The sequence below is a fragment of the Ammodytes marinus genome (genome assembly GCF_949987685.1).
Source record: "Ammodytes marinus genome assembly, chromosome: 15".
NCBI classification, from domain to species: domain Eukaryota; kingdom Metazoa; phylum Chordata; class Actinopteri; order Uranoscopiformes; family Ammodytidae; genus Ammodytes; species Ammodytes marinus.
In genome coordinates, this window is record NC_137219.1 from 18,986,098 (window position 1) to 19,121,452 (window position 135,355).

Genomic DNA, 135,355 nt, shown 5'->3' on the forward strand with positions numbered 1-135,355 from the left:
CATGACCACAAGACACAACACAAAGAAGATAAACAACTTTCTTTAAAAGCATCAATGGCCGAAAAAGGGTATAGGACGAAGCCGAGTCTTAGTATGCCTACCCTCTTTACATACTGCTATAAAATATACAATGTATCACAAAAATAAAATATAACATAACATAACACAATACAATACAACATAACAAACATAATACAATCAATACAATATAATACAATTCAACACAATATACTATACTATAATATAATATAACATAATACAATACAATGCAATATAATATACTATAATATAATACAATATAATATTTGAAAAAAAGCAAAATAGTTTAGTTGTAGTTAAGTTATTATAATGAATTGCACAGTTATAGTTTGATTATACTTATATATTACTATATACTTTCCATACATTCTATTCCATATTACATAGTGCACAGTGTTACCATACAAATATATATCAACATTTTACTGGGCACTTTGTCCCTATTGATCTTGCCCAGTGTCTGTGGTGAAAGCATCTCCCAACAAAGAGCAGTCTGTGTGAAGGCAGACAGAGCAGTGCCCTCCAGTGGTGTAGCAGCTAAAAGGGGCCCCTCAGAGCCGCTCAGCTTTACATGCATTCCTCCTCGGCCGTAGTCAAGGGCCTCCCGGCTGACAAAGGCACACACAGCAGCTATAAAAAAACAAAAAAATCTGTTTCCACCACAGTCTGAGGAATGTTTATCAGTGGTAAGCACACTGCCCTGGAAGCATATGGTGTGGTTTGACTGCTTTGGGTGCACGAGAGGTGAAGTCGTATGATCTTAGGAAACATAACGGATGGTTGAACATGTGAGTTTCTAGTAGTAAATTCTGCTCTTTGTTTTTCCACCTATTTATCTGATAAAACAAGACTGACTAAATAAGTCAAATATAAGTTCTCATCCCTTACTTGTAACATCTTCCTCTCAAAAAAGCCCTAAAAACACACGCACATGACTCACATGAGTGCACGTGCACATAGACAGATATACAGTGTATATATACAGTATATGTGACTTAGGTACCAGTAGCTTGGGGATATGGCCACCATAATCAACAAGGTCAGTATAACATGATCCTCCACTTAGCTTCTACTATTGCATGGGGCACAGTGGGAAACGCTCCTTAAGCATGATGGGACCCATAATTGCCACATTATCTTTGGGGCCACACCGGCTTTCATTATAATATAGTAAGTACACAAATGAGTTACTTGTTGTTTACCTTTTATTCAGTTATTGTTACTACTATCTACTTTAGAGATTAATATCATCATATTAGCTTTAAAGTGAAAGTACTTCTTAAAGTGCATGCATCAATAAGTACTTTTACTTGTGATGCTTTGAAAAACATTCTGTTACTTTTTACGTCAGTCAAATTTGGAAAGCTGAACATCCACGTATAAGGAAGCAATTAAATTGTAGGGGATTCATAGAATATAAATGATGTTGGTATTGTTACTTTTACATAATGATCTGAATACCTGTTCCCCTAATGAAGCACAGAACAAGTTATAACATGAGCACATGTATACAGTTCTTGTTTGCAATGAGTTGAATTGGATTGCATTCTACAGTATGGCATGAGCCATTGCGTCTAATATGAAGGTGTTCACTCTTCGTGCATTATGCATATGACATGAACCTTACGTTATTGTAGCCAATACTTAAAAAAACATTTACAATCCCCTTAATAAATATATATAGATATATCTATATATCTATATATATTTGAATGCTATACACTTTATTGAAAGACTCCCCATATGTACAAACAGGCTTTTTTTCTCTATCAGCAAGGCTTCCAGTACCCCCCCCCCCCCCCCTTTTAATGACCCTCTCCCCAGTTGGCCTCGTTAACGTCTCCTCAGGACAAATTAGGAGGTGTTACACATGTCAGAGGTCACTCTGCCGCTCTCCTATATGTCGGTGTGCGGCTCTCCCAAATCCACAACACATGTTCACATCATGTGTAACCCTTGAAGGTGTTAACTCAAAGTTCACCACCTCATTTAAAGCTCTGGTTACTGCCAAGGCTCAGCCTCGCCGAGTCACTGGCAAACAGGGAGAGTTTAATCACAAATGAGCAGACTGCGATGTGCTGAAGCCTCTGCTCCATGACAGACACTTGTTTATCTGTGGTCCAGACGAACAGGACCTGTTGCTGGACATAGACTATATAGGGCAGTATATAAACTGCAGTAGAGGGGATTGTGGTGGGTATCCGTGGGATATAGTTGACAAAGAGATGTTATGGCAGAAGAACACATTGTATTCCGGTTTTCCAGGTTGTTATTTTTGGTGTTGCGCCACATGCAACGGGTTGATATTTTATGTATTTTAAGGTTGTTGTTTTTTTAAGCTAAGAGACCTATTTTGCTTTGAGCAATGTGATATTAAAATAACAGCTAATACGTCATTATTTAACCAAAAGCAGTATTGAATATTCAGTCTCTCCGCGTTTCAACTTTGCTAAAAGGAAAAGCCTTTTTTTTCCTTTACATTTTATTGATTTGGTTCACATTGATAAATGGTCCATTAAAATCTGCTGGTTCCAAACTTTTCCAATATGAATCAAATCAAGCACCCAGTTGTTGTTTTACAGTGAAGATTATTAGTGAAATCAGAGCCCACCGGATAGGATTCATATAACACCCCTACCCCCTGCACTCGTTGGAACAAATACACTTGTTTATTTTGGTCTGTACCCCGTGATTTCTCGAGTATAAGTGTAAATTACATGTCGCCACCATTAAATATTAAACCCAATGTAGTGTTAATAATTAATGGCATCACTTCTTATGCAACGGTGGCCGAGGAGCTGGCTCAGAAAGGCCCCTTGCATTAGGCTCTTCTTGAGGTTAGAGGCTGTGGCCACCGTACCCACCCATTTCTTTTTAGCCGGCTGATGGATGGTCGCAGGAAGTTCGTAAAAGAAGATCTCCCCCACCAGAACACCACCGTCTTGGGCAGGGAATGGCAGCGCGCTGAGTGGATGTAAGTGCTTCTTCAACCACAACTAAGTATGTTCTGTGGACCCGAGGACTTTCAAGCTGTGGGCAGGATGGGTATAATGATTGGTTTGGAGGAGGAGAATGGTGTGTGTATGCGTTTGTGTTTGTCCCTATGTGTGTGTGTGTGTGTGTGGACAAAGTGGTACAGGGTAGGTTACCCACATGTCTTCCAGGGCTTGTCAGCTGTTCCCTCTGCCCCCAAAATGGTGTGTTTGGGGTGGCTCTGGCAACTCAAAGTGCTACCGCTTCAAAAGTTTATTCAATTAATGGACAGCCATAATTATTGCGACGATAAAAGCTCCAAACCACCAATGGAATCCAATGGTAAATATGACTTCCCTGACATAGGCCCAGTGAGAAACTATGTATTATATGGCCAGAAACAAACCATGATAGTAAACACTGTGTTTATTTTCAAAGATTATAAACTGCTTCAACCGTCCAATAGTGTGCATTACATGCACAGTGTATTGTAGTGCAGGGGGCTGTAAAAGTCTCTCCCTATACAGTTCAACAATCTCTCTCCAGCACACTTAGCTCCCCGTGGCAGTAATCAATACAGCTTAATAATAACCTATAATCAGTCTCGTCACGTTGGGAGTGATAGTGACTGATAGGCCTCTGCTGTCGGCCTGGCGCTCCTGCTGACACTAATGCACCGACTGTCTCTGAATGACTGTTTATTACTCAATAAGGACATTTGGAAATTGCCTGATCAATAATGAATGGTGCTCCCTTAACTCTGCCTGCATGCATGGCGGAGGCAGGAAATAACATGTAAACAACATAGCGTTTGTTTTGTCCAACGCATCACATCCAGTATGAAGAGTTTTACAGCAATGAGGGTGGTAGCCAACACCAGAAACAAAACACTACGGAGGTTTGTGTGACTGGTCTGTGTGTTTAATGAAATACACAATAGTGAAGTACTCAGATTCATAAGCGCTTCTTCTAAAGCTGAACTAAGCGTCAACAAGGAAAAAAACTGATGTTCTGTCTGTACCACTGAGTCATCTTCTGTATAAGTGAAAGAAAGCATAGAGCGACTTAAAGCAACAGTAGCCTTGTAATACTGTTATACAAAGCTATTCAATTTGCTGTATTCATTTAAACATGACCACCAGTGATTAGGGTAACGGACATTGAATGCTGTGAAGCTATCATTTTGCTCTGTGTGGACTGAGGGGGCCTTCCCTCTCAATAGAGAAACATTTCACATAGTCAACACACTTTGATTCTGGACCACTGAATGGTCCTTTTCAGCTGACACTCTCACTTTCAAACAGCAAGGGCGACAGATATATAAAAGCGTCTCTTCAGGGCCTTAGAAAATATTTTGGGAAACCAAAATAGTCTGGTAGTTATGTGAGAGCAAGAGAGAGAGAGAGAATGACACTTTTTTTGTATGTAACTGGAAGGGCGACGGGCAGTATATATCTGCCTGTTGAAATCTCATTGGAAGGAGAAAATGTTTATTTTTTTCCTTTTGGCCACAACTTAAAAACCGAGGAATCTGCTGTCCTCCGTGCTCTGCCGTCTGATGGTTCAGTGTTATGGTTTGCCTCTGGAGTTGCCAGGGTGGGGTTGGGGGCTGATTGACTCTAAAAGTGTCTGAGGTTTCCTCCGGCTGTTTGGGCATAGTGAGACCATCCTGTGCTGAGCGTGGCCTAACACCAGAAGCAACGAAGTCAGAGAGAGACGAGACGCCCTGTCGTCTACCCATCTCTGTCAAAATATTTGTTTCACGTAGATCAGCCTGGGTGTGTGTGCACGTGTGCGTCTGTGTATGTACATGTGTGTGTTTAATAGAATGCTCAGTGGGACTTGTGGCACTCCATGTGTGGGCACTGCCCAGTCCGTCTTGCCACCCTTTACAACCACACACACTCACTCATCTCACCTTTACAGGACGAGTGTATGTCCGTCCCTGTCCACACACACACATACCAACACCGGAGTCAGACCACCCAGGCAAGCGGGGAACCATGAGAAGGCCACTTTATGCTCCCAGACAGCCCAGTCCAACCACAGTGGCGCCCCTCTAACACCCATGCAGCCGCTATTACCCACACAGCCTGAGTGTGTGTGTGCACGCGCGCATATGCATCTGCCAGTCTCTCCACCTGCGTTGACAAATGTGTATGGACGAGGTAGTGACTCTTCTCTTTATATTCTGCCGACCACAGGCTCCAGCACATTTAACTGGCTTCATTTAGTTAAATGACTCCAGCAACATCATACGTTTCACATTTGCTACCTGGCAGACCCTGATGTTAGCATCGAGTCCAGCCTCAGTCATTACTCCACTGCTTTCTCTAGCACAGCCATTATCCCTGCTAATATTAATCGGGCTTGTGTGTGTTGATAGAAGCAGATTGGGAGGCTAGATTGGTCAGAGTGCTGACATTTATCCTGTGTGTTTGCGGCTGCAATGGTTTGGTCGGGACTTGTCATGTGACCGCCTCGGCTTTGTTCTATCTCTCTCTGTAGACCATCACCCAACCATGATGGAAATTGCCAGGGACAAATTAGCCACATATGTTGAATAATGGTTACAACAATTGATTGGGCACAGCTTGCCTTAGGGGAGTTCCTATGTGTGTGTGTGTGTGTGTGTTACACACACATAGAGCATTTGCATGTGTGCCTGTAGATTTCTGAATGATTGTGCTCATGAATCAAGCTTGCGTGCATTCATTCTGCTCTGTCACTCACTGCAAGTGTCAGCACGCCAGCTGGTATTTATACTGTGCAACATTTGCATTTGTTTGTGTTTGTCTTCCTATCGATTCTTTGTTGGACATCAACAATCAGGTGTTTTCTCCGATTGCTGTGACATTCCTGATGAGGGAGGAGGAGACACGAGGGAATTGTACTGACAAATCTGGAAAAGCATGAGTCATTTTGTGTGATGCTTTTCCAGCCAAGCCGCCCACTGTGCCATGCAAGCCATGGCAGCCGTACTGCTTTTGATTGATGACTTATCCTATTGTCGGCCCTCGCGCCTATGATCTTTTAATAAAGTTTGTTTTTACGCCCCAATTAACTGGTTGGACGAACTGTCGTGACTCACGGCACTGATGTTGCTCCATCACAAACAGAACAGAGTAAATTGCTAAGCTTCTGTATACATTAGAAGCAAATATAATTAAAACATTTTATATTCTGTTGTGAGCTCTTGAAGCTTATTTGATTTGCATCTGTTTGTCAGCTGCTTTTCTTTCCCTGTTATGGAGAAAACAGACACATTTTGATGCAACAAGTTAAAGGGAAACATCACCATTTTTGCACATTAAGTTCAGCTCATTTGTCAGTTTTTTCTTGGACTGGACTTGAGCCGTCAAAGGAATAATGTAACAGAAACTACAAAAAAATGGTTTGCAAGTTGAAAGACTGGATTTTGAAAGAAGTATGCATTTAGGAGGCAAAGAGGGGTATATTGAAAGATGGTATAGTTTTGCATAATGGGAAATGTAGGATCCAGGGTTTTTATGATTTCAAATACAACATTTACAAACATAGCTTCAACTGTAACACATTCTTGAGAGCTGAATTTATATAAATAATGTTTTCTTTTTAAGTTGTGGAGAGGGGTCAGTTTCATATTAAGAAGAGAATGGACAGGTCAGACGTTGCTGTGTTGTAATGTGACAATACTAATACGGTATATTAAGTTTCCAAAATGACATCACTCTTACTCTATTTTGTTGATTATGTAATGCACTGTGAATTTGTTTTTTAATATGTTTTACCACATAAACTTACCAAATGAGGTTTCATGCGCTGTGTTTATAAGTGGTCACCAATGGGAAAAGAACAGCGTAGGAAAAATAGAAAGTCCAAACATTCTTAGAGACACTTTTGCCATTGCACCCAACACGCCAGGAGGATGATGAAACCATGGGCTGGTGGTGGTGTGAGCTGTCCATTCAGGGACACAGAGACTCCTATTTATTTTCCTTTCCCGCCTTCTGATTGGCCGGCGGAGGCGTGCGGCCACTGAACAGCGCGCTTCCCCTCTAGAGCCCGATGACAGATCTAAAGGATAGTTCCCTATCCCCCTTGTTACAAATAACTTCCTCTGACATGTTTGGGCACGCTGACAATATTTTGAGTGAAAACAGCTTTCAGGGCTGGATGGGATACAAGCTTTCAACCCCTAGGGTGGGCTACTTCTTCAACTGCTGCTTTATCCCTCTGAAGAGAGAGCGCAAGAGGGACCAGGGAGAGAAAGAGAGACAGACAGAGCCCAAGCAAGGCTGGGATTAAGGACTGCACAAGACAGTGAAGCGCCATAAATGAAAGCAGTTGGTACTGCAAGCGTTTTGGCCCTACAGTGTGACACAGGCCTGTTTTGTCTCTTCCACTCTCCGTCATTGCTTTCAAGACAGCAGCAGGCAGGAGGGGACGAGCCAGAGCAGAGGTGTGTCATTGTTGACACAGACAGGGAAGAATGCCTGGACAGTTTTCCTCTGTTACTGTGCCTGGATCCACTTCTGTGGTCTTGACTGTGTTTAGAAGCCGTTCCAGGTCGTTGCATGTGATCTGTGTCACGGGCACAGACAGGCTTTGTGTCTGCACTCGGCCCTGGTTGAGTGTTCTACTGCTTTGTATATACCACAAAGCCTTTGTTTTGAGTCAGGGTAGGCCTACCAACATTGTTGTTGCTCCTTTTCTTTTTAAGTCATTCACTAATTGATCATTTACTGAACCTATCCCCTAAACAGCAATTGTATAATCATAGCTTAGCGATTGCAGGCACGGCAGGCTTGTCAAGCATGGATTTCTTGGAAGACGGTGCGCTGCGCATTGGGCTATATTACTACGATACTCAGCATTTACTGTGTGTGGCGAGTGGTGTCCTTGTTATTAGCCTTTCCAGAGGCCAAAACATAAGTAAGGAAGGGAGTAAACAGGGTGTATGTCAACCATAAAGTAAGCAGCGACCATTAGCTAACTAGAAAACTGCTTCCAGAAGTAACCAAGTATTAAGGAGTGCATCATTTAACTTCCTTTATGGGGTTACAGGTCAATTATAAAAAGCCTTTGTTGGAATTGGGAAGTAACTCCTGTAACTCCAGAAAACCTTACACAAGATAGCGTTATGTTTGCAGAACACGTTGTTGGCTATAAAGACCTCATCCTAATAGCCAGAGCCGGCCCAAGCCTTCATGGGGCCCTAAGCGAAACATGATTAGGGGGCCCCTCTCCAATGTTAGCGCTGCTGAAACTATAGATCTTTTTTAAATATCATTCACACACCCAGTGTTTTCCGCTAGTGCCTCCACTGTGCAGCTGTGCGAAAATATTAGACAGCCGAGATTCAGACCCTCCTAGGGGGTTCCGGGGGTATGCCCCCCCGTGAGATTTTTTTAACCTTTTTAGAGTGAAATGCATGAATCTGGTGCACTTTGAGAGGAAAATTAAGAGGCTAAATCTGAGAAATTTTGTGTGAACAAATACCTTGGAGACACTGGGTCAGATGAATTAGAAGTTATTGAAATACACATGGATTTTCCATAAAAATATTAATATAAAATAAAATATTATGGAGGGTCCTCTGGGTTGGGCTTGGAGCTCTTTTTCTTTTACGGGACATATTTCTCTGTAACTCTGTTGTCCAGCTACTGTATCTTTTTTTCCACAGACGAGGCTGAAATAGGCTATAGACTATACACAGTGCATGGGCAACTGAGGGCAGCCCCATTTCCAATTGTTTTTAAATAAACTCAATACACACTGTGCATGGATGTGAACGTGACATGATCAGATAATTTCGGATTACCTCCCAGATAAACTGATTAACTTTTTAGGCTATTAATTATCTAGACCAAACATTTAATTCCTTTTTTTGTATGATAACTTACATTTGCATAATATGATGTTAATATCAAACACACAAACTAAATTTTTTTTTTTTTTTTTTGGAGGGGGCCCCCCTGGTGGTCGGGGGCCCTAAGCGACCTTTTCTCTTGGTCATCAACTGGAGGATGCAGTCCTTTTGCCTGGCACATACTATAGCTGTAGCATCCCTTAGCAAGTCCCTCAGCATGAAATCATGTAGGCTAGCTACTAGTAGCTAGGCTATGTAGCCATGAAGTACGTACTCTTCTACACAATTCATTTTAAAATGAGTCAGCTGGAAACATTAAAGAAGTTTAGCAGGAAGCATTTTTTAACCATCTCATGAAGCTAACATTGGCTTAATTAGCTAGCTAGAGCTGATACAATCTGCCAATACAGACATCATTTCTGCTGGCACAATCATGCTAGAAAGAGAAGCCTGTTTGTCTGAAATCTTGGAACCATTGTTTCAAAAATTATTTAAAAAAAAGGTTAGTGTTTAATCCGCTGCTCTGCTACAATTGTAACCTGTATATATGCCGTGCTAGAGAATAAAGTCAAGGGATAGCAACTGTAACCGAGACAGTCAGGACATAGTGAACGACCACTCTGGCCTCATTCAGTTTTTTGTGCCTGTCTCTTTTACAATTTTTCATACTCTTTCAATCAGCTCTCCTTTGGGGCAAGTCTTCCTGATCAGGCCCATCGGAGCGCTGGTATGTTGCCCTCAATTGCCTAATCAGAGGAGATGGTGAAATCAATGAGGTGGATGGATCCTAACAGGAATCTGAAATGAACACCGGGGCCTCTAGGATCAATGTGTGTCTTCGCCTCTGTGTGTTTGTCTGTGCGAGTGTGAGGGGCTGAAGAGGTTCGACCTTCGCCAAGAACAGCAACTCTGTCTGCTTTGGCTGTATTGGATCCCTTTTGGGAAATGATAGAGGGGGAGGGAACGGGGCGATAATTAGAGGTCGAAGGTATGCAAAGAGGGTCTGCCACCACAAACCACTTTACTAAAATCAGAGCACAATCTTTTAAAGGCCAAATCAATCTATCTATCATATGAAAAGACAAGCGATCCTATACGATCAATCATAGCCACCATCAAGCATGTGTGAGCTGAAGTGAATGCATATTGATTTGGGCTACGGCAATTGTATTGGAAAGCTAAGGCAATAAAATAACATTTTGATGGCGACACTAGAGGAGGACGACATTTTGACAATCTGACGGATAAGAAAAGCAATGCACCGAAAGAAAAGCACATGGATGAGAGGTGATGGGAAGAGGGACTCGTCACCATCTGGTCCCCATCACCTCTGCCATGACTCCAGTGATGTCACCCGGAGAGGAGATGGTACCAATTAGACTGGAGACATCTCCTGAACAGGGAGATATGGGCTTTGTCCCAGGTCTCTTAGTGTGTCTGAGGCTTAGGAGGATAGCACCTTTGTAGTCATGGCTTTTGATATTTCCACCCGCTTAAGTATTGATCCTACAGTTGTCATAAAAGAAGGGTGCAAAAGCGAATTACATTATCACTTTTTCGGCTTTGTAGATAATGGCAGTCTGGCTGGGAAAATCCAGCACATTTTAAAGCTCCTCTGTCACCCCAGGAGCGAGACGAGCAACGCTGGCTCTATGCTCTTATTTCTTTATCAGGACCGGAGACGGCTCAAGCGCTTTCCCAGAATCTGTCAGGGACCGGCAAGCACAACGCTTCATCCATCACAGGAGCCGGCTCCACAGGCTTTTCATTTTACTGGGGAGGCCCACTTCAGAGGCCAGGCCCATTAAGTTTTCACATTCGTGTCCCAGCGCCTGTCATTTGGCTCACATCAACCGGAGCACTCCTTCATTCTCGCCGTCTCTCCCTCTCTACTCCTCACGTCCCATTCATCTTTATTTATCAGTTTCTCCCTCTCTGCCCCCCACCCCCAAGTCGCTCCATCACTTTTCTTACTTCTAATGAGGAGTGAACTCGACTTTTTAAAAATTATGATGTGATCGTGGGGTCAAGTCTGTAAATGAAACGCACGTTTAGGAGCTCACCCAAGACAAAGCAAGAGAGGGGATGTGCAGGGCTTCCAAAATATAGCTGCTTCAGTGTGTGCGTGCATTTTGTGTGCCTTTCATGGTGTGACTATTAGTTCCCAGTTATCCCACATAAACAGAACATCGCACTGTAATTGCTGCTGTAATTGCTGGTTTCACAAAAACGATCTGCAATAATCCTCAATTCACACATGCGTACCAAACAACAGAGTGCGAACAGCGCTGATCTTCCTCAGCAGTTAAGCAGAACATTTCTCGATCTGCGGGATGGCTGAATTGACCATCTGAACACTATCGGGTTCCTGCTATTACTCTATTTCCCCATCCTTAAAGGCATGGCGTGCAGTGTGTGTCGTCTTGGAGGGCCAGATCACAGGCTAACATTGTTGACAGTCAGATTCAGTCTTGGAACAAACCTGATGCCTCAATCGCTTTCCCCCCTTCATCTTCTCTGACCATTTAAAAGTGGTTCTGGTATCACTGCCAATCATTCCGCAAACATTTTCCCTAATAGGAATCCGATGACTCAAGGCAATTTATCCCTCGTTCTGGCACTGCTTAAAATTGTTTTGAGGCCACAAATTTGGCATGATAACATTTGGTCTCAAAGGAGGCGCACTGGAGTCTCAAAACTATCCTTAGGGGTCTCTGCTGTAACACAGTGATGCTACACCAACCTTAAAATACTCTTTTCTAGATGGGTGTCTGTCATGTAGGTCCCAAACCTACCATTAAATATTGTACATTTAATGCAAGACTTAGTAACTTTTGCAAAAAAAAATATGACTTTCTCTTTCAAGTTGAGTTACATTCAAAGGCTAGAGCATGCAGCAAAGCTCAATTCTATACATTTCAGGGGTTTTAATAATACAGCCTAACTCGGTCTGGTAAAGCTTTTTGGCTTTTGGCTGGTAAACTAATCCTGGCTCACTTTAGATAGATTATCAGACATTATTGGGTCAGTTTGATGACAAATGTGTCATAATGTGAGTCCTCCCCTGACCTAGCCTATCTATGCCAACATTATTGAGAAGAGAGAATCTCCTAACATATATATTGAATTGTTTATTTCCATTTTCTTTCAGCAAAGCAGTTTTGTTTTTTGTTTTTCCAACCAGCATGGAACATTCATGTTAACATCAGCTAGCAGTCTTCTTTCCCACATATTGCTGGCACATTTCTGTGTATTTTGGCACGTTACCAACTTTGTAGGTTGATCAGTGGAAAAGCAATAAAGCTGTCAGCAGAAATGTGTATTGAATCACCGGCTTGCTTGTGGGCATACATGTGCATCCTTGTGTGCTATAGACATCCAAAACAAAACTGGGACCTGCTCTTGAAAACATAGCTCCATTGCACCACTAGTGGTCAAAAACCCCACAAGGTATCTTTTATAAACTAGGATTTTCTAATATCTCTGTCATCCATTCTGCATATTATGTGTATAATCCTTTAGGAAGGCTGTCAACCACAAATGTACAAAAACTAGATAGTCACTAATGATTTTCTTTAAATGTTCAACAGTTATTCAATTCAAATTTAGTCAAAGTGTCTTGTGGTGTGAAACCCATTAGAATAGAAATAATAACACAAATTCTCAGTGGAAAATAGCGTCCCTTCCACAGGGAAATTTACTTCCCTCCAGCTCTTCATTGCAGACCATGACACACACTTGAGTAAATCCCATGTAGTATTTCTGTAATAGGTGTTCTGATTGTAACCACAGCTCCCAACTCATTAGACATGAGCAGACACGGCCAGGGTTGGGTTTTACCATCTCATTTACATGTTTTCATTGTTGTTGTGCCAAGCAGAAATGTGTGGCAATCCACATCAGACTACCAATATAGGGCAGCATTTGAAGTTAACATGCTGAACATTCCTGTGTGTTGTGATTGTGGTCCAGTGTGTTCTCACACGTTTCTGGGGCAGTGGTGGAGGCACGTATTTCTCTCTTGTGTGTCAACGCTCCACAGTTCAGGTCCAAAGAGAGAGTATTGATTAAGGGGTCAGCGGTCTGCAAGCTGTTTATTTACTCTTCTCTGCAGCTCGCAATTTGAAGGGAGGAGCTGACACATTTTCTTGAACGGCCCCTTTGTCGCATGTAACCTTTTCTTCTCTCTCTAGTCCCTCTCCACTACTCGAACCTCCATCCAGGAAGGAAGCAGTTGTTGTGAAACACTCGGCCGGCTTCCTCTGTACATCATCTGTCAGCTCTGTTGAGAAAACAGCAACAAAGACAGAAGCGCTTATGGACGTTGTTCTATCTCTCCATCAGTGTGTTTGGTTTATCTTGTGCTGCACCAAACATTTAGTTTGAATCCTTCTTGCATATGCGCAGCGCTTAAATGAAAACTCCCCTTTTAGTTCATCTCTACATTATGACTCGTTCGCTCTCTTACTCTCTTTCCCAGCTCTTTAAGGTGTTTACATAATGGACATATTGAATTTGTTACTGAGCCCGAGTCTTATTTCCACTTCTCTCTGGGTAAATAAAAGGATAGACCCTATATTAAAACATATTTTTTAAATTATATGATAATTAAACCAATTAGAAGTTGTTTATGGGCCCGTGCTTGGGTGATGGCCACTTTGGGCATACCATTGAACAATGTGGATCTTGTTTGGCTGACGTTTGAAGCGGTTTGGCTGTTTGGAGGGTCCTGTTAACTGAGACTTTTAAAAAGCTGCTTTTTGAAGCCCTGTCGTGCGCTTTGCTCTCAGCCCAATCCTGGAAACCCGAGGGGCACATTATCAAATTTAACAGAAAAACAAACATTCCGTTTTATATTTTGTCAACCATATCCCCTATTCCAAACAGCCCCCAATAAAATGACACTAGTACCATTTTTTCTGCTAGAGCTCCACCAACTGTATCTCAACGTCATTGCCTGGAGAAGCAAGTGTTGATTATACTTGGCAATGTTTCATATTTCCTGTCAAGATGCCATTGTTTTTTTCATGCTGATGAATCATGGGAATGACCTTAATTCACCTTTATACTGTCCTAATCTGTCCTGTATTAGCACCTTCTTTCACATGCTACAGGTGAAACTCGAAAAATTAGAATATCGTGCAAAGGTTCATTTATTTCAGTAATTCAACCTAAATGGTGAAACTAATATATTATATAGACTCATTACATTCAAAGTGAGATATTTCAAGCCTTTATTTGTTATAATTGTGATTATTATGGCTTACAGTTTATAAAAACCCCAAATTCAAAATCTCAGAAAATTTGAATATTACATAAAATCAATAAAAAAAATGTTTTTAAATACATAAATGTCGGTCCTCTAGAAAGTATAATCATGCATATGTACTAAGTACTTGGTTTGGGCCCCTTTTGCACGAATTATTGCCTAAATGCGGCGTGGCATGGATGCTATCAGCCTGTGGCACTGCTGAGGTGTTATGGAAGCCCAGGTTGCTTTGATAGTGGCCTTCAGCTCGTCTGTATTGTTGGGTCTGGTGTGTCTCATCTGCCTCTTGACAATAGTCCATAGTTTCTCTTTTGGGTTCAGGTCAGGAGAGTTGGCTGGAGTTGAACGATATTCTAATTTTTCGAGTGTCACCTGTATATTATGCATCAAAGTCTACTATTTGTCACCTACATTTAGATTACAAGTTTACTTTTAGAACACGGGATTTACAGAAAGAGTCTTTTATTTTGTATGTTTATGTCACTTGAGCTTTGAAATAGATCTGATATCGTTTTGAGTGTTTTATTGCTCCCACTGTCTTCCTGCTTGGAGTTTGGCAAAGACGAAACTGTGCATCAGTGCCTTTCCTCCCGTACATTTCAGAGAAGGCTTTCACAAACCACTGGTAAAAAGGTTTGTCTCAAGTTAATGGTCCTCTCCTCACACTTGAGACCAAACAGAACAAACAAAAAGCACTTATGTCAAACAGCATCCTTCATTACATAGGAAAGAGAATGTTTTATTTACTCTAAATAAGCCCCACACCTATCGTAAACACCTATATTACTGTAATGCTATCATTAAATGAGCCAGAGGAAGCCTTTCAGCCTGATAAACAGCAAACAGCTCTCCATTTGCCTCTGACTAAAATGATTTAATGGCCAGATTGAATCATTGAAATTAAGTTGTTGTTTCATTCCCAATGTATAAGCAGCCTGGGCTGGGCCAATGGGAACTTACAGTATATTCCTCTAACTCCAAGTGTCTATAACTTCTGAATATTTGCTTCTACTCCAAAAATGTACAGTATGTAGCCCAAAACATAATACACAGACAAGTCAGTAATACAACTAACGACAGAAATATATACAATTAAAAGTATTTTTTCCACACACACAGACTTGGTACAAATTATGAAATGTGTGTCAGTAAAATGAACCCGTAGAGAGTAAAATACATCAAGTTTTTCTATCTAACCGCATTATTTATTTTGTTAACTGATCAACACTCATCACACAGCCATATAGACATCAGACTGGGCGCTCTGATCTTTTTTTATTACGCAGCTAAGGTTACATCACTATGCACATATAAATCTATCCGCTTCCTTTGGTATTGGTGTGTGTTGATGGATATCATTGCAACAATATGCTGCACAATTAGGCCTTGTTTACTTTTGAATATCAAACGACATTTTTCATACCCATAAAAAAAGCTGCATGTGTTCATGTGTGGGAGGGTTCCCAGGCCTGCACTCATACCTCTGGTTAACCATGATCTGACATCAGGTTTAGCTTGCTGGGCTGCAACCCAGATCAGGCCTGAAATGGGCGGTTGATGTGAGGGTTGTGTGCATGGGGAGTGGGGAGTGGGTCGCCTCCAGCATATCGGCGTGAGCGGCGGCGGTGGCAGCAGCACCGCTAGTCCTGCCTGGGGTATTTTTAACTGTCAGCACTAAATGCCTCATTCAGGCCCGCCACACCCCCCCACCCACCTCGTAACCTCAGCCAGAATACCTTCACTTCTGTTTACACAGCACCACAGGCAGCCTTGCCAGCTGTTTACACATGCGCACACACACTCAGACGCACGCACACACTTATACGTACTTGAAAAACACAAGTATGCAGCATGCTTTCTCTGCTGCACAAACCGACAAACACTCAGGCACAGAACACAACTATACAAACGCAGTCTCCATGAAAACTTATTCCTATTTGCAAACGTGGACACACAAATAAATTCCTCCAATCATACTGTTCACACACACACACACACACACACACACACACACACACACACACACACATCATGTGATCTGACCTAGAGTTAGAGGAACGGAATGTGTAAGAAACGTTGCCCACACATCGAGCAGCCGCCCAATGCTTGCTGGAGTTGGCATCGCACACAGTGGGGTAGAACGGGAAAGGAATGCAGACAAATAACTTGCCATTATTTAAACAATAGTGCTGCAATTAAACACGCTCTTTCTCACCTTCTGTCTCTCTCTCTCTATAATCAGATGGGATAGATAATGGGTGGCACTATGTGTTGAGACGATGGTTATCTGTGAGAGCCAGCCCGAGGGCCATCAATCATTTAGCTGAGACAGCTTTATGACTTCTAATGAATTTCTCCCACGCCACCGCCGACGCTAGATATTCAATCGCAGCCAGAAGACGTTTTTTTGTCTCCAGGCTGAAATCTGAAGGCAGTTACATCGGCACTTATCTGAATTTGCTCTCTTTTTGCAAAATACTCTTGGGCGTGATTGAGATCGGAAGTGCGTCCCACACTAGACGGGCATTATTTTTTCACCACACCTTTTCTGTTGGAGATGTTTTGATGTTGCATCACCCCAAGTGCACAGGGTCTTCCGTCCCCTTGCGTTTTTTCTTTCCCCTCTGTTAGCTCCTCAGTCTAATGAATGAACGAGGGGAGCTGTGGCCGAGCTTCTCTGTATTTTTAGGGCTGTGTGCCTGTGGTCTATGTGGCCTGTCCCATTCAGAGGAGCCATGGGGGGATATTTTTGGCCACGGGCTGAGTTGAGTCCAGGGCCCACACAGAATCGCTGACAGATGCAGGCGAGGAGGAAAGAGGGATGTTTTCCTATTGGGAGGAAACCAGGCCTGATTATGGAGGGGAGAGAGAAACCAAGAGAAAAGGCAGATGACTTAGTGTGTGTCTGTGTGTGTGTGTGTCTGTGTGTGCGTGTGCGTGTGTGTGTGTGTGTGTGTGTGTGTGTGTGTGTGTGTGTGTGTGTGTGTGTGTGCGTGTGTGCGTGTGTGTGGTGCAGAGATGAGAAAAGTGATACATCTCATTTCCACACCCTTCAGCTGTACAGGCCACATATTTGAAAGTCTTTTCATACAATATGACATTAAGCTCTAATGAAAGATGCCATTATCTGTTTTTCATGTTAAATTTCCTCATGTCATCCGGTGAAACACATGCAAGGTCAATGCAGCCATACACCGCAGCATGTTCACATGCAAATTAAAACAAAACAAATGATAATTAGATAAATTGTTTCCCAGTTTCGTGTTGTTTTTTCCCTCCGCAGTTGGTTTTGTCCACATTAATGATATTAAAGTTACCCGTAGACTTATTTATACAGCTCTCCAGATGCTATTTCAGTTGGCTCACTGATTGGAGCGATTTGCATGCTCCATGTAATGTGGATACAGCTCTCAGGCTATGATTCCCCCATATTAATATTTAATTGCCATCAAAGTGTGTTTTCAAAGTATAGGGTGACACTCGGTTCTCTCAGCCCAGTCACGACAGAGCTGATTCCGGAGTGGGGTGAGGAGCGTGGTGTGGTTACCAAAGAGACGAGGTTTTCGGTCATCTTATCCCTCCCTCATCGTGCGCTGGCACCTGTAGCGCCTCTCCGGCAACAGTAAATCACGTGACCATTTCCCCGCGAAGAAATCCTAGTCCCCGGGCCAGATCCGTCCGGGCGCGAGCAGCTGCCTGGGCCCAAGACATGTTGAAACCCGAGGCGACGGCATTAAGAATTAAAAACGCTAGAAAGTGGTCCCTGTGCGCGCCTTGTTTTGTCATCAATGTTCCATTAGTGTCACTTTATTCCTCGCCTCCCCTCCTTCTCCCCTCGGCGCGTTTCGAGTCAATATCGGGAAAGCCGGCCCGTTTCTGCCCAAATGGTTACAATATACCATCTTCACGCCTAAAGAGCTGACAAGGGTTATTAGGCTCATCGGCGGAGTGGACATGGCCGAGCAGGTAAACCAGAGCCGCTGAAGATATGTAATCTCGAGCACTGGGAATTTGCTCAGAGCGAAGCAGTGTGATGAGGAGACATGGCCTGGTTGAAGTCCATTAATTACAATGAAGCAGCAAATTGAAACCATCTTGAAATTTCAAATACGTCAAACACACATTGAGACATTTCACAGTTCTTCTTTTCACTGTGTTTTCACTTCACCATCTTGGTTTCAGAGCGGGGTCGCTGACTTCCTGGACAGTGGTCTTGGTGTTTAGAGGGCTGTCCTCTAGCAGGAAGTCTCAGGGATATAATACCTATGTTTGGCTCCAGCCAGTGGCCAGTGTGGTGATGTTGATACAGCAGCAGACCTGAGGCACAGCTGTTGTTTATGATGTGGCTAGCCCAGGTGGACGGGCCATGGCCACAAGCCAACCTAAACCCCAATCCACAGATCCATAGTCCCGACCAGAGCAGTTTTTAAGTCAGTCGGGTCCGTCCAAGCAAGTCCCAACTCCTGTGAATCAAGTCCAAGGCAAGCCTTATCATAAGCAACTTGCAAGTCTGAACACTTTTTAGGTGAGTCGTTTAGGTGTGAATGGTTTCAACATTTATTTTCTAAGCTTTTAATACTGCCAATGGTTCAAATCAAGTCCCTAAACCTATTTTATTGGAACATCTTGGAAATAACAACTTATGCAACATGTGTAAGAAGAAAGAGGAGGTATACTGTATACTTGTTATTATGACATATATGAATTAACAATGAGAGCATTAACACTGTCTCACACACACACAACTTTTCATTTTCCATGTTCTATTTCATAATAAATTCAAGACAGGAAGTTCTATATATTATATACATTATAAAAATTACCGACTAATTTACTTAGATTTTTCCTGGAACCGTTATTATTATCGTTATATATTTTAAATATTGAAAGCGCACAAGGTACAGTCGGTAAAGACCTCCCAGTTAATTTGACTGTCTAAGAAAAAAGTTGGGTAATTATATAGATGGGGACGTAAAAATACAAGAGGTCAGTTTGATTGAGTTCATTAGAAGCTGTTCAGGCCTAAAAATATTTTCCTGGAAAGAATGGACAGGATTATGGTCTCATAATTGGAAACATCGAGGCAGAGATCCGCTGGTTAAGCCACACACGGGATATACGGTTTATTTAAATGTTGTGGCATGTTTCGCGAGCGAGCATCACAAGGCATTTAAAATAACAAAGCAAATGATGTGCAGTTTTCAGACACCGAAATATCAATGACAGACCAGTCTGTACAAGTGGGCTTCCAGAAGTTGGTTTAAATACAGAGCATGACTGTTATAAATGTCTACATAACGATTGTGCCAGAGTATGGAAGCCACAATGGGTGAATTTGAATTTTGACCAAGCGAGTAGTCAAGAGTAGAACAAATTGTACGACAAAGTGTTGACATTTTGTCAGACATGATTATTAAATCACCTGCCGAAAGTTTAACAACTATATTTATGTAGCGCTTTTACCAAAGAACTTTGCATGATTTTTGCCTTACACACTCACACACAACAGGATGCTGGCCTGACCATCTGGAGCAATTTGGAGTTCGGTGTCTTGGGTCTTGCCCAATGACACTTGAACAGATCAATACCACTCTCATATCTGTATTCAAAATTTGAAGATAGAGCTAGGAGACAATTAGCTTAATTTAGCTTAGCATAAAGCTTGAAAACAGCTAGCCTGGCTCTGCTCGTGAAATGATTTTGCAACCTTTGGACAAAGCAAGTCCCTATGCTAAGGTAGGCTAATCTACTACTTGCTGTAACTTCATACAAACATGGCGGACAAAATACAGCTAAAATCCTTTTCTGAGCAATTACTCAGAAACAAAAAAACTGATTATCTGCTGTTAAGGGACAGCCAAAGTTCTCCAAGGAGCTCTCAACGTAGCTTAATGAAGAAAATATATACCCTTTTATGTAGCTTTTCTCTCATGATATATGAGATTTGTGAACCCATAAGCAGCAACCCTCCTCAGACTTTATTAAAGCCTAATGCTTGTACAGACTACGTGTACAGTGAATGCATCGAGCTGTACTGATATACATCTACACACACAAACACAGAGGCAGTAACAGAACTCTCTGCTCCCTGGCCTTCGAGTCATCTCACTACATCAATAAATACAGCAAAATAGCATTAGCAATAACTTCAACTATAGGACCAGGCTCTAATATGATAGAATTAGTATCAGTGTTTTAAGGTTTGGCCATTTAGGTGAAATTCTAAGCCGGGCAGGGAGTAATTTGGACACAGGGAAAATTGATTTTGACCATCAGCACTTTCTCATTTTCAAACAGCGCCTGCGGCTAAATGGGTTAGCCTCTTAAGCACATTATACAGGTAGCTTCTCCTTTCCTCCCCAATGATTATGTGTCCGCCTTGAGCAATTGATATTTCTTGCAAATAAGAAAATTATCATATTCCACCATGACTGGAAGGAGAAATTAGGGCCTGCTGTTAGGGAGTGGAGTCTCACGACCTAGTGAAGGAGGCCAAGAAATATTTTTCTTTTCTTTTTTTCTTTTTTTAAGGGCGGGGTGTGTGTATCAAATGTCCTAAGCTATATTGGAATTGGGGGCGCTGTCAGGCCTCATCAATAGAAATATATTGTGATAGACTGTAAGTGGTGGTGGTTGGGGCAATGGGGGATGGAGGGATGGAGTGACACTGAAACAGAAAGACTGGTACTGTTACTCTGTGCCGAGGCAGAAAGAGCTGGGAACAAATACAGTGGGGTGTGTCATAAGAAAGCTGTAATTTCACCACCAAATTGTACATTGGTCTCATAAATCATAACTACAAAATTTCTCTGTAGAAGTTTTATTCTGCTGCTATATCTGAGAAAAGTTTAAGAAGCGTTTCATCCGATAATCTCTAGTGTTATTTTTTTTAAATAATTGATACATTCATCTTAAAATAGATAATAACAACCAGATTGCCTTTCTCTGAGGTATCTCACAATCCCATGTAAGCAAAGAAGCTGGGTAATGATCAGTGGGCAGTAACACATTCACTCTGGCCAGTCAGGCACCAATTTGGCCAAGAGGAAACCGGTTGCTGGGGATGAGGTGTTTGTGCCATGATGTGGGTTATTGAACCTTCTGCATATCTAGACAATGGGGCCTTCCCTCTGCCCTGCTCCTGCCCTGTGGCCTGAGAGGCTGTCTGTGACTCTAGCTGGAGCCCCTGGCGGTCTAAGTGGAACCACATGGGGGAACCTGATAGTGGCGCTTGGCCAGAGGAGAAGTTAACCTGGGCAGCTCCGGCTCTGTGAGATGGATGGTCACTGCCACTGACTCTGACCCTTCATCATGCACACTCAAGACCTCATTCACAATCTCATTCTCATTCACACAATTGAATGCACGCTCAAGGCGATACACTGCAGGTGAACAAAAAAACTTTAAAATGTTTTTGCTTGCCGTGTCCCACCTATATCGCGTGCCTGAACAACTACTTTCTCTCACTATCCTTGATGTACGCGCCTCCATCCATCCTACACCCTCTCTCAGGGGTTTTTCCTGCGGCTGCCGTGCCCTCAGGAGTGGCCGACCGATAAGGAGCTTTTACCGTAGGGCCAGTCGGCATGCGAACAACACCGAACACACTAATGGGAGAGAGACAAAGCCACAGGCCACAGACATCCAGTAAGCAGCAGACCACAGTCCACAAGATTTATGCTCTCTCCTCCATTTGAACATGCAGGTACACCGAGGCACCAACCAGAGTTGTGACTTCCTCAAGTCTTCTAGCACTTGCTGTGTGGCCAGGGAAACTTGAGTAACTGTCTACAGTATAGGCTTGTATATACACCAGCGTAAGGGCCAGCTACTGTGGGATAACAGTGTCATTAGTAGAGTCCCTGTGAAGGGATCTTTAATTGGCGGCTGAGTTAAGAGGAATAATCAGTCTCTCTCTCTGTATCTCGTGTGCTCTGCGGCCATGTGCTTCCAGTTAAGCCAGAGCTCGGGCCCTGAGCAGAGGTTAAGTGAAACTACCTGCTCCTCTGTGTCTGGCGATTATTTGCTTTGTCCGCGGCGCTGTCACATCATAAAACACTTGTGTCCACTTTCCCCCACTTGCTCTCAAAGTCCCCGAGGTTCATTATTGTTACGCCTGGACGTGTGGCTGTACAAGGCCGCCTTTTTAATGTCATGCTGTGACAGCCGCATTGCGGGTTTCACTAACAACACGTATACCACAGGACAATATTTCAACAGCAAACTATTATGCACTTCAAACCCTTTTTCTTAAAAAGGCTTCGCTAACCTCACCTCTTCCCCCTATCATTTACACAATATTGATGATCATCAGTCTGGAATTGATACAGTAAATTATGAAAAATGAGGTTTGTGCAGGCAAATGGGATGAGACATGAAAGCAGGCTGGAGTGCTGGCTCTGGTTTCCTGTCTGAATGGCTGTTAATTAATGGAGCAGACAAAAGGCCATAATTCTTTACTGGCCTTAGGACTGCCACAGTGCCAGACAGTTCACTGATCACAAAGGTCCACGTGCTGCTGGCTTCATGCTTACATTGTTTTAGTGTTTGAAATAATTTATGTGTGTTAGTCCTTTGGGGAAACCCAAGCCTCTTTCTCTCTCACCCCCTCTCTTTTTTTTCTTTAGCCCACACGCACACACACACACACACACACACACGCACACACACACACACACACATACACACACACACACACACACGCACAAAGAAAGAGAGAGATAGGGAATCTGGAGCAGAAGATCTAACAAAGATCAAACCCTTTTCACCCCCTATCACTTTGGAAAGCCGGTCCGTTCTAAATGATTTCCAAAAACCGCAGGTGATTCGTCCCTGTCTCCCCCACTGACTTCATTTGCACGATTCAAAGATCAAAAGGGCACGCAGCTCTTCTAAGATGAGCCCTAATCGCTTGAACTCCGGCGCAGTCATTAAATACAGTAGTATGGATGTCTCTGCGCCAGTGCCAGCTGAAAAGGACCCGCTCTAGATTTCTGCTCTCTTTAGCAGACGCCACTCATGGGGAAACATTGGCGCCTCCCAAAGACTGTGATTAAAGTAAATGAATGAAATAAGATACAAGGAAATTGAAATGATTAGTTTTTATGGTAACCACGATGACTGGCAAGGCCCCACCGCTTCAGAAACAGGAACGACTGAGCCAATAAAGCGATTGCATTCAACTGTAAACCAGGGGCTGGGCAAGCAGGCGAGGAGGGTATAAGAGCACATAGCAGAGTAAGACAAAAATTACATTGATTATGTATTCCAATCCACTGGTTTCTCTATGAAATATGGTCGGCTTTCAAACATGGTTGAGTTTCAGAGGTAAAGTCAGAAATCCCCTAAACAGCGTCTGGTTTCGATCATTGACAGACACTTTCGGTCGTTCACGTAACCTCCACCGAAACGCCACTTTAACTTTATCAATTTTGCTCTGAACATTTTTTTTTTGGAATGTTCACATTTGAACCTGCAGCCTCTCATTTTGGCCAGGACGGAGCATTAAACGCATCCAGAATATACGGTGCAACATGTTTGCTTTGCTCTTGGCCCTGTTTTTCGTTAAGGCTAAAATTGTGCTACAGCTTCACCTTTGACCTTAACCATAATTTTAGGTTAAATTAAATTCCTCCCCACCATAATGAGAACCCAGTCACTCTGATAACCCATTCCCACAATGTAATGCATGTTTCTTTTTATAGACCGAATTCATGCATATTGTATTCATGTTGTTCTTTGGGAACTTGAGTTAGGGACATTGTTTTGAACTGTCAGCTTCACTCGTCATGGCTGTGTTCTTTACTGTTGTTTTTGTATTTCTACCCATCATTCTCCCTCTGCGTGTCTTTGAGGCGTGGGTGTAAAAAAGGGACCGCATTCCCCAGATTGGGGACAGTTAAGTCCCTTGCAAGGGGAAGCGATCAGACCCAAACCTCCAAATGATTGCGAGTGTCGTCTTCCTCCCTCCCCATCCGACCGGAGCCTGTGAGTGGTGGTTGGTTTTGTCCCATCCTCACCACTACTTCTGGGCTGGGGTTCCCCGCCGAGAACCCACACGCCTTAGCTGCAAGGGATCATGGGAAAATGAGACACCACCACTGGGACAACAACGGCATCTGTCGCCTCTTCTTGGTCACGTAGCAAGCATGTATGTGAAATTCCCAACCTCAAATACAGTACACGCGGCATCAGAGTTTGGACAGCGACTGGCAAATGACAGACTTTGGTCATGGTGAGAAAGCGGTATATTTTAAAGAACATGTTTTGTTCGTATACATGGAGTCGCAATTGAAGACACGACATCAACAACTGTTTTTCAGTTTGTTTATTGAGCCCACTGTCTGCAGTATAAACAGTTCACAATCGATTTTCAGCTGAATGTTGTGTGCCTTTTTTATGTGGTATCAGAACAGGAAATGAAACACGACATATAATAATTTAATGAATGAGTCATTAGTGGCCTCAGTAATATTCCAAAGCTAGACTTGGGGAAACCTCATAAACATTAACAGGGGGCAATTATTAATGTGCCGTGATTAATCACATATGAATTAAAAGTGTCCAGTCAATTGACCTCTCCTCACTGCCATCGCTCAACTGCCAACCCACCACCACCACCCCCACCAGCCTCCACTGCTGTTTGATCCCGGGCCTGTGTCCACCCACCAGCCCCCCAGTACCCGCTTTCATCCCCCGCCCACTTGGCAGGAGAAGAAAGGGCTCCTCTAAACACAGTGCAGAGTGGGCCGGGCCCCACGGGCATGGTGCCATGCGTACATTTCCACATTCTCTCATCGCCTGTGCTGTGTTTCCTCTCCAGAAGCCATACATCAGCCCACCGCTGGGCCTTTCGCCTGGCCCTGCCCAGCTCCTTTCCTCCTCGCAACTCCACTACAAAGCCACGGGCTAAATGACAGGAGTGGAGGCGCTGTGCAGCATGACGGGAGAAAAAGAAGAGAGGGGGAGTGGATACTTAACATGGAAGTATTAAAGTGTGCGCAAGTAATAAGGGAATAGTGAAAAGCTCTCTGGGGAATTCAAACATTGGGCTGCATCGTAGAGTGTCTTGCTGTGAAACTGGTTAAGGGTGTGGATGTCATGGCTGGTCGCCAAGTTGGAAGCTTCGGGGCTTCCTAGTAGGGCACAAATTGTCACATGCACCAGTGGCCAAACCCAAACCACCATGACCGAGGGTGGAAGTGACATCATTCCCTATGGCTTGGCAGGCAGGGATGATGGCATTATAATAGCGATGGCGTCGCACTGGAGGGACAAGCCAAGAGTCGGTTAACCGCTGAGGAAAAGACATGGGGGCGCAACGATAGACAAGAAAGGAAAAGGGGAGGATTGTTCTTGTTTGTCAGGTGAAGGTTAATTGATCTCGTTTAAGACACGCTTAGCGGCACCGGCCAAGGGCTGGCACTGTCAGGCAGTCCAGAAAGAAATATCTCCACCACTGACATTTTGCGCAGACATTAACTTGCCTTATGACTTTGGCAATCACTTGACTCTTCCTCTGCCACAATGAGGTTCACAATTAGGGTTTTGAGTGTAATGTCTCTTGATGGATTGCCATGAAATTCAGACCACACATTTTATGTTCCCCTCGGGATGAATTTAATTTCTTTGGGTGATCCTTTAACTTTTCTTCTAGTGCCATCATCAGATCTAAATTTTACTTTGCCCAACACTTTGATTCTGCAACTATTTAGTGTTAACCAAAGACATTTTAGCATGCTAACATGCTAAAGAAAATGATGATTATAGAAAACAACATACCATTGTCATATGGCACCATTTCAACACCTCTTTTGTTGTTCTTGCTCTCAGGACACTGAAGCTCTATGCTCAGCACTGGGGGCCTTCAAACGGATGATACTCCCGAAGCAGCCTGAATGTGTGTTTATAAACAAGCCTCAATATTATTGTGATGTCTGAGCTGAATTCGATAGATTCCTCCTCTGTCAGTCGGGCTTCCGCTGCAATACGATCCGAAATTACATTCGACGGCAACAGGAGACGGGCACGGCTCAATCTCTCTCCGTAGCCATAGCGCTCCGGCTGCCTCTCTATCTTCATCACAGGGGGCTCTGTGGGGGCTCGCCAGGGGCCATGGGAGACTGAAAACACCCTGGTCCATTACTCAGAGTGAGAGGCTAACCTGGAGTTAGAGTGTCTTTGGCTACCTCCATCAGAGTCCCATGTCTGGCTCGAAGCGTTCCCTCAGAGACTTTTTGGCTTTAATGGACTCTGCTAAACGCATTCTCTCTGTATATTACCTTTAGGATTGGCCATATCTGGTTTCTATAGGCTCTATACCACTGTTTACACGTGGCTCAAGCTTGTTCTGCCTAGCGCTCTCATTTTTTGTACCTTTTCATCTGTCCATTGATGCAAATATTTCTTTTTACTCTTTCTCTACGATAGTGTTTTTGTTTGTTCCTAGTCGGCAGCCATTCTCTTCCCCCCCCCCCTGCATGAACACTATTTTAAAAATGGACCTCCACCAGTCTGAATTTGCAGTAAATATTTTCCACAGCCCTCCGCCTGCTCCCTCCCGAGAGGGTCAGATTATAGGCCACATTAGGGGAAACACCTCGTTCATTCACACACACATAGCCCTACATCATGGCAGATTGTCTAGCCGAGACAGTTCATTGACTGTGGAATATCCGTCATTGTTTTCCCTGTCCTGTTCAGCGATCCCACGTGTGCGTCTGGTTTTAATGACTGCGAGTCACCCACAGACCCGTTCTAACTTGATGGACTAAATAGAGCCAATAGAGCCAATACCACACTGGAAATTATTACACTTTATAAAAAGCATATTCTGCAGCCGATTCTAACACCAGCAAATTGCTTTTGTCATTAATTGTATTTGGTTGTCATGGTTTGGTTGAATGCCATGGCTCCGTCCAGCTTCCCTTTCTCCTCTGCCTCTATTTGTGCTTCACTACTTCTGTGTGCATACTAAATACACAATGAATTAGTTGTTGCTTGAAGTTTGCAGGTCGTGCAACACAGCTGATGTGATAGCCTCCCTTTTGGACTCGGACTTTAAGTCTTTAACTTCAAATTTCCAAACTTTTATGTCATTTCAAATATGTCCCTTGGTAAGATTCCCCTGATACTTATTAGTTCTTGTGATCAGAGATACATAAATGGAGATCTCTGGACATATTCTTATTTTTCACACGTCTATTAATGATCATCAATGAGTCCCTTTCTTAAAGTTTAAGTGTTGTTTCATATTATCCTATGTATGATTTGTTGTGTGTCATGTTTACCAAAGATGAGCTCTACATAAAAGCACTAATCCATTGTTAATGGACTGCTTTTAAATCGTCTGTATGTCTGTATCCGAAGCGTTTTGCATTTGTTTCCTCTGATTCACACTTTCACACACTCACATACCTACAGCAGCACGCTAGCACGTAGGGTGCTGGCCAACCTTCTGGAGCATTTTGGGGTTCATTGTCTTGCCGACGACAATCGCTTTTATTTATGATTCATAATAACTATCTTTATATATGATTGAAAACTAAATGGTCCTTGTGGTAAGTGTTGTTTTTTTTCTCACTCTCAACTGCTGTTTCCAATGTCAAGAAAAGACTTAAAACTATTTATGATTTTGTTATGGTTGGAAACTTCAAACAGTGAGAATAACATACACAAATATATATATATATATATATATATATATATATATATATATATATATATATATATATATATATATATAATTATTTGTATATATGTATATATATATATATATATATATATATATATATATATATATATATATATATATATATATATATATATATATTATCATATACAAATTGTATCACTTAAAATAACTGTATCAAAGTATTTAATTTTTTCTCACACTGCAAAATATATTCCGAGCGCAACATTCTTTCACACTGAATTTTTTTTCAGCCTCACAAAATAAGTTTGTTCATTGATATAAAAGATCTCTCTGTAAGTCCTAAATAGCTCAGAGACTAAACCATGCTTACCGCAAAGGAAGAGCCCGTTTATCACTCAGCAGTTCACAGTGGTGTTTTTGTTGACAATTGCTTTAGATATTTGGCACTGATTTCTTCATCATCAGATCTAGAATTAGATCATCAACACCTTGAACTGGAGATGAAAGGAGCCACTGCATTAATCTTTTGCACTAAACAGATGTGTAGTTCTTATATCACACACAGTGTGTGTGTGTGTGTGTGTGTGTGTGTGTGTGTGTGTGTGTGTGTGTGTGTGTGTGTGTGGGAGATTATGCATGCCCTCATGCTTTTTGACACGTGTGTGCGTCTGTGTGAGGTTTTCTTGATCTGGCAACTGATTTTGCGTGTCAGGCAAGGGACAGATAAGGGCACAGACAGTTCCCCTGCACAGCTGCATGTCCAGAGGCTGATGTTTGGCCACCCCCTTATCTCAGCCCTCCACAACAGTGTATTGTTTGGCCAAGTGAGAACTTCACTCTCTCATTGGGGTCACTGGGTAAAAGGATGGGAACTCAGAAGCAGAAACCCATGACACTTTATGGGCCCTGCTCAAGGGAAGACACTTGTGTTGAACTTGCATCTGGGTATGAATGGATGCCTCACAACAGATATGGACCTAAAAATGGACCACAAAATATATTTGTGATCGCAGCTGTGGGAAACAAAAACACATTTGCATTTAGTAAGAATAAACATCAAAATCTATTATTATATATATATATATATAATTTATTATTCCCTCTTAGATCGAATAGGACTGTCGTTTCTGGTAACATATCAGGGAAATGCCCCCCTCTTGTGGTCAATTGGAGTTTATTAGGCTTTAGGAGAAAGTGGCGTCAGTCACTCACTGCCTGTCATCCCTTCACTTCTCCTCCTCAGGATGAACGTCCCTAAAACACTTCCCCCTGATAGTCCCACTTGGCCCCTTTTACCGGAATGGCTCAAACTTTTTTTTATGGCGTCCTCTGAGTTTATGTTGTTGTTGCACTTTAATTTTGATCAGTAATTATGATCATAAAGTTTGTGGATCAGTCTGAGTTCCTTTGGATGACAACACAGGAGACATCTGTGTGCCCGCAATGTACGGGCCGCGGAGCTGCTCTCCCTGCGGTTGCTGCTAGTGGAAAACCCATAATGGCCTTTAATTGGGACTTTAATTGTGTGTGGTGGAGCAAAAGCATTGACTACAAAACTGGTGGTATTTGAGTGCATGCATGCGCCTTTTGTGTAAGTATACGTGTCGCTCACCAAATCCTCTTCCTCTCTTGGCCCGTGAAGGGCTTCAGCTGGAATCAGAGCATCTAGCACCGGTTCAAATGATATAGGTCATCATGATGTACAAGATATTAGGTATATTTTGCCTACAGGGGGAGAGTAATTGGTCAGTCAAGCTCAATAAGGACACATACACTGGCAATTGTGCTGAAAACAAAGATGCTTTTGGAGTGAAACATTTATCAAGGACTCTGGTCCAAATAGCCCCATATTCACTCCATTCATCCATGCCCTTTGGATATGACTAACGGCAACAGCAAATTTGAGTTCAATGGAAAGCATTTGGTCTTCTATGGACAGTTGATAATGAAGGGCTGTGAAGAATGTTTTGACTGAAATGAGCTTGATGACATATGACCCTGTGAGAGATTGCAATTTCTCCCTAAGAACATTTATGGCTGCTGTACGTATTTGTAGTTATTTAAGCAACATTACAGACACAGGCCCTCTGAACGCTCCAGTGTCTCATCATCATTCTGTAGGTTAGTTTTACAAGCCCACCATCCACCTTGGACTGGATGTCATTGGGAGGCATGTCAGAGATAAACACGTGGGAGGGAATGGATGTAGCGGAAGAGTAGTATAAATAGAATGGAGAAAAAAGGTGGCAGGGCATGTGTTGAACACACGGAGCAGCAGCAAAAGAACAAGAGCAGAAGTGTGGAGGGGAGGAGTGAAGGGAGGGAGATGAAACAGGACGGGTTGTGCCTGTCATGATTATACTGGCACCAGTGGGAACATTTGGATGGGATGGAAAACAAGACGCCATCTTGTGTTCCATTCATGTCTGCAGCGCCTTGGCCTGTGTTCCCTACACATACACGCATACACATTCACACAAAAAGAAAACTGGCAGAGCGAGGCAGGAGCTTGTGGTTCCAGTCCAGTGACAGCGGCCTGTAGTCAGGGTGGCGACTCTTCAGGAGTAGCTCCTCGTATTGGAGAAGCATGTTTGTGTTGGCCCTGAATTAATAACTTTTCATTTAGTGCGGAAATGACAGGAATAGTAATTAAGGAAATGGAATGATTTTATTGGCCATGATGTTTATATTAAGTTCCAGATGTGAAGCAGCTGCTTGCGCGGCAAGAGGCCCTGCCCCCCATGTGCTATCGAGAGGAACTCTTATACTGTAAAGAGCAAGATAACAGCGCCAGCTAAATGTATGTCTGTGTGTACAAACAACATAGTATCCCATTCACAGCATGTAGCAAACTGAACTAATATTATGTCCAGTTTGATTAATGGGAGACGGTCATAAGGACCATGAGGTCTGCTCTGTATTCATAAAATGCTCCCCTAAAGTGCAATTTATTTGCAGATATAATGTTACTCTATTTCAGGCCTGATTTGCCTGACTGGAAAAGTTAATATTGAGTAGTGGCTGTTCAGCATTTTTGGGTGGCCCCAACACATGTGAGATCCACGTCGTACTGCACTACAGTTCACTATCCCTTGAATGGCAATGACAGCATTGCATGGATCCTCAGATCCTGTCACAAAGCCAGTTTGGATTTCAAATTCAGCTCCAGTCAATTTATACTGTAACTTTTGAAGCTGTTGCTGGGCCCACGACAAGCGCTGGCACCGGACTGTACATAAGGACTCAACTGAACCTAGGGTATTGATTAGGGTTGCAAAATTCCGGGAATTTTCAAAGTTGGAAACTTTCCATGGGAATTTATGGGAATTAACGGGAATTTGGGGAATTAACAGGAATAAACGGGAATTTACTCAATATTAAGCAACCCAAATGCACCAAGTTATTCTAACTATATTATTTCAGTCCTGGTAAATGTTCTAGACTGTAAAAAGCAGTTTTTTTAACTAAGTATTAGAATATTTATGAACATTTAATTTCAAATCAGATTTTTTTAAAGCCTATTGAGAAACCCAATTTGATATCATGTAGGGGAGAGTGGCCTAAATTGTGCCACTTTTTACTCAAAGTGATTTTAAAGTGAGGCCTTGACAGTTATGTCTCCAACTCAAATATGTACATATATTTCAGGATGTTGTGCATCCATGGCAATAAAAACTTTGGATCTGGAATAAACTGTTTAAGAAATATAGCTTTCGGAAAAAAAGTTGTCTTGTGGCACAACTTGCCCCCGGTGTGGTGTGAGTTGTGCCACAAGAGAGAATACCATGGGGTAAATTTTGCCATTGATATATATCTCATAAACTGTAATGCAAGACAAATCCATAAGACAATTACTTATTTAAGGTTTATTTAAAGTGAATAAAGTAAATAGTTGACAAAGATTAAAGGTCAATTTTCTTAAACAAGGCCTAGCAGATGTAGGTGGTTTTGCCTGCAAAGCTCACAATGACAAAGTCACCATTATCATCTTTCTGGCCATCTGAACTCTCATCAGTGGTGTCGTTAAGTGGAATGGAGATGTCAGTCTCTTCTGAGCTACTGTAGACAATCACTTTCTTTTTGGTGACCAGCGTATACAGCCATGCCACTGGCACAACTCTCAGAAATGTACTTCGCTCTAGTTGCTCCGTGCTTGTGACTGCCACCTGACAACTGTGATTCCCCCTCCATTTCTGCCTTTAAATCAAGGCTCAAAACCCATCTGTACACCCTGGTTTTTCCTCCCCATTAACTATCTTACCTGTGCACTACTATCTTTGTTTATATGTGTGGATGTATGGGCTTTATGTCTTTTATTTGTGTTATTGTTATTTTACCTTCATTGTGTACCTACTGAATGCACTATGTACAGCACTTTGGACAGTGCAAACTGTCATAAATGTGCTTTTATAAATACATTTTACTTACTTACTTACTTACTTACTTACTTATAACTCACCTAGGCCCTTTGGCACAAATCACCCCAACCCCAGAATTTTGGATAATAGGCATGATGCAGAAGTTTAGGGCTGACATCGTGCTAACTGTATAGACTCAAAGTGTAGCATACTAAAGCACTAAAACATGTGTCAAATGTTTTCAGCCTTGTCTATAATTGTTTGGACACAATAATCCAAAAACCTTGATCATGGAGAGGGACTTGATAATTTTTTAGCTTAAATGTGCTTTAATCTTATTCCTTGTGTCTCCCTTCTTAACAGGATGAGTCAATTGGATGGCTCATCTTAAATATGTGGTCACATTTTCAATTTCTTCCACGGTTTTCTAGAAACAAGGGGTGGCACAACTTCCCCACCGGCACAATTTAGGCCACTCTCCCCTATTGATTTTTACTAGACTAGGTTTACAGAGGCTTAAACAGTGATTTTAAATATAGTTTGGGAAAATATATTTTAGCATAATCTTGACTTAAAACAACCAGATTTTATGCAAGTACACTTGGTAAATTGCACATAGCACACTGCTTACTGATGGGGTACTGAGGCCACGCCCCCTACATGCACTGTGCATTCCTCCATCACATGGGGGGGGCATAAAACTTAATTTATTGAATGGGTGGGGTGAGACATAAGTAATATTTTACTCAACATTAATCTTTTTGTTTTCAGTGAAATTATTGATTGTTCATAAAATAATCAAAACTTGATAAAGTTCTACTTACAAATAAATCTGTTCTTAATTGTATTAGTTTGCATGAATGTCTGTCTGCCTATGGGGACAAAATATTGTGTTTATATGTTTATATTTATGTTTAGATATGAAAAAATCATTTAAACGACAGCCATTTAGTTAATTCCTATAATTCCCAATTTTGAATATTCCCAAAATTCCTGAGCGAAAGTTCCTGTGGAAAGTTTCCAGAAATTTACCGGAAACTTTCCACCCCTTTGCAACCCTAGTACCCAACCAACACACTCGTAAATTATTTCACACAGTTGTATTTTCTGTCAATAAGTTTCTCAAACAAATCTTGTGCAATTTTGATTATGTGAACTCTAAGGACAAATTAATTAACTACTATATGTAACGTAGTGTCACTACTGTCAAAATACTGAATGTCATTACTACCACATCACCAAGACATTATTCAACCCCACCAGTGACCCTGCCTCGCCTACTTTGCCTGAGTTACTGTCGGGTTGGGTTGCTTCTGTCACATGACATAATAACACAATGATGAATTCCAAGTGAACGGAGTGGAAAAACATTCATGGCTTAGTTGGGTATGTTTACTACCATTTTTGCTGAAACTAAACATAGCTTGGGGTTTTTATACTGACTAAGACTAACTGATACCAATATATTTTGTCACATCAGTAAAATCTCTAACATGAAATGTGAGCTCAAACATTTGACAACACAAATCCAATAGTTAAAAGGCAGTGAAAATTTAAATGTTTAATTCAAGATTTTAAAATCAGATTTGAAATTATAAATGAAAGTGGACTGTGGCACTCAATGGAACATCTATCATAAACACGTATTAACCAATCTGGAATTCATAGCAAGTTTAAAAGCTGGTTGGAATGCTATTAGTGTGCAGCCATTTTGTTATTATTTGAATTAGAGATTGTTATTTTGAATGTACTGATCAAAGGAAAATAGAATGTGTCATCAAAGTTACATCAAAGGAATATTTCCATTGCATGTGTACTATGACATCATCAATAAATTCTATGAGTAGAACCAGCTCTAGAGCCAGTCAGATGATTTCAAACCTTTCAACAGGTGACACCACTACAGAAAGCAGATTCTTAAAAAGATAACAAAGGAAGACCACTGATTAAGACAACTGTTCAGTCCATTCATCACAGACCAACTACAATTGTTAACAGCAGCATCACTTTGAAACTTAAACAGCCAAAGAAAATGCAGCCAGAAAAACACTCAAGAGGATATGACAGGACCTACAGACAGCAAGGCACAGGTAGACCTCAGCAGAAAAACTTCAGGGAGTGCGATACACCTCGTGAAGAAGTTAGGAAGCTTAATGACCTGTTAGATAAAACAAAAGAAGAGTTGGAACGGCAGAAAAGCCTAAAAGAAGTTTTTATAAACAGAGAAAAAGAAGCAAACAGAAAGCTAGAGAGGCTGCAGAAGTACAGTGCTGCAGAAACTCTCAGCACTGCCAAGATCGCTAATCAGGTGAGCGATACAACTAAAAGAAAGAAAAAGAAACTCTTGCAAATTGACTATGAGGAGCTTAAAGTGGCACATATCACCAGCCAAGAAAAGCATACAGCTGAGCTCCAGGGTGAGAAGGAGAAGAACAAACTTCTCAAAGAAGAACTGGATAGACTCAGAGTTTCCCATCATGAGGTCAGCCACAGGTGTGAAACTGATGTCCTCACTGCCAGACAGGAGGCTGACAACCTTAAGCGTGAACTGGAAAACAAAAGCAATTCACATACATACAAGGTTATTGAGTACTGGCATGTGGTCCACACCTTTCTAGCTCAACAGGAAGCCCTTCGTCAAACGATGGCCAGGGAAATCAATATCCTGCAGCACAACGCCTTTGAGAGGGAGAGGGTTTTCAGGAGAGAGATAGAAGAGTTGAAAGCTCAGCTCAACAGCCAGATCTCGCTCAACCTTGAGCTTTGCAATGAGCAGAAGGCTGAGAGAGAAGAGTACCAGCCATCCAGACGAAACATTGGCACGATTCAGCAGAAGCAAGATGATGAGTCATCCAAGCAGCTTCCCCCTCATGGATCAGCCACGGAACTCCTGGAGGAGGCCAACGTCTGTGAAGATAAGCCACGTCGACACACTGAGTCCCTCACCAATGAACCAATCCTGGACATTCTGAAGGAGGCCATAGTATCTGAGGAGAAGCCGTCCAGGCAGTCCCTCGCCATTGAACAAGCTCTGGATACTCTGGAAGAGGCCATAGTATCTGAGGAGGATCCAAGCAGGCAGGAAGAGTCCCTCCCTAACGGACCAGTGCTGGAACTTTTGAAGGAGGCAGATGTATCCCAGTACAAGCTGTGCAAAGATGAAGAGTCCCTCCCTAAAGAACCAGCCTTGCACATTTTGGAAGAGGCTAAGGTATCCAAGGAGAAGCCGTGCAGGCAATCCTTCGCAATTAAACAAGCTCTGGATACTCTGGAAGAGGCCGTAGTATCTGAGGAGAAGCCGTCCAGGCAGTCCCTCCCCATTGAACAAGCCCTAGATGTTCAGGAAGAGGCCGAAGTAGCTGTAGAGAAGCAGGAGGACTCCCTCCCCAAAGAACCAACCTTGTATGGTCTGGATGAGGCCGGAGTATCTGAGGAGGATCCAAGCAGGCAGGAAGAGTCCCTCCCTAACGGACCAGTGCTGGAACTTTTGAAGGAGGCAGATGTATCCCAGTACAAGCCGTGCAAAGATGAAGAGTCCCTCCCTAAAGAACCAGCCTTGCACATTTTGGAAGAGGCTAAGGTATCCAAGGAGAAGCCGTGCAGGCAATCCCTCCCAATTAAACAAGCTCTGGATACTCTGGAAGAGGCCGTAGTATCTGAGGAGAAGCCGTCCAGGCAGTCCCTCCCCATTGAACAAGCCCTAGATTTTCAGGAAGAGGCCGAAGTAGCTGTAGAGAAGCAGGAGGACTCCCTCCCCAAAGAACAAACCTTGTATGGTCTGGATGAGGCCGGAGTATCTGAGGAGGATCCAAGCAGGCAGGAAGAGTCCCTCCCTAACGGACCAGGCCTGACACTTCTGAAGGAGGCAGAAGTATCCCAGGACAAGCTGTGCAAAGAGGAACAGTCCCTCCCCAAAGAACCAGCCTTGCACATTCTGGAAGAGGCTAAAGTATCCGAGGAGAAGCCGTGCAGGCAGTCCCTCGCCATTGAACAAGCTCTGGATACTCTGCTAGAGGCAATCAAATCTGAGGACAAGCCGTGCAGGCAGTCCCTCCCCAATAAGAAAGCCCTAGATTTTCAGGAAGAGGCCGATGTAGCTGTAGAGAAGCAGGAGGACTCCCTCCCCAAAGAACCAACATTGGATGGTCTGGATGAGGCCAGAGTATCTGAGGAGGATCCAAGCAGGCGGGAAGAGTCCCTCCGTAATGGACCAGGCCTGGAACTTCTGACGGAGGCAGACGTATCCCAGGACAAACCGGGCAAAGAGGAAGAGTCCCTCCCCAAAGAACCAGCCTTGCACATTTTGGAAGAGGCTAAAGTATCCGAGGAGAAGCCGTGCAGGCAGTCCCTCCCCATTGAACAAGCTCTGGATACTCTGGAAGAGGCAATCAAATCTGAGGACAAGCCGTGCAGGCAGTCCCTCCCCAATGAGAAAGCCCTAGATTTTCAGGAAGAGGTCGAAGAAGCGGAAGAGAAGCAGGAGGACTCCCTCCCCAAAGAACCAACCTTGGATAGTTTAGATGAGGCCGGAGTATCTGAGGAGGATCCAAGCAGGCAGGAAGAGTCCCCCCCTAACGGACCACGGCTGAAACTTCTAAAGGAGGCAGAAGTATCCCAGGACACGCCCTGCAAAGAGGAAGAGTCCCTCCACAAAGAACCAGTTTTGGATATTCTGAAGGAAGATAAAGTATCTGAGGAGAAGCCGTGCAGGCAGTCCCTCCCCATTGAACAAGACCTAGCTATTCTGGAGGAAATCACAAACAAACCACCCACTGAACTTCTTCAGGCAGAAGTCTGTGAGGGTAAGCTCCCAACAACAGAGAAAACAAAGAGAACTTCAATCTGGAAGAGAGTCCGCCACTTTCTGGGGTTGAGGAAACCTCAGAAGTGGAAAGAGTAGAAGATGTCAACATTCAACAAAGGCACCTGATCTTACTTTCCCTCCAGCACCCAATAATCTGCCAATGGATTAAAAAGAATAAACATCAAAAACAACAAAACATGCAATAAAATTATAATTCCTGAATATACGGTTGTTTTCTGTAGTAATTGAAAAGTTACGTTTTGTTTTCCAATAAAAAGCTTTTATGGTTATGGGTAACGCACACTATGAATATTGAGCCTATTTAGAATATGTTTTGGCTAGGACAACTGATCAGGGCCAATGACCTGTGTTATGAACTGTGTTTACTGTTTAAAGCTGGGGTATGTGATTTCTGATTGGTCAAAATTAACATGAGCTGTACACTTTGACAAATCAGAGCGAGGCTCCGATTCTTTGTTCTTATTGGCTGTTGGGACTGTCCATTCACTTTGGCACGACTTTGTTGGTGTAGAGCGTGGCAGGGAGGGACCATAGGGGAGGGACCAAAGAGAAAAAGTGGAGCGGTTGAGGTATTTGGATTCGAATCTCTATCCCAACTGCCATTTTCTCCCCAAATCCTCCACCCCAGCTTTAAGTGATTGCTGTATAAATATAAAGTGATTTAACATGTTTATTAACAAAACATATCACTTACTTCTCCTTTGATGGTCATTAAGCACAAATGTTCAATTACCCCAATTTGCAGCTTCTCAAATGTGAGGTTTTGCTACTTTTGTCTTTTTCTATATCATTTAAAAACTAGAAAAATCCTGCAGAGATTTTGAAAGTACGGACCACCCGGCGCCGACCGCCAGCCCCGCATCGGCGGCGCCCCACCCATCTGCCCGGCTCGAACGCTTCTACGAACCGCCGCTGCGCGCTTTCCTAACGCGAGTCCCAAGTTGTGGCCAATTGAAGGTTGCAATCGTGGCAAATCTGTTCAAATGTGATGTTTTTTTAATTGTATTAGTTTGCTTGAATGTCTGTCTGCCTATGACAAAATATAGTGTTTATATTTAGATTTATGTTTAGATATGAAAAAAATAAAACATTTAAATGACAGCCATTTAGTTAATTCCTATAATTCCCAATTTTGAATATTCCCAAAATTCCCGAGCGAAAGTTCCCGTGGAAAGTTTCCGGAAACTTTCCACCCCTTTGCAACCCTAGTATTGATACAATATGTACTTAATCTTACAGTAATGTTCACACATACTGTAGCACTTGATTTCCCTGCATTGTGCAAATATTTTATATTCTGTTGAATGATTGATGTCAGATATAATGTACGATATGTCTAGTAGATCCCCAAACATTAATTGAATCCCTGTTAACTGCTGCCAAAATATAAGCTTCTATGACATGAACATTAAACAGGAAGTTACAATTGTTTCTGCATGAGTTCTTGCTAACAAGCTCTGTGTCCATACATAACAAGTTAGAGTTTATATGTCACGGAGTAAATGTACCTCAAGGGGAGTTAGTTAAGAACTGGAGAACTTTTAAAGTTTGTATGGACCCTGTTATCAAAGGGGTTAACAGCTTCTAAAGAAAAAGATCACAGGACCTATTTACTCTCAGGCTCGTTTGAATTGATGTCCAGATATGTGAACGTCATATACACAACTCAGATTATTTTGCACTCTGTTGTAAATTTAAATTAAATGTAGAGGAAATGCTCATTTGCTTGATTCCCTTATTTTCTCTCCAGTGACTTTTTCTCACAAGTAATTTATTATAAGGATGTTTTCTCTTTTTGCATGGCAATACTTGGGCCCTGCCCATTACTATAGCCAATGATGTTTTGCTCTGTTGTGATGTGCTACCATCTGGTTTCCAGTGAAAATGCATCACTCCATTAACATTGCCTGTGATCTAGAAGATGCTTTAATCTAAGACTATAAACTCCACTTAATTACATCCTACAAAAGAGCTATATTAGTATAATGCAATCAAACAGGGAGCTCATCCATTTTGGCAAGTCAAACACGCTCAAATGGCTCTCCAAAGTGTTTACTTTCGTCTTCTGATCAGATCGTATAGGATCATATTAGGAGGTCCTAGGTTATGTTCCAAGGCCTTGATTGGTACTTGAGTTTTTTTGTGGGGGGAAAAACAAGATGCATTGGTATTACATATGAGGTCCCATGTCTCTGCAGTAGAAATTACCATAACAATTAAGGTTTGTGGAATCTAAACAGACTCTCTGTGTGGCACACTGATGACTTCATGCTTGACCTTTTATGCTTTTCATTGTATAACCTCCAGTCATTTTCATCATTGCTGCTTGCGTGCTAAATGCAATTTCCCATTAGTTTAGCAGTATTTTTCAATGAATTTAAACTTTAAAAGGAGACAAGATGTCCTGGCTTAAACTTATACACAAAGACATGACTGTAAAATACAAATTGCCTTGCAGTTACTTTTTCCACGTGCCATTATTAAATAATATCTGACACAACTGCTGCAACATGCCATCAAATTATTTTACATTTCTCGTGGCGATATCACAGGTTGGACATTGTTTTTATGCCAAATAACTTGACTCATATGACACTAAACTGTAGCAGGGTTGTTAGTTGTAAGATGTACCCTGCTCAAAAAAATAAAGGGAACACTCAAAATGGAACACTTAAGCACATCTTAATGAGATATTACAGTTGAAAATCTTTATTCATTACATAGTGGAATGCGTTGAGAACAAAATAACATAAGAATGATCAATGGAAATCAAAATGATTAACCCATGAAGGTCTGGATTCCGAATCATACTCAAAATATAAGTGGAAAACTCAGATCACAGGCTGATTCACCTTCTGTGGAAATTCCTCAAACAATTCAAAATGAGGCTCAGTAGTGTGTGTCTGGCCTCAACGTGCTTGTATGCACTCCCTACAATGTCTGGGCATGCTCCTGATAAGATGACAGAGGTTCTCCTGAGGGATCTCCTCCCAGACCTGGATCAGGGCATCACTCAGCTCCTGGACAGTCTGCGGTGCGACGTGGCGTCGCTGGATGGAACAAGACAAGATGTCCCAGAGGTGCTCGATTGGATTCAGGTCTTGGGAACTGGCAGGCCAGTCCATAGCATCAATGGCTTCATCATGCAGGAACTGCTAACACACTCCAGCCACATGAGGCCAAGCATTGCCATGCATCAGAAGGAACCCAGGGCCCACTGCACCAGCACATGGTCTGACAATGGGTCTGAGCATCTCCTCCCGGTACCTAATGGCAGTCAGGGTACCTCTGTCTAGCACATGGAGGTCTGTGGGGCCCTCCAAGGATAGGCCTCCCCAGACCATCACTGACCCACCGCCAAACCGGTCATGCTGGAGAGTGTTGCAGGCAGCAGAACGTTCTCCATGGCGTCTCCAGACTGTCACGTCTGTCACGTGCTCAGTGTGAACCTGCTTTCACCTGTGAAGAGCACATGGCGGCAATGGCGAATCTGCCAATCCTGGTGTTCTCTGGCAAATGCTTATCGCGTTGCAAAGTGTTGGGCTGTGAGCACAGGCCCCACTTGTGTACGTCTGGCCCTCATACCACCCTCAGGGAGTCTTTTTCTGACAGTTCGAGCAGAAACATGCACATTAGTGGCCTGCTGGAGGTCATTCTGTAGGGCTCTGGCAGTCCTCCTCCTGTTCCTCCTCGCACAAAGGAGCAGATAGCGGGCCTGCTGCTGGGTTGGTGTCCTCCAACGGCCCCCTCCACGTCTCCTGGTGTACTGGCCTGTCCTGGTATCTCCTTCATGCTCTTGACACTTTGCTGGGAGACACAGCAAACCTTCTTGCCACAGCGGGCATTGATGTGCCATCCTGGATGAGCTGCACTACCTGAGCAACTTCTATGGGTTGCGGACACCGCCTCATGCTACCTCTACTTATTAGGGCACTGGCAAAATGCAAAAGTGACCAAAAATCAGACAGAAAAGATAAGGTCAGGGAAATGGTCTGTGGCCACCACCTGCAGAACCATTCCTTTATAGGGGTTTTCTTGCTTATTGCCTCTCATTTCCACCTGCTGTCTGTTCCATTCGCACAACAGCAGGTTACATCGTTTAAGAATCAGTGTTGCTTCCTAACTGGACAAGTTGATATCCCAGAAGTGTGATTGACTTGGAGTTGCATTGTTATGATTATGTGTTCCCTTTTATTTTTGTTGAGCAGTGTAGTAATGCAGTCCTTGCTCTATATCCACTCCTGGAAAATGCAATTAAAATAAGATAAAGAACATTTACAGGAGTTGTGGGGAATTGCCATACCATTTGCACACAAAGGACAGACCAAAGGAAAAGCCTTTTTACTTATAACTGGGAGGCAATGGGTCAATTAAGTTATTTATTTTTCTATATAGCAGTGTGCATGATACCGTCTCATTTTACAGTGCTAGCATCTTCGGAAGTCCACCATTGATGTTGAAAATTGTATAAATATATTTACATGGCCATCATCAGTAGTTTGGCAGTTTTTGCAGAACTGTTCCACACATTTTAACTAGGCCTATCTAATATAATTTTAGTAACTATCATATCCACCAATTCATATAGACACGCCCCTTGACCTCTTTGGTCCTTTTATAATAGCTGCCTTGTGTTTTTTAGTAGGCCTAAATGTAAAAATTATTATGTTAGACACGTAGTTCAAATTGTAGTCTTATAGTTTGCATGTGTAGCTTGTAGTGATATAGTTTACATGTGTAGCTTGTCTTTATGCCCTTTTTATGTAGCCTTGCTTCTATTTCCGCTATTCTACACACATGGTATATGAAATAATGTCCAGAAGCTCATCTGAATTTCTTTGTCTTTATTAGGAAAAATAAAACGTGTCTTGATTAGAAGTGTTAAACTTTTCACTGACAATACACATGATATTGTATTTATGATATCAAAACAAATGAATATAAACACACATAGGCTACACACACAATTAGCCTACAGGAAAACTATATTGTGATCTTGTTGGGGAAAGGTTTCATTCATTTTGTGATTATTGTATTCAGTAACGTTCCACGGAAGAGATGGTTCCCTCCCACAGAAGATAGCCTACTTTTTAAAACTTTAATTCAATATTTGCTGACTAAAAAATTAATCTAACTCAGTTTACGGGTATCTACGTCGTAATTTCCGGTTAAGACGTCGAGTTTCCGGTCTTCTTCCTCCGTTTAACGTTAGCATAACAATGGCGTCTACGAGTGAAGTTAGTATTTTCTCAATTTTATCGTGAAATTGCCGAGTTTATTTGATTTTGTGTCTAATATAGTCCTGTATTATAACTGTTGTTAGAATGAGTTTCCATTTTGCCGGCTGATTCTGTCTTTCTTCTCCACAGTCTCGTGTTGTTGTGCTAAAGCTAACTGTTGTCAGCGCGTGCTAATTCACTTTAGCTTGTCTACGGGGCATCTTTTCCCTTTTCATTTGCTGTCTACTAATATCAGATATGTGTCGCTTGCTGGGGACCGTGTCTGTTATATCTTACACTTGACCCATACACGCTCTCATTTCACATGGTATTACTATCGTGCTGTTTTCAGGAGTCTGCTCCAGCCGCAGAGGAGGAACAGACTGAAATGCTCCCGTCCCAGAAGAGAGAAGAGAGACTACGAAAGTTTCGAGAGCTACATTTCAAACGGGTGAGTTTGTTGTTTGCCTTTACCTGGTTTAAGCACATTTAGCTTAAGCCGGTTAGCTATTTGGCTGTGTGGTGGTAGCAAGCTAGACTGACACACAGCTGTGAAAACATGTTGTCGTGTGTCTGTTTGTTTTTTCACTGCAGAATGAAGCACGTAAGCTCAATCACCAGGAGGTTGTGGAGGAAGACAAGAGGCTGAAACTCCCCGCGAACTGGGAGGCAAAGAAAGCCAGACTGGAGTGGGAGCTTGCTGAAGATGAAAAGAAAAAGGTACTAAAATCTTAAATTATTGTAGTAGTAATGTGCATAGAGTAGACCCTATAGCACTCTGCATATCGAGTGTAATGACAAAATGTGGCTGACCAGATCGTCAATTTATAGCAACTTGAAGTTGCAGTGCCAACATCTAGTTGTTGTTTTTTAGATTCAAAGTATCTAATAGTATGTATCAACGTTTCTCTCCCCATGCTGACATACTTGTGATGTAGCTGAAGTACCATTCAATTATTGCTAAGTATATGTGAGGTGTACTTGCGAAGAGTGTGCTGACATTTGAATCAATGTCAGATACATTTAATCTGCTATGGTTTTATTTATTTATTTTAAATCAGGAATGTGCTGCCAAAGGGGAGAACTACCACAGAGTGAAACTACTTGATATCACTGCTGATGATGCAGAGCGGTTCGAGAGGAAGAAGAAGAAGAAGAACCCAGACACAGGATTTGCAGGTTGGTGAGACACATTAATGACGGACGTGAATTGTTTGCAGTGTTATGCTTGGTTACATTTTATTAGTGACTAATTGCTTGAGTTGGTCAGTTGTTGTTTTTTTCTCTCCAGAGTTGTAAAATCCTGTTACGCAGTGTTTGTGGCATTTAATATACCGTTAACTCACCCTTTTAAATGTTAATCCAACTGGATTTTGCGGGTTATTTTCATGTCTCATAGCCCTTTCACACCAACAGGAACCAAGAGCCAGCTCTTGGCTGGTGCTAGGCCCAGTTCAAAACTGGTTACAGGCTTATACCAGTTATGAACCTGTTGGTTTCACACCGACCAGAGCGACGTCATGACGTCACTGTAAACGTGCGTGTGCGTCGGCCGACGTCGCTGCTCTCGTGGCTAATGCTAGCGCTAGCTTTAAGCACAACAACATCGGCGGATACGTCCTATTTTTACACGTGTTGCTTCTCGCTTTGCTTTGTTAACCGAACAGGACCCATACAGCATATTTTACTTAACATGATCAAGTTTGTCCCTCATTTTGACTACTAAAATGGTTGTCGCTTACTGATTTGCTGGTCCTTTGCTTTAGCGACTTGATCAAACCGCTTTTTTGTAGGAACGGGCAAATCCCTCTGTCGAGCCATAGAACCTCAGTCCATGTATACAATGAATTCAATACTAATTTGATGCAGTTAAGGAAACTAGAGTTACATCGTTTTCCTGGTCTATTCTGCTCTGCTGTGCCATGGCATGTGGCCATTTATCACACACAGTGAAATGTTGCTGCCTGAATCCAGCACAGCAGCAGCGTATAGAGCAATGTTGACTGCATGTAAGGACCCATAGGGATATTAATCATGTCTAACTGCAGCCAATTGAATCAACTAGGAAAGAATAAAAAGGAAGACTTGCTGTGTGTTCTTAGTATGGCTGCCATCTGTTGAATCAAAACCTCCTCTGAATTAAAACCTCTGGAGAGAAAATGATCACCAGAGGGGCTTCAAGTAAGGGAGGAGGAGAGTGGCCTGGTCTTCCCTCCCTAACCAGCCACAGGTTGTCTAGCTGAGCCCCCGTGCCTGCTTGCTGTTTGTTCCGGTAATTATAACTCCGTCAAATTTTTTCTCTCTCAATCTTACACAATGGACTTCAGGTTACGCCGAGGCCCAACAGCGACAGTACCAGAGGCTCACTAAGCAAATCAAACCTGACATGGAGAGCTATGAGAAGCAGAGAGAAGAATGGTGAGTTACGCCGAGGCCCTGTCCTGCTTTACTGTAGCAGTAATCTTTTTAATATTTTATCCAGATAGACAACACTACACAGGCGGAAGAAGTTTCCTCTGGCAATAAAAGGTTTTTGTGCATTCCCATTACCAGAGCCCAATAAATGATACATGAGGTGGTCTCGGCTATTAAGACCATAACCGTGCAGTCTCTAGTCAAGCAAAATGAATTCAAACAATTTCCTTGCCATAAGCGTTGTAGAATTTGCCCATCACATGTGCACAAAGCTTTTTCTATACGTTAACATACAGCATGTGGCCCCTCATTTGCCCCCGGGATACTGTTGACAGAAAAACGACTGAAATAATTCAAGATTTTAAGGTGCTAGGCGTGCATACTAAAAGCAAAGAAGAGTTCGGTGCCTGCAGGTTTTTCCCCCTTAAAGGCTGACGCATCCAGAACCGTGAAGGAAGCACCGGTAAAATTTGCCCTGCAGGATGACTATTATTACAATGACGGAATAGAAAAATCACTTACTATGTCAAAATGGGGATTATCTGTGGATATGCATTTCTAATTCATTTGCTGATGCTCCACAGTGGTGAGGACTTTCACCCGACGTCCAATAGCCTGATTCACGGAACCCACATCCCCACAAAAGAGGGCATTGACCGCATGGTGGATGATGTTGAGAAACAGTAAGTCACACTCAGTGGAAGGGAGATACCATAGCTTCTCTCATCTATCCACTCATTTAATCTAGCTAAACACAAGATAAACCATCCTACTAACTGACTGTTCTTTCATTTCTGCTCCCTGTGGCTGCTGCCAGTTACACATAATGAGAAACACACAACCAGGCTAACAAGCTAAACTCTAATGATGGAAAACTTTGACAAAATAATGCTATAAACTATGCTTAAGGAAGGTCTTTGGTCTCATGTGAAATGTCCCTGAATATAATTTCATCCCACCACAAATTTATTTAAGAAAAGAATGGTTGACCTCAGCACTGTTAAGGCTCAGCCACGCTAATCATGATTTGCTCACGCAACCCCAAAAGTTTTTTTTTCATGCATCTCAAAAAGACAGCCCTCCCCCCCAGCATTGGCACACCAAAGACATAGTGTCCATATAGATCTGAGAATATGAGACTATCTCAGTGGTGATAAAGTATGTGAGGAACCAGTGAGTTTGTGACCTCTTTGCCAATTTTGAAGAGGGTCTGTGGTTTGCGTGAGCCAGGGTCTATCTGATGTGGGGGAAAAAATCAGCCCCGGAGTGGAAATCCTGATGCACGCAGTTGATGGGAGTCAGTTCATTATCATTGGGTTTTGCTTTGGTCGTAACAGTGGGGCAGCAACATACCCAAGTGGACCACCTTAAACAGAATATACAAGATGAAAGGCCCCTATAAAGTGGAACAAACAGGGATCAAACTGTATTTTTTTGTGTTCCTCACATTAAACTGACTGCTGCCTCAAACAGAACAGTTTAAAGTCTTTGCTCAAGAACTCACTTTCACCTTTGATTGCCCCGGCCTCCCCCTGAACGGTTCTTTATTTGAGACAGTCTAAGGCCTGTGTTAGAGATGCGACTGTGGGGCATTAGACAAGGATTCGGTTGCCAGGGTATGACGCACAACAATGCTTTGAAGACACAGCGAATCGGGACTGGGAGCTCACAAATTGACAGTATTTTCCTATGAGTATGTTATGTGTGTGTTTTGGTTTTTCCATTGCCACTCTCCTTGCCAAATTTAAATGCACACCCCTGTAGCCAATTATTGTTATGGGATATGCCATGGATAGGGGCCATACTGGTTTACAAAATCCTCTCTAAGCCGCTTTTATTTGCGTTTGTCAGGATCGAGAAGCGGGCCAAGTACAGCCGACGCAGGGCGTACAACGACGACGCAGACATCGACTACATTAACGAGAGGAACGCCAAGTTCAACAAGAAGGCAGAGCGTTTCTACGGCAAATACACAGCCGAGATCAAACAAAACCTGGAGAGAGGCACAGCTGTATAATGGGTCCTGTCTCTACGGTCATCGCTTCAGCATTTTCATTTTACAGGAGTCATGGATGCATATTTTTCTTCTCAGTACTTGCTGCATACTTATAATACATGTATTAAAATGCTAAATGGGACTGTTGGATTAGAATGTTATGCTGGGGTTATTTTGAACTGCAAGATGATTCAGTTATCTGTAATATTTGTGATGTGTGGTGTTCCTTTTGTACAGTATTAGAAGTTAAACAAAACTCTTATTCTTATCTTTGATTTTAAAATAAACCACTTCAAAATAATCCAGATATCTTGCACGCTTGTTGTTTTTTTCCGTGGATTAACTGTGTGTGTGTGTGTGTGTGTGTGTGTGTGTGTGTGTGTGTGTGTGTGTGTGTGTGTGTGTGTGTGTGTGTGTGTGTGTGTGTGTGTGTGTGTGTGTGTGTGTGTGTGTGTGTGTGTGTGTGTGGGGTCTCATGACGGAGAGACATTTGTAGCGTGAGACTGAGCTACCATCAGCTGCCATCAAACCTTAGGGCATGTTTAGCAGAAGATGCCAGCCAAAGGAGCGTGTTAGGTGCACATAAAGATAAGGAGCAACAATTGAGCAATTCAATCTAGTCATTATCATCCACATTGCATTTTAACCATCTTGCCACAAGCTGCGGCGTGAGCAGGAAAGCCTTGTGACTGGGGAAGACATGAAAGCGAGTTCCTATGCGAAACTCCCATTTCTCCACTCCAGTCTGAATATGGGGGCATTGCACCCTCTACAGGGCACAGCCATTAGTGTGAGTAGGCAAACATTGAATTAAATCAAACGTAATAAAGATGTTATATTCCGTTTTATTTAAATCAGAGTAGTTGATCACAGTATGCATCAATAGGATACCCTCAAGTTGTTGTTTCTCTGATGAATTGCGGTAGTTCTTCAGATGAATTCTCTGGTATATAACTGCTCTGGAAGATGTTAGGGAGTGGATCAAGTTTTCAGGTATATTTTATAATCTGATTAGCTCGAGGGCCTTGGCTGGGAACTGCAGACTGCATAAATCCACAGTTGTGTCTCACAAATAATCTGACACCTTTGATTCTTTTGAGGCCAATTGCCAGTTTAAATTCCCGTACAAAGCAAAACGAGGATGATTTAAACCCAGTGAGTGTCAACAGGTGAGTTTTCCCATAGACAAAAGCCTTTAAGTGTCACCAATTGTTATAGACGACAAACCTGTCTTGTCAGAAGTCAGCGATTCTGCTTTGGTCATGTGCATCGCAAGTTAACAGCACCCTGATTTTATTTATTTTTTCTGCTTCAATCCTAAAACTCACTGTGGTTTGTACCTCCATGTCTTATTTCTTACCAAAGTTATTAATCAGAGTTGCAGGTACGTTTACAGCAGGAGACACGCAGTCTGGCAGTCAAAGCTTTCTGTTACAACAGATTGTGACATGTATCTAAATTTCATCTTAAGAAATATATGTATTTCTGACTCGATAGATATTCATCTCGCCCCAATAGATAAATTACCCTCCGCTAATAAATCAGTATTTTTTTAAACTTGTGCCAAGAAGCTGTCACGCTTAACACACATGCTTTAGGGTAAGTGGCACAGAAGCCACTACAGCAGGATATATCAAGATGAACGAGCAGGAACATGTTAATGTTGCGGAGGCAGAGAGCTGATGGTTATTGATGGTCGGTGATCGTTTGATTCACATCAGAAAACCTGAGTTTTGAGAGTGGGTGTGACTGATTGAGACACCATTACAGGTGTTATTCCCAGCAGTCATATTGACTTGTAAGTGGAAAAAGCACAGGTTATACTAATTACATGAACAATGACTGTTCCGTTAAAGAGTCCTAGTATGCACCGGTATGTATGACCCTAGAGCCAAATAATGTTCAACTTATATTCAATGTAATAAGAGATCAGGGACAGGAATTGTTTAAAGTAACATTGGTTTCTGTAAAACAACAGTATGCGATACCTTGGTTTCATTGTTGGTGGTCAATTAGGTCTGGAACTAAGTAACTGCATAAAACTCACCCTGCGTTCCAATTCCCATACTTCCCTACTGGGGCGGCAGTGGCGAAGTGGGCAGGGAGGTCACCTCTGGAGTGCAGGGTCAGAGGTTCGACCCCCTGCCTACCCGCCACATGTCGAAGTGTCCTTGGGCAAGACATTGAACCCCAAATTGCTCCCGATAGTTAGTTTGCACCCTGCGTGGTAGCTGCTGCTATCGGTGTATGAATGCGAGTGTGATTGGGTGAATGTGTACAAAACAATGTAAAGCGCTTAGAGTCTGTGAAAAACCAGGGAAAAGCGCTATATAAGTAGAGTCCATTTACCATTTAGTAGGCCAGAAAAAGATTTAAGATGTCCCTACATTAACGTCAATTGTAGTATGCTGAAAATACATAAATGCCCCACTAACTCCCAATAGCATTTTGGAGTATTTGTCTTTATCTTCCTTATCTGATTTTTTTTTACTCTCCTGTGACGCTAAAACTCTTCTGTACTTTAGTATGTAGTGTAGTAAAAAGAAAGTATGTGATTTGAAACAGGGTTTGTCTTCCAAAATCTGACAATAAAAAAATCTTAGCAGGGCCTAAAGTAAGTTAGTGCAAATCTATGGTAATACTGACACCATGTGGTCATCATAGAAATTGCAATCCACATGCATCCATTTTCCATATTTTTGCTCTTTAAAGAGACGACTGGCAATAGGAGGCCTTGTTTATTAGTTTTCCCCCATATCTGAGCATACCATTACTAGTTACAAAAACAAGCAGACAATCACTCTTGATCAAATAAATATCTTTATTGAATCAACAAGGGAAAAAATAATCCCACCTGTACGAATTCTCCACTTCCTCCCACTTAACTCTAACATCTGAAAGAAAATGTTGTCCATGAAATCACCGAATGTACAAGATATTTACATTATTTACAATGGTCCATGTTTTCTGCCATACTAGCGTGACATGGCTTGTGTGTGTTTGCGTGATTTGGAGGTATGGCCTGATTTGACTGGAACCCAGTGGCCATATGGCTTCCTGCTTTGATAGATGTCCACTCTTGGAGTTACCTTAGCACACGATGGAGCTGCCACTGTTGGTTTGACCAAAGCATTCTGAGAGGACAAAAAGCAAAAGATGTTAGAACACATTAATCTATATTCAGGCTAATTCTGAAGCATCAACAGTTTAGGAAAATATGAGCAGAAATTTAAGTAACTTACATTAATGCTGAAGGTGATTTTCCTTTTTGGGGACATCTTTGGACTGGACATGTCATCAGAATCCTCCTCATTGCTCTGTTTCAAGAAAACAAGAAAAACAGACCTATCAAGGGGTGTTTGTAAAAACATATGGTGAAGTGAGCTTTGACAGTTTGTGAAGTTCATGTAGATGGATAATAAATTCCATTATTAGTTATGGTAAAGCACTTCTATTGCAAAGATAATTTTTAGAGTCAACAAACTGTAGCTCATGCACATTTTCTCCCCCCCGACACTGCTGTCAAAGGTTAGGCTCGACCATTAAATGAAAACTTTGTGGGCAGCCCCCGAAATTAAATGAAAAACAATTGCAAACAAAGGAAAAAAAAGGTTCTTCTCTGTCTACAGTGGCAGAATGATGGTGACACAGGTTTACCAGCCCCTCAGCACACTGCTCGTGTACCAACTTATCTTTGGCGCATACGGAGAGGAGTTCTTCATCTGTTTTTAGCTCTCTTGACAGGAATAGTCACTTTAACGCAGTCCACACGGCTGCGCTCCATCAGCAAGTGAAGGATTCTGCTAAATAACAACGACCCATTTCAACTGCAAGCATAAATACATTTGTATTGTCAAATTTCTTCCCCTATCAATATGAAGTGGAGTCAGTGTGATACAATACATGAACTATGTGTGCATCGTCTGTGTATTTGATTAGCATTGGAGTGGACTGTGTGCATTAGGTATAAATGTGAAGTAGTCTACATGTGCATTTGTTTAATTGACAAACTAAACATTGTGACAAGAGTTATCGGTTAACCTTTTCACGCAAACAAATATTTTCGTCACCCAAGCCACATGAGCCTTTTAATCCCAGGCGCCGATGAGAGAAGAGATCACCATGAGACCAGTGTCATGTAATCTATGAAGACAGGAATAAATACAGGAGAGTATGTGTGGTCCCTCAGGGGTCCAATGGTCAACACAAAACACAGGAAATTCAACAGCATAGACCTCAGTAAACAAACGTGCTTGATTTTGCGGTTTGTGTGTTGCAACTTTGATAAAATTGTGTTGCTAATGATAATGCGACAGCTAGGATTAACTATTATAAAAACCGCAATAATTCTACCATGTATAATTCTATACATAAGATATACAATTGTAATACCATTGTGGTCAAACTAAATGAATGGTCAGTGCACTGTTGAGCACAGTTTGAAACCCTTGGCCATGTATTTAACTCTAGTTCAAGAAAGAAAAGAATACTTCTATGACTATGATTAGAATCTGACCAGCCGTATCTTCAGTGTGTACTGTGTTCAGTGTGAAGCCAGCATTCAAACTAAGAAACCCACCTGTGAAGATGTCCTTTCAGGGTCTTGTCTCACCCATTGACTTAGCTCTGGTGACACCCATTTGGACTCCACCGACTGCTCCGACAGGATTGGTGTCACACTCTCGGGAAGTTCCAGCGTCTCCACACCAAGGATCTGCTGAGCATTGGCCTTTGCAACTTCAAGGAGTTCCCTTTTATCTGGAGAACACAAACAAGTTGAGAACATTTACTACATTGCACACAGTTTAACTTTCTTTGGTCAACTTCTGCCTCTCTATGTGATGAATACAAATACAAATACTAAAATAAATGCCTTGTTTTATGCAGTCTACTTACCATTCGAGCTCAAACTGACAGAGCTTCCCGAAGACCTCGACCTTGAGCGGATCCTGTCGATTTTTGCTGGGGATCGGGAAGACCGGCTTACAACTGGTTTTGTAACCCTCCTATTCCTATGCAAACGACCGGTAGACCTGGAGCGGGACCTGCGGTGCGATTTCCTGTCTGCTGAGGGTGAGCGGTTGTAGGACTTGCGGTAGTGGCGGCTTCTGTTTCGGTTATGGTTGTCACAGCGACAGCGGGAGGAGCGTCTGTGGCAGCGAGGGTGAGAGCGTGACCTGGGGTTAGAGGCGGACCGGCTGCCTGACGAAGAGGATGATGACGACCTGTTACGTCCCCTGTGGCTGACGCGGCCCCTGGAGCGGGAACTGGGAGAGGAGGAAGGGCTGCTCTGGTCGAAGATTACATTGATGCCATCACTCTGACGAGCGTGGGCCATTTCAGAATGGCACTCCTTTCTCTTTGCCATGGCTTTTTTTTTAATACCTGAAAAGAGCAACAAAAGTATTTTAGAAAAATAACATTTTACATTTATCAGTTGACGGACTGGGTCCTTGTAGCCTTACATTTCAGTTCACAATAAATCAAGACTGAAGCTGCTGTTACAAAACAGTTGTTTGTTTTTCAGTGCTGCCCCTAGCGAGCAAAAAGCGACGTTGCATAACTGCAATTGCTGACTGGAGAGTACCGGAGAGTACTGGAAATTTCCACTGTGACGTAAACCAAAGATAGCTCGACCGGCTCAAGCTAGCGTCTATTTTCACTCCAAAAACACGTCTTCACAACAAATTATTTCGCTTCATATTAAAACATGATTTGACAATCAAAATACAAGAACAATGCCTTCTTATTTACAGGAGCATCTCTTTTCACACAACTATATCGTCGAGACTGGTTAAACAAAGACATGCTAGCGGACATTGTGTTTCTTACCAGGTCAACTGTAGCTCGGTGTAGCTTCAATCCTTTCTTCTGATAAAGTCGATACAAAAGTTACTATGTCGAGAGAGTAGGCGACAATATAATTTACGAACTGAACTCAAATAAGTGGCTTTGAGGTCAAATATTTAGGAGAGCGACACTGCTGTTTCTTCCTCGAGGTTGAACGTTGCGTGGTCGTTACTCAAATGGACGGGGATGGTGGGGGAGCAACGTGCTTTACGTAGCTTCTGAAGAGTTCCAGTCACGTGTTGTCCTGAACGCCCTGTTCTTTTTCAACAAGCCTAAAATTGTTGCTTTTCCATTCCAAGATAGTTGGACGAAATACCAGTTGTTTTTGTCACCACACAGTTAAACCACTTAAACAACTCTTTTTTATGTCTATGCTTAAATCTCCCCCTTCAAACGATTCCCCTCCAAAACTGAGACTATGCATTCATGTTTGGAAGTCGATGTTCTGGACCTAAAATAGGTCCATGTTTGAGACCCACTCGGGTTTCACCCTGGTTGGTTTCACCCGACATAAAAACATGAAAGATATTACAGCTCGGACTTTACAGTTACACAGGCACTGTAGCATAGGTATACATCTATAAGTTAAATTCGTAAAATAGTATTATTTTAAGAATGCGCCACCACAAGCAATTCATTTAGCCTAATGCACATTTGTAGCCTATACTGACCAAATGGTTATTGTTTTATTATGCGGGGGGAATTCATGTCATGTCGACTGTACTTTGTTTTGCACCAGTATTTTGGTGGCATCTTCTATAATATGACATAGTAATATGTCCATGGATGGATGTCCATTGCCCTTTAAAATATAATCTCGGCGGTTGAGCACGTGATCTCGCGAGCTTTTACGTAACCTCCACTCTGTTTTCTCTACTAGTTTGTTGCGTTGACCATTGTGTCTCACTTTTATTAGGTCCATGCGTTGAGTCCGTCGTGCCTGTCCACTACGTTTTGAAGTTAGCAGACATGGCAGACATCCTGACTGTGTTACCGTCCGACTTTGGATATGTGATATTCACCTACCTGTACAGCTGGGTTATGCTGGGCTATTTAGCAGTCAAGGTTGGGTCTGCAAGGAAGAAGTACGACGTTAAGGTAGCTCAAATTTGAATCTTGACTTGGTACCGGATCTATGTTCGATTTGGGGAGAGTTTTAAGTTGTTTCTCTGACTAATTTATGCTTTTTGTCTGTCTTGGCTTTACTTTGCACTGTTTGCAGTATCCCACTATGTACAGTGACAAGGAGCAGGTGTTCAACTGTATCCAGAGAGCCCACCAGAACACCCTGGAGGTGTACCCCCAGTGGCTTGTTTTCCAGACCATTGCAGCTCTTGTTTACCCGGTATGTATCATTGTCACACACTTAATCAAACCCAGGCTATGAATTAGTATTGTGTGTGTTGTCTAGCCTATTGTCCGTTTGCCTTGGCTTTATAGTGGAGATTAAGGTATTCAAAAACTGTTGTTAGTCGTGTGGGATGGGCAGCAGTCCTCCTGATCTTTGGCATAAATCCAACACTGATAACAGAGTCAAACTCAAAGAAGACTGTGTCACAGTGATTAAGCATTTTTACATCAAGCTGTATTTCTCAGCTGTTTTCTAATTCCCCTTTTCATTGTTCACCATTTCAGTTATCTGCATCTGTGCTGGGGGCTATTTGGGTGACCAGCAGGCTTTCCTATGCCTGGGGCTACTCCACAGGAGGTAAGACTGACATACTTCTCAATATTACGTGGAAGGACTTAATCGAGGGCAAAAGCTCCACTCTTATTATGCGGCATATACATTCAAATCATTTCTAGACTGACATGATCATTTAAAAGATATAGGCCACCAATGATAGTACACAAGTTATAAAAGTACAAGGCCCTTACAAAATGAAATGTTAATAATCATTTGTAGGCTACTGGTTATTGATTTGGTTTGTAATGATCACTGACATAATTAATCCACTTTACCACTGCCCTGCCAGTAATTACTGGTCTATTTTAGATCTTGGTTGTCTCAGAAGAGATTTAACTCACAACAAGTTATTAATAATTCAAATTTCTACAAAATAATACTCATAACATTCTAGTAAAAGGCTGCATTCCAGGTGTCACAGAGGTGAAGGTTCTGCAATTGCCTAAGTATTTTTCTTCTTGCTCCTCACCTAGTTTTGGGTAATCATTTACAGAAGATAAGATATGAGCCAAAAGATAGTAAAAGAAAATAGTTTCTAAGTTAAGTGATTCTTGTTCAGTAATGTGCAGTTATTTGTTGCAGTCGCAAAATATTTGGTGTTCAGAATTTTCCTGAAGTCCCCTGTGAACCAATCTGGTGCTCTTTTTTTATGAATCATATACCTATGCTTGTGTGAAAAGTTTTCTATTTTCTGTTTTATTCCAGATCCAGCAAAGAGGATGCAAGGTGCCTATGGCTACATTGGATACTTTGGCGTCATCTTTCTGTCCATATCTGTAGCCTTGCAATTGCTTGGAGTCTTCTAAAATGATTGTACTGGCTAATTTGGCTGAAGAGTTAACCCATTTATATTGACATGCATGGCATTTTCAAATGAATCAACTGTGAAGTAGCTTCCTATTCTTTAAAGGCTAAGTCATATTAGAATGCTAAAGAGATTGTTATGGACCACTAACTTGATACTTGATATATTTTATATTCCAATATTTTGATGAACACTTTGAATGTCTACTCCATGTAATCGTTGACAATAAAATAAATGCTGTCTGAAGTTGAAGCTTCATGTTATATTATGATATTATATGTTCTCTATAGCTCTCTGTATATAGGTATATAGTTGCAAGGATTACAGTGTGTGACTAATGAAGGGGTCAGCAGGAGGCCCCATGTGACTCGCATGATATTTCAGACTCAAATCTTCGAATGTGCATACAACAAAATATCTTTAGGAAGTTCTCATCTATCAAAAATAATAGATGTAAGACAATGTTATTTTTTTATTATTTCTAGCATGTTTCCTCTGAAATGACCAAACTGTAAACTTTTCTCCCTTTGATTCAATAAACCGCTTTTTGAATCATATGCTATTGACGTTTCAATTTGAAGTTTACCTTGATGTGTTGCACTCTTTGGCTCTACGACATGGCGATCCATGGTGCTTCCTTCAGGAACTACTGCTAAACTCGGATTACCAAAGCATTGTCCCGTAAATACCACTTGTGGGCGGCAATTGTTGCTTTTTCTTTAGAGAATGTGAAAATAAACTACGAAGTCTCCTTTATATAGTTTGGTGTCTTTGTAAAATTGGTTGCATGCATATTTATTAGTATATTAGCCACCAACATGTATAATTCACAGGTAGCTTCATGTTCGCGGAATGTTTGGGGTGGAAAATCCCATTCTCTGTACAGCACCTGAAGGCAACAATATCAACAGCGTTTGGACCAAATGGGTGTGGGATGGAGTGCGCATGTGCATGAGCAAGCTCTTTGGGAAGCTAAGTCGCTTTTAACTAGGGGGTCCACATCAAAACAACGAAAATAAAAGGTAAGAATCTCTTGGAAAATTACATTATAAGCACGTAACGCCGTTGGTCTTTGTGTTTTTAATTGACACGAGCGTTGTCTTTTGAGCTGTGCTCTTATTTTCTAGCGACTTCGTAGCGAGCAGAAACCTTCAAGGAAATGTTTGCTAGTGCCAAAGCGATGAACAAAAGAAACCGACGACATAGCCGTGTTTTAACTGATACCGCATTGATGTTTTCACAATCATTATGTGGATTCATCGAAAGCCTTGTTGTTGAATAGATGGTACAGAACATTAGTGTATTCTTGTCGCATTCGATTGTTGTGTGTGTGCGCTTGGCGTTAAGCATCTTACAGTAGCCTACAGCGACTGCGCACAAACGTGTACATTGTTTCCCACAAGATGTCTGTGAGCCTTTTGTGGGGAAGTCTTCCTTTTCTACTTTATGAAAAAACGTCATGGGTTCAAGACATGGACCTATTAAAAGATTCAAGATGAGTATTGTTCCATAAAGTGTTTTGTCTTCACTTCCGGGCATTCTGATACCTGACGCCCTTTCCCAGAGTCATGTCAGGTTTTCTGGACGGAATCCGGTGCGGGGACTGCGAGTGCAATGTGGACTGGGCTGAGAAAAGAAACACCATCGCGTCTGTGGCTGCGGGAGTTCTGGTATGATGACACACACTGTTATGACACTTTTATTTCTGGGTTAAAGCCGGTATCAGCGATTCTGGACAATACTTGACAAAATCAGTAACTATCTGGTATGTAAACAAAGGCATTTAAACAAAGGGAGGGGGGGGGGTCACCTAGCTAGCAGCATGCCCGTTTACAGAGCCTAGGCTGTGTATTAACACTGGATTTTCACACATAGTACAGAGTCAGGTAGCGGCTCGTCAGGAGATATTCACTGACAGAAAAAGATTTTGACAACAAGCCTTCTCCAGAATCGCTGACTCCTGACTCCACCTTTTAAGCGCTACAGCTACAGAGGGGCTTATTACATCTAATATTACACATGAGATTTCTGTTGTCGCTCGTCATTTGGATTGACTGTGGTCCACTGTTGTTGCAGTTCTTCACAGGCTGGTGGATCATCATCGACGCAGCGGTGAAATATAACCAGGAGGATCAGTTCCATCATGCCTATCACACCTGCGGGGTCATTGCTACGGTGGCCTTTCTCATGTAAGAGACAGGCTGTTTCTGCTTCTTCAGTTTGACCGATCACAAGGTTCATTTTTTGTATGTGTGGTGGTGCTTCAGCTTCTTCCAAAGAGTTGCTCAGTTGTTATGGAGATGATGTAGTTGTTATCACATGACCTAAGTATAGAGCTTCAGTCACATGATAACTGGTTGTCCCATATTGGAGAAAGGAGGGGGAGAGTCTCCATGACAACTGAGCCACTCCATCTGCTTAGGAGGGTCATGCCATGTGGTTGAAAAGCTTTTGAAACACCAAGTGAGTGGACCTTGTGACGGTTATTTCCCTGTGGTCCATCAGCATAATTAATCAGGTAAAAGTAAGTCACTAATAAACTTCCAATATTTTTTTCAATAATATATTTTTTATCTCATTTAATCCGTCTAGGATAAATGCGGTTTCCAACGGCCAGGTGAGAGGAGACAGCTACAGTGAAGGCTGCTTGGGACAGACAGGTGTGTATGCCGACCTCCGTTCAGACTTGTTTTCCCGTCTTACCATTACACCACACACGCAGTGAATCGCAAAACCCATAACGAAGCGCCGTGTTGAGTCACCAACTGACCCCGCCCTTTGTTATCTGTGTGTGCAGGCGCTCGAGTGTGGCTCTTCATCGGCTTCATGCTGGCTTTTGGCTCCCTCATCGCCTCCATGTGGATTCTGTTTGGAGGATTCGTGGTCCCCCGTAAGTCCTCTTTGTCTGCCAAAGCGCGTGATGTCTTTACTGGCGGTGACTGTTTACTGCTCAGTTTTTGGGTGTGTTATTGAGAGGTATTTTTCAGTCTTGAGCAACGCAGAAGTGTGCCTTTTTAGAATTAAAGAGATCCCAGTTTGATGCAGTAGCTGAATATACATGTGATTTGAGAAAAATATGCAGTCCAAGAATGTTCACCTACTCACTTAGTAGATGTGGCACTGTGTCAAATTTCAAATGCAGCCTGATTATCTAACATCTAAATCTGTTGTCTTTTGCAGAGAGGCCCATTGTCTACCCTGGTATTGCCATTTTCTTCCAAAATGCGTTCATTTTCTTTGGGTAAGTCAATCGTCTTCAGCGACGTCTTCGTTCAAACATGCTTACTCTTCGGCACAGTTATTTTGTGGAACTATTTTCCTTACACAGTTTTCCTGTCTTCTAAATAGGGGCTTGGTCTTCAAGTTTGGACGTACAGAGGATCTTTGGCAGTAAAGGACTTTATGTGTCAGTGTGACCACTGTTTATACGCTCTGCTTTCTATATTGTATGAGACAATAAGTGGTTATTCAGTTTATATATAAACTTTTTTTAGCTTTCAAATTAATATGTTTAATTTATCCCATCCTGCTGTAAATCATAATTAAGCAGAACTTTTTCATAGATTCCTTGATGGTTGGACATTTTAAAGGTTGGCGCATCAGACAATGTGTCTGTTTGCAATCACATTGTGTAGCCATGTTGTTATAATGGTTTGCAACTTGTGTATAAAAGAAAAGTGTATTTCGGGAGCTTTACTTCCCTGGACTGTCCACATTTCCTTTGGGTATACTTACTTCAATGACATCCTTTTAGGTTGAACTGTCTCTTATGCGGGAAAAAAACTCATTATTTATGGTACAATATATCATTTAAGGCAATATTTCATAATAGTGTACACATTTACTGAATGTAACCATAAGGGATTGTTTGTATTTTTTTTCTTCCTGAAATAACACTGTGCGCTCTGAAACTTTGCAGTCATCCAGATTCTTTTCAAAGGTTACCTGGCTCACACTGTCTAGAAGTCTATGAAGGTATCACGGCTGTAGCATGTTGTATACGTACTGGAGATTTGTGGTTGGTTGCGACACTTAACCCATATGCGTGTTTACCATTCAAACATCAGATCAGTTTCTGACAAACTTCGCAGCATTAAACAGACAAAATGAGCAGGAGAAGACCATTGCATTGTGGTTCTACCTTGTTTTTTAATTATTATTTATCACAGTCTTGCACACGTAAAAAAGATCTACTCAATACTTTGCAAAAAAGTAAAACATTATTATTATATACATATACATTTGACATGAATGATCACTAAAAAGAGTTAATACTTCCAGGATCAGACTTGGTCCACTTCTCTATCCATATTCTCACTTGCGCACGGCAAGATGGGGAAACTGCAAAAACATGAAAATGTTTGAGTTATATCACAACAAAAACAGATTATTCACTATAGATCATTATAATTGATTTAAAGAAATGTCAGTGCAAAACAAATATAGTCTACAGGAAACTTCTGCTAGATATTGTTAGCTTGTAAGAATGAACAATGCCTACCTCCCAGAATGCCTGGTCATCAAAACATTTCTTGTCTTGGGTCGGTCTCCAAAAGTTCCAATTGAGTAGGAGCCCTTTATACAATGATATAAAATAGCTATTAGGAAAGGTTACAAATGTCAAACATTTGGTATAATACTGCACCGATTTACACCTGCGGTTGTAAATTTGTACATCTTCGCCCACTGTAAAAATAGGTTACCTAAGGTGATCCCTTGATTAGATTAAAATACTGAAAACTTAAAGTAATTAACACGACTGTGCCAGGCTGTTAACCTTTCTAGAGAAGACTTACCTGTGATGATTCCCATGGACAGGCTGAGGGCGATGGTGATAAGGAGAGAAGAAATGTGAAATACAGCAAACCTGATCGCCCTGTGGGAAAAAAGGAGCAATTACTCAGGGTGCACATTCTGTGTGTCTACGTGTGGTGGTGCCTATGGTATCAAATCACCGTTGCGTTCTCACGTTGTGTGATCATCGCAGTCTTTAATCTGTAGAAGGAGGTGTGCCAGCCATCCCAGGAGACCAGGGAGTCCATGTGTGCTCAGGACGGCGCGGGTGTCATGGCACTGGAATGCAAGCAGCATGTGGATCTGGAAAAGAAGACCATATGAGTGGATGTGATGGATGCATTACTTCATCAAGGGGGCTGTGTCCTTGTGATCAAAACCTTGAGATATCTGAATCCGATGGTCGATACAACTGCAGCCGTGAACCCGATTGTCATAGCTTCCCATGGCTGCTGAACCACTGACATGGAAACCCCAACAGCAACACCGCCAGCAAGGATGCAGGACTGCATGAGGACCTGACAGAGGAGTGAAGGTATATGCCTGGTTACAAATCAGAACGTACTAAAATGAAAGGTGGAGCCAGCAATTCTGGAGAACGCTTGTTGTCAAAATCCCCTTTTGTCACAATCATTCAACATCTCCTCATGATCCGCTACCTGTAAGTACTGTGTATGCGCTGAAAGAAAATCCGGTGTTAATAGACAGCCTAGGCTCTGTAAACTGGCATGTTAACAATGGATTTGCAAACAAAGGGCGCCAACCGTAGCCAGCAACATACCCATTTACAGAGCCTAGACTAGATTTTTTTCCACCGAACACCGTACGGACAGGTATTGCAACATGAGGAGATATTCAGTGATTTTGTCAAAGTGATATCGTCAACAAGAATTCTCCAGAAATGACTCCACCTTTAAGCGTACAGGTCGGTTCAATTTATGAGTGACTTCTTTGCTACTTAAACATGTGTAAGTCCTTTTGCTCCAGCCATTAGTGACCCTCTACGCATACACTCTCATATGTCGGACCATACCGGGTTGAGTTTTCCCTTGGGACTGGAGAGCACCGACACAGCAGCTGCAGTTACAGCACTGACAGCCATGGCCAGGTAGGTGCTGCACACGGCCCACAGCTTCCTCCCAGGAGTACGGTCGTCAACCAGGACTGAATTAAAACTGGGCCAAAACATCCAGAGAAACACAGTCCCTGCAGAACAGAACACAGGGGATTTCTATTAAGAATCTACTTTGCTGGTGCCTGATTTGAACTTAAATCTGCAATGGAAGGACGGCCAACCCACCTGCTGCTCCGTCCTTCAAACCCAAATGTGAACCAAAACACACTTACCCAACATTGAGAATAACACAGTGTTGCGATCAGATTTCTCTTTTTCAAATGGTAGCTCTGATCCTTTCCGATACAGGCTCCAGGTCAGCATGAGTCCAAAGAAAGCCCCAAAGACGTGAAGCAGCATGATGCTGTCCAGAAGCGGCACCTAGAGATGGAAAACTTCCTCATAATTTCTAACACAGACAGTAAGATATCGGTACACAGTATATAGTACAGTCACGCCTATGCTTGGCCTGAAGAATTGATGTAAGGGTGATTAAAGACTAGGATTAAAGGTATTTTACCTTCAGCAGAGTCTGGAGTAGCCACTCATTCAGGACAAACCCTGACACCTCCAACAGGGCAATGAGGATGAGGTGGACGGGGTTGGTCTTCCCCAGCACAGTCCCAATCGAAATGAGTGCAGAAGCTGCACACATCTGGGCCACTACTAAGCTATTAAAACAAACCTTGAATACATTAGAAATGTGCGACGTGTATATTATACTTTTTAGAAGTTTGTTAACACAGTATAGTAGGATACATTTTCGTTTGGCTGTAGATAAGGACAACTGGATTCAGTGGGACTCATTTGTTCAAACAGTTGTTTGTCATTCAAATTTAAAACGTGGCAAGATGCCTGTCTTGTCTAATGATGATGACCTACCTTCTCAAATTTATCTTGATCTTTCCTCTGTAATACCAGGACTCAATTCCTGTGAGAATGACAGCCCATTGGGTGGCCATGACAGACACAAGGAGGTTGAAGCCAGAGCCACTGAAACCATACCGCACAAGAAAGGTGCACAAGAAGCCGAACCCAAGAATCACCATCACGTTCACATCCTGGAATTCTGCAAGAGAAAATGTAATAGTGTAGACTTTGAAAAAACTGAGGTGGGCCATCTGCTCTCTTTAAGGAACCAACTGTGAGTTTATCAATGGCCAGCAGTTATAACTTCATGCAGCCCATCCCTTCATCCTGGATTCAAGTATGTAACTGTATTTGTCTTTTCAAACAGTCTATATGCATTAGCTCAGAAAGTATTTCCCATTAATAATAAGTTATTCAAATTCAGCACCTTTCACCATTGTGTCAGACACACCCACCTTCACACTTTCTACTCACCTGGGTAAAGCTTACTGAAGGTAATCCCATCTGCTCTGACATCGTTTTCGATCTCAACATAAAAGGCATATATAACAATGAACACCAGCTGCAGGAGAAGCAGCAAAGGTGCCAGACGGGAGCGCAGACTTGGTGCGTACCGAGGAGCCATTGGACATGTTCCCTGCGCACTTCTCTTCCAACTGACACACTTTTAGCCCCTGCACGTCTATTAGGGTGTGACCCCCAAGATATAGCACAGCACTTTCGTTTTTTTTATCAGTTGCTGGACATCAAAACGTCTGTTTTGACTCGTCATGAGAAGTTGGATGGTTGTGGGGTGTGTGTGTGTGTGTGTGTGTGTGTGTGTGTGTTTCAACCAAAGACTAACAATTCCTCCCATAAAATACACATTTTTAAAGAGGATTTAGGCCAAGACAAATATATAGGCCTAATCATAAATGTTGGATTGCATATTGGGTTGCCATTAGGCCCACTACTGCTTTTTAAAATGCTCTCTTCATGACCTGTTTTCAAGAAGAGGGACTGAACAAAATGCAGCCGTATTGGCCTATAACAATATAGGCCAATAATGCTGCAAAAATAATTTTGTAAAATAAAACAAATAAAAAATATGGCTTAGGCCTACAAAGGCCATGGGAGCTTGTCAATAGAGCACACACAACGGCCCTGATAGCCTATAAATAACCACTGTATGTTGGAATGGGTGTTTTATATCTGGCACAAATTGAATTGTGTCCCAATAGACAGCATATTTTCTGCTAAACTAAAGGCAGAAAAAGAAAGAAACCTCTAAGAAAAGGACCCTCCTCAGCGATCAGCTCATTGGACAGTCAGCGATGCCCGATTTGTCCACAATGAAACTGATTGGCTGAACGGCGAGACGTCCCTCGCGCAGCAGCCCTCGCCCCCTCGCTTTGCGCTGCTTTGTTTGGAGGAGGAGAGCTGGGCGAGTAGCCGCGGAGCAACGTCAATGGCTCATCTCTCTGTCCGTCAAAGAGAGAGGCCACGGCGGATAGATTGATTGGATGTTCCAGCTGTCTGACAACTGGACGTAAGCTACAGCGAGGTTTGGGCTCATTGAGTCTGCGCTAACAGAAAAAGAGGAGGTTCCCGAACAGTCCTTTATTTATTTCTTTGTTTCCAGTGGGAAAAAGATAATAACAGCGACATATACACAATAGCCACTTCATTTATTATCTTGGTCCGTATACACAAGAAAACTGGATAAAATTACAGTGGTTACTAGGCCAAAGCCAAGGGGAGGAGGATGAAGCGGCGCAATGCGGACTGCAGCAAACTCCGACGGCCGTTAAAACGGAACCGAATCACTGAGGGTATATACGGCAGGTAACTTCTCCTGAGCTCTCCATCACGACAATATCGGGGGCCGCTGAATGAACATGCTTACCATTGATGTCAATGAACCACCACCGCTAGCTTGCTTGTTAACCTAGCCAGCTGCTAGTGTTAGCGCAGTGTTTTCGTTGTTGCTAGATTATTAGCACAGTAACGTTGACATGTTAAGCTAGCTGCAGCGCTAGGCCCCGACACAGCCTGTTATGAATAATGTCACAGCTCACAGGGTCTCTCTCACAGCTACAGTTCCGTTTGAAATACTTTGTAAAGGAGGTTTGGATACTCATTACACAACCCTGACCAGCCAATGTTTAGCCACGTTAGTTGAAACCTGCAAGCTGCTTCAAAATTAGCCTCTTTCCTGTTGGCTTAGGCAACTCATGTTAGCTAGTACCACAGCAGTTTTTTCTGCTGATTGCCAACTCTACTTCTCAACTACATGTGTGCGTTAGAATTAACCGAATCACTAGTTGGTAAAACAACAGCAGCTAATTAGTCTGTTATCGCTGGGGCTTGTGTTGCACTGCTCAGCTTGGACAACTTAAAGTTGCTTGGTTATTCCCAGCCACACCTGATATGTCCTACCTTTATGTGACTTCCTATGGTTCAGATCAACCAAACGTTAAAGGGCACCCGTTGCACACGTGGCATCCAGACGTAGAGATGTGGGACAGTTTTTGAATTATTGAACAGGTCTCATCCATCATAAAACAGTCCTGCATTGAGGTCAAAGAACATCCCTACTGTGTCACTTTGTGGAACTCAGTGCTCCATCAGCAAATACAATTTAAACTGCGATCAAATCTCTACATTGACATGAATTATGTCACTAGGAAAGGAGCAGGTACACTGAAAATCCCACAACCCCTGAAAAAAATAATAATACTGCCTTTACACACTGTTGTTGTGTCCCACCAAGCAGCATCACGCACAAGAATACCAAAGTGTTGACATGGCCCTGGACCATCTCCTAACTATCTATGGACTTATTGTGTGTACACAATAGGCTAAGCATAAGTGCAATACACACAGGCATTAAATCTGCAGCCATATGCTCCAGACATTCACCTTCCACTTGATTTAGCCTGCACTCAAACCTTCACAATAAAGCTGAATCTCACAATGTAATGACTTAATGAAGATTTGCCATGTATTAACTGAGGTTAAAGATAAATATATGCCATTATGAAAACCTGTTGTAGGGTATTTGTGTTCCAAAACTTTTTATCATACACTTTTTCTTCTAATTCTATTTAGTACCTTCCTGTACCTGAAGTTCCTGGTGGTGTGGGCGCTGGTGTTACTGGCAGACTTTGTGCTGGAGTTCAGGTTTGAGTACCTGTGGCCGTTCTGGCTCTTCATCCGCAGTGTGTACGACTCCTTTAGATACCAGGGGCTGGTGAGTGGCTGTGTCCTTCTATTTATTATGCTTTCATAAAGGTGGAGGAAGAGAAAGAGTTCCTAAACATGACGATCTTTTCATCCATGTTGCTCTCTCTCTGTGTGACACTCAAGTTTTAGTTGTTTAGCACATTTGTACGCTTTTGTCTTTATTTAGTTAAAGACAAAAGCGAACAAATGTGATTTCTTTTTTTTCTGTCTTTCCTTATTTCTTCCAATAATCATATATATTATCTGCATGCATGATCACCAATTCACTAAATTAGAAAGAGGAAAAGTGGCAGTGTGCAGTAAAGAGTCAGATGAAATCCCTGCAGAATCATACAATGACGGATAACACACGAGAGATGGTAAAATTGATTCTGATTCTGAAAAAGAGAAGAAACTTCTTGAGAATGTGAGAGGCGACCAGGGCTGATACACAGGAGAATAAAGAAAATGCTGCTAAAGATGTCCAACAGATTAAGCATTTCAGATTATGAACGCAGTTAGGACCGACCTAAACAAATCTGAGTTGTTTTCTTCTTCATAGAATCAGAACTATAATCTGACATAATGTACACACTACACATTTGTATGCTAATGTTAGTCTATCATACTTTTATTTTGCCTTTGGTCAGCTTTTGATGCTGACCAAAGGCTTCAAGAACAGCTTGTTCTTGTTGATATGCACTGTGTATGTGTGTTTTTCGACCACCCCCATAATAAAGGATTACGATATGACAGCCAACCCTCCTATGATCCTATGAGTCCCAACATCTGAGGTCTGCTTCTTTTTCTGGAAACCATTTCCTTTTTTTTCTTCTTTTATACGAGAATGTTTTACATTTTGAGCATGAAATACAAACCGTGACCTATGGTGAATGTCTTTATTAGAGGTGGGCATAGATTAATTTTTTTAATCTAGATTAATCTAGATTAATTTTGGAATTAATCTAGATTAATCTAGATTAAAATGGCTCATTTGAATTCATTCATAATATGTGTGTGCTCCCTAAATAATGACTCAAAGTAAGTCTTTGAGAACGTGTTTCTCAAGCCAGGTGGCGCATCAGACCAGGGGCTCATCTGCTTGAGGAAGCTGTTCTACTATGATAATTGGTGATGAAAATAAATAATGTTCAACAAGATGTTACTTAGTAACGCGTTACCGGCATCGGACCTCTTTTTTCAGTAACGAGTAATCTAACGCGTTCCTATCTCCAAACCAGTAATCAGATTAAAGTTACTCATCAAAGTCACTGTGCGTTACTTTTTCTGTAATTTTCCTTAGTGAAACATTTTACATAACTGCACAAATGACTGCGATTGCGATTTTATGTAAATAAATGTGCACGCATGTGTCTCTAAACGCTCCAACTGCTCCAACCGCTCCTCTCGTCTTTTTGGTAGCGCCCCTCTCTGACATGCAGCGTGTGTGTGTGTGCGCCTGTGTCTGTGTGTGTGTGTGTGCAGCAGCATTACGGCCGAACTGTGGCGCAAAACAAAGTTTTCCCCCCGATGAAATATAGCGTCTGCTAAGGGGATATTTAGGATTCGGGTACGGTGACGTTGAAGAGATAGAAGTGTTTAAAACTTGGAAACTTATAGTCACGTGGCGACCGGTGGCCACACACACCCACCCTGCGTTCCAATACCCGATTGTGTCGTGGGCAAGTGATGGAGAGAGAGAGCGGCGGGTGTGTGAGAGAATAAAGGCTCCTCAAGTGTCAACAACGGCCCCTGGCTATTATTATCTCTCCTGAGCCGAACAGGAGGTGGAATAAGAGATTAACGGCGATATTTTTTTTATCGCCGATAAGAGTCTTGCGTTAATGCAGCACGTTAACGCCGATAACGGCCCACCACTAGTCTTTATTATTATTCTTTACTCCATATGTTTCTGGTTATCTCATAACCATGTTTTATCTCTCCCAACAGGCCTTCTCAGTATTCTTTGTGTGTGTTGCGTTTACCTCGGACATCATTTGCCTCCTCTTCATCCCAGTGCAATGGCTATTCTTTGCTGCCAGTACCTATGTGTGGGTGCAGTATGTCTGGCACACAGGTAAGGCCATTCAGTGTATATGTGTCTTGATATTTGCTATTATAAATAAATACGTAATAAAAGATATCTGCAAATGCCAGTAATTAACTTTGATTGTGAAAGGCTGATACTGTACATCACCTCGTGACAACCTAAGGAAAGAAGGAACGATTTTGCTTTATGTGTTTTTAAACAATAGAATATTTAGATAAATCATTAATAGTCATAGGCCACAATAACTCTTAGAACTTGCACTGTTTTGTGGACTGGTTCTACTTAATACTTCAGGGGAAAGCAGGTGTGAAAGCCGTTGCGCAGTACACATACACATTGTGCTATCTTATTTACAAGTTGGCCGGCTTCTTAGAATTTTGCTCGGTGTGCAAGTGAGCTGCGCTGTGCGGATTAGTTTTCCTTCTGATTTAGCGGTATACCCCTGTGTTGACTAAAGGCCAGGTGTCGGATTGAAATTCTTGTGCCAGCTGGGGGAGAGCGGAACACAGAGGCGTCCCCAGTTGCTTTCTGAGGCCTCCAACTTTACTCACCACAGACATTCACATCCATGGGATGTCACAGGAGTATTAATATCTCTTACCAGTCCCACCGTCTAGTGATGCAAGTGTCTGAGTGTATTACAACCAAGGAGATAATGGGTAGTGTCTGTATTCTGGGCACAATGTATGTTCAGTGGTAATACAGTGTAAATATAGACCAATACAGAGTGTTGTATGATGGAAGAGGGACAGGCCTTTGTCGTTACCTGCAGAGTTTCAGTACACTGGCTGAAGTAGTATTTTGGATGGTCGAACCATTCACACTCAAACCGCTGACAAAAAGTAAAGCACATGACAACAATGAAAGGATGAGGGGAGTTCATAATGACGATGCCAAAAATGTGTTTTGGACCAATTGGTTGCCACAATAACTAGTGGACACTAGAGCCAAGTCAGCAGTTGTCTAAAAGTAGGTCTGGATATATATTTTTCCTATAATACAGCCCAGCATCATGATTTAGGCAGTGTCCTTTTTAAAGAATGAGTTAACCATATGCAAGCCCAGTTTGGTACTCTTTGCTGTGCATTTTGATGCCCATCTATAACATCTGTGTCCTCCTTTGTCTTTACAGAGAGAGGTGTCTGTCTGCCCACCGTGTCCCTGTGGATACTCTTCGTGTACATAGAGGCAGCCATCAGATTCAAAGACCTGAAGAACTTCCATGTGGACTTGTGCCGTCCTTTTGCCGCACACTGGTGAGCCACTGTTCAGTTTCCAGTAGGGACGCCGTCCGCCACAGGCATGTTTTGACCCAAAGGAGTGTCTAGCTTTAGTGCTGACTATGAATGTGTCAGCACGGTGCGGAGGAATGATGTGAAGCAAAGACCCAGTTATATTACCTAATCTATTCTCCACACAGCTTCATTCATTGCGACACACTACATAAAGTCAATAACGTCACATCACATGACAGGTTATCTGGTTGGCCTCTTGCCCATTTCTCTCCCCCCTCCCCCTTTGTGCTTCACTTTCTTATAAATAAGTGTAAAGCTGCAAGGATATAGAATACATGCACCTAAATAAAAATGATTTGCCATACTGAATTTATGTCACAGTAGACATTAGCTTTCAGAAAGCTGTATGTGTGGTACTGGTACTTTGGTACTAAAAACAGGTGCGAAGTTTCTTTGGGATTCTCCCCAAGTCTCCTATAATAAAGAGACATTATAAGAATGAAAATTCCGAAAGAGGTTTAAAGTAGCACCTCTACAGTATAAGGTTGTGTACAATGTAGTGCTGCTAAAAGGGATCTGCAATTTCAATCTAAGGAGCCCTTAAGACCTTCAGGCTGGATTTGGATTTGGCTGTGTTGACCTGTATTATGCTGGGTGGTTGTGCTGTAGTGGTTCTTAGTGATACCTTTTGCCTCTTGTGTCCATGTCTGTAGCATTGGCTATCCCGTGGTCACGCTGGGCTTTGGCTTCAAGAGTTACGTAAGCTATAAGATGCGCCTCCGGAAGCAGAAGGAGGTTCAGAAAGAGAATGAGTTTTACATGCAGCTCCTGCAGCAGGCTCTGCCTCTGGAGCAACAGATGCGTCAGATGCAAGAGCGAGAAGCAGAAGAAGGTAAGACCCAAATGCACATACTGCAAACACCAAGCCCTTGGTTCAGGAAACCACATAGCTATTCTACCACAACTGATCTATTGATTCTTCACATATGTAAAAATGAAGGTACATAATGTTATCTGGTCGCTTCACAGTTACGTTGGATAGTACACTGACTTGAGTCATTGATGACAAATATGATTTGGATGGAGACGGCTGGAACTCCATGAAGCTACCAAAAAGTTGTGACATCTATAGAGTCATTCCAAATATGAAATGTTTTAAAGCGGTGCTTTTCTTTTGTTATTTCTGTACATTGTTGTGGTACATTATTGGTTTACAAATACAGTGTTTGAATGACGTTTAATGTTATGTAAAGTTGGTTAAAATCCTAATCATCTGTAGCTTTGTTTAGATCTCGTTGGACCTGGGGGAGACGAGGTTCACAAAAGATTGTTGTCCAGTTGTTGTGATTTAATGGATGGTGACAGTAAACGTAGACCCTGGTAACACAACTATCTTTTTAATCAAATCAAGGCTTTTATCAATCTGTCATGAATGTGTTTTGTCGAACAAGCCAACATTACTGCAGCGTGTATTTGCAGCCTGTGCAGCATTTTCCTCTCTATTCAAAGTGTGTTTAAACAGTGAGGCAGGTGCAACTGCAACCACAAACACCTGTGTGCACATGAAAACTAATGTAATCACATGAGGCCCTGCTCTGTGTATGATTAGGCAAATGTTTGAAAGGAGCTTTTTTTCACATAGCTAGAAGTTGATGAAAAGCTATCAAGATTGCAGTTAGATTTTAAATGTTCACTAGCCAGCCAATAACAGAAAACAATTGAAACACTTGAAATCCAACCCAGTTGTGTTGTTGTATGGTTGTTTGCAAAGTCTGTCCATTTCAGCACAATTAACACTGAAGCAACCTGTGAATCCTCTTATCAGTCCTCCTCACAGTGGTTACATAAAGTCACGTTTCAGATGTAAAGCGATGATAGAGAACTTCAGGAGACTCTTTTTAGTCCCATGGTAGTTGTCATATATTTATTTCACATGTATCCCCCTCACCCCCCTCTGTATTCATACAGCAGCGGCAGCAGCGGCAGCTAAAGGAATATCTGAAGTGGACACGCCTCCAGTGTCGCAGAATGGCGCCCCGGCCAATAAAAAGACATCGGCACCGCTGCCGGAGTTAGAGTATAGAGAAAAAGGGAAGGATGGAAAGGGCGGCGGGGACGCTAAAAAACAGCACAACAGCAACAGCATCCTAGCGTCATCAGTGGACTCTAAGCTCCAGGAGATGGAGTATATGGAGAACCATATGAACAAGAGACTGGCCACAGAGCTGGGCAGCACAGAGAACCTCTTGCTTAAAGAGGACAACAATTCCTCCTGCTCGTCCTCGTCCTCCTCCTCATCCAAAAACTACAAAAATGCCAGCAGCAACGCGGCGGCGCTCAACTCCTCGCCCCGCGGACACAGTGCTACCAACGGCAGCGTGCCCTCCTCTGCACCTTCATCCACGGGCAAGAACGACAAGAAGCACAAGGTAGCAGTGGGGAAGGGGACATCAGGAGGCTCCCACAGGGGGGACCCCACTGACAACTGCATCCCCAACAACCAGCTCAGCAAGCCAGAAGCACTTGTTAGGTAAGAGGCACGGCACACAAGCATACACATATTCCATCAATTGTTTCAGATTTTTTTTTACTTCTTTCATTAAGCAGACATACAATACACGCTCAAGTCAAGTGGCCTTGTGTTTTACAGCTGAATAGCCTGCATCCCAGCTGACCTTTTGATGCTTTGATTCATTATTTTCTGGTGTCCTGTGGCTCTGTGGTATTTTGTCTTGAGTGTTGGTGTGAATTTTTAAGTGTCAGAAAGGAATTGGCTCTGGTCCTTTGCATGCAATAAATAGTCAAAAAATATAATAAGAATTTTAAATTTCAAATATAAATAATAATGTATATACTATTATTTCTTTAAAAATATAAAAAAATAAATATGTTCAAATATCTTTTTATTCAACAGCAGTCCTTTCAAAGCATGGTATATTGTGTTTTTCAGTTAGTTTTTCCTTGCACTGTTTTCTGCTTGAAATATCGTTAACTGAAACTCTTCGGAAGGCTGCTCTGCTCTTTATGAATTAGTTTGTCCATTTTATCTTCACTAACAAAACTAAGGGCTCTTGTGTTCTCATTGGTTGCACCAGTGACATTTTGAAAGCTGGTGCACTTGGAGCAATGCAAAAACTGTATTGAGCCTAATCAGATCCACAATGTTCTGATCAGTACACAGCTGATACACAGCTAAACACCCTTAGCTGTGTAACCACATGTTGAAAACAGTTGCAACCGCTCATAAGAGGGTTCTGCTGCTGTGATTTTAATTAGAGTGAGGGTAATGAGAAATGTAATGTTGGTCCTTATGTTTGCAATCTTGGAACACACAACACAGTTCAATGTTTATTTAATAACGGATAATGTTGTCATTTTCCGTGTAGACTTGGTTTAGTGTACGGATGATGACACACCGTTTAAGTTGTCAAAGAAGATATAAGACATTGCGTGCAGTGTCATGCATTGTTTATATGCCTCCCTGCATGTGTTTTTGATCTAATTTAGTGAGTTATTCTTGTGTGGATTTTGTCACATATTTCTATCTGTGACAGCAGATAAACCAACTTACATTTGTACTAATACCAATTGTAATTTAAGGTCTCGGCTTGCTTTTATAATAACACTTCTTGGACTCTCTTTTTCTATTTTGAAAGTGTGACTGGGACTGGTAATATTTCGTCCTCCTGAGTAGTAGGACGTAGAAATGGTTATGATGCTTCCTTTTGCCCCCATCGGCATCCTTGGCTGCAATAAAAATGTAGGGATTGCTTTTCTGTGGCAGCTGCTACTGTTGTCTGGGGCATGTATGTGTATTATCCATGGAAGGACCCTTTAGGACATAATCTGGAATCATGTATCCAATAACTACAAACGAGAATTGATACTAAAGGTATATAAAACACTTAAGAACTTACATACTTGGAATATGAGGATGCACTTTTTGTGTTTAAAAAAAATCATGTTGAATGTCCTTAGCAGCATGTTAATTTGTCCCCCCCCTTGTGTCCACTGTCCCGCCTTGGTCAGACTGGAGCAGGACGTTAAAAAGTTGAAGGCAGACCTGCAGGCCAGCCGGCAGGTGGAGCAGGACCTGCGCAGTCAGATCGGCTCTCTGGGCAGTGCTGAGCGCTCCATACGCACTGAGCTCAGCCAACTGCGCCAGGAGAATGAGCTGCTGCAGAACAAGTGAGTGGGAAGATAACTGTTCATGGCACCAAAGCATGGTGGTCACACTAGTAGGGCTCTTCTGGGTTTAGGATCATTACTCGCTGGGGGCATTGGGATGACGTTCATTGTCATGCAGCAGTATAAATGAACTCTTGCACCAAAACAAATTTACATTCACATAATGAAATGTTCAAAAACACTTATCTCAGATTTTCAAACCATCTAAATTTTTAATAAAAAAAAAAAAAAGTCAGGTTAAATTACAAAAGCTTTACCTTTGCAATGTGCATATAATGTCTGTACTTTTGAAACAATGATGGAAGAATTACAGATCCTGCGTCCCCCTTGTCTTTCCTTTTCTTGATGTGCTGTTTTTATAATATGTGTATGTGTGTCTGTGCTCCTGTAGGCTCCATAACGCTGTGCAGGCAAAACAAAAGGACAAACAGGCAGTGGGCCAACTGGAGAAAAGGCTTAAAGCAGAGCAGGAGGCTCGAGCCTCGGCCGAGAAACAGCTCACAGATGAAAAGAAGAGAAAGAAGTTAGAGGAGGCTACAGCAGCCAGAGCAGTAGCACTAGCCGCAGCGTCAAGGTACGCACGTCTGACCATTGACATTTAGTTTTCTAATAACCATTTTACTCCTGACCTGTCACTTCTTTGAAGCTATGATTTGACGTTGGAAATTATTTTAAATTTACTACTTTTGTTCCCTTTTCATTTTACTCAGAGGGGAGTGCACAGACACGCTGCGGAGGCGAATCACTGATTTAGAAACAGAGTGTAAGAAACTAACAATGGACATCAAGCTAAAGGAGGACCAGATCAGAGAGCTTGAAATGAAAGTCCAGGTAAGGATTTTAAAGTGTCTACCATCAAGTACAGTTAAAAGTGTGTTAATGCATGTATCTCTTTGTTCATTTGGTCATTGTTAAGACATTGAATCCGGAAATGTGAACATATTTCAGTCTTGTGAAAATTGCCAGTTGAGACAGAATAATAAATCAAATAAATATATTTTTTTTTTCCAATTTATTTGCTTACCCAAATTACTTTGTCTCACAAAACATCTCATCAACACATATAACTGCTGAAATAGTATACAAAGTATCAGAATCAGGTTTTGATAGGCAAAATTGATGAATAAAAAATCTAAACTATATTCAACCCCAGTTCCCTTGCACTAGACCGTACAGTGTAAGTCAAAACAAGCCGTCAGCTACAGGTTGTTGTTCTACATTGTTGGACTGCGGTGATGCATACTTACCTCAAGCACTCACTTGTTTAGTTTAAATTCTAGGACACAATTTGGCTCGCCATTTGTTCTTCGTGCAGGTTAACGACAACAAATCAAAGCTGCCTTGTCCCATTGCAACTGTGCCTCTCCAATTAAAAAAATATTCTGAAAGCAAACCGTAGCCATTTACAGAACATTCAATCAATCACAGACAGTAGTAACCTCTTGAATCAACTAACATGCATCTCTTCTCCTCCACCTCTCAGGAGCTTCATAAATATAAGGAAAATGAAAAAGACACAGAGGTGCTGATGTCAGCGCTGTCAGCCATGCAGGACAAGACGCAGCACCTGGAGAACAGCCTGAGTGCAGAGACCAGGATCAAGCTGGACCTCTTCTCTGCCCTGGGAGACGCCAAGAGACAGCTGGAGATCGCACAAGGTCAGCTCTCATTTCCACACACAAAAACATTAGGCATGGCTCGGTATGTCTTCGGATGAACACAATCTTTTTAATTTTTTTTAAGCAACATATAGTATATTCTGAAAATAAATAAACTTGTATGATGATACAATCAATGAATCATTAGAATTATTAGAAATAAAAGTAGTCCTTTTTTAAGTGAGCAGCTCAACAAGGTATTTAGAGACTTCTCACTTTCTACACATTTTTCTTTTAGCAAAAGTTATGATGCAGGAATATTCTGAACATTAATAAACTTGTATGTTAGCGTCCTGTTGTGGAGCGCTAATACCTTTTTAGAACGGTATGAAAGAAAATAATACTAGTTTTGAAACCTTGACTTTTTCACACCGGGGTATACCTTGAAGCTGGATACTATCCCATGCCTACTAAACATAGATATTTTCAGGGTTTCCACAAGGTTATCTTGTTCTTTTTAACGGACCTTTTTGACTTCTGTCTTCAGGTCAGATCCTGCAGAAGGACCAGGAAATCAAAGACCTGAAGCAGAAGATAGCCGAAGTGATGGCCGTCATGCCCAGCATCTCGTACTCGGCCGACAGCAGCAGCATGAGCCCCGTGGCCCCCCACTACTCCTCCAAGTTCATGGACACCAATCCCTCCGGCCTAGACCCCAACGCATCTGTTTACCAGCCGCTCAAAAAGTGAACGCTTCGACCCCACTGCCCCTCCCAAACCATCTTTATTTCCCCTGCAGGCCCACCACTTTCCAATCTGCTCGGCATGTCTGCGGCTGAGAACCTGAGTTTTTTTTCTTGGGTTTTTATTTTTTTCTTCTCCTCGCCAGGTCAGAAAGGATGTCGTATTGTGTGACTGTATTTGTTGTAGTTAAAAACAAAAGACAAAAAAAAAAAAAAACTTTAAAACGGACATCACATGTCAACTAGGGAAGTCCCAGATTTCTTTTTTCTCTTAAGTGTCTAGTGAAACCTCACAGAATCGGGCATGTATCTTCATCTCAAGGGTCTTCTTCTCCCTTCCCCACCAACACTGCGACCAGGCACCTGCTCTGTGGTCCTGGGGAATATCTACGTTATTAATTTAGGACCCCCCCCCACTCCCCCACTTATAAAGATTGGAAAAACTGTTCTATTTTATCATACAGCCTCGCTTGTATCCTAATTGTTTTTGGACAGATTGTTTTCCAAGATAGTATGGCAACATCTGTACAACCAGAGGAATGTAGTGCGAAGTTGGCACAGACTCAACCCTGTTATCCTCAATTTCTTTTGTTTTTGAAGACATCAAATTTGAACAAGTTTGGAAAATATCTTGTAAGCAGAAACATACACCTTCAAAAAAAATGAAATTAATCCAAGCAGCTCCTCATGTTCGACAAAAACAGCAATTTGGCTTCGCCAACTTTATTTTTTTTAAAGTGTTTTTGAGTCGAAGAAAAAGTGCAGAAGAGCAGTCTGTGCACTGTCTCCTCTGCACTCTGCAAAGTCTTTCATCAGTTGTCACGATCACAGTGCCTTGAGTTGAGGACATTTAGTTTGATAATGACATACGGCCCAAACGCTTATGGTGAAGCATTTGGCTGAGCTGGAAAGGATGAGAGATAGACCTCGCCTTGGGAAGTGGCACAAGGTTACCCTCCCCAGATCAGATTTGGTTTTTGAACTCCCCCCTTATTTCCAATCCATTGTGTCCACACGGGGGCAGCTTTGTTCCTCATGTAAGGCACCGAATCCAAGACTTTTTATCGTACTCCTGTCAGTATGTTGACATGCCAAGCTAAAGCTAAAAAAAGAAAGAAAATCCCCTCAGTTGAACTGCTACTCCCTTGTTTCTTTTTTATTTCCAACTGAATTGCACTGTAGGAAAACACATGCTGTTTGAAAGGGAAAACTGTAAAGATGGACCGTGCAATCTAAACAAAGCTTTGGGAATGCCAACGTTAATATAGCAGTGGAATCATTTCATCTCATTAAATCATCCACCTCAGTTCACGTGCCAAGACTGGAATGCTCCTTTCTCCAGTAATTTGTTCCAAGAATGTACTGCAAATACATTGGCCGACAAGTTCGTCGAATATCCAGTTGAATATCACTAAATGGAAGTTTATGTTAGGCAGGTAGAGAAAGTGGTCACCTGTTTGTAGTAGACTGTAGTTAAAAGTAAGGGACTAGAAAGTCACATTTCTTTTTGTGAATGTTACAGTATTTGCAACTGTTGGGCAAGTGGCTGTTTTAAAGCAGTTCTCCTTACTCCTGTTTCTGGTATTATTGTTATTTTCCTGCAGGGAGGAAATTGCTTGAGTCCGATGTGGTTTCACCATCATCTGAAATGGTCACTGTTGTGCGTGTGGTTTTCAACTACTTTAAATTGAAATTTTTCTTTTTTCTTTTTCTTTTTTTCGCTCAGATTGCTGTCATTGGCTCCTGGAAAAAAAATGTTGTGAAAATAACAGTTTATTCAGTTTACTTTCAACCATCAGTTTGGTCAACTGATGGTTGAAAGTATAGAGAAGTATTTATTTGGTTTTGTTTTTTGTTTTCTATGCCCACAGTCACTGCTCTGTTTCTCCCCAGGTCTGATTTTGGCTGTGCTCTCGCTCTGTGAGGTTTACAAGGAATAAACTTTTTTTTTCTCTTGCAAATTCACCTTTCTCTGCTAGTTGCTCTTACTCTGACCATATGTCAAGATATTTCCGAAAAAACTTGTGAGTTTAGACTGAGTTTGTTTTATTGGGTGGAACCACACCTATCCGATTGTCGCTCTTAGACAATACACCACGAGCGCCCGATTTATTTTTTTTAATTTTTATTTATCCCTTCTTTAAACTCCTTACTTTGTGAAAGTGCAAAACTAATAATGGAGAACCCGAAGACCATAATTTGTGTGGCATCCCAAAGATGGTCAGGTACATTTTTTTTAAATTTTCTTTTGCTCTAATGTAAGACTTAACATGAGTGTTGTTAAAGTAAAAAAAAATGCAAACATAGTTTGGATTTAGGACAAAAAAACACTTAAAATGCTTCATAAAATAGTCAATCTGGCTATGTTCTAGTATTGGAGATTAGGTGCACTATCATTTTATTGCCACTAGGTGGCAGTGGCCATCTACATAACGTGGGTTAAAAGAGGTAATCTGGTTATTAATTCTGTCAAATACCACTAATTCCCTCCTTTTCAAGACCAGACAATCCCATTTAACTCTGACAAAAGGACTTTGTGAATAATTAGGCCAAGATGGGCACTAATCACAGCTAGTCAAAACATAGCGCCTAATAGTGCTTTCACAAAGCCAACCAGCAGCACTTGGTTAATAGGTAAATGAATGAGGTCATTCCCAGTCTTTTGACGTTGTACTCTAGCACACATTTCTACGCTGACCTCTGGGTCTCTCAGTGATGGAACAATGGCAGTTAGCAAATTATGGGCTGCCATGCAATTTGATTTGGCAGATAATTCCTTCATCTGATGCTCTTGGAAATGTTGCCACAAAGATAAAGAATCCCTCTGTCAAGGACACTGAATTTCAATGCATGAAAGAAGCCCTCTGCTCAGCATTTGCCTCATGCCAGGCTTCCACCCGTGTGACAGAACAAATGTGAGTAAAGCGTTTCACTAATTTTCTCTGCACTGAGCCAAGGTGAGGCATTCATTTGTTTTTAAACTCAGTTCTCAGTATTTTATTGCTCTGCGTCTTCCAATTTGGCACCCACACTGCCTGGCAGAGTCAGGAATGTGGAATTAACAGATTACGATAGGTCAGTTCTAGAACTCTGCGTTTGGCACAGCGGCCCTTGTGTTGACATTTGGACAAGAAAATGTACTGTAAATCCAGATGTTTGAAGAGAAAAAGCCATACATTTTAAATTCCAGTTACAGCTCCTGCTTCTCTTGACCTACCTGCACACCATGAGGTGCATGAGCAATTTGTCCTGCTGGAAATACATTTTTCCATGCACCCACCTTTGCCACTGTACCTGTCACTCTGGAAAACAAGGAATCCAGTGACACAGATTGAAAATAAATAGTTTTTCTCAGACGATCACTAAAGATAATGTATTTACTGTTTCGGTAAACATATACGTATGTGTATATCAATAGTAGATGCTATGAGGCAGCCTGTAACTTCTGCCTGATCTTACGTATAAATAATTCCATCCATTCATCTCTCATACTCAACTGAAGAATCATCACTGTTGAACTTCACAGACACAAACACACACCACCCCTCCATGTGCAGTTGGTCCCCACAACTCCTGCCCAACCGAAACTCATTGATTTTGTTCTTTCTCTTGACAAACACACCTAGTGTAACCATTACCCCATGTTGCTGCTTCAAAAGAAGTCAATATATATTGCCTGCCTCAGTAACTGCCTGGCAGGCCGACGAGCAGAGAGTGCACTCTTTTGTCTCAAGCCTTTCAAAGAAGCGTGGTTGTAGCCGCCAACAAAGAAACAGTAGCTTTAAAGGAATGCACCTGCCTGTGTACACAGAGGGATGGTCTGGTTGACAGTTCAGCACTGATGCAGTAAAAATGCCCCCTTGGAGTAATAAATCTTGTACAGAATAAGCCCAGCACGATTGACCCGGCTAACTGAGACTGACTAAAAACTAGTTTCTTGGTGACGTATTAACCTGTTGCATTCTTGTCATCTGAGCTCGTCATCTGAGATGAAATGTGGTGCGGTGAGATTTTCTGAAAGCCATTCTCCTGAGTGATTAACTGGGCGATGATGTAAGCTGGGTGAAACTCTGTGTAGAAATTGGGCTTGATGTTTTAATGTTAACAATGGACCCAATACAATAGAAAAGATTGGCTATGATGGTGCTGGCTACATTAGTTGCCTGTCTCACTAAACAACCCCACTTAATCCATACCTTTTCCTTGCACCTTTTTAAAATGTATATGAGCTCAGTATGACATGAACTGCTCTTGGCTGCTCAGCATGATTTCCTCTTCAAGACTGTCAACTGAGGCATTTTTTTTTGTTTATGCTTACAGTCTAACAGACATCTGGAGGAGACCCCTGTCCAGCAGGGACTCTATGGCTTGTCAATTTTGAACAATGACTCACTGATCTGACTTTTCCCCCCTAGCCTTCCTCCCCTGCAGCTGTTCACTTGTGCGATGGGCCATCAGAGCACTGGGGCAGAATATAATGGCTTGGGTTACATACAATAGCCTCGAGAACAGGATGCAGCAGACCAGTAAGTAGCCTAATATAATATTTAGTAAATATGTATAAAAAAGCCATTGAAGGGATAGGCTATCTTTACAACAATAAATAGGATTGTGGAGTCAGTGGAGGATGACAGTAAGCCAGTTGCCATAAGGAAAACATTCACAATATTAGGCTAATAAAGACATAAGAGTATAGGCCTAGGCCTAATATGCATTTACGGCTAGGCCATATGAACCTGAAAAGGTGTGTCAACCGAGATGATATAGCCTAGCCTATTTCCACCTTCCAACCCAGTTCTGGTCATGACATTATGCTACTGTCATTTCCACAGAATAGACGATAAATTAATAAACTCAATGTAGAATAAGAATACACCATATGGCTGAATTAAACATGAAAGAGCCTCGCCACAGCCCGTGACATGACTTCCAAATCATTAGTCACAAAAGATACTGGGTGGGACTGGAGTAAAACTGTACCCTGCGTGTATCAAGAGGAACCACAGCAGCACTGCCCGCCCGGTATGACAGCGCTGCTGCTGCTGCTGCTGCAACAACCTCTACTCACTCACTCGCGTGACTCCGGGAACGAGCGTCACGCACATTATCCGGTTAATTTACATACATAACGCCGCCCAGGGGGACGAACATGATAATCCACCATCGATTGAAAGCAAACCGTACGGAGGGGAGGCAAAAACAGCCGAGAAAAAGTTTGAACGGGAGAGGGCTGCTTTAAAAATCAAGCAAAGTGTTTCGATAGAGACGAGGAGGCGCTTGTCGGGCTCTTTGCCCCACTTTTTGGGATTACGAGATGGACGCTTTGAAATCCGCTGGAAGGGCAATTATACGGAGCCCCAGCATCGCCAAACAGTCGTGGGGTTCGGGAAAACATAAAAGTGAGTATTCGGTGGTTCAGTGCGTGACCGCGAAGGCGTTAGCTGGTGCTAATAAGGCTGAATGGGGGGTAAAACCAAGCTAGCCTTGACAAGGAGCTAACATTTACAACCTGCGTTTACTCAGCGGCACTTTACAACTCCTCGCCAGCTACAGTTGTTCGGGCAGTGAATAGCTGTCAGCTGGCGAGTGTGTTATAGTATAGACGTAAACACTCACATAAACTGGACATTTAAACATTAGAGCGAGTGTTTACAGTCTGAAATATTGTAGTTATGCTTTTGAACTTGACAGTCAAAGTGACAGCAGCGCACCACGGCTCGTGCACCGACTCCCGTGGAGGCTCGTGAGCACGGCAGTGGCAGACAGGCTGATCGTGTCGTAGGTTGAGGCGAAGGAGCGGCTTGGTTTTTATTTCTCCACCCTGCTGTCCTAAAGCGGACGCATGTCACGTCCAAAGTTTGAGACTAGTGCTGTGAAATCCTGTCTGCCACGTCACTCCGCCGACTGACTGACATGGCTTGGAAATGTACAACAGGAAGGCTCTGTGGGGAGTTGGTTGAAACACTGTGAGAGGAATGATAGGATGAGTGGCCGTCTTCTTGGCTAGGCTGTGCAATCCTAGCAACGCACTGTTGCAACGCACTGTTGCTAGGCGATACACTATGTGAAACAAAAAGAGAGGCTGTGTAAAAAAAAAGGAGTGTTTGCAGAGTCAATCTTACTAGGGGAGTCCTGTTAATCCTTTTGCTAAGCCTGTGTTATAGAGGTGTAATTATCTTGGGAGCAGCCTTAGGTTTTGCTTGGGGGTTTCCATGTGATGCTACTGTCTGCTGCTTTGCAATATGTGTACAGTGTACAGCCAGGCAGCTGACTGACAGTGCTGCTGGCGTGGCTCCACATGCAGGCTGAGCTGCCTAGACCCCCTATTATGTTTGCCTACACAAAGGGGGAATGTCCCCCTCCCCCCTTTTTTTTCATAGACAATGGAGCAGTTGGCAGCAAGATGTCACACGTGCCAGGCAGTGCAATCGATGCTTTGTTTTGGTCCCCGTCCCCCCTCCACATCTGACCAGCCAGTGGTTACAGAGAGCTAAGGTCCAATCAATCCCTAATGCTGGAAACCTTGACTCCATATTCAATCCGTGGCAAAAGATCACAGCCCTTCACTCATTCTGCTGCCTCCACAGAGAGACTGAGTCTGGCATCATTTTACATCCGTTATATATATGTCTTCACCCATAATTCCCCAATCATTGCTGTTTTGTCCTCCTGTGATGATGTAATGGTTCATTTCCCCTCCTTTTTAATTTTAATCTGTTGATATAATCATAGGCTTGATTGTAATTCAGTGGGCACCAGTGGGCTGCAGAGTCATGCAAAGTAGGAAACCTGTTTCATCTTGTAGTGTCGACTGGAGAAAGGTCCTGCTCGAAGTTGGACCCTGTTTTTTTATCTCTTTTTAAATGAGATGTATTTACTCAGTACGACTGGTCCACAGACTCTGGTATTCTTTTAATAAAACTGCCCTATGTCTCCTTAAGGGTCGCTGCATGTCAAGATTATATAGCTGACACTAGACATCTGCGTTGCCCTTTATTTGCCTTCCTTTTGCAGTCGTTTGCATCTGCAGCCAGGGGAAGAATGTGTCAGCTATGCCATTTCCTGCGTGGTGTTGCAACGGCTCGATTACTTTTTGGCAGTCTGCTGCTGCTGAGCCATGCCATCCAAATAGTTTGAAGGGGGAAGAAGAAATGGTTTACAGCATGTAACATCAGCCATTTTTTTAGGTCACAACAGCCCCAGTTTTTTTTTTCTTTTTCTTTACCAGTCTGAAATGTGTGGGCGGCAGAAAATCCCTGTCTGTATTGAAAGAGAGACAGTTACCTCCCACGTTCCCCGGTCAAGGAGATGTCTTCTGTTGGTCGGTTTGTCAATATCAGGATGTTAGTCGAGCCCTGCTGATGGCTAACGAGGAGTGCGTGTATATGAACTTGTAACCCGTCGGCCTGCCCTGCATCATAGTTAACACCTATGTGGATATTTATGAACAGTTCTCCATCAGGAATACACATACACTTAAATAAATAAATAAATAAATAACGAAGGCATTTGATTTCAAAGGAAATAAAAAGACATGAGAAAAAATTACAAAAAAGGTGTAGGCTTAAGCTTTGGCTCATTATACCTAACTTTATTACAAAACTACTATAGGTACAAAAACAAATCAAAAGAATACACTTCTCAAAAATAAGACACAACAAACAAAATGGAAGTTGTAAACGTTAATAAAAAATTTATCAAAAGGACCCTTCATATTTGATGAACACCATATTTTTTATTTCCATATCAAAACTGTTCCACAAGTGAACTCACTCTGTGAGTGAGCCAATGTGTTTGATACTGCCAGCGGAGATGCTAGCTGGGTGTAGGTGTTGACTAATTTGCATTTTGTACATTATTCATTCAATAGTGTCACTGCAGCACTGACAGAAGTAGGAGTTGGTGTTAAATAATACATCTGTTGCTTTAATGGTGAATGACTGACATTATAGAACTTAATAACCTTCTTCTCTTTGACAGTATGTGGGCCCTGCACCTCTGGCTATGGTCAGTCAGTGTCCCCCTGGCCTGAACAAAGTCATCCAAAGGGAGGGGGGGGGGCTGCCAGGCTGTAATGGAGATTGCTTCCCAGCAGGATTCCCTTTATGGAGTTGTAAAGCCCTCGCTGATTTATAGCCCCGTTAGATCTTCTGTATCTGTAAGCTTCTGTGTGCCCAGTCACATGTGAGTGTGGTTTGCGGACGGGATTGCACAATCGTGCTTTGTCACTGTTTCTACAAAAGGGACAATTTTATAATCTTGTGGGGGGAAATAGATCCTAAAAGCAAGTCCCCCTCTAAGATGGTTGTTGTTGTTTAATTTGAGAAAAATTCATCTTTAATTTGCCCCACTTTGTTAGGGACTAATACTTTTGGAAGACCATCTCACAGTTCACCTCCCTGCTTAGAAATAATTGATGTAATCTCCTTCAGCCATATGTTTAGACATATGGTCTGCGTGGTGGTTCCCAGTTCTTTAGCTTCATTGCCAATGCCAGTAGGAGATTTTGGTGACTACTTAAACACTGTCTGATACTTTAAAAGCGATGGGGGAAAGCTCTTTAAATAACAATTGTTTAGACAGCAATCTCAGCCTGGGAGCATTTACGAGGCACAAATGACTGAATTGTACTGCAGGAGGCAAGATAAGAGCAGTGCTGTAAAAGCATGAGGATGATACTATAGCCTTTCTTTTCTCAAAGGTGTCAGTCAAGCTGGGGGAGATTTATGGACGTCGTTTAGGAGTTTTGTCACTAGACTGCAATGAAACTCAAGTAGTTGATAAAGCAACCTGTCATTCCTCTCCCTCCACCCTAGTGAGCATGTCATTCAGGTAAGACTTGCTCTGTTTTCACCCCCACCTCCCCCCACCCCAGCCCAAACTAGTGCTTGTACCAAGGCTTGTGTCTGTTCATTTTTTCTTTAACATTGCACAATGTAAATGTGGGTGAATCAGAGAAGTGAGCATTTACAAAGGTATATAATCATAACTGAATGAACAAACTTTCTTCAAAGGAAATTGGATTCCCTGGAACACTGTTTGAAGTTAGAAAGCTACCTAAAAAGTTACTGTTCCACTTTACAGCGACAGGGCCCACAGTTTTGTTTACAAATATAATCTAGTCTTCTGTTTGGTCCCAGGTGCCTCAAGAAATGTTGGGTTTGACTTATGATGATAGAATTAATCAATTCTAAGAATTACATGTTAAATATGTTTTGTAAACTGGCTGCAGGCTCTGCAAATATAAACAAATCCCCCTCCCCTAAAACTACACACCTTTAAGGCCCTAATATACTCGTAGCAATGGCTTGTAGAAAACCCTTGTAAGGAAATCTTATGAAATACACATGACGACACATCACCCTTTGCGTTAAAATGTATACCTTGTATATATGCAGTAGGGTGTTATTATTATTATTATTAATGGAAGATTCCTTTACTCCTCATTGACCTGTCTTCCTCCTCCCCACCACCTGTGTGTCTGTCTGACTGCTGCTGCAAGATGCAACATGTCCCCTGCCTAGAAGCAGCACTTAAAACACATTTGAGTAAACTTGGTGCAAAGAAGAGATTTTCAGAGGAGCCGCTGACATGCACGACTCACACTCTCTCTGTGACACATTGTGTAAATCTGTGTTCCTGTGGTGAAACACTGATTGGCTGAACAAGAAGGATATTCATCAGGCCTCGGGGCAAACTATGTGACTTGGAACAAAGAATCACACAGTCAGAACAAAGGAATGGTCTATTTGTTTTGTTTTTCCTCCGATGCTTTTCCTATTGTTTGATTGGTATAGAGATCCTCATGGCTCCTCTCAGTTTACAGTAACTGACACCTGACCCTGGACCTGTTGAATTGGGTCCAGGTAGGGTCCTAATCTGTTGCTGCAGGTGTGTCATGATGATAGTTGCAGTTGTGCGACAAACGATATAAGACCCCCAAATATTCCAATTAGACAAAGTAAAGCAAACAATCCTTCACATTTTAGAAGGTAGAATCAGACAATGTGTTGCTCTTTTGCTTGAACCTACTACTGAACTTTGAAATGTTTATGAAACCCATAACACTGATGATCATAAATGACCTGTAAAAGCAAATGAGACCATCAGCGCAACTCTATTTTAATATATTAGTTTTTATTAATGCCTTTGCACACACAGGTCCGATTTTTCCAGGAAAACTTGGACAAAACGATGTACGGCAGGCAGAGCGGAACATGCTGTGTTTATGGACAGTACTTAGTCACAGTTAACTTTGCTTCACCATCGTCATATTGACATTTTTAATCGTACATAGTCACATATAAACATTACCTCATCGTGACGCATCTGTTGTCTCTTCATGGAAGTATTTACTCGCATCCTGAACAAATGCATGCGCTTGGGCGCTGGTGTTGTAATAACACTACTGCTTTTGTCCAAATGTTCAACAAAAACTGAAGTCTCCTCGTAGCTACTTTAAACAAAATTATTAATTTGATTCGTGGATCATTGCGTTATTTTTATTTCAATTGAAAATCAAAATCTGCTTTTTCACCTTCAGCTGCTGGTAAACTGGTGGCCGACAGGCAGGCTGCCAGTGTTGGTGGTTCTTCTGACTGTATTTTCGTCAGGTTAATCGGACTGGGTCTTACTTTAGTTTATTTTTTAGACCATTTCTGACCATTGCCTTTTGAGATGACGTGCAAGTATCTTGTTCATGCTTATAGACTTGAAAAGTTATCCAATCTGCTTTCTAAAAATGGCATTCCTATTTGTTGTCATTGGAGTGGCAGTAGCTGCAGCTTACAGAGTGCTGTTAGGATCGGTTTCATAACCCTGCTTCTGGTGGAGAGTACATTGTGGCCTCAGCCGGTCATCAGCTGTAATCCCCGTCTGGCAGGACCACTCATTTCCCCTCCTTTTTCCTCTTCCTCAATTTCGTTCTTTTGAGTGGATTTAGCCAATACTGAAAGACACGTGTCTCAATGTTACGGCTTAGGACATGACTATTTAAGACTCTTATCCTCTGCAAATCCTTTACTATGCCCAACTGGAATTGTTTTGGAGGGTCAACAAATTAAATACTGGTGATGATAGTGTACACAGTATTGGAAGCGTTCCTTTGTATAATATTGGGAATGCTCTATAGTCCAGTGCAGATATTTAAACCCTGGCGTCCAAGGACAGATGAAAAGAGGTCACATGCTGCTGGGCACAAAGGATCCACCGCTGGCTGTTCATCTTACTTACTTTGCATCGATTGCTCCTTTTAGTGAGGCCAGCCTGTACTTTATGCCTCTGTGGTCATTTGTATCTAATGCCTCTGGCGTATTTTTGTATGTCGCACGCACAAAGAGACTTTGACCATGGCTTTCCGTCCGATGACAAGTCAAACATTTCCTGTATTCTTTTGCACAGAAGCTGAGGTTGAGAGTGGGAACAATAGTGCTGGATCAGGCTTTGTACCAGGCAAGGACAGACAGCGACAATGGGCCCATGTGTAGTAGTAACACAATTTCCCTATTTTACTAACACTGAGCCTTTCTCTTCCTAACAATATAACAATGCTCTGATGATGATGGTGCTCATCTCAGACCCACACCAAAATCAGTCAATCAGGCCTGAATAGAATATACAATAGTTACATTCATTCATGCCTCCGTTACAGTCACTAAAGGTGATCAGCAATATAGAAGTGTAAGGCTTGACTTTTTTTGTGGCACGCATAGTAAGAAGTTGTTTAAGACTCTCCCTCAAGAAGCTTTCTGCTGTGTCTCTGTTTCAGTCCAGGCATCCTTTCCTTATCTGAGTCGGCAGTTTCTAAATGAGCCCAAAGTGTCCTCCTGATTGGAATCTAATCATGCTGGTATAGGTTTTCTTTTCTGCATTGTGAGATAAGAGGAGGTGATCTCGCCACAGGTCTGAGGTCAGCTGAGGCCTTAAATAGCCGAGGATACATGAGCAACTTTAGTTTTATGGTGATTGGCTGCGGTTTGGCTTTATCATAGTACATGGGAACTATTGATCTTTAAGCTTTTGTTTTTAAAAGTCGTTTGTGATTTGTCTTTTAGGTCATGTCTGGTCATATTCTATATTATTACTATACAACATCTGCCTGATCTGGAAGAGGTAGTGGGTCAAGTTGTGTCAGGAATGACAGAGTGCAACAATCGATTGTTTATCTTGTGTAGTGGGAAATATTTCACGACAACAGATGCCTTATCTTGAACAATTCACAACATCCCTAGGGATCATAGAGTCCCTCCCTATATCATAAACACTGCTTTGGACCCTATACTTTTTTCACAAATGTGTTTCTTAGCACCTCTACCATTGACAACAAGCACAGACGGCAAGCGAATATCGGTTAGTGATGATGACCAACCTGTCGTTTTTCCCTGTCTCTCTGCCAAATCATGGCACAAGTTTGTCACTCTGAAAGCCGCCTAATCCAACAGTGACCATCCCAAGAGACAAAAAGCTTGTGTAGTGTTAAATAAACCCTGTGTAAAACAAACAAAGGATTGATACTACTGAGTCCTCTGTGTGTGTGTGTGTGTGTGTGTGTGTGTGTGTGTGTGTGTATCTCTGATTTCAAACCACTTCAGTGAGTCACACCTTTGTGATTTAAGAGATTTCTGCTGATGAGTCAGGAATCTCTTTTAAGCACCTCCTTAAGACATACTTTTATCGGAGAGCCTTCTCTGCTTTATTTGAGCTTTCAATTCCCTCCAACTGTCTTTTTAGTTAATGTAAAGGTGCTTCTCTCCCTTATTTTTGCCTCTTCTTCATTCATTCATTTCATTGATGTTTTTAACCAAACTGTTAAATAACTGTCTCATTTTAAAATGTGATGACTTATGACTGTTTGATTTTGACAATCGCTTTCTAAACTAAAGTTATTCTGTATCATTATTATTTGTACACATGACACTTTCCTTATGTTAGGATGAACTGGGGGGGATGTAGTTTGGAGTTGATTCCATGCTCCCAAAATGTATTGTGTATCAATCTGCTGCTGAAAATAGTCCCTGACAAATCCAACCTTTTCCATAATTGTTGGTCCGCCCTTTGCACCCGAACATGAGGGCATGTCTTTGATGTTTGTTCGTCCCATGACTTATGTCCTCCCTGGAGAGCAGATAGTGTTACGTCCATCCAAACTTTAAACCTGATCCTCTGTTAGGTCCACATTAACACACACACACACACACACACAGCTTTTTTCAACATCCCATGGTGACGCACATCTCGGACCAAAGCAAAATACTTCAGACCCTGGCCCTGCTACCTGCCAGGTTTTAATGCCAGTTTCCCTAATCTGACGGCAAGCATGTTTTAGAACAATAGAGATTTATTCATGTCTGTGTCCTCTCACTTATTCACCAACGCCTGTTCAACACCACGCAGAGAGAGCTCTCGGTGCTCAGAAGCTCCTTTCAAATCTCCACAAAGGGGAAAGTGTTGATGCAGCAGGCTCGACCCGTGGAGCCCGCTGGATTAAAGGCCCTTTGTTTTTGTAAACCAACCTTGAGTGCCTGGACTTGAATTTTTTTCTGACTTTTAAAAAAACTTACTTTATTTATATATTTTCTGAAATTATGCATACAAACAAACATCAAAACATACACCCCACATCCCCCCTACCCATAGACACCCTAGTGAAAGCCTGAAAAGTCGTTATTTGTGTTTGTGTGATCATGACGGACTCAGTTGAATAATACATCGGCTGTAACTCCGAGTTTCAACACTGCAGTGGTGTCCGCCTACTCATGTACTCACAGCTTTCCTGGCATAATCCGGTATCACTTGTAGAATGGATGTCAATAACAAAGCTGTAAAATTATTTTTCCCGGATACTCTGGCTTGAACATAAACTCCTTCTGTTTTGATGTGGTAAAATGCAGTAGGTCTGTCTCACTGTCAAAGTCCTGTCACCTTCCAATTGTTTGTTTTTTCAGTTGAGAAATTCGTCACTGATTGCGTAGAGGACTGGTAATTCTAATCTTTAATCCATCTTTGTCCGTCCTCAACTGTTGCAAAACTGCGGCTTGTATTTAGACAATCTTTTCCATCAATTTTCCAAGCAGAGGAAAACAATTAAAGTTGGCTGGGTGCCAGCTATAGATGGCAGTGATAAAACGACTAAGTTGTCAGGATGGCACTGTGATGATTTGTGTTTTTGGTGCCTGTGTCGCTGCAAGCACATCTCCCTCTCTGCCAGCCCCAGAGTATTACATTATTTAACTCGCACTCACAAAGCATAGCAGAGCGCTCCGGCTGTTTCCACGGTGATTAAACTATTGCAGCTCTCTAATTGTCCATTAGTTTTATTGTATGGTGGGAATTCTGACTAGTTGCCTACATTTGCATTCATTTCCTAGTATTTGACTTATGACACGATAACTTCACTTCCCATTTTCTCTATTGTCTGCTTGCTCTTCATTTATGAATGTCCCCTCACCACCACCTCCACCACCACACTGTCTGACTGTAGTCTTGAGCAGATCTTCTCTCTCCATTACTGTTGCTGCCTGTCGACAGGAAGAGTGATAGTGATCCTCCCTGACCCTTTCTTGCCCATATTGCCTTCTTCATTTCTTCTTTGTCTGGTCATTAGGCAGGTTCGTTGAACTGTTGTTAGTACACCACACAAGCTTCAGTAACTGTCACTGTCCCCCTTTCCTTTTCAGAGAAAATTCTGAGGAAACAGAAGTAATGGGTTACGTGGTATGATGTGACGTAAGCCCAGTCTCAGGAAATCATTTTAGTTTTTGAGAAGGGGTTTTGACCTGTCGGCTACTTTCTTTGAAATGGTAATTCAATTCAACTTGATATGCCAAAAATTTAAGCAGCTTCAATTTTATTTGAAAGGAATTGCGATATTCTCATGCAATCTGGCCAACACACAGCTTCTTAGTGAAGAAACATTACTGCTTAAATGATGTTCCTGCTTTGTTTTTAAACACCTTTGAAACACATAACACTGATGATCATAAATGACCTGTAAAAAGCAAACATCATCAGCGCACTCTATTTTTAGATAGTTTTGGGTATTATTACTACCATTTTTGCTGAAACTAAACAAAGCTTGGGGTTCTTATGCTGACTAAAACTAACTGATACAAATATATTTTGTCACATCAGTAAAATCTCTAACATGAAATGTGAGCTCAAACATTTGACAACAAAAATCCAATAGTCCAACAGAACATTTTAATGTTTAATTCAAGATTTTAAAATCAGATTTTAAATTATAAATGAAAGTGGACTGTGGCATTCAATGGAACATCTATCATAAACATGTATTAATCAATCTGGAATTCATAGCAAGTTTAAAAGCTGTTTGGAATGCTATTAGTGTGCAGCCATTTTGTTATTATTTGAATTAGAGATTGTTATTTTGAATGTACTGATCAAAGGAAAATAGAATGTGTCATCAAAGTTACATCAAAGGAATATTTCCATTGCATGTGTACTATGACATCATCAATACATTCTATGAGTAGAACCAGCTCTACAGCCAGTCAGATGATTTCAAACCTTTCAACAGGTGACACCACTACAGAAAGCAGATTCTTAAAAAGATAACAAAGGAAGACCACTGATTAAGACAACTGTTCAGTCCATTCATCACAGACCAACTACAATTGTTAACGGCAGCATCACTTTGAAACTTAAACAGCCAAAGAAAATGCAGCCAGAAAAACACTCAAGAGGATATGACAGGACCTACAGACAACAAGGCACAGGTAGACCTCAGCAGAAAAACTTCAGGGAGTGCGATACACCTCGTGAAGAAGTTAGGAAGCTTAATGACCTGTTAGATAAAACAAAAGAAGAGTTGGAACGGCAGAAAAGCCTAAAAGAAGTTTTTATAAACAGAGAAAAAGAAGCAAACAGAAAGCTAGAGAGGCTGCAGAAGTACAGTGCTGCAGAAACTCTCAGCGCTGCCAAGATCGCTAATCAGGTGAGCGATACAACTAAAAGAAAGAAAAAGAAACTCTTGCAAATTGACTATGAGGAGCTTAAAGTGGCACATATCACCAGCCAAGAAAAGCATACAGCTGAGCTCCAGGGTGAGAAGGAGAAGAACAAACTTCTCAAAGAAGAACTGGATAGACTCAGAGTTTCCCATCATGAGGTCAGCCAAAGGTGTGAAACTGATGTGCTCACTGCCAGACAGGAGGCTGACAACCTTAAGCGTGAACTTGAAAACAAAAGCAAGTCACATACATACAAGGTTATTGAGTACTGGCATGTGGTCCACACCTTTCTAGCTCAACAGGAAGCCCTTCGTCAAACGATGGCCAGGGAAATCAATATCCTGCAGCACAACGCCTTTGAGAGGGAGAGGGTTTTCAGGAGAGAGATGGAAGAGTTGAAAGCTCAGCTCAACAGCCAGATCTCGCTCAACCTTGAGCTTTGCAATGAGCTAAAGGCTGAGAGAGAAGAGTACCAGCCATCCAGACGAAACATTGGCACGATTCAGCAGAAGCAAGATGATGAGTCATCCAAGCAGGAAGAGCTTCCCCCTCATGGATCAGCCACGGAACTCCTGGAGGAGGCCAACGTCTGTGAAGATAAGCCATGTCGACACACTGAGTCCCTCCCCAATGAACCAATCCTGGACATTCTGAAGGAGGCCATAGTATCTGAGGACAAGCCGTCCAGGCAGTCCCTCGCCATTGAACAAGCCCTAGATTTTCAGGAAGAGGCCGAAGTAGCTGTAGAGAAGCAGGAGGACTCCCTCCGCAAAGAACCAACCTTGGATGGTCTGGATGAGTCCGGAGTATTTGAGGAGGATCCAAGCAGGCAGGAAGAGTCCCTCCCTAACGGACCAGGCCTGACACTTCTGAAGGAGGCAGAAGTATCCCAGTACAAGCCGTGCAAAGAGGAAGAGTCCCTCCCCAAAGAACCAACCTTGGATGGTCTGGATGAGGCCAGAGTATCTGAGGAGGATCCAAGCAGGCAGGATGAGTCCCTCCCTAACGGACCAGTGCTGGAACTTTTGAAGGAGGCAGATGTATCCCAGTACAAGCCGTGCAAAGATGAAGAGTCCCTCCCTAAAGAACCAGTCTTGCACATTTTGGAAGAGGCTAAGGTATCCAAGGAGAAGCCGTGCAGGCAGTCCCTCCCAATTGAACAAGCCCTAGATTTTCAGGAAGAGGCCGAAGTAGAAGAGAAGCAGGAGGACTCCCTCCCCAAAGAACTAACCTTGGATGGTCTGGATGAGGCCGGAGTATTTGAGGAGGATCCAAGCAGGCAGGAAGAGTCCCTCCCTAACGGACCAGGCCTGACACTTCTGAAGGAGGCAGGCGTATCCCAGGACAAGCTGTGCAAAGAGGAAGAGTCCCTCCCCAAAGAACCAGCCTTGCACATTCTGGAGGAGGCTAAAGTGTCCGAGGAGAAGCCGTGCAGGCAGTCCCTCGCCATTGAACAAGCTCTGGATACTCTGGAAGAGGCAATCAAATCTGAGGACAAGACGTGCAGGCAGTCCCTCCCCAATGAGAAAGCCCTAGATTTTCAGGAAGAGGCCGAAGTAGCTGTAGAGAAGCAGGAGGACTCCCTCCCCAAAGAACCAACCTTGGATGGTCTGGATGAGGCCAGAGTATCTGAGGAGGATCCAAGCAGGCAGGAAGAGTCCCTCCCTAACGGACCAGGCCTGGAACTTCTGAAGGAGGCAGACGTATCCCAGGACAAGCCGTGCAAAGAGGAAGAGTCCCTCCCCAAAGAACCAGCCTTGCACATTCTGGAGGAGGTTAAAGTATCCGTGGAGAAGCCGTGCAGGCAGTCCCTCCCCATTGAACAAGCTCTGGATACTCTGGAAGAGGCAAAAGAGTCCGAGGGCAAGCCGTGCAGGCAGTCCCTCCCCAATGAGAAAGCCCTAGATTTTCAGGAAGAGGTAAAAGTAGCTGAAAAGAAGCAGGAGGACTCCCTCCCCAAAGAACCAACCTTGGATAGTTTAGATGAGGCTGGAGTATCTGAGGAGGATCCAAGCAGGCAGGAAGAGTCCCCCCCTAACGGACCACGGCTGAAACTTCTAAAGGAGGCAGAAGTATCCCAGGACAAGCCCTGCAAAGAGGAAGAGTCATTCCACAAAGAACCAGTTTTGGATATTCTGAAGGAAGATAAAGTATCTGAGGAGAAGCCGTGCAGGCAGTCCCTCCCCATTGAACAAGACCTAGCTATTCTGGAGGAAATCACAAACAAACCACCCACTGAACTTCTTCAGACAGAAGTCTATGATGGTAAGCTCCCAACAACAGAGAAAACAAAGAGAACTTCAATCTGGAAGAGAGTCCGCCACTTTCTGGGGTTGAGGAAACCTCAGAAGTGGAAAGAGTAGAAGATGTCAACATTCAACAAAGGCACCTGAGCTGACTTTCCCTTCAGCACCCAATAATCTGCCAATGGATTAAAAAGAATAAACATCAAAAACAACAAAACATGCAATAAAATTATAATTCCTGAATAAACGGTTGTTTTCTGTAGTAATTGAAAAGTTAAGTTGTGTTTTCCAATAAAAAGCTTTTATGGTTATGGGTAACGCACACTATATTGAGCCTATTTAGAATGTGTTTTGGCTAGGACAACTGATCAGGGCCAATGAACTGATCAGGGTGTTATGAACTGTGTTTACTGTTTAAAGCTGGGGTATGTGATTTCTGATTGGTCAAAATTAACACGAGTTGAACACTTTGACAAATCAGAGCGAGGCTCCGATTCTCTGTTCTTATTGGCTGTTGGGACTGTCCATTCACTTTGGCACGACTTTGTTGGTGTAGAGCGTGTCAGGGAGGGACCATAGGGGAGGGACCAAAGAGAAAAAGTGGAGCGGTTGAGGTATTTGGATTCGAATCACTATCCCAACTGCCATTTTCTCCCCAAATCCTCCAGCCCAGCTTTAAGTGATTGCTGTATAAATATAGAGTGATTTAACATGTTTATTAACAACATATCACTTACTTCTCCTTTGATGGTCATTAAGCACAAATGTTCAATTACCCCAATTTGCGGCCTCTCAAATGTGAGGTTTTGCTACTTTTGTCTTTTTCTATATCATTATAAAACTAGAAAAATCCCGCAGAGATTTTGAAAGTACGGACCACCCGGCGCCGACCGCCAGCCCCGCATCGGCGGGGCAGACGGGTGGTGGGGCAGACGGGTGGTGGGGCGCCGACCGCCAGCCCCGCATCGGCGGCGCCCCACCACCCGTCTGCCCGGCTCGAACGCTTCAACGAACCGCTGCTGCGCGCTTTCCTAACGCGAGTCCCAAGTTGTGGCCAATTGAAGGTTGCAATCGTGGCAAATCTGTTCAAATGTGATGTTTTTTTAATTGTATTAGTTTGCATGAATATCTGTCTGCCTATGACAAAATATAGTGTTTATATGTTTAGATTTATGTTTAGATATGACATTTTTTTTTTAAATGACAGCCATTTAGTTAATTCCTATAATTCCCAATTTTGAATATTCCCAAAATTCCCGAGTGAAAGTTCCCGTGGAAAGTTTCCGGAAATTTACCGGAAACTTTCCACCCCTTTGCAACCCTATGAACAGTACTAAATTAAAGTTCAGTTCAGGTTTTCACACCGTGCACTGTCTACAGTGTGATATTCACATTCACCATGGCAACGAGTGAACGCTGGCAACTTGCTGCCGCTGCTCGCCGGTAACTTTGAACTGTTTGAAACTTTTTAACTTTCAATAACTTAATTTTATTTATTTTATTTTCCATGAACTAATCGGACAGTGTGATTAGCTTCACTTGGAATATTTTTTCAATCCGCTGGCATTACTACTTGTGTGGGAACAACGATTCATTGGATGCTAGCTTACTTCATGATTGAACGGGGACTTTTATCTCATAACACCATTCGTGTGTTGACAACTGAAGGGGACGTACCAACCGTAGGCAGAGGCCGCTGCTGCTGATTGTTCGCTGCTTCTCGCCACTGCTCATATAGCCACACACGCCACTACACCTGCTGCCGCTGTCCTCCAACATTGGGCAGTCGGATAATCTTCGGGTGCCTGCTGACCATCATCGTTGGTCCCACCCGCTTCAGCCGCCTCCTGGTCTCTCTGATCGCACTGTGTTGTGTACTGCAAGCGGGTCGCCCTCGCTCAGCTACCGAGTGGCGGCTAACGATCGCTGCTCCGTCGGCTACATCTGGTCGCATCCATCCTCCTCACTCCGCATGGTCTCCCCTCAGTCAGACTCTTCCCCTGGTTCATCATGATCACCTATTCACCAGCACAGCTGTTTGGACTTTTCAACCACCACCTCATCCCATCATCCATCTCAGTCATTCAACAACTTGGACTCCTACGCCGCCGCCGCTACATCCACAGAGGCTCCCGCCGTGGGTTTGTTTTGACCCAGCACAGAAACTCCATCCCATTCGTCCGGTTACCTGCAAGCTCCGTCGCACCTCTGCCACGTCATCAGGACTCACCCGCGGCCGCTATTGGACCATTCATCGCTTCTGTCAGGCAGCAGCTCACCAGGCAGGACAGAAAACATGGACTGGATTTCACTGCTGTCCTTTCCCCTCACCCACACATCACTTCATCAAATGGCCAATCATTTATATACTCAACCACCACCACCCCTCCACCCAGTTTCCCCCCCTCCCCTCCGCCCCTCTGCACAGCTAACCTGGCTAACCTCAGACCTCTCCAGCCTGCCCCTATCCCATCACCCTCTGGCTGTGCCAACTTTGCCCTCCTCAACACCCGCTCACTCAACAATAAAGCCCCCGCCATACATGAACTCATCCTCGACAATAATCTGGACCTCCTATTACTTACTGAAACCTGGCAACAACCCAATGACTTTTTCTCCCTCAACCAAGCATCTCCCCCTGGTTTCAGCTACATCGCCAAACCCCGCCCTTGCCGCCGTGGCGGTGGCCTCGCCGTCATCCACAAACATAATTATTTGATCAGAGAACTCACCCTCCCCTCAGTATCATCATTTGAATTCATTGCTTTTAAAGCCCCCTCCTCCACGACAGTTATCCTCATCTACAGGCCACCCAAACCTAATCCCTCCTTCCTTTCTGACTTCACCGAACTCATCACATTAGCATTAACCCTCTCTCCACGCTTGCTGTTACTCGGTGACATTAATATCCACATGGACTCCCCCACCTCCAAGCTCTCATCTGAACTCACCATTGTACTGGACAATTTCGATTTCACCCAACATGTCACCTTCCCAACCCATGACAAAGGACACATCCTCGACCTTGTCTGCTCCATCAATCTCCCTATACTCAGCCTTCACCCATGCCCCTTTCCCCTCTCTGATCACAAACTTATACTGTTCACCATCCTCTCCCCCACCCCCTGCCCCCGCCCCCTCAGAGAAATCACCTTCCGTAACCTCAAATCCATTGATCCCCACCATCTCTGTGACCTGCTCTCCTCCACCCTCCCCCTGGACTCAACCCTCAGCTCACCTGATGAGCTTACAAACCACCTTAATTATATCCTGTCTTCCTCCCTCAACACCCTGGCCCCCCTAAAAACCAAAACTGTCTCCTTTAATACTTCTTCCCCCTGGTTCACACCCGCACTCCGCAAATTGAAACAGACTGGCCGCCAACTCGAACGACTCTCCAAAAAAACTTCACTCACAGTCCACCACCAAGCCTACAAACTCCACCTCACTGCCTACAAAGACGCCCTCACCGCTGCCAAGTCTGCCTACCTCTCTGCCATCTTCTCTGACCCCTGCCAAAACCCCAGAACCCTCTTCTCCACAGTGAGCAACCTCCTCAAACCCCGGACCAGCACCCTCTCCACCTCCTCCCCAGATCTCTGCAACTCATTCCTCCAGTTTTTCGCTGACAAAATCACCACCATCAACCTTTCACTTTTCCCTGTACATGAACCCCCTGCACATTCAATGGCCCCTCCCCTACCCATTTCGCTGGACATCCCAACCCCTCCTCCCCATTGCCGTCTCTCCCACTTTGACTTGGTTACCCCTCTTGCACTCTCCAAGCTTATAAGCTCCTCCAAACCTACTACCTGCTCCCTTGACCCCCTCCCCACTCCCCTGCTCAAGTCCTGCCTCCCCGTTCTCTGCCCCTACCTCACTAACCTCTTTAACTCCTCACTGTCCCATGGAATTGTCCCCTCTGCTTTCAAATCTGCTGCTGTCACCCCCACCCTCAAGAAATCTGGTCTCGACCCCGCCTCCCTCTGTAACTACCGCCCAATCTCCAACCTCCCCTTCCTCTCCAAAACCCTTGAACGCATAGTCACCAAACAACTCCAATCCCATCTCCACGCCAATAACCTTTTTGAATCCCTCCAATCTGGCTTCCGCCCTCTCCACAGCACAGAAACCGCTCTCCTTAAAGTCTTCAATGACCTCCTCACCTCTGCCGATGCTGGTTCCCTCAACTTCCTCATCCTCCTTGACCTGAGTGCAGCCTTCGATACTGTTAACCACACCATCCTGCTCACCAGACTCAGCAACCTTGGTATCGAAGGTACTGCACTCAGCTGGCTTCATTCTTATCTTTCTGACAGATCCAACTTCATCTCCCTCCATAACCACACATCTGCCACAGTCACCGTCACACAAGGTGTTCCCCAAGGTTCTGTACTCGGCCCCCTCCTCTTCATCATTTACCTCCTCCCCCTTGGTCAGTTACTTCGCCATTTCTCAATGGACTTCCACTGCTATGCTGATGACACCCAAATTTACCTCAGTACCAAATCCCCCCACAACCCCCCCATCTCCCACATTGAATCCTGCCTGTCTTCCCTTACACTCTGGATGAAAAATAACTTCCTCAAACTCAACAGCAACAAAACTGAACTCCTCCTAATTGGCTCCAAATCCACCCTCAGCAAATGTACAACCCCCCCCCACACTCACTATTGATGGCACCATGGTCTCCCCCTCCCCCCAGGCCCGCAATCTTGGCGTAATTTTTGATCCCACCCTCTCCCTTGAACCCCACATCCGTCACACTGTCAAAACCTCCTTCTATCACCTCCGTAATATTGCAAAGATTAGATCCTCCCTCACACCCCATGCTGCTGAAAGACTCATCCATGCCTTCATCTCCTCCCGCCTTGACTATTGTAATTCACTCCTCGCCGGCATCAGCACCACCTCCATCAACAGACTCCAACGTGTCCAGAATGCAGCTGCCCGTCTCCTCACTCACACCAACTCGTGGAACCACATCACCCCAGTCCTCAAAAAGCTCCACTGGCTCCCCATTTCTTTCCGGATCAATTACAAACTCCTGGTCCTCACCTACAAAGCCCTCAACCATCTGGCCCCCCCATATCTCACTGACCTTCTCTCCCCCTATCAACCCCCTCGGGCCCTCAGATCCTCCTCAGCCAGTCTCCTCTCCACCCACACATCTAAACTCTGCAGCTTTGGTGACAGAGCTTTCTCCAGGGCAGCTCCCAGGCTCTGGAACAGCCTCCCCCAACATATCCGTGACTCTGAGTCCCTCACCATCTTCCAGTCCAAACTCAAGACCCATCTCTTCTCCTCTGCCTACCCCTAGTTCACCCACCAACCCAACTCTACATGACATGTTTGTTTGTTTATTGTTTTGTTTTTGTAAAGCGCTCTGAGTGAGAGAAGAGCGCTATATAAATAAAATTTATTATTATATTATTATTATATACTGTAAAATGTAATTATGGATGGCTAAAATTAGCCAGCCAAAAGTTAAGCAAACTGCTTATTTCATGCCCTCCAATCAGAGGTGTCTTGTTTTCTCAACAACAAGCATGGGATGCCCAAGGAAAACTACTACTACTCTGCCACTGTTTGCTTTTCATGTATAGACAGTATTTAATCATTTCTATTTAGGTATGTCATGATCTTTACAAGCCAAAAGTATAAAAAAAAAAATCTGTAATTGACTTTCAGACCCAGGTTAGAGATAAGAGTGGACTGATTATAGATGTTGTCCGGTCATCTATGGAGTTCCCTGCTTGCTTCTGACACAGCCAACCTTTTTAAAATATGCAAAATGCATGCTGGGATTATTATCTATGCCAAATTTACACGTTTTACGCCTCTCGGAACGGGAAAACCTTCGAGAAAACGGGTGGAGCAAGAAACAAATTGATATGTTTGGACTGTACTTGGCAAGATGTGGTGGTAGCCTTGTTTTTGACAGTAACTTGGCCACGACTGATGAATCCATGTGATACAAGAACAAACAAGAACAATGACTGAGAAAGGCCTGGTGTCTCTGATGGTTGCATCGTCTTTTAACTGAAGTCTTCCCGTTTGTACTGCTCTGAATGCTATAGCTGTTCTTTAATAAGGATTTAACTGGATGGTCAAGGTTATCTGAAGAAGTTGTGTATGAATTGTTTTACGCTTTGGTGTTTCGTTAGAACCGGCCAACAGATCATCAGTAATTCTTTATTTAGAAGAAGTAGTAGAGTTTATCCAAGCTTGGCAGATGCTGTAAGTAAAATCAAATTTTTCAGTCCCATATCTTTTGGCATTCAACCAGCAGATATTTGCTTTGTTTCTGCTCACTCGGTCTTCCATAACATCTTTATCTCGTCTTGCAGCATCTCTGTTGTCACATGGTTGATCATTATGTAATGGGTTGCGTTTGTAGAGGCTCTGAGCAGTATGTAAAGTTTTTTTTTTTTTTCTCCAGAGGATCTGGCTGCCGTCACCCTATACCGTGTGAAGGCTTACAGAGCTGGAGACAGAACGCTATACCAAATGAACCCCAGTGGTTCATTATCCACATTATTCTTTTGAAGATGATCGGCTTAACAAACCCTCACATGCCTTTTCCACTTATTGATGTTGGCAGCAGCTGCGGCCCTATACCTGCCCCATGCTCTCCCTTCCACTCTACAATCTGTCTCTCTGGCTCATTACTGGCTGGTGTCACAGAGGAGAGCAGCGATCACTGACCAGCCGGAGCTCCCGCATATAGACACAAGCCTTTGAAGTTTGCTCTAATCATACTGCGGAGGGGGCTGCTGCTGTGGATGCTGTGGATGCATGGTGTTGGGTGGGGGTTGGTTGTGTTAATGTGTACTGTAAATGCAAATGTGACCAAAATGGATACAAAGCAGCACCCTTGGTACATGCACCAGTCTAAAAATAGATCTGGTTCACAAGTTCCTCATTTGAGCTGGCCATTGTGTCAGGGTTTTGTTGAAAAATGTTCCTGGACCTTCAGTGATGTTTTTTTTTTTGCAGAATATTAAAGGCGCATTCAAGTTTTCTGGAGAACGCTTGTTGTCAAAATCACTTGTTGTCAAAATCAGTAGATATGTCCTCGTGATCCGTTACCTGTCCGTTCTGTGTATGCGCTGAAAAAGCAAAGTGTAGCCTATGTTTACAAACAAAGGGGACCACCGAAGCTTACAACAACGGTCAACACTGGATTTATTTTCAGTATAGACAGGTAGCGGATTGTGAGGAGATATTCGCTGATTTTGACAAAGTGATTTTGACAACAAGCATTCTCCAGAATTGTTGACTCCACCTTAGTTGAATACTCATCAATTTCAGGCCGACTGGACAAAAGGATTCCCAGCATCTGTGTAATTTTGAATAACATTTTCCTCAGGATCTGTGGGGATGGGTTGGATTTCTAAGAGTGTGCAGTCAGGGTGGACTGCTCATCCCCAGAGACGTACATCCTGCAAGTATTAGTGTGGGCAGTTGAAGTAAAAACGCTTGCTTCTGATATCTCAACCTGACCAGCACGAGCCTACTTGTGTGTGTGTGTGTGTGTGTGTGTGTGTGTGTGTGTGTGTGTGTGTGTGTGTGTGTGTGTGTGTGTGTGTGTGTGTGTGTGTGTGTGTGTGTGTGTGTGTGTGTGTGTGTGTGTGTGTGTGTGTGTGTGTGTGTGTGTGTGTGTGTGTGTGTGTGTGTGTGTGTGTGTGTGTGTGTGTGTGTGTGTGTGTGTGTGTGTGACATCTCTCCTTTAAGCCTTGGATCACTCTGAGCATTCTCAAAGCACATCTGACAGATTGTTGAATTTCAGTGAAGCCCTGCTGTCAGCAGTGTTGCCTTTTGCAGACTCTGAAAATCTCTGGACTCACATTCCCTGTTGCAGCAAGGACAAAAGGTTGCACATGTCATGCTAGCTAAGGTTAAGCCTGCATTAACTCCATCCATCGTATTTGTTTAACTGTCTGACAAAATTGTCCTAAGTGGCTTCACCTCATGATAGACATGTATATCGTCCACTTGGTAACTTAATTTAGCTCATGTAGGAGCTGATTATATTAGATTATGACCTTAAAGTGAGTATACACTGTCAGACTCACCCATCACTCAAGTATGGGTTTGGTAAGAGCTGCATTTAGACCCTTTAGACCCCGACCTTTACCCATAAAACATCCCCCATACACTCACGGTTGGCATGGTTTGCTTCTAGAAGGAAGGTAATTATAGGTTAGAGTCTGCTGATGACGTGGGTTCTTAAGCCAAGTAATGGTTTTCAGAGTATGCGTTAAAAAAGCTTTAAAAGCACTTCAGTTTTACAGAGCCAACTAATGGCTATTTTGCAGATCAATGGTAGGAAAAATCTTTTCAGAGTAAGTTTTTTTTATTGCATGTTTAGTGTTGTGGAACAAGTTTAAAATGGAAATAGTGGTCAATATTTGTTTCATCATCATTACTAATAAAGTATAGTATTCTCAATGAAACTGTGATTTTAAACGGTTAAAATGAGCGAGTCAACACTGTGGACACTCATTCTCCCTAGACGGAATTTCATTCGTGTCAACCCAGCATTTGAGAACCAATGAAACACACGAGCAAAAGACCTTTTTACCCTTAAAAGCTTGCTGCACATCTTGCTTGGAAAGGGCACTGCAGTGACCACAGAATTCTATTTAGATCACTGTGAAGAAAGTGGGTGACATGAAGACCACCCAGGAGGACGGAGGCTTAATGTAGTTGATTCACCATCACGCCTCATAGTGGCAGTCCATAAAAGCTTTTATGAGCTTCAAGGAGAAGTCAGTTTATTTATTGTGGGAACAAATGGCTGGATAGTTACTGAAGAAGCAGTTTGTCTAATCGTGGGAACTTCCACTTTTTTTTGTTTCCGCTTTAATTTCCTTTGGTTGTATCAGAAAAACTGTTAGTGCAACTGGTTTCTACTGGCCTCAAGTTTGGTCCGATTGAAAGCTGCTGAATGTTGAAGGTCTAGTGTGCACTGTCAGCTGAATTATAACGGTAGTGTTTATCATGATTTGGTGTTATTTGGAAGGGCAGTCCAATTCAACTCGTAGTTCTTTGCTCACTCACTGCTCCACCCTCTGTGGTGTACTAGGTTGACCAGCATCTTTGGCTCTTTTCATACTTATATAATATGAAGAGAAGTTCTTTCTCTGTTGCTGAAGCTTTACATCATGAACCTAAATTCAAAGGGTCGACATCTCTGTATTATGAATCCTTTTCTTGATTGGCCTTATGTCATTTTCTAATATTTCGGGATTTTTGCCGTAACGCTTAAAAAAAAAAAAAAAAAAGGCCTGAAATATATAACTTTGTCTGATGAATGTAGAATATATGGAACTTTAACCTTCTGAATTGAATTACAGGAAGAAAAAAAAACTTTTCCATGATATTCTAATAATATGAGATGGACCTGTATAGCAGCAGAGTGGTAGGCTACCAGTGTCTTACAAGTGGACTGAGAAAAATGCTGTGCTGTTCTGTCTGTCACCGGTATATCATGACAAGGTATCTATGAGCCGAGTGTCACTGGTGCGTGTCTTTCTTTTGCAGAACTTCCGGAGAACTGGTCGGACACGAGGGAGACCCTTCTGGAGGGCATGGTGTTCCAGCTCAAGTACCTGGGGGTCACCATGGTCGAGCAGCCCAAAGGAGAGGAGCAGTCTGCGGCTGCTGTAAAGAGGATAGTGGCCACGGTATGAGAGACACACACACACACGACTAGCTTAAACACAAGGCACCAAAAATCTCAACGCACTGCTACTCAGAAAAACGATTCCCAGAAAATGAGTTTCTCTGTCAAGCACATATAACAACTTTCCCGCATCATCACCTCCGGCACTTGTAAAATCATAGTCCTCCAGCAGTTTCCTCCTGTTTGTGACCCCTACTGAAACCTTGTTGAAAAGCCACTGCTTGGCTGCCTTCTTTCCCCACCGGGGCCCAGGCTGACATTTAGGAGGAGGACGCAATTTGTCTGGGACACTGTTGCTCAGTGTATGCTGGCTCAGCCCGCTTTATCGTGGTAGAAAAGGCTTAATGTTATTGGATGTGGCAGCTCAAGGGATAATGAAGTTAGCGGCGACAGAATAGTGGCCACGGTGATGTATGGAGAGGAAGGCAGAGGCTCTGATTGGGCCTAATCTGTTGTCTGCCCTCGGTGTCCCTCAGAAAGGTATTTAATGCTATAGCCGCTGCTGATATATTTTTACTTGTCATGTTGCTTAACAGGTGGAAAGTATTTATTTTATTAAAAAGAAAAAGCTGAAATTTCACATTGACATTAGAGTTCCTTAAGTCGAAAGTCATATCTCCATGGATTGAACTGATCATTTTGATTGGCATCTTTTGACATACAGTCTGGATTGCGCAAAAGCTTTATGACAAAAATTTACTTTGTTGCTTGATTGTTTTAGTATCGTATCCCTGGCACCAGTGGATTTTGACTGACTGGCCTGACCAAAAATGAGCAGTTCTGATGAACATAAATATAGGGTTGACCTTTATCAATCTGCCTCTCTTACACATCCTCTTATCTTCTTTGTGACCTCCACCCTTTCCTTCTCCTGTTCCCTTCCTTCCTTCCAGGCCAAAGCCAGTGGAAAAAAGCTCCAGAAAGTCACGTTAACGGTCTCCCCACGAGGAATCATCCTCTACGACAGTGCCTCCAACCAGCTGATAGAAAACATCTCCATATACAGGTCAGTCCCTCTTTTAACAGTTAATGTTTCACACACAATCTGTGTCTCTGACTGAGTTGGGGGGCCCAGTTAGGAAATACTTTCAGCCTGAGCTTGTCCTGATCACCCACAATAAAACTAAAGTTGTTATTCCCCCTTTGCTCTCATCCATCACTAGATGGATGTGAGTGTTCTCAGGGGCTGTGTGTGTGTGTGTGTGTGTGTGTGTGTGTGTGTGTGTGTGTGTGTGTGTGTGTGTGTGTGTGTGTGTGTGTGTGTGTGTGTGTGTGTGTGTGTGTGTGTGTGTGTGTGTGTGTGTGTCATAGAGAGAGAGAGAGTACTCAGTCTATCAGACAGTATGTCTCATCAATCTCGACTGTCTTGGGAGCACTAGAACTGCTGTATGTCTGAGCTTGAGACACACCCACACCCATGCACAAACACACCCATGCCATGCCATGCACACACACATGCACAGGCACAGACGTTTCTCTCTAGTAAAAGCCTACAGATCTCAGTAGTCTGCCAAAGCCTGCACAATTAAAGTTGCCTTACCTCAATTGTCCTGGAGCTTATGGGCAAAGCTTCAATCACTTTTGTAAAATTCCACATTGATGAGTCTACAGATCAAGGAGAAATGGGACTTTCTCAATAATGAATAGGCTTATGTTGTCCTCAACATCAGCAAAATATTTCTTCAAAAAATCTGGCAGATTGGGTATACTAATTTTTTCCCAATCGCTTGTCACTTAATAACTGCTTTAAATCTTTACATTTTGGAAGCAGGAACCAGAGCATATTCGCTTGAAAAAATGACTTAAATGTTAAGTGTATCATAAAAAATGCTTATTCATCTTTAGTCACTTGATGCATTGATAGATCCAAAGACTTTCAATGTCTGACATTATGGGGCCCTCCACAGTTAGTTAGTTCAAGTAGCTTGCAACATAATTTGCACCATTAAACATATGGATGTATGGGAGGTTTCTCTGGCAAGTTAGTGGAGTTAAAATATTTCTGGACATCTTCAAAATGTATAAGCCACACTAAATTTGTAATGTATACTACTGTACATCTGCATGTTCAGATTTGACTGTGACACTGTGAAGAAATAGCTCAAGTACTGTAGTTGCCTCTATGTGCTGTGAATCACAGCCTCTGCTGCGCCAAACTAGCTGTTGTTATGAGAACCCAGCACACACCTCACACTGTATCTTTTCCTCATGTCTCTCCCTCTGTGCCCCCTGCCTTCAACTCTCCTGCACCTCTCAGGATGGGGCAAGCCTTACAGCGAGAAAACCTTTTCTTCTAGTTTGTCATGCAAAAACAACAGATGCAATTCAACCCCGTTTGTGTCCAATGCATTTTCCGTAAAATTCATAATGGATGCTCTCATTTGAAGAATATTAGGCGTATTTTCTCTAGTCTACGGTAATAACAAGGGCTGCCCGCGTGAGGCCGGTCCAGCTGTGACCTCAGGACGATGTGAAGAAGAACACAGAGCAACCGCTTGTATCTCTCTCACACACACACACGCACACACACACTTAGTTGGAGCTCTCCTCCCCAGACATCTGCTAAGAAGATGGACGACCAATAAAATAAATAAAAAATAAATGGATTTGCCTAGACACCCAATTTCCCCCGACACCCTCCCTCCCAAACATTTGCTCGTAAATCTTCCCTGTGTTTTTCAGACCGCAGCTGTGATTCTTAAAGTTCTCAAACTTTTCCTCCCTCGCTTTTTTGCTCTTTTATTATTTCCACACCTTGAATTCCTTAATCGTTAGAGTGTGTGGCTTTCCCACATTGACGTCTTCAGCGATGTTGCTTTAAGGGGAAAGGTAGGACACATGGCAGACGTTGGTTGTGTGGGTCTCCAACCCCAACTGGCCAGCTTACCAGACACCTAGCTTTTAGGGTGATGTCATGGTGATCGAATTTTTTTTGAAAAAAAGCGATTTGTGGTGCGTTACAGCTTAATTCAAAACTCCTACTCTGCACACTGAGACTGACAAGCACTGACTGATACATACTCCTATCTGGAGTTCTCAACAGGAGACACTGAAAGATCTCAGTGCTGTTCATGACCTTCTACACCACAAGAAGACAGGAACAATCACCTCTGTCAGTACGAGTCCTTTCATGTACCTCACAGGGGCCAGGGCCAATCTAGAAGCTGTACATTTAAAACGTGTCGAGGCTTTCTTGAACAGGTGGACAACAGTGGCGGTGTGATGTTTGGAGAGCAGAAAGGAACGCCCTATCTTTGGTGAAACAGCACAGATGTCCAGTGTGCACGTGTTCAGTTCAAATTCATGTCACTCTTGAGCACGGTACCTGCACACAGCGGGGGGGGGGGGGGGGGAGTGTATTTGATTATATGCAGAGCGGTGAGATTGTCTGCGTGCCATGCAGCTGACTTCCAGTCTGCTAGGGATATTTTTCTTGCTATAGCATTAGCAGTAACAACAAATGCTAGATTTAACAGTTTGTATCAGATTGCCTGCCCGGCTTAAGGGCTTAGTGCAGATGAAGTTGCACAATGTCCCCACTTGATCCGTATAAAGAGTTTTTTTTTTTTAAATTAAACTGTGTGTGTGTGTGTGATTTGTTTTGTGTCTTCTCTTCAGAATATCATATTGCACGGCGGACAAGATCCACGACAAAGTCTTCGCCTACATCGTCCAGAGCCAACACAACGAGACTTTGGAGTGTCACGCCTTCCTCAGCTCTAAGAGAAAAATGGTAAGTTCAGTTAAATGAGTTTGTGCCACTGTGTGTCTCTGAGACCGGACAAATGGCTTTGAAACCAACCGGGTCCAGTCCAAATATTAGATGTAATATCGCTCTTCTCATTTCTTATTAAAGAAATAATGACATTTTTCCCTCTCTCACTCTCTGTTTTTAAATATGAAGCTAAAGCCAGGAGCAGGGTAACTTAGTGTAGCATTAAAACTGAAAAGAAAGGTAAAGAGGTAGCCTTTAACTCTGACTGAAGGTAACACAATCTGCACCTCTTGAAGCTCACGGTAAAATGTATGATCTTGTTTTTTTTTTTAAATGTGCCTATATAAAAACATCAAGTTGTGGTTTCATGGGATGTTATGTGGAGGACTATCCCTTGGATGGGAGCCCTGACTTCTCGAAGTCTCTGCTGGTTTCCTGGCGACCTTACAGTGAAAACAAGACTTCAGAAAGTTAATGCACCTCGCCAAGAAACATTTCACACACAACACCCATAAGCCCACAACTAGCACTATCTTGAACTAATCCTGAACTATTTCCTTAAGGCCATTGGTGACGTATAACTACATGCCTAATAAAATCAGGGTACAGGCTCTCGCTACTAAAATAGGCTGCTGATTCTTTATGGTGCAGAGTTTTTGTGTTTGGCCGCTGGATTCAGCTTTTGCTGCTGGCTATCTGTGGAAAGCGCTTTATGCAGATTCAGTACATTGCAAAAGAAGAGACCCAGAGAACAACTGCACTGGCATTTTAAATCCCACTTAGCTTGCATGCGTGCGGGGCAAAAGTCCAAGTATTAAGTCAGTAGAAAGACGAGGAGTGAGAACATGAAGGGCGGGGAGGCTGTCATTCCCCTCTGGCATTCTCTCCATCCCTGGAGGTTTGGAGAACGAGGGAGCCACTCCCTCCTCTTCCTTCCCCCTCACTTAATTTAGTTCTGGCCAAAAGGCCACGCATCCTCCCAGTTACATAAACAGCTTGACATGGAGTCTCACAGGTTTCTCTTCCTCCTCCTCAAGTGTCTTGTATTGGCGCTCTGTTCCTGTTTTCTTTGTCACGGTCATAGTTCCTCAACTTCCTTTAGCTTCCTTCCTGAGGATGAGAATATTATTCATCTTCCTTCTCCTACTGCCCTGTCTCACTCCTGTCTCTGTCTGTCTGTCTCCCTCCAACAGGCCCAGGCGGTAACCCTAACAGTGGCCCAGGCTTTCCGAGTGGCCTTTGAATTCTGGCAGGTTGCCAAGGAAGGTATGTACGCATGGTCGCCCCCGACGAACGGGGTAGTGTGACGGATGCCTGAAAACCGTCCCTCCCTATGTCCCTCTCCTCCCCCCACTGCTGTTGTTCTTTCCATTTGCCGTGAGCATCCATTATCTGGCTACTTAGCAGCCAAACAATGATCCTGTCTTCTTCCACTCAGCATGGGGAACATACATATTGTGTTTGTGTCTTCCTCATCTCGGCCTTGAGAGCCTCCAGAGGGGGTCACGGGAAATACTGTTGAACTGTTCAACCTCTTCCTGCCAGTCATTACTGACTCTGACACACGCACCACCACACAACAACAGACAGTCGCATACAGTAGAGGAATGTCCCCATTGATTGAACCAGCACCCCCCTCCACACACACATCACCACCCGTAGAGTAGAGAGACCTGTTTTAGTTTAGTGACGCTTCTTTATTGCGTGCAGCTCTCTCACGGTTAAAGAGCCATCTAGGTATCGACATGGGGAAGTGTGGAGAGGAATAAAGGTAAGCCAGCTTGGCCAGAGGTGGGCCGACCGGAGTAAATCTCCTGTTTACTAAACAGTGAGAAAAGGACTTTGATGTGTGGGAGCTGGGATTCCCCAGGATATTATATATGTGTGTGTGTGTTTCATGTCAATCTCGTAAAGCCCTCAGCCTCCTTTTAAATTTGTGAGCCCCCCCCCTTATTTTAATGGTAGTTTACACTGAGGCGACAAGCAGACGGTGCGTGTTCAGGCGCCGCTGTGGACACGGCAGGCAATCAAAGTGCTGTGTAAGGCCGGTGTCACACACACACACACGCTTTTGAACAGCTCAGCAGAACATGCATGTAATTTACTGCATGTACAACTCCAGAGTAGATGAGCAGTTCTTTCTTCATAATACCCCCCACTCACATCTCACTCCTCTCGCCTTGTTGGCGCTCTTTGAAATGTTGTGATTATCCCTTGTTGCTGTCTGTGTCGCTTTGCACCTGGCACCTTGAACTCTATCCATGTCGATTTATTCCCCCCCCCCCACACCCCCAAATCCCAGCTCTGGCTACTGTTCATTATAAAAGAGGGAAGAAAGAGGAGAGAGAAAACGAGAGGGGGATGGGGGATGAGGAGAGAGAGGGCAAGAGAGCATGAAAGGCGGGGCGGAGAGGGGCTGTCGGTGATGGGGTAGGGAGCGTAAGAGAGAAAGGAAAATGATTGTGCGCGTGTGTCAGTGGGAGCTCAACCCCCTGACAGATTCAGTGTGGGGTGCCATTGATCCTGTCTCGCGCCAAGGCTCCGGCTTATTTATTCAGTCCTTTGGAGACACACACTTGCACCGTATGAAATCTTCTAGCCGCATCTTTTATTTACTCCACACTTCTTCTACCCCTCCATCCTCCTCTACTGTACTGTGCTGTTGAGGAATGTTTTGATGTGGGCACATTTTCTATTTTTTTTTTCACTCCCCAAGATCAAGGCCTCAGGCTCCTTGCCTCTTCACTCGGTTGGTTGTTTGTTTGTTTCTTAAGTTGAATATTAAATATGCCGCCTCGCTTGCTCTTTCCTTCCCTTGCCGTTCCTCAACTATCCTCGGCTTCATTTTCCAGACGGGGCCGAGTAAAGCGTTTTGATTCGCAGAGCTGTGTTCTTCTAGTTAAAGATAAAGGAGGAATGATGCCTTGCTGGTTTGGGGGTTATTGCGTTGAAAAGGAAGGCGTATTTTTTTTCTTCAAAAATAAGTAGCTGTGTCTCTTCTGGCAGAGAAGAAGAAGGGGAGAGAGGGATAGAGAGTGATGCGGAGATGGGGGAAAACATCTTTTGGAGTCAGTTTTCATTAAAGTTCCAGGGCCCCTTAGGATCAGGGCAGGGGCAGGGGTTACCTACTGCACTAGTCTGCCTAGTTTTGGCTGCTTCTGTTTCATACAAAACTCTCCTCCACCATCCACAGTCATTCTCCACACAGCCCGCCACACATTCCTGACCCACATTCCTTTGTATATTGCAGCTCCCAGTCTCTCTTCATAGAATATTCACTGTAAACTCTTCAGCTTTCAACCGGCATATCTTTAAAGTTGCTCCCATGGTTGGGAGGAGTTTGATGTGCGAGTCAGACCAGAAGATACACACATGGAAGGCCATCAGGGGAAAAAAACAGGTGTCCAGGGAAATGGTTGTAACACTGCCATCACTAAGCTACTGCATCTAACTGGACCTCATGGGAAATGGGATGTTTGTTAGTTGTTATTTTTAGAACAAGGATAATGATGAAATCATCTTTGCCTCTTTAGGACAGACACACATCAACATTTAATCTGCTACAGTATTTAAAGCTTGAGTTTACAGTGGGTCTGTGTAGCCCCTCCCCCCCCAACCCCAATAGGGAGTTCACACACACATGCTCACAACGTCTTGAGCTTTCCTGCGTGACTTTTTGATTTGCACAAGCATCTGCCGTACCAACACTTGATGGGTGTTTATGTACGTATGTGTTTGTGAGAAGTAAGCCTGTGTTTATCAAGCATCTCAAAGCAGGAAATCACTCCTTACCAGTTACCACCGAAAGGTTCAAAGAGTGATGCATTTATGGTCAACCGTGATATGAAATGACTCCTACCTCCCGTTAGAAGCAGCCAAGAGATTTGCCTTTTTAGTTTGTGAGTTCTTGATGTCAATAAGCTTATTATTGAAAGATTAGTGTGAACAATATTTGAGACCGAATTTGCGTGGCATGCACAGGTGGGGAAAAAAATGCTCTCCCTGCAGAAACTCACGTCCTCACAACCGTTCACTTTATTGTAACGAGGAAAAAGACAGCCTGTGTCAGAGCCAGCAATTTTTGTTAGTATTAAATCACACTTTGAGTGCACTTATGCGCCTCATAAAGCGCAAGATGATGGTCCTCAGTTGGAGTGCACTAATACTAAATGGAACACACAATGATGTCTCCCTGTCAAGGTATCAACTGCACAATGAAGGATGTCTCTTACAAATAATTAATATATATTAGTAAGGCTATTTCACATAGTAGTGGGGCTGTAGTATTTGAAAAAAGAGGATCCACACAGTAACAAAAGACTGTACGATAACATTGTTACATGCAACCTGCCTTTGCCAAGTCTGTGACATTACAGAAGTGCAGTTGAAAGGGGCTTCTTTTGAAAGCCACATCTCACACTCTCCCAGAATTACGATTTATAATGAAAATGCTTTTCATTTTAGGTTAACATTCCACCCAGTTCTTAGAAGTGATGTCTGAAATGCTCGATAAATACAAGTTAAAGAGAGAAGTTGTGTGTGTGTGTGTGTGGTGCATGTGTGCAAAGAAGTGGTGTTGCAATCTTTGACGGTTTCAGGCTGGGCAGATGGCTTGAGTAATGGCCTTTACCTCATCTGCCAGTTTACTGCCGCTGGTTTGTTTACACACGTTATACGCTTAGATGGTGGAACCTTTTTTACCCACATTTTCAGCAGCGAGAAAAGCAAACAGCTCGTTAAGCGGTGCACTGCGAGGGCACTCACCCCGTGGTTACATTTCATTGAATCAGACATTGCTTAATTTAAAAAAAAATAATTTAATTGAATTAAAAATGTATTCATACAGGTAAGCTCATTGAGATACAGGCTCTCATTCTCAAGAGGGGTTGTTTTGGACAGTACAACAACAATCGATTACAGACAATCAGACAGATTTACCTGTACAGGATATAAGTGAAAACAAGAGCAAGACGTTTCAAATTATGCTATTTCCATCAACTTTAAAAGGATTTTAAAATCCTCTGGTGGGATCAAGTTGGACAGGGGGGATATTGTCTTCATTAACTGACTGCTCTATTCATTTTTGTTTGTCTTCCTTTGCCTTTTCCTCTGTACAGAGAAAGAGAAGCGAGTGAAGTCGGGTTCTGACGGAGAAGGAGCCAGCAACACACAGTCAGACAGCTCGGCCAGCCTGGGCAGCCTGAAGGGAGGAGGTGTGTGGTGTCGCCTATCATCACGTCTTTGTCACAGCAATGGTAGCCTAGGAGCAAGGAAGAGTGTTCAGCCATGTGTCAAAGGTTGTCTTGTATTGAGGCTACATCGACCTGCATTGACCTGTATTTGTTCTAGGTTATTCTTTCTCACAAGCGTCTTTTACGATGAACAGCATATGACATTTTTTAGACGATTACGTGTGATGATAATGGTAACGATGAGGCTCCGTTTAATTAGAAAACATTAAACCCCTGTGCTGTGCTGATCCATTAAAAAAAATAATGTTGGTTCGCCAATCCCCTTGACATTTTATGAGGACAGGGAGCTGTCCTCGAATCCCTCCTGGCCCTGCTTGTATAAAAAAAATGGAAGCATGGAAGAGGCCTACATTCTCTGTGACCACATTGTTCGATCAGATTACAGCACTTGGAAATGTGGCTCAGGCCTCCTTAACATGCTGTTGACATGATCCAGTGAGCCGCGCAACCTTAAGGGCATTATTAGCCCCATGTATTGTCCTCAGCATCAGATACAATGAGATGATGATCATCCTCTAGCCTGTGGCTGTACACTCACCCCTCATAATTCTTTCTCCTTGTTAAGTTTGCATTGTGCATTCCCTTTCCTGTCAAGCTTTATGTACTTTCTTTAAAAAAAAACTGAAGGTTTCAGTTTCAGACAGATGCAGAGGCCTTTTCAGGAAGCAATTTAAACAAGAAAAGAGACAAACAAACAAACAAACATCTGAAAACACCCCCCCCACCCACCCACCCCCAGCCTCCAGCCAGAGAGAGATCGCTCTAAATCTGACACTTAATTTAGTGCTGTGGCCCTGAATGTGTAGCTTCCACGGCAAACACAGCTTTTAAGGGATGATCTCCCAGTGAGAAGACTCAACAAAGCAGGACTTGGAAACCGATTCTGCCAACAGAGAGGCTTGGTTTGGGATTTTTTTAGAAACATTATCCCGCTGACCGTTCTGGGGGTCATTTGGCTGCCAGTGGATTATATTTGCTGTAAAGCAGATTGCTGTAATTGTAGCACAGTAATAAACGGTAGAAGCTTCCGACTTCCGAGTGGCTTGTGAAACAGGCAGGGGATATGTTTCCACTGCCAGAGGTTTTATACTGCCAGCCCTGAAGCAGCTGACTGTGGACAGCAGAGGTTTAGAGCTATCAGGAAGTAACATTTATGTACCCTTCAGTTGGGTGGATCAAATGGCATGCCACTGAGACAGAGGGACTCTCAGGATCAGGGGTGAGTCAGCTTTATTCATGTGACATGATACTCTCGCCCGGCGCCAGGCCTCTTACACTGGCTAGGAAATATAAATGACACTTCGTCATGCGCTAGCCTGGTTGTTAGGGGCCTGCTTGAGACATATCATCCTCTACTCTGTCCCCTCCTTTTAAATGTCACTAATTAAACAATCTACCAATCTATTTTTGATGGGTCTGACGATTATTTATTTACTCACTCCATCCTTAAGTCTACAAATCAAAATGTCAAGAAAATAATGAAAAATGCTCCTTTTTGAATACCATAGCTTAAAGTGGCATCTTCACATTGCTTGTTTGGTCTGACGCACAGTCCAAAATCAAAAGACATTTCATAAAAGACAAAGAAAAACTAGCTGATCCTCACATGATGATAAGCTGGAGACACCAATTATTTTAATTTTTTGCTTGAAAAAAGACTGAAGCCGTTATCTCTTACCCCTCTTTTTTCCCTTAAAAATGACCCCGGCACCACAATATTGCCTTCTTCCTGCCTTTGGGCCACTGTTGACAGAATGGACAGGTCGATGAGGAATTGCTTTCGCATGCTGACTCTGTTGTTATGTGAGCCTCTCTTTTGAGGAACATACTGTAGAAATGGGAAATAGAGGAACGTGCATGACTAGTTGTGTTGTGTTGGCATTAGACAAGTCATTGAGCCTTTTCACTGTTTCAACATTAGCCTAAAGACTAGACAGAAATGAGTGTCGACACACGTTATTGACACACATTTATCATCAGGAATGGCCATTCGGAGTCGGCCTGATAACAAATAAGTGGCGTCACCATGGTTAGGCGTGGGAGTCAGGAGGTTACTCTGTGCTCACTTATCACAAAGTGACAATCTACAGATGGCTGCATCGCGGAGATCCATTACGAGGTTCTGAAGGAAAATTACTTTTTCACGAATAGTGTGCAGTCATAATCTCTGTGCATGCATGCTGCCGTTTACTGCTGCACGATAGTATTATCACAGCATCCAATCAAGTGCTTATTTGGGTATGATTTATCTTCCTTATTACTCCCTTGGCTAGAAATGAAATTGAATTGGGAAATGTCTGTCCGTACTGTGTGTGTGTGTGCTAAACATGTTTTTGTATTGTTAATAAACAGTTTAGGCTCTGTAAACTTGAATACAAAGGGTATGTTAACCTAGGGGGGCCCACTGTAGCTAGTAAAATGCCCGATTACAGAGCCTAGGCTGTGTATTAGCATTGGATTTTTTTTTAGTGCACACAAAGTTCGAACAGGTAGAGGTTCTGAGGAGATTTTCACTCATCTTGACAAAAAGGGAATTATTTTTGACAACAATTCTCCAGAATAGCTGACTCCACCATTACCTGCCCTTTTTAAAATACCTTTTCTAACATTTAGCTTGTGTTTTGTGTCACAGAGGTCGCCACGGGAGAACTCCTGGATTTGGCGGAGGGAGCCAACGCTGCTCTGATCCTCTCAGGGACCAAGCAGAGCGACTCGGATCCCTTTATGGTGCACAATCACGCAACAGAGAACAACAATACTGTATGGGTAAGGAAAGAGACTGGGGCTGGCTGGTGGGTTACCGCTTGATGAGATTGGGAGAGAAGAATGCCAGTCAAAACAATTAGCCAGAGAGCTTGCTGATGTCCTGTGCATTTTGAATTCTAAGTAGTGGATTCTCCAGGTGCACAGAGTTAGACTATTTTCCTCTTAAACAGAACTATCCCTCTCAATTAGTTGCATAGCTGGAGAGGGCGTGGGACTCCAAGTAGCCTACATTCATCTTCAAAGACAGTTTGAGGCTAGAGGAAAGTGGCGTGTGTGTGTGTGTGTGTGTGAGTGATTGAGTGTATGAACATCTGTGAATAGGCACTGTATTTATCAACTCTCCACACATATTTACATCTTTCACCAATATGTGTATGTTCTGTTCCCACAGGAGCTTGAAGACGGGCTGGACGAGGCTTTCTCAAGGTGAGGACTGGGCATGGATTTTGGGTTTTCCCCCTTAAGGCTCTGCCAAGTCAGCCACACACGCTGCTGCTGCTCTGGAAATAACCACCTGTGGTTTTTTGGGGCTTGCTCTTGTAATAAGCACTCCCCTCCGCCCCCGGGTAGCACTCCCACGGGCGGGAGACAGGGCTCAGTTTACAGAGCCGACACCCACCCTGAGTCACACTGCTTTTGTAGGCTGTGTTTACCATAGTCTCTGGCCCACACGCTGGTTTGAGTTCACAGTGGCTGTGGTTGCAAATGGCTGCTGTTAAAGGGACACATGGCTTGGTATTTTTTTCCGCAAACCAAGACTTATTTTGCGGTATACAAGTCTTTTTGAGTATTATCATAGTAGTGGAATAAAAGGCCAAGGGAGGAGGAAAAACCCCTTATATGGTCTCAAAATAATTTGTAGGTTCTAAGGTTGACAGCAAAGTCCATTGGCCCTGTGCTGATTGGAATTCACCGAACGCTGTCGACGCCATCAACAAACTAATCAGAAAAGGGGAACCGGAGTCCCCCGTGATTAATGTTTCAATTTAGTCGGCATCAGCAGCAGCACACACTCGGATAAGCCGCGGTGGTGGTCTGTAGTCGGGTTGCACAGTGCAGTGTGTTTACGGCTGTTTGTTTTGGGACCTCAATAAAGAACGCATTCAACACTTTACTGGTGCGTTTATATCCTTTGGCTGAGCTTTTCATTGCCAACTCCGCTAATTCAACAGCGCGCTTTTTTTTATTTCGTCACGGTGGTTATGAAGTCAGAGGGTGAATGGGCTTCACTGTTTCTGTAATCAAAACGCTAAACGCTAAGAGACCATTCCTGCCTCTGTTATCAGGTGATTATTTGTCTGCACACACACACACTGTAATTACACCATAACGTCGTTAATCTCCCGCTCCGCAATTAACGAGGACGCTCCTAGCATAAGTAGAGATGCATCCACATGTAGATTTCTGTAGTTGAAAAGAATTCAGAGGGCCCACAGAGGGAAAGGTCCACATCTTTGACCATCAGGTAAGGCTGATCGTAGGGGTCAATGTTTAGGGTTGGAGTGGAAGAAGGAAATGATAGACAATTCATTAAGTGTGAATGAAAATATGACAGAATGATGGTGTATCACTCAACTTGATAGTTGGTGTGTTGCACATGCTGTTTTGCTTTAGGATTGAAATCAGCTCCTGAGTGATGTATTGTTATAGTCAGGAGAGAGATATACATTTTCCAGGTGACCACTGTTCCTTTATGAGCAAACTCCCTCACTATATTTACCAGATAAAAACAGACTAAGGTGTAACTTGTATTAAGCTTCAGAAACACTTGGACCATATACAGCAGCTTTGAGAGTGGTAAAAGATGTACTATACATTCTTTATGCTCTTTACCAGTGGCAGATGATGCTCCTCCAAAATGTTGATCACAGTGTGTGTAAACATTACAGGCAGCGGGGCCTCGTCTCCCTGCCAACATGCCAGAGATCGTGTAACAGGTAGCAACTTGTGGGAAATATTTTCTCTTTCAGTGCAACACCAAACTAGCCTGGCACCGCCCGCCTACCTACTTCCGCTCAAATTAAATGAAGTACGATGGTCTGGTTGGACCAGGCTAACACCAAACCCTTTTAATTCTGAGGTTTCAAATATCACTGACTTTAATTCCTTATAGAGTGAGTTATACATTCTGTTAGATGGGTGGATTTTTCGCTGTACATTCCACTCTGAATGCAGATAAATTCTTGTCCTGAGGTCATTTGCGTTGCTATCCGAGGGACTGCACCACCATCTGCTGGCGGTAGCCTGTTACTCACTGCTGATCTATTCAAGTTTCAGCTAAACATAGTTAGGAAAACAAGTCCATATGATGTGCATTATGTTCTGTAACTCGCAAAGATTGAGGCCTGTTTTCTAATTATGGTTAACCCTAAAGTTAACGCCCGATGCTGGTTAACCCTTAGCATAAGAAAGTGTATATATAGTCACCCGGTGGCCACATGAATGCATCCATTCACTCTCTCACTGTTATAAGGCTGTTCAAAATAATGCGTATGTGTACATCATTTATATATAGTTTAATTGTTGGCTGACTTGTGATGTTTCCTTTGCACCCCCAGCCGCAGTCTGGATAGCTTTGAAACCTACTCAGGTAACAATGTCATTCACTGGGTCGAGTGACCTCCACCTCATTCTCCCCTGGTCAACCCAGTCACTATTCAAGCCTGCTCATTTGTCTGGATATGAGTGTTCAACCAGACTGACTAAGCCTCATTTAGTTTCACACTTACTTTTAAGGCCATACACCATTAACACGACCTGTATGACTCACTTTAGAGATGCATCAAGGGGTTGTCCTCATTCCACAGTTAGCTCCATCCCTGAGCTTCATAGGACAAGGTTCACTGCTACACAACCTGATGTAGTTTGCCATGTGTCCACGTCTTCATCACAAATGTTTTATGTGTCGCCGCCTCACATCCATCAGCTGTGCCCCCTCTGGCAGGGCCGTGACACTGGATGAGAGATGTCACTATGATGGAAAATGGTGTTCACATGAAGGTCTAACATGTTATATTTTTGTATGTGTGTCTGAGCGGTGTCATGTTGGCTTGCCATGATTCCTTCACAAAGGGACTCCACATCTGTCCACATGTGGCTCCCTTTTTTTTGTATCATGATGGTTTTCATTCAAAATTGGAATGCCACTGTGTTTATACAGGGTTCCCACTGTCATGATATTCCTGGAAAAGTCCTGAAATTTGAAATAACTGTTTTCCAGGCCTAGAAAAGGTTATGAGTTAACGGAGTGTTTTGGAAAAGTTACATTTATGCAAATCGTTGCTAGTGTTTTAAAACAAAGATTCTATTTTTAAATATAGTGCTGAGCAGAGTGCGCTGCATCTGTGTGTTGGTTTTTAGTTCACTATCACATGATACACATTGGGATGCAGCTAGTTGGCAGTTTTTCTGAAAGAGTGAGTAAAGTTAGCCGTGTGCTTATCCCCAAGAATGCCTGGGTGTTTAATAATGTATCGCTTTCAAACAACAAATATAACACATAGTTCACGAAAAACACAGTAAGAGCCTAATTATTGAACCATACGATTGTGAAGGAGCCAAACCTTCTTTAAGTTACTTAAATAAGGATATGGACATTTGGTAAAATGTCATAGAAAAATCATGGAAAGGTTTTGAAAATTCATTGTTAAAAATGTGTGGGAACCCTGTTAATAACTTGTGTTTATGTGCATACATTCTGTCAACATTGTCCATTCCACTTCACAGATTGTTCACAATCTTTTAATTTGGAATGAATGGTCATTATTACTAATAACGTTGATCTTAGGTTTCAGCACAGCAGTTGCTTATACAACGTGTCTCTTCCTCTGTTCCTCCAGACTCGCTGAGTCTCGCACTAACCCCCAGGTCCTGGACATTGGGGTAAACCCTCAGGACTTCAACACTGAAGAGTGCCTGTCCCCAGACAGATGGGACCCAGAGGACACGGACTTCACTGCACAAAAAGGCACCTTTGGGTTCTAAAGTGAGGCCTCTGCCAAGAAGGAAAAACAGGGAAAGATGAGAGGAGAAATGGTGGTCAAACAAGTTTGGAAACTTCCAGAAATTACATAACAGACATTTGTGACATTGGTAATGGTTTCCCACCTTCCTCCCTGCTGCCAAGTCCTATCAGTGGTGCAGTCTAGTGGCTATACATGGCCAGAGAAGGACCACATGAGCAGGCTGCTCACAGAACAGGCCAAAGCAATACAAACCAATTGAACCCTTTTTTTGCAGTCATTTAATGTTTGTTACAGTCAGTGTATTACTTCCTTTGTTGTGTCTGTTTACCCATGTAATGTGTTTGTTGTTTGTGCTTGTGTACAACAAGTTTAAAGAGAGAGAGAGAGAGCGAGTGAGAGTGTGTGTGTGTGTGTGTACGTGTGTGTGCGTGTGTGTGTACAGTTACAGTATATAAATGTACAAAGTGTGCTATGATGCAAGTTGAGTTCAGAACAGTTCATCAAGTGGCATTAAGGTAAAGGTCAACAAGGGTTCTGTCAGAGAAATGTAACTGGATCATAGGGAAAAGTCACTGGTGGAGGCCACCAATGCTTCAGTTCCAGTATTGGGCAAAACAGTAAAGTTGCTACCTATGTGCTTCAATGATTCAGCCTTTCGTTGAGGCAACAAAAGCTTTAAAAAGGACGTGTGTATGTGCTGGTCAAAGAGTGTTGGCTTGACACAATGGATGAGAACAAAATGACAATCCTATTTTCTTTTTCTAATGCAAAATCTATTTTTGCTCTCTGCATTCATCCAGTTTTTAAATGCACACATTTCATGTAAGGGAATTATTTGTCATTAAGCATCGCATACGTTATTAAAGGGATAGTTCAGTATTTTTAAAGTGGGGTTGAATTAGGTACTTATGCATAGTTAGTCTCTTTCCTTATGGAGATAGCTGTCAGCGCAATCATTTTAAGGAGTTTGGGCTAGACATCGCTGTAGAAGATGTCAGCATTGTACTGTTGCAGAGGGGGCGAGCAAAAAAACGTCATTCGCCACGTATATAATTGCTTACCTCAAAAAAAAAATCTGTTCAATTGTACGCTAAATTAATTTTTTACTGCTGATTTGCGGACTGATACACTACACAGCACTGGCGGACAGCCGTTTATTTGTACACTTTTTTCCACGTGTATTTCAGCCATGTATTATCATGCCAACTCGCGTTGGTGCAGTGCAGCGTATCAGTCCGCAAATCAGCTGTGAAAAAATCCTTCTTTCAGTGCTCAATTGAATGGATATTTAATTTAAGTAAGCATTTATATATTTGACGAAAAAAAAATTCTCCTGGCCCCCTCTGCAACAGTACAGCGCTGCCTTCTGCTACAGAGACATCTATTCCAAACTCCTTAAACTGACTGCATGAATGGCCATCTCCATAAGGTAACATACTTACTGTGCATAAATACCTCATACAACCCCATTTAAAAAATACTGAAATATCCCTTTAAGGCTTATACAGTTTCCCCTGAAGTCCAAGGGGGTGAATGTGTTTCACAGGCACTCTTACCACTGTATGTTTTTATTATACTGTTGCATTGCATTGCTAGTTTGCTATTCATTTCTGGGGGATGGTTCCCAGTGTTACTTTTGGCATCTGTTGTATGTATGAATTTTATTTAATTCATTAATTTACATGACATTTTAATTAAATTTAAATTGTGTATGTGAGATTTTTATTCCAATATCAGATTGTTGTATTTTTAGCTCAAATGTGGGTCCAACCACAAAATCATCATGGTGTCACTATTAGCTGTTTACTTGTTCTGAACTGCGTCTGCGACATTTACAGGGAACCAGTCCAAAAGCAAACGCTGCTAGCTTCGTACGGGTGCTGTAACATGTTGTAAATATTTATTTTTATAACATCACAAACGGAAATCGGGCAAATTGCTGTGGATATGATTTTGACCAAAGGGACAGGCTTACTGACAGACTGACATTACTTCCTTTGAAGTAAAGTATCCTTTCAAAACACATCTGACACAATTTAAAGCATTGAGATCGTTTCAGTACACTTTTCAAGTCAAATTTCAAACATTTTCTTTTAACAACGTAAGGATTTCTAGCGGTTTCTGTCTGATGACATTTTAAGTTGATATCTTTGGGTTTTGAAGTTTTTTCAGATAAGACTCACATTTTAGGGAATGTATCTTCTTATTTTTTCATTTTTTTTTTTACCATTTTCTTACATTTTATAGGATAAACAATATATTTGGTTACTTAACAGCTGGTACCCTCAGGGAGACCTTAACAGGTAGTAAGTGATCTACAGGAACAAGAGATTACAGCCAAGACCCAACATGTTTACTGTATGGCTCCCTGTTTGTAGAGTACAAGAGCCACAAGAGCAGTTAGGTTAATCATCCATCTCAGCATGCATATTGAAGAGGGACGCATTCTCTGCCGGATTATTAACACACAATTTCAGATTTAAACATGAGTTATGCAGACTGAAACTACCTGTAACCAAGAGGCTGCTCAATCACAGTATAATTCAGAGATAGTGAAGGGGCCAGTCAAAGTCAAGCTTGTCATTGGAATTAGTTCACCAGCAGAAAGATTGAACTAAAATACTATAAGGTTTACAAATATACACTAAGTTAAACCTCAGCATTTAAAGAATTAAGGCGGGTCTACTGGCCATATTCCATTCAAACTGTTTCTTTCTGCATATATGTTCATAAATCTATATTTGATTAAATGTTATATGTAAAACTGATAACAACCTCAAGGGATCAGGACTTCACAGGTCTAATTTACTTTTGCCAGTCGACTGCTTGTCAAGGACTAAACCCATCTTTGGTTCTCTGGCTGTTTGATGTCTGGAAACGGACACATACAGAATGAACAGCTCAATGGCTTGTCAACTTCAGCTATCATCACTCACTGTCATCACTAGGAATGCCAAGTTGGATATTAAGTTGAATTTCAGGAAACAATAAAAACAATAATAGACCATTTTAGAATATTCTTTAAGAAATAATTTTCTTTTAAGGCAAAAAGTCATTTTCATATTTAATATTTCCATGTTCTCAATCAGTGGAATAATGAGAAAGTGTCTACAGGAATGTCACTCACATGCCCATGCATGTACGTGTATGTGTGTTCTTGTGCACGTGCACGTACAGTCCACAAGCAAACAAAAAAGAAACCCAGCCCTTAAAACATTTCTCCAGCTTTCCACTATTGTTCAAATGTCCTGCAGTTTGTATGACCACTTAAAACGGTGCACTCCTGACCTCTGGTGGCTCAAACCTGTACTACACAAACATTCAATTCGCTGCTCTACTCCTGGCATTTTCTTCACTGGCGCATGTCAAGTTTGAGATGCGAACAGTGGAATGAAATACAAATAGTTTAAAACTTGTTCACATTGAATTTTTAGCAGGAGGAATTTCAGGAAGCATATATTTGGATGGAACATTTGCAAAGGGTACGGGTTAGGGTGTAGGCTGCTGTAGAAGTTGTAGCAGCAGTATCAGTAGTTATGCTTGTAGCTCTAATATTAATAATAATAAACAGACATATTAGTATTAAGAAAAAGAAGTACTTTAGAAAAATGACCAAGCCATCCAAAAGCTACATGTATTACTCATTCAAACAAGTTGAAAAAAAAATATTTTTCCATTAAAAAATAATCTGACCCCAACAAATCCTGAACAAAAAGCCAAAAAACTGTAGCATCGATTACATTTAGAATTAAACTGAGTATCCATGGTGCCCACATTATCTGCCAATGTGTCCTTGAGCAAGGCATTTAACCCCAAAACTGCTCCAGGGGTGCTGTACTATGGCTGACCCTGCGCAATGACCCCCTCTGGAATGCGGTGTGGAAGGGGATATGCGAAAAGATACATTTCAATATAGCCTTGTGTGAGTGTATATTTGTGTATATCTGCCTTGTGTTAATTGACGATCAAGCAACTTAACTTAACTTAACGAACAAACATAATGATCCAGTGAAGTAGTGGTGGCATCAGCTCCACTAGGACACAAGTGGATGATAGGAAAGTTTTAGAAGACTCTGGATCCCCTCCTGTAAGTATAATAAAAAATTGAACATTTCCACTGCTGACACACAATGCAACTGGGTTTTTATCTTTAAACTTGAGTAAAGGAATATTTGATGTGGTTGTGTGAGCTGTTTTTAAAAAGTCTGTGTGTGATTTGGCTCTAATAAGTCACTCAAAAAATTCCCTTAATTTGATTTATTTAAATATATTTTTACAGATTTCTGAGTCCACTGGGTTCAGGGTTTGAATTACGTATGTACAATTCATAGGTGTTTCTCACCCAAAGCAGAAAGTAAAAGCCTTCCTGCAAAGCTCACCTGATAAAAAACAAGTTCCCAGACTGCCCCATTGATTATGACTTAAAGTGTAACTGCACCCTTTTACTTGTTTTTTGAGATAGAAGCTGAATTAAATCACTATGTTGTGAAGGAACACATATATGCTGGTGTTAATATTGAAAAAAATTGCAATATGTTAAATATCGGCAATTTAAGAAATGTTTTGTATTGTAAATCATTTTAGAACTTTACTAAGATTTGAAAATAACTTTTTCCTTCGGGTTCGAAAAATGACGTACATGGGACTTTTTTGACCCCATGTACGTCATCACGTCTGATTGACGCCAGCCAATCAGAGGTGGGCACTACACTTCAGTGCTGTCCCGCCAGGCGCCGTCGAGAAGCCGCGCTCTTTCCGAAAGTTTAGTACGATTGAGACGAGACGGACGAGCCACATCTAGCCTACATCTCCTACACCAGAGTCGCCCGCCAACAATTCAGAATTTTTTTGTTGTAAGGTATTGTTACTAAGGTAAAGGTATTCTATATTCGATATTTTTTTGTAGGCTATTTTTCTGTCAATATTTAGCTTAGCTAGCTTAGATTTTTTTGCCGCTATGGTCAAGCGATGCTCTTTTGACGGCTGTCAAAGCACGTCCGGGCTTCATGCTTTTCCGTCGGACCCTGCCAAGGCTCGGCAATGGTTGGGGGCATCGGGACTGCCCCTCAGTAGCAACACCGCTGCAATGTTTATCTGCAATCTGCATTTTTCGCCGGAGTCGTATTCCAACAGCAGGCAGGTTGAGTTGGGATTTATATCGGTCCACAAACTCCGCCTTTCTTCAACTGCGGTCCCTAACCGGCCCTGTCCTACTACCCAGGTGAGTGTGTATAGCTGCATTATACCCTGTAACGTTAGCTAACGTTTATCTTCCGGCTAACTAAAATACCTATATGTGTGCATTCACTATTCCTTTTCCCGGATTAACGTTGTCATAACTTTTCCCTCCAAAATATTATGCACTCAAACTTTAATCGTTCGGTAGCTAACGTCAACATATAACTATAATATTTTCTCAGACAAACTGAAATCACGGTGGCTAAATATCCAACCATCTTAATATGACATCTGCTGGTTTTCGTTTTTCCAGACCCGTGTTTTTACTGAGGTGTCTTGTCAGACTGAGAGCGTCCCTGTAATGAAGGACGTAGCGTGTCAAACATGTCCTGTGGCTCTTCAACATACAGCTGTACAAGCTAACGTGAAGCCCGCAAGGAGAAGCAAGGGTGAGTATCTAACAAGCTGCTATTTATTGCTTATTTTCTCTGTTGCAAAGTAATTGTTTATGGGTCACTACCTGTCAAATCTCCTGGGCGATTAAAGTGATGTGAATAGCTTTAGTTATGTTGGTTGAAATCTATGCTGTATGGTACCGTTTGTACTATATGTCAATAATTGAGTCTGACAACCTGTGTTGTCTATAAATATCCCTCAGCATTTTTTTTTTAAAGTTACAGAACATTGTGTTAAAAGGTATGATTTTCGTATGTTTCCTCTAACAGCCACTCAGTCAAAATGTAAAATGACAAGTGTTGCTTGTGAAACCACTTCTCTGGATGCACCACTGGCAACATCAACCCCAGTGAAAAGGCCCAGGCATGATGAAGTGTGTGCAGAATCAGATGACCTAAGCTTTCATCCTGACAGCACTTTTGAGGGTGAAAGGTATTACTGTTTTATGGCATAATAGATAAGAAACAAATATAGAGGTGTAAAGCATTGCCATGTTTAATTTAAGAATAATGGCACAATTATTGTGTCGGATTGGATTGATTTTATATAAACACTTATGTTATCTATTACTTATCCTTCACAGGACCTCAATGGAGACTGAGTCTCATAAGATGAAAAAGTTCATAGTCTATGAGGAAAATCTTATGAAGCTTTTCAAGCGGTGTCCTGTGTGCACACGTAGTTGTGTCCTCAGCACACGGACTGTTGGTTCCCTGCTGCATGTGGACCAGAGGTGCCCTCATTGTGAGCATTCACTGCAGTGGGATAGCCAGCCCTCAGTGAACAGGATCCCAGCTGGAAACCTTCAGCTTGCTGCAGCTGTGCTGTTTACAGGATCCTCTTTCCTTAAGGTCTCAGAGGTGAGTGATTTGTATGTTCACAAGACATTACTCCATTACTCATAATTTAGTTCATGAATATAATCAGAATAATGACTCAGAATGTTGGTCACTAACCAAAAAAAAATCTCTGGAAGGTGGTGTATTATTATTCATCTAAATGATAATGCACAACACATTGCTTACGTCTTACACACTGCATCGAAAATCATATCCATTTTAAAAATAGCTGGTTCCTTCTAGCACCTACAAAAATAATGTAACAACAACAAAGATTTTGAATATCACTGATATAATTACAAAGTTGCTGTAATCTACACATTATTTTATCATCTCTTTAGTTTATGAAGGCATTCCATCTCCAAGGCATTGGTCAGTCTACATATCATAAGCACCAGAGAAACCTCCTCCTTCCAACCATCAACTGGCAGTGGAATCAAGAGCAGGCTGAGCTGATCCAACAGGCTGTTGGCAGTGGGGAGGTGATTCTAGGTGGTGACATGAGAGCAGACACCCCAGGTAAATATTTATTTTATTATGTTACTGGGAATTTTGTTGAAAAATATGTCAATGAACAGCAGGAAGAAACATAACATTCATTCTTATATTTCAAATGTAGGATTTTGTGCTAAGATGGGCAGTTATTCTATGATGGACCTTAAGTCCAACAAAATCCTGGACATCCAATTAGTGCAGGTATGCCAATATTATTTTCATAAAAGTTAATTATTTTTGTAACTAAATGTTTTTTTTTTCTGTATGAATAAACGTACACATTTTTAATACAGAGCAATGAGGTCGGAAACAGCCTGCGGATGGAAAAGGAAGGTTTTGAACGCAGCCTCAAATTCCTTGAGGGCAAGGGGGTGGTAATCACATCGATAGTCACCGATAGACATACAGGAGTGCAGAAGCTGTTGCGAGAGACCAGACCTCACATTGATCACCGGTTTGATCCATGGCACATCGGAAAAGGTAACTGTTGTACAATTTATTTACATTGAAACAATCAAAAAAAGATAGTTGCTCATATGTTTGCTTTAATGTAACTTGATAACATCTGATTTCATCATGTCTTAAGGATTAGGGAAGAAAATTGATGCCTTGGCAAAGGTGAGGATGTGCGGTGAGGTTAGCGCATGGAAAAAGAGTGTGGTCAACCACCTGTACTGGTCTGGGTCCACATCATCCTCAGGGGAGGAGACTGTGGCCAAATGGAAGTCTGTGGCAAATCACATCCAGGATATACACAGCCACGACACTGACATCTTCCCTCACTGCATGCACCAGCCACTTGTCGGTGACCAAGCCAGGCAGTGGCTACTACCAAGTATGTGTGTGTGTGTGTATATATATACAATCTCAATATACAGATCATATACAACGTCACAACACTGACAACTTTTTTCAGGTACACCTGCATGTGAGAGGCTGGTGGCTTTACTCCTGAACCCGAGGCTTATCAAGGACATGGAGAAGATAAGTTGTACGTACCAGACTTCAACAATTGAGGCATTCCACAGCCTCATTCTCAAGTTTGCCCCAAAAAGGGTGGCCTTCTCCTTCTTGGGAATGTTGTGCAGGTATTTTTGAATGTTACATTTTTACTTTTTCAAAGTTATAAATCAATGCGAGTATAATATACAGACTTGTTTTTCTTTTAAGGCTCCAGTTGTCGGCGATGCATTACAACAACAACAGTGAACGCCTGCATGCACGTACCAAAGAGGGAACGCTGCGGTATGCCATCTTGTATCCCAAGTACAAGCATGGGGATTACACTGTCCGTCCGCTAAAGGACAGTGCTATGTGTGGTGAGTTTTTATAAATATATATTTTTTAAAGATCTGTGATTTGACATGCTGAAATAATTAAATTATATTGAATTACTGCAGGTTACGTCGACAACCTCCTGGATCTTTTATTTGAGCATGTTGTGGGACAGCCTGATGCTTATCAGCAACAACTGGAGCAAATACCGGTGCCAGAGAGCCTTTGTGCCCAGTTTGACAGACCGGACAAAGGGGAAGCAGTTGAGAGACATCAGTCACGTTTCATGCTTCCAAATTGAAGAAGTAGGAGGGAGGACGTGCTTTAGAAGAAGGAGTCAGCAAGAGCGGCTGACACTGGTGCCGGAGAGGTTGATAACAGAGAGAGGGTCACCGTGTTTGGGATGTGATAGTCATGTAGTAGGATAGTATAGGATAGGTAGAATCGGCATTGTCACTACCTAGAGCTTGCATAAACGGAGCATGGGTCTGTTGAAGGTGGCTATGCTGTTTTGGCTGTGGTAGCCTTGTAGTAGGATAGGTAGAATCGGCATTGTCACTACCTAGAGCTTGCATAAACGGAGCATGGGTCTGTTGAAGGTGGCTATGCTGTTTTGGCTGTGGTAGCCATATGATAGGACAGGATAGGTAAGTTAACATTATTGTAAAAAGGTAAGTAAATATTATTGTAAACAGGTAAGTAAATATTATTGTAAACAGGTAAGTAAATATTATTGTAAACAGGTAAGTAAATATTATTGTAAAAATATAAATTAATGGTAAAAAGGTAAGTTGATATTATTGTAAAATGGTAAGTAAATATGACACTGGTGGCGGAGAGGTTGATTACAGAGAGAGGGTCACCATGTTTGGGATGTGGTAGCCTTGTAGTAGGATAGGATAGGTAGAATCGGCATTGTCACTACCTAGAGCTTGCATAAACGGAGCATGGGTCTGTTGAAGGTGGCTATGCTGTTTTGGCTGTGGTAGCCTTGTAGTAGGATAGGTAGAATCGGCATTGTCACTACCTAGAGCTTGCATAAACGGAGCATGGGTCTGTTGAAGGTGGCTATGCTGTTTTGGCTGTGGTAGCCATATGATAGGACAGGATAGGAAAAGGTAAGTAAATATTATTGTAAAAATATAAATTAATGGTAAAAAGGTAAGTTGATATTATTGTAAAATGGTAAGTAAATAATATTGTAAATATATAAATTAATGGTAAAATGGTAAGTAAATAATATTGTAAATATATAAATTAATGGTTAAAAAGGTAAGTTGATATTAGTGATGTTTACCTAAGAGTTTGGTTCAGGGTTTCCGCTAGAAAAAATTGGTGCCGGTCATGTGACCTGGAAATTTGTAACGGTCAAATTGGAAAAACTGCGGTCGGATATTGTCCGTGTTTATTGCAATTAAAACAATTAATAGACAGGCTATGTAAAGAATGATATCATCAAGGCATGTAGATTTATAGCCTGCTGTTTTTTTTATTAAAATGTTGGCAGGTGGAGGACAGAACAATTAAACATTTAATTTTAAAGTGCCGACTTGAAACAAAAATAATTTAGGTAGGCCATGCAAGGCAAACGTAATAATAGCCTAAACAATAGTAAAACAAACGGGCGCATACCATAAGAAAATGGCGACTGTAATGAAAATAATAACATTTAAATAATTAAGTTATAAACAGTATAACAAAGAACGGCAGTATTTTAAAGTGAAAACGTGAATTGCCGAACTATAGGCCTACAGCATAAAATAAATAAAAACTCTCTGAAAATAAAACAATATCGCAAACTTTTACTTCTTTCGATACTTTGCAGCTGTGAAGCGTGCCGCTGCTGACTTAAAGTCAAATGTATCGAGTGTGTCTCGGCTGCTTGCAATGCGCATAAGCCTTGTGACTCTTCCTTCACCAAGGCGGCTTCGCTGGGCGGTTTTTATACGGTTCTGCAGGGAGAAGCCTCTCTCTGCTGGCACACTGGAGACGGGGATCACACAGGCTACCTTTGCCAGTTTGACCCACTCGGGGAAGATTTCCGCATACTCCCTAATGAGCATCTCGCAGGCCGTTGCAAAATTCAAGCCTCCGTAACTGCGGAGGGCTGTCATCATGGGGATGGCATCTCGCTGCGCGCTTGCGGCATCAATGAATGTGGTTGCTGCAGACTCGTCCTCGCGTGCAATTTCTTGGCCAAAATGACCCAGCATGGTTTGGATGGCTGGTTCTGCATATTCCCGAAGCGCTGAGGGAACGGTGGGACAATCAGTCGGTGTTTTTTTTATATATATATTTTTTTTTAAAGAAAAGCCAATAAACAACTTTAAACAAAGTATTCCTCGCTGTCTCCAACGTGCATTTAACACTGTACAAATCAGTTTTGTTAGGCCTACATAAGCCTATTGTCTCGCTTTTCCTTATTATCTGTCAGCAGCCTATGCAACAAGGACGATTTTTACCACAATTTTGACGGCTGCACTATAGGCTAAATAACCCATTACACTCGCAACATTTGCGTACCAGATTAGAATTTAGCGGAGGTCATAGCTCTCGAGTTCCCTTATAGTTTGCATTATGGCTCTTATTAAAAGGCTATTGTTAGGCCTGCTGTATTATTATTTTTATTATGCCTATTAAATCCTATTGTCCTTTTATTATTATTGACCAGAATATGCGAGCATGTTTGGTCATTTAAAAATAATATTCTATTTAATAACAAGGCTATTTACATCATACGTAATCAAATAGGCTAGCCTACTTACCAGCTGTCTGTGGTGGGTATCGGGAGGGATTAAGGAGGACGTCGAAGCAGTTAAGCAGATCCAGGGAATCGTCAGGGAAGCGGTCGTGCAGAGCATCTATCAGGTGTTGGATATAGCTTGCTCGAGCATTTTTGAAGGCTTGAACGGACCGGTCGCCTGCATGGGTCACTTGAATGCCATTGTACATGCCTTCTTTGGAGTCCGTTTGATACTTCTTTTCTTCTGGCCCGGGTGCATCTCTTAGCTGTGTGAGGGCCGAGACTGATGCTTTGACCATTGGTCGGATTGTGGCCAGATTGACATCGTCCCTCTGGAAAACCAAATTTAGTTTGGTCATCACTGGGAGAACATCCGCTAGCGTGTGCGTTAGGGCGATAAAGCTATATGGCTGTATTTGTCCAAGGATGCCTTGGGCTTGGGCATTTCCTCCCACCGCCTCTTCATTAAGCTCCATAACCAACGCAGGCCAGTTCTTTTTAATGCTCTCCACTGCCCTGTGCAACGACAGCCAGCGGACAGCGCATGGCTGCTTCAGACTCGTCATGTCTTCCTCTGTCAGAGTTGCTGTTAGTTGACGGAGGCGATTGGTCCTGCTAGCAGAGTGCTTGTAGAAGGAGTACACAGCGGAGATTGTGCGCTTGTAGGCTCCAACCTGGTTCACAGCTTTAGCTGCATCTACCGCGGCCAGCGCAGTGCGGTGGGCAACGCAGTGCACTTGGATCGAATACACGCTCTCTTTTTTCAGGAGAGCACCAACTCCAGCATGCCTCCCCATCATGACGCTGGCTCCATCCGAGCCCAGTCCGACTACGCGGGACAGCTCCACATTCCTGCCGCGGAGAACCTCCGCTACTTTGTCGAAAATGCACTGAGCCGTCCCGGAGTGCACATCGTAGTTGCCTACAAAACATGTCTCCACCTTTCCATTGACTTGCACTTTGACATACATGATCAACTTCTTGTCAACCGTAATGTTGACGGTCTCGTCGATTATGATGCCAATGAAATCACTGGCTCCTATTTTCTCATCCAGTCCCTTTAATTCCACATCCTCGAGAGCCATTTCCATATCACAGATGGAGTCGCTGTGCCGGTAAATCCCCTCGGATGTGGTGAAATCCGGGGCCTGAACTGCTCTTAGTAGCTCTGTCATACCCACATATTGATGACCCGGGATGTCGTGTTTGGCCATGTGAAATACAACTTTCATCTGCGAGCAGATCTTTTTTTTTGATGAGTCGGTGGCTTTCTCACATTGGCCTTTCATGGCCATTTGCAGGTGTTTAAGGTTGCCAGCCGATACATGATCATTGCACTGACTGTGCTCTGTTATGCTCGATAATCGCATATTTGCGGACCCCCGAGTGAAGCCATTCTTCCTCCCGGATTTTTCGCACTGAGCGCAAAACAGCCTCTCCTCACCGTCTACTATATCGCACCTCACCCAGGGGAACGTGTCTATCCAGTCCGGCCTGAACGCCCGCGTTTTCCTCCTCTTTTCTGCTGGAGGCTGAGCCACGGGCACCACAGCATCAGCGCCCTCTTCTGACACAGATGGATGTGTATGTGAGGTGTCAGACCTGCCACTGCTGCTGCTTGGCTTGAAAAAGTTTGTGATCCTCTGTCGATTCGCCATGGTTATCAAATAGTAGGCCTACTCCGCAAAACTTGCCGCCGGATTTATTTCGCTAGCTTGCCGCTGTTTAGTTTATCAATCTACGGTAGGCTATAGCGATCAATTTAAAAGCGGGTGCGCGAAATGTAACAATTTATTTATTTTATCACACAGGCTACACTACAATCAAAACTGTTATTGTTTTACATGAATTGACTAAATAAATGACCACTGTAGTATATTTATTTGAATATATTTATTCACAATTCAAATTGTGCAGAGATAATTATTTCCATTGGTCATTCTGACCGGAGACATTTGGAATTTTCGGTCCTCCTCATTTTTTTCCGGTCATTGACCGGTAATTACCGGACAACGGAAACTCTGGTTTGGTTATATGTCAACAGTTCAATACAAAGTTTTAAACCTTTTATAAACATAGTTTTCATTGTTTTCACAGGTTATCCAGTGTTCTATATGTCGTATTGTCCCTTTTTTGTCTTGTGCTTTTACTTTTTTGATGTTTGTCCCGTCTTAAGTGTTCCCACTCGTGGCTTGCACCTTGACGCGGTGATTGGGCTTTTAACCAAGACAAGTCATTCTAAATCTATTCTGCCACTGCTATGACTTGTCATCTTTTGTTCAGGACACTTGAGGAAAGTTACAACGCCTAGGCCAATATGAGGGTATCACCATCATCACATCTTGCCTTCTTCACATGGACCGCAAAAGCTTGATAAGTGTCACCGCTCTCAATACATTGAACACTGGAAACATCCTCAGACCCATTTCAGCCACTGTCACAGTCAACACCACACAATTTTAGTGTGTGTACAGTATATTCAAGTGATTTTATAACTAGACAGAATTATATGAGGGATGAATTATGATCATGTTTTAGCTTATTGACTTGGGAAATCAACATTCGATGTAAAATGTAAATATGTTGACGTAATCAGATATTGACTTACATGTGTTCTATTCTTTGTTCTGTAACTTTTGATTAATACAATCAGATGAAAGAAAGCTGCTGGACTTTAGTTTTTTATTTTAAAAATCAAGCGGAGGAAGGAAGCCACGATAGCTTCCATCCTCCGGAAACTCCTCTCGCACTCTTGTCACCGCGCACGAAGGTAGCACGACCCGGACGTGCTGGCCCAGGTACCCCCAGCACCATCTCACAATGTTGCGGTACGCTAGGTGCCTGTAGCAACTGGACGAGAGGTAAAGGTATATGTGAATTTACTATAGAGCTTTGGCCATCTGACAAAGTACAATTTTTTTATATCGAGGCTAAAATTAATCATCCTGTTAATTATTCCTACAACTGACCTGTTAAGGAAAGGCTCTTCGAATTCCCCAAACAGCTGTAAATATGTCCCATAAACAGCCTGGAGGACATGGGGGTTAAGGGCCACCGGTTCAAAGCCAGGGTGGGCTGTGATGCAACCCACCCCAGTCTGATCGCATCGCCGTTGAACCTTTATCAATACAGGAAAATGGTATCGGAATGTTTTAAAATCAATGGTTCTCAAACACAAAAAAATAAAGAGTAATTCAATTCAACTGTTTTCACATGTGAGGGATGTACTATTTTGTTGTTTACGCTCGCTGGTTGCTTGTAACCGTTGGGACATTTCCCTAGATGTCCTCATTCTAATGTCTATTTTATAGTTTTTTTAGTATCTGTATTCGCAGGTGTGTATGTAGTGGAAATGTGTTTTTCTGTATATTATTATTTAACCACAAAATATATCGCACTTTTGCCTGTTTTTTTTATACAAATTTGATCGCAAAAAAAATATTCAATTTTATTGTAATTTAATTTAATATAAATTAGAAGAATATCAGAACTTGTAAGTGTGACTAATAATTCATTTTCACTTTTTAAAGTGTGACATTTTACACCAATAGTGTAAATAGTCGTATAACTCATTTGACAAGCCTTTACCCAGATGGCAAGTATTATGTACTGTAGTTAGGGGGCTCGGGCTGTTGGTGATATAATCAGTTAGTTATATTTATATTTAGAGACAGATAATGACTTAATTCATCCCAAAGGGAAAGGTGTGTTGTAATGTTTCAGTTTCAGTAATGAAAAGGCTAGACTATCTGAAGGGAGACATTGTAGATGGTTATTGCTGTTGGTACGATCCTTATTACAGTGAAGCCTGAGGAGTCTCCCTCTAAAAACACTGCTGTCTGACCACTAGGCTTTGACGGAGGTGTGTGTTGCTGTCCATTATCTTCAGAAAGATTTAGGCCTATATAATATGAAGTTTATGAACATTAGTGTTTAAATAAGAAATATAATCAATAATAATTATGACATTGTAGAATAATATTTCATCAATACTATGATACAATGACTATACGTAGTGGGGGAAGTAAGTTTACTACTGATAGACGTTCCTTAGGTTGGGTGTTCATGGAAAGTGGTTTTGAAACAAGTATGATGTGCTTGGTTGTATACAGAGGCAGTTACCTTTTCCACCTCCCGACAACAAACATTCTCAATTGGGGACAGACAGACGCACTTCCCGCACGAACACCTATGTCGGGACAGAAATTATTTAGGGTTTCGCTCTTGATTTTTGCTCAAGTTAACGTATGTGCTACGTAGAAGTACAGCTCACTAACGCTAGCTACGTTACCAATCGGAGACGGCGCCCATCCTGTCCTGAGCCGTTACCTCCATATCAGATGCCGCCACTGGGGCTGGAGGAGCCATCGGCTCGAATTGGTAAGGCTCAGGACCACCCTCAGCTAAATAAAATTCCCCCTGAGGGGATTCAGGAGGGGAAAAGTCCTCCACCTCCTCATACGTGCCGCCGGTGCCGGTTGATTCTGTGTCACTTTCCATTTAGATTTTGCTAACTAGCTTCAGACGCCGCGCGCACCCTCCTCCTCCCCCCTCCCCTCCCGAATGTCAGACGTCCGATCTCGGAATGTGTTAAAAACAATGGTTCTCAAACGGAATTCAGAATCCATGGTCTGAAAGCATTTTTCAAAATCGTGCAGTAGCTCAAACAGGGGGTGCAGTTACCCTTTAAGGTAATGTAGTGTAGTTCCCTCTGGGGGGAGCAGTATGACCATATCAAAGCTGAGTGTTCCATCAAACAATAGACGGATGGCCCCAGCTGCAAATTTATGTCACATATTGTGTGTAGGACTGGCTGCCAAGAACTGCAAACCAATGAATTCTCAGATTTTGCACAAGCACATACCCTAATACATCTGTAGAATTACATACAATGTGAGTTGGAGGACAATCCCCATCACAGCATCTAATCCACCATATTAATTGGAGCAAGTTTTCACGCTCTTTCATACAACGTTTCAGCCTAAAGTTGACTAAGCATTTGTGTGGTTGAGGCTATTTGTATAAAAAGGTTTTCTGTTTCAGATCAGTGTTCCTTGACAGTTGTAGACTGGGAGCTTAAGACACTAGGGTTCCTTTGGTCAGCAGACTTGTTGAAAATCCAGCAGCATCAAGGTAAGATGCTAAAACCAACAGAATCAGAGAAGGTTTTTAATGGATCTCTCCATAGAAATAGAGAGCTTGGATGCACCACTATGAGAAGGGCTGGATGTTGTTGTTAAATAATGATTAATTATCATGTTTTCCTCCAATCCTTCCTGTAATATATATTTTTTTTTCTAATGGTGGATTTTTCCTTTGTTTTTCTCTCTTTGGGTTCTGAAGAGCATCTCCCTTCATCTCAACATCACTGTTCTGTCAGCCATCAGTGTGAATGCACATATGGTCTTTTTTTAAACTGGCTCTAGGAAGCAAGCGCCCATCAGCTGTTAGTGCCATGAGATGTCTTGGTGAGCAAAAACATTCTGGTCACATGTATCATGAATTTTTTTGAGGATAAAATGAACCCTTGTATAATACTAGAGTAGTGTTACATTGGACACAGAAACAGCCTTCCCTGTCCTAACTTGAAATTCTGCCAAGACGCAAAATCAGGCAAAGATGAGAAGAAATTGTCGTAATTCCCACAGTGTGTTATACTGACAAGAGTTGGAATAAGGAGAAAGGGAAAGGAAGAAGAAAAGCAAGGCGTGTGTAGAATAATTTCTCTGCTATATATAAGCAAATGGCCTATGTGTAGTTATTTAAGAGGGTTAGCGTGTCTTAAAGTAGGGCTATGATGACACAAGTCATATGCTACTCTAATTATTACAAACTCACTTTTATTAGGTGGAAATATAACCATCCACTTCGCTATTAAACAAAGGAGCAACGTTTCATCATCACATGATGACAGAAAATGTTGACGCAATTACACTTGCCTTGCATCAGCTTTCAATAAGACCAAAAATGGTTAAGTTCACAAAATTAAAGCTTCCTGTTTGCTTTCAAAATAAAGTAAATCATAGGGC

General features: G+C 42.5%; 8 protein-coding genes across 11 annotated transcripts; 5 read left to right on the top strand and 3 right to left on the bottom strand.

Annotated features, from left to right (window-relative positions):
* Positions 1–42,149: 42,149 nt before the first annotated feature.
* On the top strand, positions 42,150–46,891 carry syf2 (SYF2 pre-mRNA-splicing factor). Its single transcript, XM_080043101.1, has 7 exons — positions 42,150–42,206; positions 42,541–42,639; positions 42,783–42,908; positions 43,250–43,367; positions 44,516–44,606; positions 45,188–45,286; positions 46,455–46,891. The coding sequence occupies exons 1-7, from the start codon at positions 42,189–42,191 to the stop codon at positions 46,618–46,620; spliced, it is 717 nt and encodes a 238-aa protein (XP_079899227.1). The 5' UTR covers positions 42,150–42,188; the 3' UTR covers positions 46,621–46,891.
* A 2,509-nt stretch (positions 46,892–49,400) lies between these two features.
* On the bottom strand, positions 49,401–52,645 carry rsrp1 (arginine/serine-rich protein 1). The gene is made up of 5 exons (XM_080041988.1): positions 52,432–52,645; positions 51,496–51,984; positions 51,179–51,357; positions 49,842–49,916; positions 49,401–49,733 (listed from the first exon to the last, which is right to left on the bottom strand). The coding sequence occupies exons 2-5, from the start codon at positions 51,965–51,967 to the stop codon at positions 49,575–49,577; spliced, it is 885 nt and encodes a 294-aa protein (XP_079898114.1). The 5' UTR covers positions 51,968–51,984; positions 52,432–52,645; the 3' UTR covers positions 49,401–49,574.
* Positions 52,646–53,321: 676 nt separating this feature from the next.
* On the top strand, positions 53,322–55,492 carry mgst3b (microsomal glutathione S-transferase 3b). The gene is made up of 4 exons (XM_080042943.1): positions 53,322–53,547; positions 53,672–53,794; positions 54,085–54,157; positions 54,842–55,492. The coding sequence occupies exons 1-4, from the start codon at positions 53,419–53,421 to the stop codon at positions 54,940–54,942; spliced, it is 426 nt and encodes a 141-aa protein (XP_079899069.1). The 5' UTR covers positions 53,322–53,418; the 3' UTR covers positions 54,943–55,492.
* A 354-nt stretch (positions 55,493–55,846) lies between these two features.
* tmem50a (transmembrane protein 50A) lies at positions 55,847–58,987 on the top strand. Of its 3 annotated transcripts, none has more exons than XM_080042993.1 (7): positions 55,847–55,963; positions 56,506–56,611; positions 57,018–57,130; positions 57,534–57,601; positions 57,739–57,831; positions 58,122–58,182; positions 58,290–58,986. In XM_080042993.1, exons 2-7 carry the CDS (start codon positions 56,510–56,512, stop codon positions 58,333–58,335), a joined length of 483 nt encoding a protein of 160 aa, XP_079899119.1. In that variant the 5' UTR covers positions 55,847–55,963; positions 56,506–56,509; the 3' UTR covers positions 58,336–58,986. The 3 variants fall into 3 exon arrangements, with proteins under 3 accessions (XP_079899119.1, XP_079899120.1, XP_079899121.1); XM_080042994.1 differs by having other exon boundaries at positions 55,889–55,962; positions 56,484–56,611; positions 58,290–58,987; XM_080042995.1 differs by having other exon boundaries at positions 55,908–55,962; positions 56,476–56,611; positions 58,290–58,987.
* Positions 58,988–59,255: 268 nt separating this feature from the next.
* On the bottom strand, positions 59,256–62,344 carry rhd (Rh blood group, D antigen; the record flags this gene model as incomplete). The annotated part of the gene is made up of 10 exons (XM_080042065.1): positions 59,256–59,282; positions 59,443–59,516; positions 59,738–59,817; positions 59,911–60,038; positions 60,116–60,253; positions 60,769–60,941; positions 61,083–61,230; positions 61,370–61,520; positions 61,732–61,918; positions 62,194–62,344. The coding sequence occupies 10 exons, from the start codon at positions 62,342–62,344 to the stop codon at positions 59,256–59,258; spliced, it is 1,257 nt and encodes a 418-aa protein (XP_079898191.1).
* An 835-nt stretch (positions 62,345–63,179) lies between these two features.
* Positions 63,180–76,692, top strand: maco1b (macoilin 1b). The gene is made up of 11 exons (XM_080042961.1): positions 63,180–63,543; positions 64,810–64,951; positions 66,874–67,000; positions 68,106–68,229; positions 68,922–69,100; positions 70,177–70,738; positions 72,238–72,396; positions 72,788–72,970; positions 73,107–73,227; positions 73,880–74,054; positions 74,542–76,692. Exons 1-11 carry the CDS (start codon positions 63,464–63,466, stop codon positions 74,742–74,744), a joined length of 2,055 nt encoding a protein of 684 aa, XP_079899087.1. The 5' UTR covers positions 63,180–63,463; the 3' UTR covers positions 74,745–76,692.
* Positions 76,693–79,905: 3,213 nt separating this feature from the next.
* On the top strand, positions 79,906–120,065 carry ldlrap1b (low density lipoprotein receptor adaptor protein 1b). 2 transcript variants are annotated; one of them, XM_080042535.1, is made up of 9 exons: positions 79,906–80,136; positions 102,501–102,643; positions 103,536–103,648; positions 106,261–106,375; positions 107,551–107,623; positions 111,475–111,654; positions 114,242–114,375; positions 114,767–114,801; positions 118,215–120,065. In XM_080042535.1, the coding sequence occupies exons 1-9, from the start codon at positions 80,052–80,054 to the stop codon at positions 118,357–118,359; spliced, it is 1,023 nt and encodes a 340-aa protein (XP_079898661.1). In that variant the 5' UTR covers positions 79,906–80,051; the 3' UTR covers positions 118,360–120,065. The 2 variants fall into 2 exon arrangements, with proteins under 2 accessions (XP_079898661.1, XP_079898662.1); XM_080042536.1 differs by having other exon boundaries at positions 111,475–111,570; positions 118,215–120,064.
* An 8,320-nt stretch (positions 120,066–128,385) lies between these two features.
* On the bottom strand, positions 128,386–130,984 carry LOC307261986 (uncharacterized protein C17orf113-like; the record flags this gene model as incomplete). Its single annotated transcript, XM_080042717.1, has 2 exons — positions 128,386–128,831; positions 129,349–130,984. 2 exons carry the CDS (start codon positions 130,982–130,984, stop codon positions 128,386–128,388), a joined length of 2,082 nt encoding a protein of 693 aa, XP_079898843.1.
* Positions 130,985–135,355: the final 4,371 nt, after the last annotated feature.

Excerpts from the sequence above, each read along its gene's own strand:
- syf2 (XM_080043101.1), top strand. Across the intron at positions 42,640-42,782 it reads GAGAGCTACATTTCAAACGG|AATGAAGCACGTAAGCTCAA; the intron begins GTGAGTTTGTTG and ends TTTTCACTGCAG. Across the intron at positions 44,607-45,187 it reads GAGAAGCAGAGAGAAGAATG|TGGTGAGGACTTTCACCCGA; the intron begins GTGAGTTACGCC and ends GATGCTCCACAG.
- rsrp1 (XM_080041988.1), bottom strand. The coding sequence starts at position 51,967 with ATGGCAAAGAGAAAGGAGTGCCATTCTGAAATGGCCCACGCTCGTCAG. Across the intron at positions 51,358-51,495 it reads TGTCAGTTTGAGCTCGAATG|ATAAAAGGGAACTCCTTGAA; the intron begins GTAAGTAGACTG and ends TGTGTTCTCCAG. Across the intron at positions 49,734-49,841 it reads AAATCACCTTCAGCATTAAT|AATGCTTTGGTCAAACCAAC; the intron begins GTAAGTTACTTA and ends TTGTCCTCTCAG.
- mgst3b (XM_080042943.1), top strand. The coding sequence starts at position 53,419 with ATGGCAGACATCCTGACTGTGTTACCGTCCGACTTTGGATATGTGATA. Across the intron at positions 53,548-53,671 it reads GGAAGAAGTACGACGTTAAG|TATCCCACTATGTACAGTGA; the intron begins GTAGCTCAAATT and ends CACTGTTTGCAG. Across the intron at positions 54,158-54,841 it reads CTGGGGCTACTCCACAGGAG|ATCCAGCAAAGAGGATGCAA; the intron begins GTAAGACTGACA and ends GTTTTATTCCAG.
- tmem50a (XM_080042993.1), top strand. The coding sequence starts at position 56,510 with ATGTCAGGTTTTCTGGACGGAATCCGGTGCGGGGACTGCGAGTGCAAT. Across the intron at positions 57,131-57,533 it reads GCTACGGTGGCCTTTCTCAT|GATAAATGCGGTTTCCAACG; the intron begins GTAAGAGACAGG and ends TAATCCGTCTAG. Across the intron at positions 58,183-58,289 it reads AATGCGTTCATTTTCTTTGG|GGGCTTGGTCTTCAAGTTTG; the intron begins GTAAGTCAATCG and ends TCTTCTAAATAG.
- maco1b (XM_080042961.1), top strand. The coding sequence starts at position 63,464 with ATGAAGCGGCGCAATGCGGACTGCAGCAAACTCCGACGGCCGTTAAAA. Across the intron at positions 64,952-66,873 it reads CCTTTAGATACCAGGGGCTG|GCCTTCTCAGTATTCTTTGT; the intron begins GTGAGTGGCTGT and ends CTCTCCCAACAG. Across the intron at positions 72,397-72,787 it reads AATGAGCTGCTGCAGAACAA|GCTCCATAACGCTGTGCAGG; the intron begins GTGAGTGGGAAG and ends GTGCTCCTGTAG.
- ldlrap1b (XM_080042535.1), top strand. The coding sequence starts at position 80,052 with ATGGACGCTTTGAAATCCGCTGGAAGGGCAATTATACGGAGCCCCAGC. Across the intron at positions 80,137-102,500 it reads GGGTTCGGGAAAACATAAAA|AACTTCCGGAGAACTGGTCG; the intron begins GTGAGTATTCGG and ends TTTCTTTTGCAG. Across the intron at positions 114,802-118,214 it reads CTGGACGAGGCTTTCTCAAG|ACTCGCTGAGTCTCGCACTA; the intron begins GTGAGGACTGGG and ends CTGTTCCTCCAG.